This window comes from Coregonus lavaretus, assembly GCF_964263955.1.
Source record: "Coregonus lavaretus genome assembly, chromosome: 21".
In the NCBI taxonomy this organism is placed as follows: Eukaryota; Metazoa; Chordata; class Actinopteri; order Salmoniformes; family Salmonidae; genus Coregonus; species Coregonus lavaretus.
The window spans coordinates 38389189-38514021 of NC_140008.1; the positions used below are offsets into that span (position 1 = coordinate 38389189).

The 124833-nt window shown below is 43.0% G+C and overlaps 8 protein-coding genes across 20 annotated transcripts; 3 read left to right on the top strand and 5 right to left on the bottom strand.

Annotated features, from left to right (window-relative positions):
- Positions 1 to 1742: 1742 nt before the first annotated feature.
- On the bottom strand, positions 1743 to 10929 carry LOC311148401 (sterol carrier protein 2-like). Its single transcript, XM_084185368.1, has 5 exons — positions 10760 to 10929; positions 9549 to 9648; positions 5374 to 5503; positions 5080 to 5159; positions 1743 to 3667 (listed from the first exon to the last, which is right to left on the bottom strand). Exons 1-5 carry the CDS (start codon positions 10801 to 10803, stop codon positions 3572 to 3574), a joined length of 450 nt encoding a protein of 149 aa, XP_084041494.1. The 5' UTR covers positions 10804 to 10929; the 3' UTR covers positions 1743 to 3571.
- A 14251-nt stretch (positions 10930 to 25180) lies between these two features.
- Positions 25181 to 30340, top strand: LOC311148567 (carnitine O-palmitoyltransferase 2, mitochondrial-like). Its single transcript, XM_084185553.1, has 8 exons — positions 25181 to 25681; positions 26078 to 26158; positions 26261 to 26367; positions 27181 to 27442; positions 27660 to 27996; positions 28177 to 28587; positions 28781 to 29075; positions 29287 to 30340. Exons 1-8 carry the CDS (start codon positions 25506 to 25508, stop codon positions 29613 to 29615), a joined length of 1998 nt encoding a protein of 665 aa, XP_084041679.1. The 5' UTR covers positions 25181 to 25505; the 3' UTR covers positions 29616 to 30340.
- A 1494-nt stretch (positions 30341 to 31834) lies between these two features.
- Positions 31835 to 34976, bottom strand: LOC311148568 (protein mago nashi homolog). The gene is made up of 5 exons (XM_084185554.1): positions 34781 to 34976; positions 34342 to 34400; positions 32734 to 32844; positions 32303 to 32385; positions 31835 to 32056 (listed from the first exon to the last, which is right to left on the bottom strand). The coding sequence occupies exons 1-5, from the start codon at positions 34869 to 34871 to the stop codon at positions 31957 to 31959; spliced, it is 444 nt and encodes a 147-aa protein (XP_084041680.1). The 5' UTR covers positions 34872 to 34976; the 3' UTR covers positions 31835 to 31956.
- Positions 34977 to 43159: 8183 nt separating this feature from the next.
- On the bottom strand, positions 43160 to 53964 carry LOC311149317 (uridine-cytidine kinase 2-A). Of its 2 annotated transcripts, none has more exons than XM_084186462.1 (7): positions 53845 to 53964; positions 49066 to 49225; positions 48287 to 48383; positions 48038 to 48180; positions 47668 to 47765; positions 46899 to 46947; positions 43160 to 46402 (listed from the first exon to the last, which is right to left on the bottom strand). In XM_084186462.1, the coding sequence occupies exons 1-7, from the start codon at positions 53947 to 53949 to the stop codon at positions 46266 to 46268; spliced, it is 789 nt and encodes a 262-aa protein (XP_084042588.1). In that variant the 5' UTR covers positions 53950 to 53964; the 3' UTR covers positions 43160 to 46265. The 2 variants fall into 2 exon arrangements, with proteins under 2 accessions (XP_084042588.1, XP_084042589.1); XM_084186463.1 differs by lacking the exon at positions 53845 to 53964 and adding an exon at positions 49901 to 50562.
- Positions 53965 to 68351: 14387 nt separating this feature from the next.
- Positions 68352 to 82052, top strand: LOC311148837 (aldo-keto reductase family 1 member A1-B). Of its 2 annotated transcripts, none has more exons than XM_084185833.1 (9): positions 68352 to 68516; positions 69609 to 69710; positions 69852 to 69971; positions 77174 to 77325; positions 77567 to 77762; positions 80290 to 80489; positions 81029 to 81101; positions 81314 to 81400; positions 81716 to 82052. In XM_084185833.1, exons 2-9 carry the CDS (start codon positions 69615 to 69617, stop codon positions 81779 to 81781), a joined length of 990 nt encoding a protein of 329 aa, XP_084041959.1. In that variant the 5' UTR covers positions 68352 to 68516; positions 69609 to 69614; the 3' UTR covers positions 81782 to 82052. The 2 variants fall into 2 exon arrangements, with proteins under 2 accessions (XP_084041959.1, XP_084041958.1); XM_084185832.1 differs by lacking the exon at positions 68352 to 68516 and adding an exon at positions 69295 to 69420.
- A 2355-nt stretch (positions 82053 to 84407) lies between these two features.
- On the top strand, positions 84408 to 93928 carry LOC311149266 (histone-binding protein N1/N2-like). 9 transcript variants are annotated; one of them, XM_084186383.1, is made up of 15 exons: positions 84408 to 84585; positions 86608 to 86652; positions 86816 to 86929; positions 89221 to 89301; positions 89567 to 89685; positions 90050 to 90397; positions 90744 to 90790; positions 90894 to 90970; positions 91086 to 91159; positions 91359 to 91547; positions 92014 to 92183; positions 92516 to 92635; positions 92769 to 92846; positions 93306 to 93431; positions 93736 to 93928. In XM_084186383.1, exons 1-15 carry the CDS (start codon positions 84548 to 84550, stop codon positions 93772 to 93774), a joined length of 1665 nt encoding a protein of 554 aa, XP_084042509.1. In that variant the 5' UTR covers positions 84408 to 84547; the 3' UTR covers positions 93775 to 93928. The 9 variants fall into 9 exon arrangements, with proteins under 9 accessions (XP_084042509.1, XP_084042505.1, XP_084042512.1 ...); XM_084186379.1 differs by having other exon boundaries at positions 84411 to 84585; positions 86593 to 86652; positions 90050 to 90490; XM_084186380.1 differs by having other exon boundaries at positions 84417 to 84585; positions 90050 to 90490.
- A 3141-nt stretch (positions 93929 to 97069) lies between these two features.
- ccdc17 (coiled-coil domain containing 17) lies at positions 97070 to 105663 on the bottom strand (the record flags this gene model as incomplete). Its single annotated transcript, XM_084185447.1, has 12 exons — positions 97070 to 97216; positions 97473 to 97583; positions 99477 to 99699; positions 102165 to 102380; positions 102546 to 102631; positions 102727 to 103049; positions 103287 to 103423; positions 103706 to 103813; positions 103962 to 104106; positions 104947 to 105151; positions 105270 to 105404; positions 105475 to 105663. 12 exons carry the CDS (start codon positions 105661 to 105663, stop codon positions 97070 to 97072), a joined length of 2025 nt encoding a protein of 674 aa, XP_084041573.1.
- Positions 105664 to 106179: 516 nt separating this feature from the next.
- Positions 106180 to 120249, bottom strand: LOC311148791 (vasculin-like protein 1). 3 transcript variants are annotated; one of them, XM_084185755.1, is made up of 12 exons: positions 120079 to 120249; positions 119616 to 119663; positions 118490 to 118697; positions 117288 to 117400; positions 116540 to 116666; positions 116165 to 116436; positions 115902 to 115977; positions 115597 to 115793; positions 115245 to 115391; positions 114842 to 115080; positions 114629 to 114731; positions 106180 to 107416 (listed from the first exon to the last, which is right to left on the bottom strand). In XM_084185755.1, exons 4-12 carry the CDS (start codon positions 117345 to 117347, stop codon positions 107249 to 107251), a joined length of 1389 nt encoding a protein of 462 aa, XP_084041881.1. In that variant the 5' UTR covers positions 117348 to 117400; positions 118490 to 118697; positions 119616 to 119663; positions 120079 to 120249; the 3' UTR covers positions 106180 to 107248. The 3 variants fall into 3 exon arrangements, with proteins under 3 accessions (XP_084041881.1, XP_084041879.1, XP_084041880.1); XM_084185753.1 differs by having other exon boundaries at positions 116165 to 116439; XM_084185754.1 differs by lacking the exons at positions 119616 to 119663; positions 120079 to 120249 and having other exon boundaries at positions 116165 to 116439; positions 118490 to 119067.
- Positions 120250 to 124833: the final 4584 nt, after the last annotated feature.

Genomic DNA, 124833 nt, shown 5'->3' on the forward strand with positions numbered 1-124833 from the left:
AATAGAAGTTTGAGTGCTGCCAGCATTGCTGCAGAGGTTGAAGGGGTGGGGGGTCAGCCTGTCAGTGCTCAGACCATACGCCGCACACTGCATCAAATTGGTCTGCATGGCTGTCGTCCCAGAAGGAAGCCTCTTCTAAAGATGATGCACAAGGAAGCCCGCAAACAGTTTGCTGAAGACAATCAGACTAAGGACATGGATTACTGGAACCATGCCCTGTGGTCTGATGAGACCAAGATAAACTTATTTGGTTCAGATGGTGTCAAGCGTGTGTGGCGGAAACCAGGTGAGAAGTACAAACACAAGTGTGTCTTGCCTACAGTCAAGCATGGTGGTGGGAGTGTCATGGTCTGGGGCTGCATGAGTGCTGCCGGCACTGGGGAGCTACAGTTCATTGAGGGAACCATGAATGCCAACATGTACTGTGACATACTGAAGCAGAGCATGATCCCCTCCCTTCGGAGACTGGGCCGCAGGGCAGTATTCCAACATGATAACGACCCCAAACACACCTCCAAGACGACCACTGCCTTGCTAAAGAAGCTGAGGGTAAAGGTGTTGGACTGTCCAAGCATGTCTCCAGACCTAAACCTTATTGAGCATCTGTGGGGCATCCTCAAACGGAAGGTGGAGGAGTGCAAGGTCTCTAACATCCACCAGCTCTGTGATGTCATCATGGAGGAGTGGAAGAGGACTCCAGTGGCAACCTGTGAAGCTCTGGTGAACTCCATGCCCAAGAGGGTTAAGGCAGTGCTGGAAAATGATGGTGGCCACACAAAATATTGACACTTTAGGCCCAATTTGGACATTTTCACTTAGGGGTGTACTCACTTTTGTTGCCAGCGGTTTAGACATGAATGGCTGTGTGTTGTGTTATTTTGAGGGGAAAGCAAATTTACACTGTTATACAAGCTGTACACTCACTACTTCACATTGTAGCAAAGTGTCATTTCTTCAGTGTTGTCACATGAAAAGATATACTCAAATATTTACAAAAATGTGAGGGGTGTACTCACTTTTGTGAGATACTGTATATATATATATATATATATATATATATATATATATATATATATATATATATATATATATATATATATATAGGGGATACAACCATCCCAGCTCTGCAGATTTTGCTGCGAAGAGACAATCATTAGATCATTTGATTTGGTACTGTCCATATGTAGATTGAGGTCGCAGGTTCAGGAATGGCTGAAGAATTGTTAGAGTTAATTCTGAAAATGTGTATCTTTAATTTACAATCTGTAGAAACTATGAGAATAGAAGGGTTCAGAACTTTTGTGAAACATCACAGCACAGTTGAAAAATATGGCAAATAGAAATCAAAACTAGATAGTCTTCAGAGATAGATTGGAGGGGTTGAGGGTAGCTGAAAGATGGTACTGAAAACAAACAAAAGATGACTAATGTAAAATATACTGTGTCCGTAAAATGTTTATAGTATGTATAAGCTGGAAGTAGAAGCCTAAGTGTTGTTGTCCATTAGTACACTCCAATTAGGGGAGGGAGGTAGGGTTAGGGGAAAATATATATATATATTTTTAATAGATGTTCAAATAAAAAAACTGTCACAGTCTAGTGGTAGAGCTGCAGACTATGCATGGCCCCTAGTAGTTGGGATCTGCAACTTTCACCTCTGTAGTTCCCGCTATCTATCGGTCTATCTCCTCTCCTTCATGCCTATCTATGAGTAAACAATTTTTAAAGAACGAGAATACAAATGTTTTAAAGAGCATTTATTAGCAAGTAACACAGAGCTTATTTAGTAGAAATCACTTTAGCATCATCAGTTGTTCAGGTGGTCACAGTCACAACAACATGGCTGAAAGTAACACAGTAACTTTTACTCAGTGGTCCATCCATTCAGGTTTGTTTCAGATATTATGAGACCTTATCAATAGTTTTACACTTTTTTATAATGTAACCAGGGGATACTGCACACCTGAGAGGCACTTCACTGTTTTATATCTCATAATGGCTGAATAGGGAGAAAGAGAAATGACTAACACAGCTCTGAGACAGTACAATACATGAATTATCCTGTCCCAAATGTCAAGAGTGACATCATTTCCATTACCACATGAAACTTATTAGGGGAAAAAAGGTCAGACATCACCAGATGAGAGGGGCATGATTAAATTAATTACATAATTTTCATACAAACAGATCTTCTCTGAGTCATAATAAATCAAACTGAATTAATATTAAAATATAGCTGGAAGCAGCAATGGCGGGGTTCAAGCTGTGGGCCCCCTTTGCCACCATCAGGAAAAATTGCCCTAGGATGAGCTACTTCTGTACTCCTTACCAAGCTTGCCAATTATCAGAACTCAAAATCAAACAGATCCTACAATATGCTTTTAATGTAATTTTTTCCAAGACTCTTGCTCAAACAATATGGGCGCTATGAGCCAATGAGCTTGCATGAATGATTTTCTGTCCAACATGGTGCATGTGGCCAAACTGAATCATACTTTACATGTTAGCTAGACTCATATCCCTGGGCATGTGTGCCAAGTTTCATCACTCTGAGTCAAACAGATCAAGAGATAAACATGTGTCTGTTATAGCGCCACCGTGTGGTCGGTCGGAATGTGCATAGAGATGTTGAGTCTTGACAGTGTTTGGAACATGTGTCCCAAGTTTCGTTACAATACGAATATCGGTGTCTGAGTTAAATGCATTCATGTGCCAGACCACACCCACATTAATGTTTATTGGTCAGTAGCGGCCATGTTGTTTGACATGCTGTCCTGGAAAAACATTTGTGAGAGCTTGGTCCATAGATGCCATGTATCCAGAGGAGTAGTGTTTTGTGTTTTTTACAAAATTCTAAATGGCGGAAAATCTATCATTGCGGACCTTAAGGGTCCTTGAGGCAAATTTGTTCCTTGTGAGGAGAGGGACCCATTTACTAAATTCTAGGACCCTAGGTCACACGGGGTGAGGGACGTGACCTATCAAAGTTTGCATTTTCAATCGCTTGCTATAGTGCCACCATGTGGCCAATTGCCATGGCATGAGAGCATTTGGCCCTTGGCCCTTTACCATCTTGCAAAGTTCCACCCTCCTGGGCCATCTCACGGGAATTTTAAATGTTTTCACACAATTGATGGAAGAACCCAAATAATAACAATGAACGGCATGAAATACAATAGGGTTTCACCCAGCTTTGCAGGCTTGGCCCCCTAATTACACAGTTGGAGAGTGAGAGTACAGTGCACCCCTACGGTATACCTCCCTAGTCTAGTGTGTTCTGGGCATTAATATATTAGAAAAAGACAGAGGGGAGAGAGAGAAAGGAATCTCATCCTTCTCTCCTCACCCTCTCCTACTACAGTGCGGATCCTTCCTCTCCTCACACTACTAGAGTTAGATGGGGGTGGCTGCTGTCGAGCTACTGAAAAGGTAGAAGTTACCCCTTAGTGCAGGTCTAGGACCAGTTTTGTTGTTGTAACCCCTAGTGGTTCAGGTTAGGATTGAGATATGAAGATCTGATCCTAGAATAGTGCTAGGGCGGTAACCTCTGCCTATAGCCCCAGGTTCTACCTCACAGCTTGGCTTTGCCTGGCTGTAGCTGCAGACTCTGGAGCTTCATGGCCATTCCCATATTCCCTGTGATCTTCAGCTTGCCCTGGAAGAACGCCTGAGAATCAGAATAGAGTCAGTCATTAGAATCAAAACACAGACAGAGAGAGAGCTAGAGAGAGAGACTAATTTCACAGATGCATTTTGGGAGGGCATAGCACAAGGAAAAATGTTATTAAACACACAAACAAAACATTTCTTGCACACACACACACAACACAAAATCAGAGCGGAGTTCCTATACTACAGTATGGTATTCAAAACTCCAATCAGACATACCTACAAGCAGAGCTAATTAAAAGTAAAATAACACAGACGTTGACCGCAGCGTTAGTTACTAATATTGAACCCATTCTTTTTTATTCCAGAACGTGTCCTACTTAACGAAACAATAAGGTTAATGGGCTCTTTTAAAGGGAGCACCTGTCAGGACGCCAGTGTTGGGATCCGGCTAATAAAGACTGTGCCCCATAGCAAAAGTCTAGACTGTGTTGATGAAGTTAAATCAACAAAATTATGCCCAATACTTTCATTTTCTTCAAGTTGGCTGGATGTCCTTTGGGTGGAGGACCACTCTTGATACACAGGGAATCTGTTGAGCGTGAAAAGTGGTCCTCTGTAGCTCAATTGGTAGAGCATGGCGCTTGTAACGCCAGGGTAGTGGGTTCGATCCCCGGGACCACCCATACGTAAAAATGTATGCACACATGACTAAGTCGCTTTGGATAAAAGCGTCTGCTAAATGGCATATTATTATTATAAAAACCCAGCAGTGTTGAAGTTCTTGACACAAACCGGTGCACCTGGCACCTACTACCACACCCCGTTCAAAGGCACTTAAATCTGTTGTCTTGCTCATTCACCCTCTGAATGGCACACATACCATGTCTCAATTGTCTCAAGGCTTACAAATACTTATTTAACCCATCTCCTCCCCTTCATCTACACTGATTGAAATGGATTTAACAAGTGACATCAATAAGGGATCATAGCTTTCACCTGGTTAGTCTATGTCATGGAAAGAGCAATGTTTTGTACACTCAGTGTATATACTGTATGTATATAACATTCTGTTGGTGGCAATAATTTTGTATAATCATTTATATTGAAGCTTGTTAGCTGGCATACCATAGTAGGGTTTTCTATTTCACCATTGACCGTTGTCTGACTGACTGACTGACTAAAGAAACGAAGTCAAATGAGAGGTCATGAAGAGCAGGAGTACAGCCCACACCATTATGTAAAACCTCAATATTGAAATGGACCAATTAGAATATAAACAGCCTCTCTCACACACAGGTAAGTTTAAGAAGGTTGTTTTAAGTTTGCAAGATTATTACCAAGAGACTGACAAAAATACAGCATATCAACTCCCTAAAGTCATAACAGCAGAAGTACGCTACTAACAACTATGGGGGGAAAGAGTTTGTTGAGTCTAATCATGCCCCACCAAGGCCAAGTAATCCTTACTGTCTGTGGGTTCATTTTCCCCGTCATCAAGGACAGCAGGTCTGCATCCAACATGGCAATGGTGCAGTCCGCTTTCTTTGCTAGAAGAGGGGAAGGAGGAGAGGAAGAGGTGAGTAAGAAAGAGAGAAATACAGAAAGAGACCACAACAATCACGATACAGCCTGTGAAAATACAACTAGATTCTCACTCCACGTGCTTCTTTGCGAATTCAGCTTTTTACATTCTCACTGTCAATGTGGACCAAACCTCTCATTCTGACCTATCGTTGTGGACACAGCCCTTGCTTTTCTTACCTGTGTCATTGTGAACGCAACCCTTGCCATTCTTCACGTCCACTATCCAGGTCACCTCCTCACCATCCGGACCATCCTTTACCTTGAAGGCAAACACCCCCCCAATCTTCTTCACAAATGACTCTCCATCCTACACAGAGATACAAGGTAGTATAAGTCATAAGAATGAGGATAATCAGTACTACAGTGGGGGAAAAAAGTATTTAGTCAGCCACCAATTGTGCAAGTTCTCCCACTTAAAAAGATGAGAGAGGCCTGTAATTTTCATCATAGGTACACGTCAACTATGACAGACAAAATGAGGGAAAAAAATCCAGAAAATCACATTGTAGGATCTTTAATGAATTTATTTGCAAATTATGGTGGAAAATAAGTATTTGGTCAATAACAAAAGTTTCTCAATACTTTGTTATATGCCCTTTGTTGGCAATGACACAGGTCAAACGTTTTCTGTAAGTCTTCACAAGGTTTTCACACACTGTTGCTGGTATTTTGGCCCATTCCTCCATGCAGATCTCCTCTAGAGCAGTGATGTTTTGGGGCTGTCGCTGGGCAACATGGACTTTCAACTCCCTCCAAAGATTTTCTATGGGGTTGAGATCTGGAGACTGGCTAGTCCACTCCAGGACCTTGAAATGCTTCTTACGAAGCCACTCCTTCGTTGCCCGGGCAGTGTGTTTGGGATCATTGTCATGCTGAAAGACCCAGCCACGTTTCATCTTCAATGCCCTTGCTGATGGAAGGAGGTTTTCACTCAAAATCTCACGATACATGGCCCCATTCATTCTTTCCTTTACACGGATCAGTCGTCCTGGTCCCTTTGCAGAAAAACAGCCCCAAAGCATGATGTTTCCAACCCCATGCTTCACAGTAGGTATGGTGTTCTTTGGATGCAACACATCATTCTTTGTCCTCCAAACACGACGAGTTGAGTTTTTACCAAAAAGTTATATTTTGGTTTCATCTGACCATATGACATTCTCCCAATCCTCTTCTGGATCATCCAAATGCACTCTAGCAAACTTCAGACGGGCCTGGACATGTACTGGCTTAAGCAGGGGGACACGTCTGGCACTGCAGGATTTGAGTCCCTGGCGGCGTAGTGTGTTACTGATGGTAGGCTTTGTTACTTTGGTCCCAGCTCTCTGCAGGTCATTCACTAGGTCCCCCCGTGTGGTTCTGGGATTTTTGCTCACCGTTCTTGTGATCATTTTGACCCCACGGGGTGAGATCTTGCGTGGAGCCCCAGATCGAGGGAGATTATCAGTGGTCTTGTATGTCTTCCATTTCCTAATAATTGCTCCCACAGTTGATTTCTTCAAACCAAGCTGCTTACCTATTGCAGATTCAGTCTTCCCAGCCTGGTGCAGGTCTACAATTTTGTTTCTGGTGTCCTTTGACAGCTCTTTGGTCTTGGCCATAGTGGAGTTTGGAGTGTGACTGTTTGAGGTTGTGGACAGGTGTCTTTTATACTGATAACAAGTTCAAACAGGTGCCATTAATACAGGTAACGAGTGGAGGACAGAGGAGCCTCTTAAAGAAGAAGTTAAAGGTCTGTGAGAGCCAGAAATCTAGTTGACGTGTACCTATGATGAAAATTACAGGCCTCTCTCATCTTTTTAAGTGGGAGAACTTGCACAATTGGTGGCTGACTAAATACTTTTTTTCCCCACTGTATATCATAATGCCATGTCTCAAGATGGGGGGGAAAGAGGACACAGATGTTAGTCAACAGTAAAAAATAAAATAAAAAAAGATCTACACACTGAAAACACACATACTACTCATACATGAATGATCAATTAGGCTACTGGAAAACTATTTTCTGAACATGTGTAACAAGGAATAGGATGTTTGTCCTCCTGTAATTACATTCTCACAGTCCAGATAGGTTTCAATATTGTATTAATCTGTGGATAATCAGATACATAGAAGTGGAATATCATTACACCAAAACAGAGATCCTAATGGGAACCAGATAGCCAGCGCTGCTCCACTGTTGCCAGACAGACTTACACAAAGATAAAAAATATAAAGTAGGAGAAGAGATGAAAACCTCCTTCAGTGGAGATGATGTCGCACATCCAGAGTCAAGAGTTGCAGACTAGTTTGGTTCAGTTTATTTCTGTCTATATATGTTTAATAGACGTCTAGTTGTGTATTTTGGACCCAACAGCACTGCTGTTCACTGATGGCTAGGCTGTGTTAAGGCGAGAGAGAAAAAGATAACGAGATAGTGAGAGAAAGAGATAGCGAGAGAGTGAAAGTGGGAGAGAGATCTGTCATCATCCAGCTTGTGATGTTAATAGTAGTAATGAGATCAGAAGGAGCAGAGCAGCTGCCGATAAACAAACAACTTTAGAGTACAGGGCCATTTATCTGATTGGTTTAAACAACATAACAACTTTTATCTTTGTATACAGTGCATTGTGACTTTTTCCACATTTTGTTATGTTACAGCATTCTAAAATGGATTAAATTGTTTTTTCCCCCCTCTCATCAATCTACACACAATACCCCATAATGACAAAGCAAAAACAGGTTTTTAGACATTTTTGCAAACTTATAAAAATAAAAAAACAGAAATATCACATTTACATAAGTATTCAGACCCTTTACTCAGTACTTTGTTGAAGCACCTTTGGCAGCAATTACAGCCTCGAGTCTTCTTGGGTATGACGCTACAAGCTTGGCACACCTGTATTTGGGGAGTTTCTCTCATTCTTCTCTGCAGATCCTCTCAAGCTCTGTCAGGTTGGATGGGAGCGTCGCTGCATAGCTTTTTTCAGGTCTCGCCAGATATGTTAGATCGAGTTCAAGTCCGGGCTCTGGCTGGGCCACTCAAGGACATTCAGAGAAATGTCCCAAAGCCACTCTTGCGTTGTTTTGGCTGTGTGCTTAGCGTCGTTGTCCTGATGGAAGGTGAACCTTCACCCCAGTCTGAGGTCCTGAGCGCTCTGGAGCAGGTTTTCATCAAGGATCTTTCTGTACTTTGCTCCATTCATCTTTCCCTCGATCCGGACTAGTCTCCTAGTCCATGCCGCTGAAAAACATCCCCACAGCATGATACTGCCACCACCATGCTTCACCGTAGGGATGGTGCCAGGTTTCCTCCAGACGTGACGCTTGGCATTCAGGCCAAAGAGTTCAATCTTGGTTTCATCACTCCAGAGAATCTTGTTTCTCATGGTCTGAGAGTCCTTTAGGTGCCTTTTGGAAAACTCCAAGCGGGCTGTCATGTGCCTTTTACTGAGGAGTGGCTTCCGTCTGGCCACTCTACCATAACGGCCTAATTGGTAGAGTGCTGCAGAGATGGTTGTCCTTCTGGAAGGTTCTGCCATTTCCACAGAGGAACTCTGGAGCTCTGTCAGAGTCACCATTGGGTTCTTGGTCACCTCTCTGACCAAGGTCCTTCTACCCCGATTGCTCAGTTTGGCCGGGCGGCCAGCTCTAGGAAGAGTCTTGGTGGTTCTAAACTTCTTCCATTTAAGAATAATGGAAGCCACTGTGTTTTTTGGGACCTTCAATGCTGCAGATATTTTTTGGTATCGTTTCCCAGATCTGTGCCTCGACACAATCCTATCTCGTGGCTCTAAGGACAATTCCTTCAACCTCATGGCTTGGTTTTTGCTCTGACATGCACTTATATAGACAGGTGTGTGCCTTTCCAAATCATGTCCAATCAATTGAATTTACCACAGGTGGACTCCAATCAAGTTGTAGAAACATCTCAAGGATGATCAATTGAAACAGGATGCACCTGAGCAAAATTTCAAGTCTCATAGCAAAGGGTCTGAATACTTATGTAAATAAGGTATATGTTTTTTATTTTAAATAAATATGCACACATTTCTAAAAACCTGATTTCGCTTTGTCATTATGGGGTATTGTGTGTAGATTTATGAGATTGTTTTTTTAAATGAATTTTAGAATAAGGCTGTAATGTAACAAAATGTGGGAAAGGGGAAGAGGTCTGAATACTTTCCAAATGCACTGTAACTAAAATGTAAAGAGGTCTAAACATGTTGGTGTGAAAACAGAATGCGAGTTTGTAGAATAAGCTGCAAATCCATCGACAGGACGTATTTTTTCATTTGTGCCATTTTAGCCTGCTTTAGAGGATGAAGCAATAGTTGACAACTGAAACAGATAACACACATAATGAAGGAAGGTACCTCCTCCAGCTTCTTTTTGATCTCCTGGAAGACTGCATGGGCCTTGAACCCCTCCAGGCTGCTCTCTGCATTGGTGTTAACTGCCTGGATTCTCTGGGAGCTGAGAGAGGAGAGAGAGACAGAAAGAGAGAGCGAGGGGGAGAGCGAGAGACACATAATGGACAGCATGACAGGAGGCATGACATACAGAGCCTGTGAGGTAGGCTACAACTATAACAATCCAATTAGGATTATTCAGCAGGAAAAATGAGGAATAGCATGGGGGTAGATCACCCAGGCTAAAGAGACAGAGTCCTCATAACATAAGGCTCTTGCCACAGTTGAGAAAAACAAACATCTAATTGAACATAAATTAAACAAACTTTCCAAACGTGGGTCTGTTGTAGACCCACTTCCTCTCCGCTTACCTCATATTAAAATAAAAGTCCTGCATGTGCACCATACCTGCACAAAAAAGCAAGAACTTGTGGGAGACTTTTATTTTGACATGAGGTAAGCAGAGAGGAACTGACCTCGCTGAGGAACTGCATGGGTCGCCAACAGACCCACATTTGGAAATTCTGTTTAATTATACGTTCCATTCTGGGGGTTTTCCTCAAATTCCCTACTGCATAAGGGATCAAGCATACAGACAGACAGAGTCAGTTGTAATGTAATTTTACTTAACTTCTGGCTTCCTGTGGACTATTGCGTTTTTTTGCAAGCTAAGTCACAACATGATGGTGTTGCACTGTAAACCATGTCAGTCAACTACTCTAATTGTCATTGACTGACATCCACTGTGAGAGCAGTCCAAATGCAGAGAGCAAAGGCATGTTTAATGTAAATTGTAGAAAAGGGTTGGCTCTTTGATTACATAATTAGACTTAATATCTGAAGCTTTAACTTACATATAAATGCAATATGATGAATGTGGTGTGAATGTAATGCCAGTGCCTAAAGTTAATAACCTGCAAGCATATTGATAAATAAAGATGGATTCCATAGGAATAGAATATAATACTTGTCAGGTTGGCAAGGTTTCATGATCCTGTTAAGTCAGGTGTTAGCACAGCAGTTGTCATTGTTTTCACAGAGCTAGCCAATGAGCTAGCTAGCTTAGCTACACCCTTGAATTTCACAAAAGGTTGACCCGTCCATATGAATAATGCGAGGAAACGAGTGGCAATTAAATGGCTGTGATAATGTTACTACCCCGAAGTATTTCTCACCTTACAACCTGTGATTCGCGCGTTTTGAAATGTGAAACAACCATTTTCAAACAGGCCGATGATCCTCTTGTGCTTGCTGTGTCGTGAAACAACTTTTATCCTGAATTCCTTATTCGGCTTCTCTGCAAGACCCTACATGTCAATAGCCGATAGGGCGATGGTTCTTCTTCTTCTTCAATGAGGTTTAACAGCGTTTGGCATCCCATTAGTTTCATTACTGCCACCTACTTGACTGGTGTACAACTCCCTTATATTTTGCTTGAAAAATAAAATAAAATAAAGAAATACCCTACCATCTAACACCACACTCACAAATTCAAAATTATTATTAATAATTAACACCACCCTACTCCACTATTTAAATATATTCATTCCTACCTCATGCCCTCAACCTGAAATGATGGGACATCACCACTTAACACTCCCTGTAAGTCTCGCACACCCAAATACCTCTCTGCAGCTGCTACCACAACCTCAATTTTCTTCGATTTACGTTCCATCCCTGCAGTACAATTAATAACCATTGCTAGAAATGCTAAAAATCCAATCTTACTGAAACATATATCACTTGTTGTCCTATCCCTCTGTATTGGTACATATCTACTACTCTCACCACTCCTCCGCCTTGACCCTTCCTCTACTTTCTTCACTGCCTCAGCATATGACAACTTCTTCACTACTCTTACCCTGGAAACCTCAACCTGCCTCTCTGGCACAGGACATTTCTGATCCCCAGCCCCATGGGCACCCTTACAATTAGCACTTACCACTACTTTCCCCAATGCTGCACATTCCTTTGTCTCATGCCCTTCTGCACACTTCTCACACCTTGGAACCGCCCTCCTACACACTGCTGCCACATGCCCATAAGTTTGACACCTGTAACATCGTAATGTATTCGGCACATAAGATCGTACAGGATCATTTATATATCCTAACTTCACTTTATCAGGCAAACACTCAACTTAAAAACTCAAAAGAACAGACAATGACTCCTCTGTTTTCCCACTCTCGCCACCCTGTTTGCGTCGCACCAAACGACGAGCATCACAAACACTGGGAATCTTCCCCTTCAGTTGGTCAACTTTTACATTTCCTGCTACCCCAGTAATCACTACTTTCAATGGCGCCCTTTTCTTGAGAGCGAAACAATTCACCATTCTTTCCCCCATTTGTTTAAATCTGAGTGCCTTCTCCCTCTGACCAACAGAAACACAAACAATTATCACTAGACCACTTCTGGTTACCCTCACCGATTCCATTTTACCCAACGCTCTTTTCACCCATCTTGAAACCACAAATGGATCAGCCAAAAGGCAAGGGTACACTTTTTCCAAAAACTTCACTCCTACTGTCACAGACTCATCTTTATCCTGACCCTCTGTGCAATCCTTGGACTACGAGTACTTCACCACACCTTCCACCTCCGATACTTCACCCACATTCACTTCCATTTCTCCTCCTGTCTTCAGCTCACTTTGCTTACATTTCCTACCATTCCTCTTTAACAAACCTTCTCCCTTTTTTCTGCCATTTTTTACAGACTCAAGCTCACAGTCTTCCTCCCTCTCTCTCTTAGACCTCCTCTGCCTCTATTTTTCCCTCCATTCCTCCTCCGTCATCCAGGTATACGTCTCCTTATGATAATGCTGCACTTCTCCTGACATACATCTGTTTCTTGCTTTCTCAAGGGACTCCATTTACCGTCGTGCTCTCCTGGGGCGATGGTTTGATCTTCAATGTAGCTTTCTACTACACTGTTCCTTGGAGCCAAAGATTTCTACCTACAATTTTTATACTGTTTTTTTCTTTGCAAAAACAGCCAAATTTGCTCTCAGCCTATCTGACCAAATAACAAACATATTTGTTCATGGATGATTATGGGCTACTATTTAAATCGCATATGTTCAATCTTATTCTGCCTTAAACAACTATTTTTCACTTATAAGCCTTTCTCTTTTTATGCACAATTTTTTTATTTAATGGTTTTCTTTTTAATAAAACGTATGTAAGACAGTTATATTGCAAACAATTTTTTTAATAGATTGTCGAACACGGTCAGAACCATGAAATTGTCTTGTCCCTCAGGTCATAAGTTGTGGATTAGTGACATATTTTGAGTTAGAAAATATATTTTTCTGCCACTTTAAAATCTGTTAAACTCTGAGCGGTTGTTTTGGGCCCTGTACAGGACCTGGTGAGTTTGGGGGGTACACCAGTGGCGGTCAGTGCCGTTTAAGATGAGGGAGGACGATTTTTTTTCATGAGCATGGCCTATTTTCTATTACAGCATATTGGATTACTGTCATTCATATTCCATTCACCCAGTTCAATGCAACAGCGATAGGTTTAGGCTAATACATGATACTCACATTTTCCCTATACCCATCATGAGGTTGCTACAACCTAGCCTATGAAGGAAAGTTTATAACTAACAGTACCAGTCAAAAGTTTGGACACACCTACTCATTCAAGGATTTCTACATTGTAGAATAATAGTGAAGACATCAAAACTATGAAATAACACATATGGAATCATGTAGTAACCAAAAAAGTGTTAAACAAATCAAAATATATTTTCCCACCCTTTGCCTTGATGACAGCTTTGCACACTCTTGGCATTCTCTCAACCAGTTTCACCTGGAATGCTTTTCTAACAGTCTTGAAGGAGTTCCCACATATGCTGAGCACTTGTTGGCTGCTTTTCCTTCACTCTGTGGTCTAACTCATCCCCAACCATCTCAACTGGGTTGAGGTCGGGTGATTGTGGAGGCCAGGGCTTTCCTTCTCGTTCAAATAGCCCTTACACAGCCTGGAGGTGTGTTGGGTCATTGTCCTTTAGAAAAACAAATGATAGTCCCACTAAGCGCAAACCAGATGGGATGGCGTATCGCTGCAGAATGCTGTGATAGCCATGCTGATTAAGTGTGCCTTGAATTCTAAATAAATCACAGACAGTGTTTCTTTGCAGCAATTCGACCATGAAGGCCGGATTCACGCAGTCTCCTCTGAACAGTTGATGTTGAGATGTGTCTGTTACTTGATCTCTGTGAAGCATTTATTTGGGCTGCAATTTCTGAGGCTGGTAATTCTAATGAATTTATCCTCTGCAGCAAAGGTAACTCTGGGTCTTCCTTTCCTGTGACGGTCCTCATGAGAGCCAGTTACATCATAGCGCTTGATGGTTTATGTGACTGCACTTGAAGATACTTACAAATTTCTTGAAATGTTCCGTACTGACTGACCTTCATGTCTTAAAGTAATGATGGACTGTCGTTTCTCTTTGCTTATTTGAGCTGTTCTTGCCATAATATGGACTTGGTCTTTTACCAAATAGGTCTATCTTCTGTATACCCCCCCTACCTTGTCACAACACAACTGATTGGCTCAAACGTATTAAGACTGAAATAAATTCCATAAATTAACTTTTAACAAGGCACACCTGTTAATTGAAATGCGTTCCAGGTGACTACCTCATGAAGCTGGTTGAAAGAATGCCAAGAGTGTGCAAAGCTGTCATCAAGGCAAAGGGTGGCTACTTTGAAGAATCTCAAATATAAAATATATTCTGATTTTTTTAAACACTTTTTTGGTTACTACATTATTCCATTTGTGTTATTTCATAGTTTTGATGTCTTCACTATGTCGTGACGTGACTTTCATTATTGTGATGACTATAATTTATCGAATAATGACCTACTATGTTTCATTGTTACTAGATTAAATTAATAATGAACAATTAACTCATTAGGAATTTGGGGCACCATGGGAAAAGTTGTTTAACAAGTTATCTTTCTCCTGGCTATTTCCTACACAGTATAATGGATGCAAACTTGAAATGCACAGTATGAAAGCTCCTCAAATTACAATGTTGTCGTTATAACGTTTTCAATGACATCACAAAATAGACATTAATTTTCCAAATTCTCTCTTTCATCACTCCCAACATTCGGATGTTGAAATATACTGTTCCAGTGTCCACCTTTGGTCGTTTAGAGTTTTGGGTGGCAATCTGTCCCTGTAACAGAGACATTCAGATCGCCAATACTAGCAAAACATGTAGGATTTGGCGCGAGGGGTCATAAAACCCCCCCTTTGTCAATTCCTCCTTTGTTCTGCGGGAGAGAGCGGGAGATCTGTAGACTGTTGCTTCTCTGTATTCCGATCTTGGGCTGCTCACGTAAAAACCATCACATGAGAGTCATGACAACTATTATTCTACAATGTAGTAAAAATAAAGAAAAACCCTTGAATGAGTAGGTGTGTCCAAACTTTTGACTGGTACCGTAGGTGCACACAGGTCGAGAGACAAATTTGAGGTGACAGTTGCAAACGAGAGTTTCTATTGGACAAATTCAAGTATGTTTATCCCTGTTTTGTTCCGTTTGCTTCCGTTTCAGAAAAGTTTTTCAACAGAATCAGCGGAATAAATACACACCTGATCACGCGGAAACACACAGCCACGTTGTATTCCTTCTCGCATCCATGCGCTCTCCTCCTCTCACCTCTTCCCTTCGCTTGTGGACTTCAATGCACAGCACATCAGCTGTATGTGACCAGGCGACAAAACCTTTCCAAGCCAAACCGCTACACACAGACTACATCGTTGTCACCGTATTAGCTATAGTAAAGTCATAAATCAAATCAAATCAAATTTTATTGGTCACATACACGTGTTTAGCATATGTTATTGCGGGTGTAGTGTCGTAGTAAATATATAATGTTATAGCTTGGTCTGACTAAAATCTTGTGCATGACCCATTTTGTGTTGGGCCTTTGTATTCAATACAATGGACAAAAAGAGTCCTATCTTGTCAGCCTTGTCAGCAGGTGGCTATGGACAACACCCACGCCATAGGTCTCTCAGTTCTTCCAACTCACGAGTTCTTGCTCTGAGGACACACACACACACACACATACACACACACACACACACACACACACACACACACACAAATCCCCTTCTCTTAGGCTGAACATCTGAAGACAGAGAACCCGACTCAGAGCCAATGCAACAGTGATACTAACCTGGAGGGGACCTCGCCCAACTCATCAGGACCAATCAGAAGATCAGAACTACTAGAATCAACCTACTTCATTTTATTGTATAAAATGTCAGCACACAATGTTTAGGGGCTCTCTCAGATATCTCCCTACGAGATTGACGAACGGGTCCGTGCACGCGATTCCAGATATCTTTACCTCTGAATAAACTGCCTTATATTATACAATTATCCACCTTGTCCAAAAGTCTCTACTTGGTCTCCGTTCTCCAGTAAACTTGTTTTATCAACAGTAGCGAAATGCTTGTGTTTCTAGCTCCGACATTGAGGTATATCTAACAAGTAATATCTAACAATTTCACAACATATACCCACTACACACAAATCTAAGTAAAGCAATGGAATTAAGAATATATTAATAAATATATGGATGAGCAATTTCAGAGCGGCATAGACTAAGATACAGTAGAATAGTATAGAATACAGTATATACATATGATATGAGTATTGCAAAATATGTAAACATTATTAAGGTGACTAGTGTTCCATTTATTAAAGTGGCCAGTGATTTATAATCTATGTATATAGGCAGCAGCCTCTAATGTCCTAGTGAAAGCTATTTAACAGTCTAATGGCCTTGAGATAGAAGCTGTTTTTCAGTCTCTTGGTCCCAGCTTTGATGCACCTGTACTGACCTCCCCTTCTGGATGATAGCGGGGTGAACAGGCAGTGGCTTGGGTGGTTGTTGTCCTTGATTATCTTTTCATAGTCAGCATAGCTAAACGCGTTAGTAAACCCGCTACAATCATGCAGTAACGTTACAGTGTAAAGTCAGTAAGCAGTTACACCTGTGGGCCCCGGGGGCATTAAATTAGTAAAACCAAAAGCTTACCTTGATTTGGAAGAGTTCCAGTGTTGTGTTGGATAGTCATAGCCAGCTAGCTAACATAGCATCCCTCTGTTTGAGCAGGGTGTTTGAGTAGGCTAAACTAGCTAGCTGCATTTGCTAGCCAAGTAAGTGAAAGTAAAAGTGAGAAAAAAATGACACTATATATATATATATTTCTCTCTTGCTTCTCCTTCATTTTGGAAGAAATAAAACATTTCAACTGTTCAACTATTGTCTTTCTCTCTCTATGAGTCAACTACTCACCACATTTTATGCACTGCAGTGCTAGCTTGCTGTAGCTTATGCTTTCAGTACTAGATTAATTAACTGATCCTTTGATTGGGTGGACAACATGTCAGTTCATTCTGCAAGAGCTTTGATAGGTTGGAGGACATCCTCCGGAAGTTGTCATAATTACTGTGTAAGTCTGTGGAAAGGGGTGAGAACCATGAACCTCCTAGGTTTTGTATTGAAGTCAATGTACCCAGAGGAGGACGAAAGCTAGCTGTCCTCTGGCTAAACCATGGTGCTACCCTACAGAGTGCTGTTGAAGCTCCTGTACACCTTATTTGCAAAATAGTGTGTTTTAATCAATTATTTGGTGACATGTGACGCTGGGAGATGAATTCACCTTTCAGCTGGACGATAACCTAAAACACAAAGCCAAATCTAGACTGGAGTTGCTTACCAAGACAGTGAATGTTCCTGAGTGGCCGAGTTACAGTTTTGACTTAAATCCACTTGAAAATGTATGGCATGACCTGAAAATGGTTGTTTAGCAATGATCAACAACCAATTTGACAGATATTGAAGAATTTTGAAAAGAATAATGGGCATATGTTGCACAATACAGGTGTGGAAAGCACTTAGAGAGTTACTCAGAAAGACTCACAGCTGTCATCGCTACCAAAGGCGTCCCTGCCGCTGAAAAACAGCCCCACAGCAGGATACTGCCACCACCATGCTTCACCGTAGGGATGGTGCCAGGTTTCCTCCAGACGTGACGCTTGGCATTCAGGCCAAAGAGTTCAATCTTGGTTTCATCACTCCAGAGAATCTTGTTTCTCATGGTCTGAGAGTCCTTTAGGTGCCTTTTGGCAAACTCCAAGAGGGCTGTCATGTGCCTTTTACTGAGGAGTGACTTCTGTCTGGCCACTCTACCATAAAGGCCTGAACTTTGTATCTGTGCCATTATGGCATCTGTGACAGCATGGGTAGTACCATTGAGGCTCTCTTTTTTAAAGTAGTCAGTTTTCTTAGTCTTTTGATGTTTGAAAGAAGTGTAAAGCTAATACTGGTGATTTACCGCCATCTGCAGTGCTGGAGTCTTGAACCAAATCTTGTGTGTCATTAATTAAATTGTGACCACTAGATGGTGGTGATATAGCTTAAAGCCATTTACAAATGTCACGAACCGGCTCAAGTTCGTAACAAAAGGGAGACACGTGGAGACAAGGAATACTCAAAGTATATATTTATTAACTAAAGTAAACTAAATCAAATAACAATGGTGTGTGTAATCAGTAGTGTAAGTGAGTGTTTGCATGCATAAATGTAATATGGAAAAGTGTTGAAAGGTGCCAAAGCAAACAACCAAAAAGGCCACAAAAATACCACAACCAAAGTCAAAGTATCTGCCTGGAGAGAGTCTACTCAATGAATGTGGAAGAGGTCCATTTATGCTGGGACACACCCGGCCCAGGTGTTTCCCATGTAGCTGACGACCCTCCCAACTCCGCCCACCGGCATCCTAATAAGGAAACAAGAGCAAAGAGAGAATACGGCAGACAGAGTAAGACCGGGGACCAACAAGGACCCCGGACCAACGTACCAGCCCCTGCGTCCCAAACCGACAATTTGTACATGTTCACCCCTCCACTTGCCCCACCCATCATCCCCCTCTCCAGACCTCAGCAACCTTTACACAGGAAGCAACCTTTAAGAGGAAAGAAGAACACAAGACTAGGAGGGGACAAACAGGAAAGATAGAACATGACAAAATCAAACAATGGTCGGTCACATCAATAGTCATGAACAGGGCGCACGAGAGAGCGCATCAGCAATCACGTTATCAGTCCCCCGGATGTGCCGCACATCTAGATGGAAGGATTGTAAAAATAAACACCATCTCATTATCCTCTGATTAGGACACCTCATGGACCTCAAAAAGGTGAGAGGGTTATGGTCGGTGTAGACCACAATAGGTACTACACCCGACCCAACATACACTTCAAAGTGTTGTAGCGCCCATATAAGTGCTAATGCTTCTTTTTCAATGACCGAATAGTTCAACTGATAATGGTTAAACTTTTTGGAAAAGAAACTAACAGGCCTCTCAACCCCAGCCACATCTGCTTGCAGCAAAACTGCACCCGCCCCCACATGACTAGCATCCACCTGCAAGGTAAATGACAAATCCACACGAGGAGCAGCCAGTACCGGAGTTGAAGTAAGCAACCTCTTTGCATCTTCGAAAGCCTTTTGACAATGAGAAGACCATACGTACACAGCCTTAGCTTTCAGCAAATCTGTCAAGGGAGCGACCACAGTAGAGAAGTTCCTACAAAAACCACGATAATACCCAATCATTCCCAAGAAACGCATCAGTTCCTTTTTAGTAGTTGGTAGTGGAAAAGCATCAATAGCTACCACTTTAGCCAGAACAGGACGCACTTCACCCTGCCCAACCACCTTTCCAAGGTATGTAACAGTCGCCTGAGCAAACTCACATTTAGCCAAATTTATCGTGAGACGACCCGCAGCCAGACGTCCGAACAAGGCTTGAATACGGGACAGATGTTCCTCCCAAGTATCTGCATATATCACTACATCGTCCAGATAAACAGCGCACCCGGCCAGACCAGAGACAACCCTGTTCATAAGTCACTGAAAAGTTGCAGGCGCATTACGCAGTCCGAAACTCATAACCGAATACGAGTACAGACCAAAAGGTGTAATAAAGGCAGAGATTTCACGTGCCCTACTCGTTAGTGGCACCTGCCAATAGCCCTTTAATAGGTCAAATTTGCTCACAAACTTAGCTGCGCCGACTTGATCAACGCAGTCCTCCATCCGAGGAAGAAGAAATGAATCCGGCTTAGTGACATCGTTTACCTTACGGTAGTCCGTACAAAATCTGTTTGTTCCATCCGATTTACTGACCAAGATACAGGGAGAAGCCCAACTGGAGAAAGAAGGCTCTGCTATTTTACTCTCCAGCATGTACCTGACCTCAGCATCCAGACAACGCAGTTTCTTTGAAGAAACTCTATAGAACCGTTGACGAATGGGGTCAGCATCTCCAGTGTCAATATCATGTTCGATTAAGTTTGTACGTGTTGGTGTATCAGAAAACAACCCTGGAAATCTCCGAATCAGACCAACCATCTCTTTCCGCCCATCAACAGGTAGATGAGTAAGAAGGCTATCTAAAATCTCCAGTGTCTCTGAATTCTTCAATCTACCCTGCAGTATGCAATCGTCGGGACCAGAAACATCTTCCTGCCCCTGCACAGACCTAGCATGACCAGAATCCAGGGAATAAACAGTATCAGCCAAAAGAACAGCCTTACCGTCCTCTGTAGACTCCCCCTGTTCAGTCTCAGAGGAACGTGCATAATAGGGTTTTAACAAATTTACATGGCACAGTTGGTGTGCTTTCTTCCGTTCTGGAGTGGCAACTAGATACTTTTGCTCAGTGTACTGGCGCACCACTGTATATGGACCTTGAAACTTGGCTTGAAATGGAGAACCAACAATTGGCAGCAGAGCCAGAACCTGATCACCTGGACTAAAGTGGTGAGGCTCAGCTCGCCGATCATATATGCTCTTCATCCTGTCCTGTGAAGATGATAGCTTCTCTTTAGCCATTTCACCAGCGGCATACAAGCGTCGCCGAAAATCACACACATATGATAACAGGGACTGAGGAGGCTCGGGAGACTTCCAGTCATCCTGGAGAACAGATAAAAGCCCACGCACCCTATGTCCAAACACTAGGTCATTTGGGCTAAAACCTGTGCTCTCCTGTGAAACCTCCCTAGCAGCTAACAGTAACCAAGGCAACCCCTCCTCCCAATCCTTATCCATCTCAGTACAATAAGCTCTCAACAAAGACTTAAGTGTTTGATGGAAACGTTCCAGTGCTCCTTGACTTTGGGCATGATAAGCGCTAGACAAGTTGTGTTTAATATGGAGTTGTTGGAGAACCTGTCCAAAGAGATTAGAGGTGAAATTAGATCCTTGATCACTTTGAATGACCTTAGGGATTCCAAACAGTGAGAAAAACTGAGTCAAAGCTTTTAACACAGACTTAGTCGTGATAGACCGGAGAGGATAGGCAGCAGGAAACCTAGTGGTCTGACACATCACAGTCAACAAATAATTACTACCCTTTCTGGAACGAGGCAGAGGACCAACACAGTCAATAATCAGATACTCAAAAGGTTTACTGAGTACAGGAATAGGGAACAGTGGTACCGGCTTAATAGCTTGATTAGGTTTACCAGTTAATTGACAGGTGTGACAAGTTTTGATGAAATCAGAAACATCCCTCTTTAATCTTGGCCAAAAAAAAAGTCGTAATATGCGATTGTAGGTTTTTCTCACACCCATATGCCCAGCAACGTCGTTGTGAGAAGTTGTCAGCACCAACTCACAAAGCTTAACTGGTACCACAACCTGACTAATCGCCTCCCCCAGAAAACAACTACCATGAGACATCCACTTTCTCATCAGGACCTCCTCTTGGAGAAAATAGCCCTGTGCGACATCTCCCAACTGTTCCACAGGCACAATTTGGTCCCGCGACTCTTCTAATGTAGGGTCAGCCCGTTGCGCCTCGATTAAATCGGAGCGGGATACAGATAACGGGATAACAGGGAAAACAGTAACAGATTTCTTTATGGTATTCTCGTTAGCCAGTTCCGTGACCAAGTCGTCAGGGATCATAGAACGCGTCACTGCACACGCAGAAAACACCTCTGGGAAATTCTGCGCACTCTCATCAGGAATCCCTACAATTGAAGGCTTAGTGGAAACCACTAAAGATGGAAACACGATAGGCCACACACGCTCCCCAGCCAAGTTATTTCCAAGGATCATGTCAATACCCTCAATAGGCAATGAAGGACGCACCCCCACAACAACCTCACCTTTCACCAGTCCACAATCCAACATCAGTTTATGCAATGGAACTGACAGAGTGTTCAAACCTATTCCCCTAATTAGAACACTATTCCCCGAATCAGTCTCCGCAGAGAAGGGTAACACAGATTCCAACACAAATGATTCAGAGGCACCTGTATCTCTTAGGATCTTTACTGGCACTAGGTTCTTACTTCCTACCATAGACACAAAACCCTCCGTAACAAAAGGTAAATAGTCGGGATCAATATAGCCCTTCACATGGCTCTGGGCATGAGACAATGCGTCAGGAGTGAACTGATGTGGAACAGGCGCTGCTAACGCTATAGGCCTCGATTTACCATAAGCACCTGCACTGAATTTGACCTAAGAATCGGACATTCATTTTTCCAATGACCTAATTCTCGACAGTAGTGACACTCTTGACCAAAGTCAGTTTTACCACGGGTATCAGGCTCAACCCCAGTTGAATGAAACTCTGCCCGGGAACCGAAGTATCTCGGCGAGCGAGGCCCAAATCTCTGCGAACGCCCCCACTCACTCCGAATACGGGGTTCTGCAAAAAAATGTGTGTGAGTCAACACATATTCATCTGCCAAAACCGCAGCTTCAGCGACAGTCTTTATTTTTCGTTCGTTAATGTACGTCGCTATACGATCAGGGATTGTGTCCTTAAATTGTTCTAACATAATCAGATCACACAGCCCTTGGAAAGTCATAACTGCAGAGGCGGAACACCAGCGATTAAACTGTGAAGATAATATTCGCGCAAACTCAACATGAGTCTGCTGATCATCCCTTTTTAAAGTTCTAAATCGTTGGCAGTAAGCCTCAGGGACCAATTCGTAACTCTAACACAGCCGTTTTAACCTTATCATAACTGACACTGTCGGCTACACTAAGAGCTGAATATGCTTCTTGCGCTTTACCAGTCAGCACACACTGCAACATCAAAGTGCGATCAGAATCAGGCCAACTCCTAGCGTCAGCAACACGCTCAAACGAAAATAATGTCTCCGGGTCCTTTTCATTAAATTGGGGCAACAACCGTAAATTCCCAACAATATCAAATGTGTCTGGATTACGACCAAAAGAGGAACGACCCCTAGGTAACTCTGGATCACCTTCCCAGAGCAAACTCTCCCCTGAGAGCTTTCCTTCCCTAACCAACTCTAGTCGCTCTTGTTGCAGCTTGATTTTAGCACGCTCCATATCCTGTTTAAATTCCAATTCCCTTTCATATTTTACACGATCATGCTCCATTTTAGCTTGTTCATGCTCCATTTTAGCTTGTTCATGTTCCTGCTGTAACAGAAGCAGTTCTTTCTGCTGTTCAAAAAGAAGACTACTATGACTAACCGATGGAGCGGTCATTGTAACATATCGGGGAGACAACGTGTCCTCAGCAGAGGCTGCCCCAGTGGTAACATCCAGAATACCACTCCATCAAATTGGCCTTCAATATTAACCTAATAGAATTTTAGACGTTTATCACTAATTTCAACCTTGTAGTGTTCAGCAACCTTCAACAGCTGTTCTTTAGTACATAATTCTAACAGTTCTTCTGATGGAAAGCGAATGAACTCATCTACATTAGACGCCATAATCAGGAAAAAAAAAATATATATATCATAATAATCTTGCTCAACCCCTCTGCTAAGCACACCAGACACAATAGAAATGACAATCACACCGAGCACCACAGAAGAGAGCTGGGATATGGAGCTTCCCCAAAACCTACAATAACTCAACCCTAGTCTTCGTGCAGATTCGCAGTGGGTAATTACACACTGTAGCCCGCTGGCAAGGAATTAAACCCCCCAGCACGCTGGTAGATTTCCCCAAGCCACGGATGTGCCCCCGAGACAACTGCTCAGTCCACTGACACCACACAAAAATAACAAACATTTAACCATGCCCAACGTATCCCAAAACAAAACACGTCACTAAGCCTATCAGGGGAAAAAGCTATAGCTCCGGGTAGCAAATGTCACTACCCTACCCAATCTCCCGCTGAGGTACACAGCCGATTGTACTCACCTCCTCAGACCGATGTCCCAACAGCGAGTAGAGCAAGAGTTTCCAGGCTGGGCAGGGACTGGAAACTAACCAATGTACTCTCTCCAACGCAGTACACAACCCAAAGGCAACCAATACTGGGCCTATCAAACTCAAACAAACTAACAAAATTTACAAAGAAAGACCCTACAGAATTGGACATTAACTCCACGTTCTCCCAAACACAACCAGTTCAAGATCCCGGACGAGCCCCCACTTGTCACGAACCGCCTCAAGTTCGTAACAAAAGGGAGACACGTGGAGACAAGGAATACAGTATATATTTATTAACTAAAGTAAACTAAATCAAATAACAATGTGTGTAATCAGTAGTGTAAGTGAGTGTTTGCATGCATAAATGTAATATGGAAAAGTGTTGAAAGGTGCCAAAGCAAACAACCAAAAAGGCCACAAAAATACCACAACCAAAGTCAAAGTATCTGCCTGGAGAGAGTCTACTCAATGAATGTGGAAGAGGTCCATTTATGCTGGGACACACCCGGCCCAGGTGTTTCCCATGTAGCTGACGACCCTCCCAACTCCGCCCACCGGCATCCTAATAAGGAAACAAGAGCAAAGAGAGAATACGGCAGACAGAGTGGGAGGGTTGTCACACAAACTAGGCAAACTAATTTGAAGAGGAAGACAATGCTCTGCTCTTTGGCTGATTGCTGCCAACCCATAGGAATCACTAGTTGACTACTTTAAAATGGTGGAAGCCTTCAATGGCAATGTCCATGCAAAAACGGGTTATTTCCAAGTAGAGCTCTCTATACCACAGGAGGTTGCTGGGACCTTAATTGGGGAGGATGGGTTCGTGGTAATGGCTGGAGCGGAATTAGTGGAACGATATCAAACATAGAGTTTCCATGTGTTTGATGACATTCCATTTGCGCCGTTTCAGCCATTATATGAGCAGTACTCCCCTCAGCAGCCTCCACTGCTCTATACATCTAAAGTATATGGGACGAACCAAACCTTTCACTGATTAAGTAGATGCTGCCCTCTCCTGGAAAAGTATTGCACTAATAAATGAGGAATGGTGTGTCTCTTTTCATTTCAAGATACTAAGCAAAAACATTTGTCTGAACCATTTCTAGCTGTTATGTCAAGTAGTCAGGCAGGGAAAAACGTGTTCTTCTTAATGAGGAAACCTGTCAAGCTGTGTAGCAATATCTTATGTTCTGTGTGTGTGTATAAAAAGCTTACTTTGTCAAAGTACAGTAAGGTAAAATGAGTTCACCAGCTGTGACTACTAGGAACCTGATCCATGATGGGTAATTGTTCCCCTGTTCCTAAATGCTGACGTACCACACAGTGTCAATTTCCTGTAAAACACTTCCTGCTTCCGCTGTCACAAATTCTTATCCATGTATTTCTGTCTGTCTGGCTCTGTTGTCATTGTCAATCCTAATAGGCGGTAGTAGGGTAAGGTTTGGAAGGAGGACTTATCTAGCTACTGCGCAGTCGGCGGAGGTAACTCTTTTAATGAGTAAATAGCTTGCGACCAATTCAAATTCAATTCCCATACACTAGCTAGCAATCTAGCAAGCAGGTTGGTCGGTCACTGCCAGTTCTCCATATCTGACCCTCCCATTTCTGTAAGAAGAGGAAATAAGATTACTATTTGCAACAATTTAAAGTACACATTATGGCTAATTTGCTCTCCATGCAGTTTTGTGCTACACTCAGAAAATCTGGGAATCTGAAGCCTCTGAGAAGCACTACTAAAGCACTGACAAACCAGCGAAGCTACAGTAGCAAAGATGGAGAGTACCTGCATAAAAGCATTGTGCCTACAATGCACTACCAGAAGAGTTTACCCAGGTGTGTAAACAAAAGTTAATTTAATTTCTAGCATGTTCTGAGTTTTTTAGCTTACTTCTACTTACCTCTTGCCCAGTACCCACTGTTGTTACTATCACACCTTCTAGTCAATAACATAAATTATCTCATATATAATTTCTAAAAGTAGGTGACTGTTCATGTCACTAAAGGGAATGTAGGTGAAAGTGCACTAGGTTTTGAATGAGAATAAAGGACGGCCACTGGGGGGAGCTGTACCAGAACACAGCAGGGCTTGAGACAATGACAAGTCACATATTGTCAGACATACTGATGTAAAAAGATACATGATGCACTGACAAAGTTACACATTAATATGAGATTCAATACGATACAATTTGTATCATGTTTTGATTTAATGAGATGCAAATTCCACAGGCTACCAGTTCCAAAACTGGAGGATACAATCAAAAGGTATCTGGCTGCTCAACGGCCTCTTCTCGATGACGACCAATTCAGGTAAGCACCAGTCATTTGCCAGATAGACACTTAACACTTGAGGTGATGCCTTGTAAATAATAATGTGTCACACACAATCAACTCCTTAAAATATGTTTGCAGTACCACAGAGAAACTGGCCCGTGACTTTGAGAATGGAGTGGGAAAACAACTGCATGAGGAGCTGGTAGCTCAAGACAAGCAGAACAAGCACACCAGCTACATCTCAGGTATAGGTTTCCCATGTTGACAGAAACCTCACAATATTAACTTGCATGTTACTTTGCTTTAACCATTGCTTTCAGAGAAACCTGTATTTTCCATGGTATGGCAACTGCACCGCTCTCGATTGCATGGCGCTACAGAGGGTGGTGCGGACAGCCCAGTACATCACTGGGGCCGAGCTCCCTGCCATCTAGGACCTCTATATCAGGCGGTGTGAAAGGAAGGCCCGGAAAATTGTTAGACTCCAGCCACCCAAGCCATAGACTGTTCTCTCTGCTTCCGCACGGCAAGCGGTATCGGAGCATCAAGCCATAAGACTGCTAAATAGCTAACAAAATGGCTACACGGACTATCTGCATTGAACCTTTTATTAAAATGTTCTCTCTGCACATACACATTAACACTGACACTCCAACTCACACACACTTAATTTATTCACACACACACACACACTCATACTGACTCTACACAAACGCACACACACTCAACATACAATCATCATACACACTGCTGCTGCTCTGTTTATCATATATCCTGATGCCTTGTCACCTTACCCCTATACATAGCTAACCCTACCACTCCAGTATCCCTGCACATTGTAAATATGGTATTGGCACTGACCCTAGCTTGCTTACTTTCTCATGTTCTTCTTATTTATATTCTCTTATGTTTTTGTTCTACTTGACTTCTTTTTTTTGTATAGTACTACTGCATTGTTGGGAGAGAGCAAGCAACAAAGCCATTTCACTGTACTAGTGCACGTGACAATAAAAACTTGAATGCTAATCTTAACTTGTCTCATTAAATCCTCCTCCTAGCCCCATGGTTTGACATGTACCTCTCAGCGCGGGACTCTATAGTGCTGAACTTCAACCCCTTCATGTCCTTCAACCCGGACCCCAAGACGGAGTACAATGACCAGCTAGTGCGAGCCACCAACATGGTGGCCTCCGCTGTGCGCTTCATGAAGACACTCCGCGCTGGACTCCTGGAGCCCGAGGTGTTCCACCTGAACCCAGCAAAGAGCGACACGCACAGCTTCAAGAAACTCATCCGCTGGGTCCCCCCATCCCTGTCCTGGTAATGAAAGGGACAGATACACTTAAAACATTGTATCATTAACAGCCAGATGCATTGCACCGTCATACCTTAGCTTGTGCTAATTGGCAGGATCAGTCCCTAGATGGGCTTTAAAATGAGTGAAAAAGAACAGACAACAAAACAAGTAACTAATGAAAAAAAAAAACATTTTAAAAAATCACAAGTGGTTACATTCTTGATGTTTTTTAATTTATAGGTATGGAGCTTTCATGGTGAACGCCTACCCTCTGGACATGTCTCAGTACTTCCGCCTCTTCAATGCCACTCGCATCCCTAAGCAAGGGAAAGACGAGCTCTTCACAGACCCGAAAGGACGGCACCTTCTGGTGATGAGGCAAGGCAACATGTATGTGTTTGACGTGATGGACCGCGATGGGAACCTGGTGAAGCCAGGGGAGATCCAGGCCCACCTGAAACACATCCTGTCGGACCCGACCCCGGCTGCGGCCCACCCCCTGGGGCTGCTGACCAGCGAGAACAGGGACACATGGGCAGTGCTGAGGGAGAAGCTACTGGCCGCTGGGAATGGAGAGGTTAATATTGTGTTATCCTTCAAGTTTGTAATGTTTGTGTTATGTAACTTTGTCTTGTCTTTTAGCATTAGATAATATTTGTTTTACTATTGAGGACCAAGTGATATCCTCTGGGATCAGATGCACATCTCGTTAATGTATGTATTATTTTTTTAAATCCAAAATTAAAATTCAATTCAGGTGCTGGGTCTTGTAGACAGCGCCCTCTTCTGTCTGTGTCTGGACGAAGAGAGCATGAAGGACCACATCCACGTCTCCCACAACATGCTGCACGGGGACGGCACCAACCGCTGGTATGACAAGTCATTCAGCATCATCATGGCCAAATGCGGAAACGCCGCCATCAACTTTGAGCACTCGTGGGGCGACGGCGTGGCCGTGCTGCGCTTCCAGAACGAGGTGTTCAAGGACTCTACGGAGAACCCTCTGGTGAACCCTGGCTCCCAGCCTGCAGCCGTGGACTCAGCCTCCGCCGTGAGGAGACTCCAGTTCAACTTGGACGCAGAGCTGGAGAACGGGGTCTCCAAGGCCAAAGATAACTTCCATGCTGCTGTTTCTAAACTCACCATTGACGCCATGCAGTTCATGAAGGTAGATGGATCGGTTGTTTATTGTAGCACTGAACCCGACCATTGTTAAAACTTGATGCAACTGCTTTGCACTTTGATGTTTATTGTTGCTGTCCCCCACCGTCCTTTGTATGTTTTAAACGTATTGCTGCTGCTGACAAATCAATTTCCCCTTGGGGATGAATAAAGTAATGATCTAGATCTATCAATCGAAGGGCGGGAAGGAGCAGCTGAAGAAGAAGAAGCTGAGTCCGGACGCCATCGCTCAGTTGTCATTCCAGATGGGCTTCCTTAGGCAGTATGGACAGACGGTGGCCACATACGAGTCCTGTAGCACCGCAGCGTTCAGACACGGTCGTACAGAGACCATCCGGCCTGCTACCATACACACACAGCGCTGTGCTCAGGCCTTCGTGCAACAGCCAGGAAAACACAGCATTGACCAACTGATAGGCATGCTCAGCGAATGCTCCAAATATCACGGGCAGCTCACCAAAGAGGCAGCCATGGGTGAGTGCACTACATTTTTCTACAGATGTTTGATTGACTACACCATTAATATACTGTTGACTTTATTTATTCACACAAAAGAAGTGAAACAGAATTGTGCAAGGTGAGAAAATAAACCATAGAGGGCTTCATGTAAATTAGCTTATGGTCTCAAATGTTACCAATGTCATTTCCACATATTAACCCTGTTTCTCTGCATTTTCCCCACCAGCCCAAGGCTTCGACCGGCACCTGTTTGCCATGAAGTACTTAGCCAACTCCAAGGGCCAGGCCCTACACAGCTTGTACCAGGACCCAGCCTACGCAGCCATCAACCACAACATCCTCTCCACCAGCACTCTTACCAGCCCTGCTGTTAACCTGGGAGGCTTTGCACCTGTGGTGCCGGACGGCTTTGGGGTGGGCTACGGCGTCCATGATGAGTGGATCGGATGTAATGTGTCTAGTTACCCAGAGCGTAATGTTCATGAGTTCCTGCAGTGTGTTCATAAGTCTTTAGAGGACATTTTCTCTGTTCTTGAAGGAAAGCCTCTCAGCTAAAGAAAAGTCCATCTGACTTTTACCGCCACTACAAATGCAAAATTCTAACTTCCACTTCAGTAGAATTTTCACCCAGTTACCCATTCACATCAAGTGAAAATTCGACTGTAGTGGAAGTTGGGATTCGCCACGGGGTGATTTCGACTGCAGTTGTATAGTACATTGGGGTGAATGTCAGGTTTTAAAGGCACTTTCCCTCAAGCGTAGAGTGTGGGTTGGAAGTGATGGTATGGATTAATAAGAGGGGAGACCGAACACAAGCTCTGCATGGCTCAGTAGAGGGAATATTCCTATACTGTCAGGTAGATAACTATGAATGTCCATATCAAATTCATAATAGATGCCCAAGGAAATACCAATCAAATACATTCTGAAAAAAGAACAATGAAATCTCCAAGTGTGTTCGAACCAATGTTTCTGTTCTTTCTAACTGGCATTGCAATGTATCTAACAAGAGCCTAGTAAGTGAAGATGTTTCACATTTTATACTAACTTTTATATTGGGGGCCAGTACGTTTGAATGAATGACCTCATGTATAGAACTCTAGTTTGATATGGAAAATAAATCTATTCATATATTGATCATGTATGATACTCAGAGTAGCACTTTGTTCTTGAGACCTTTTTTTTGCTGTGTAGCAAGCTTTGTCACATGATTTTTATGACAATTTATAATCTCCCCTTTGCTTTGTGATGTGAAAAATGTTTTAAAGCAATACCTCAGACCTTTGCTGTTAAAAGGCAGATTTATTTCCTTTTATGCCTTATGGAATGTTCACTGGTAATTTATTACACAACTTTACTGGGGTAGTGTAAAATAAAATGTTTACGAATTGACAAATGAATATACATATTTTCTCATTGTACATTTTGGCTTGACTGTAATTAAAGCTAGAATCCTTAATTTCTACATCCATTTTTGGATGTGTGAATTATATAACCATTGATTCTTGAATATAACTTATAAATGCCTCATGAGCTTAGTTCAACTGTCATACGTACCCCACCAGAATCCAAAATACAAGTTTGTTTTACTGCAATGTTTGTTAAACATGCAAATTGAAACAAACACTGTATAGCCTAAAAACATGGTTAAAACTATATAATTTTGATACCATGGCTGTTCATAGCTCTATTAATTTGTGAGTGGTTACATTTCTCCAGGCTCATCCCTCAGCTTTGTACCAAAACAGAAGAGGGGTGTCCACATTATCGTTTCGTACATAATAAGCAACTTCTCATTTTGAAAACGGCCTATGTGGCATCGATATGAGTCAGAAACATTTATTCTAGTGTCAAAATGTACAACTAAGTGTAAATATATAAAAAATGTACATGTAAATAGGATAATTTTGGTCATAAAAGCAGTCTCGTCCAAAACGGAGATTTGCAAGATAATTATGAAAATATGGTATGTCACGGAATGAAAGGTACCGTAACAGTTTTCCTTTGGTTGGGTTTATTTCTATCCTGCCCACAGCTGGCAGCACCCAAATTATCATCAATTCGGTGAGCAGCTGCACGCAACCCTATCGTAATACCCATGGTCAATTCGATTTGACATTCGATATCCCTATGGGGCTATTTAAGAGACCATCAGTAAATTATACAATGTACATGGGACAATATTTTTTCAATGTCAATAGCTCCAAATTTCAATGACTTAACCTCAAACCAACTATAAATTGTAGAAATTAATATACAAAGCATTTAATGAGAACTAAAATGTGTGCAACATGAAAATATTGTTACATTTACATTGCGTAATTTATTAGCGGTCCTTAACTAGCCGCACAGATAGGCTATTCAAATTCAAACCAACTTTGCCATGGTCACAGTCTGGCTAAAGCTAATTGGCAAAATAAGTTGGCTAGCAAGTCTAGGCCAGGGTTTTGGCAGAGTGAAAGTACAAACGCTTCCCATGTTCGAACACACTCAAGAGACACCCAGACCAAAGGACGCCAAAATATCTCATTCTCAGTCGCATTTCCTAATGAGAATTGAAACAAAGGCTAAATCTGGAAGTTCAGCCCCCCTTTAACAACTTCCTGTTCATGTGTGCTCAGCTGAATGCTGAAATAAACAGACCTCTGTATGGCAAGAGCAACAGGTAGTGTGGTGTGCAATTCTCCAACCTGTTTTTTATACTACCAAAATGGACCAAACAACAGCTATGGCTTCCAGTAAGTAACACTTTAAAAATGTATAGATAACCAAGGCATTTTCCCAATCATTTATTTAAAATAAAAAAAGAACAGATCGATCAAAAGCAAATGTACAAATGTTGTAATCGGCGCAAACAGAAAACATTTTCCAACAGAAAAGAAACCATCCATTCCTCTTAGATGGGCTTGATCTTGAAGTGTAGTCCGATGAGACTGAAGACAAGACATTTCAGATCCTGGACCAGGTAGTAGAACACGCGGAGGCCTTCTGGGTCCCTGGAAAACATATGGATTTTTTTTTTAAAGAAGCTGGCACCCAATTCCACATCAACCCGACTATGCAGAACTGAGAGCATTACATAGGTGTAAGTTAGGTATGATTTACACCATTCTGCTTACATCTACGAAATCCTCAGTTCTCAACCAGTGACTATGAAATACAGGCTAGGGGTCCATTTGGAAATTGGAGAAATATATCCTTCCAAGTGTGCCCAGATCATTTGAGGGAGTATTATTACTTACTTTGACTGGTTGACATCAATCAAGGAACCAATCTTGGAAGTTGTGAAGGAAATGTGCTCATCCCCAATGACGATCTCCAGCTCCTAAGAGCAGAAAAGTTAAGACTCTCCCCAGACACCATCAGTAATTCAAGCCGTGATAATAAAACATTTTACTAAATCATTGTAACTTTCTGGGGTTGTGCCCGGGTCCCATCTTGTGCTGAAAGGGTCAGAATTGAACACTGGTTCAATTTCTTTTGTTGGACAGATTTGTTGAAGTCTGATGCGGACGGGACCGAGGTCACAACCCCAAGAGGGCTGTAAGTAAACGAGCTTGGCTAGACATTGCCAAGAGCACAATAAGTAGGAAACGCTGTGGTTTCCTCAACATCCTCCATGCTTGTGCAAGTATCAGTATTTATTTAGGTATGTGTGAGTGAATGGACAGACCTGTCTGCCCACTCTGTCTGGGGGTGGCCACAGTGCATCGTCTTCCTTGGTGATCTCACTGTCGTCTATGATCCTCTTCAGTTCCTCCATCACACTTTTGTGTACGTACGCCTGTAGTGGAGAACAATCACAATAAGGTATCGATGGCATATTCAACAGCTTTAAGCAGCATCACATAGAAATTGGATTGATGGGCCGTACACAGATCGATGTAACCAAGAAGTCCTTTGTATACTGAAAAATAATTACATGCAACATGTAAAGTGTTGGTCCCATGTTTCATGAGCTAAAATAAAAGATTAAAGAAAACTTTCCATAGGCACAAAAAGCTTATTTGTCAAATGTTGTGCACAAATTTGTTTGCATCCCTGTTAGTGAGCATTTCTCCTTTGCCAAGATAATCCATCCACCTGACAGGTGTGGCAAATCAAAAAGCTGATTAAACAGCATGATCATTACACAGATGCACCTTGTGCTTGTCACAATAAAAGACCACTAAGATGTGCAGTTTTGTCTCAACACAATGCCACAGATGTCTCAAATTGAGGGAGCGTTCAATTGGCATGTTGATGGCAGGAATGTCCACCAGAGCTGTTGCATTGAATTGAATGTTCATTAGCCTACCATAAGCTGCCTCCAATGTAATTTTAGAAAAATGTGGCTGTAGGTCCAACCGGCTTCACAACCACAGACCATGTGTAACCACGCCAGCCCAGGACCTCCAAATCCAACATCTTCACCTGCGGGATTGTCTGAGACCAGTCACTCTGACAGCTGTCTGAAACCGTCGCAGAGAAGCTCATCTGACTTGTCGTCCTCACCAGGGTCTTGAGCTGACTGCAGTTCGGCGTCGTAACAGACTTAGGTGTGCAAATGCTCACCTTCGATGGCAACTGGCACGCTGGAGAAGTGTGCTCTTCACGGATGAATCCCGGTTTCAACTGTACCAGGCAGATGACGTTGTGTGGGCGAGGGGTTTGCTGATGTCAACATTGTGAACAGAGTGCCCCATGGTGGTGGTGGGGTTATGGTATGGGCAGGCATAAGCTACGGACAATGAGCACATTTGCATTTTATCGATGGCAATTTGAATGCAGAGATACCGCGACGAGATCCTGAGGCCCATTGTCGTGCCATTCATCCGCCGCCATCACCTCATGTTTCACCATGATAACGCACAGCCCCATGTCGTAAGGATCCTGGAATTCCTGGAAGCAGTTCTTCCATGGCCTGCATACTCACCAGACATGTCACCCATTGAGCATGTTTGGGATGCTCTTGATCAACATGTACAACAGCATGTTCCAGTCCACGCCAATATCCAGCAACTTCGCACAGCCATTAAAGAGTGGGACAACATTCCACAGGCCACAATCAACAGCCTGATCAACAATGCGAAGGAGATGTATCGCACTGCATGAGGCAAATGGTAGTCACACCAGCTACTGACTGGTTCTGATCCAAGCCTACCTTTTTTTAAGGTATCTGTAATCCATAGATTAGGGCCTAATGAATTTACTGAATTCCTTATATGAACTAACTCAGTAAAATCTTTTAAATTGTTGCATGTTGCGTTTATCTTTGTTCAGTGTAAGTTTGATAAGTTACCTCTTTTCTGATCATGACATCATTCTTGTAGTTGCTGTTGTTCGCGTACCTCAGCTTACCTGAAAAGATAGTTACATTCATTGCGTTATCGTCACGTTTGTTGTGAATACTGATACACTGCTATTGATGCACTGAGTAGTTTTTTCTTGTAACTAGTTAGTTCACGTAAGTTTTTAAACCTACTGTAAACGAATCAAGCCTTTTTGGATACATCAGTTTGCTAACCAGCTACATAGTTATCTGGATAAAATAGATGAGTGAGGCTATGGTTAACTATGCAAATGAAGTATTTCTGAGGCCATGTTATAACTGAACACACGACTACAAAAACTAGCTAATTGCGCTAAAAGAGATGAAGAAATGCCGCTAGCAAGCAGTCGTTTGCATGCATAGCTAGCTGGCTAATGTTGCTAATTAGTCAAATTGCCGCCTGACTTACCGTCAGGTCTAAACTCAAATTCCAAGAACTCGTGTCCAAACTTGCCCTTGTGCCCGACATAATATCTCAAATAAAAGTCACTCGTTGACATTATAAACCGCAAATTCAGTGTTCGCGCGGTCCTTGAGAATCAACGAAAGCGCACCTCGCTTTCCTGTCCCTAGCTTAGAAAATCCGTGCTGTGGCGCTTCTCTGTGATCTCATACGAGTTGTCGCATTGTAATGATGTCTTCTTCTTCTTCAGTGGGGTTTATCGGCGGTTGGCATCCAACGTTATGGTGAATTACCGCCATCTACTGTACTGGAGTGTGGGACAGAGACAGGGAGAAACTAAATCCTACCTGCCAGCCCCAATGCTCTTAAAAAAGATAACAAAATATTTGAGACTATATCTAATGACGTTCTACTCAATATACTCTTTAAACTAATTTCCTGTATCCCCTTCTCCCTCATACTAGATCCCATCCCCTCTCTGTAGCTCAGTTGGTAAAGCATGGCGTTTGCAACACCAGGGTTGTGGGTTCAATCCCCACGGGGGGCCAGTATGAAAATGTATGCACTCACTAACTGTAATTCGCTCTGGATAAGAGTGTCTGCTAAATGACTGAAATGTAAAATGATACTACCCACACTGTAACAATACATGCTCCATGTTTCCTGACAATAATCATGCTTTCCTACCACATTTAATGTCTTATTCAACTGTCTGTGTCCCACCCTTAAGCTTGTAAAAATAGCCCCCTTCCTGCTGTCCTCCCCTCCCCAACTTTCCACTGTACTTGAAATAAATACCTTCCCTTATTATCTCTATTCCACTGCTCCTGCCATCTCTGCACCATCACTGTATATATGTATTTTTGCCTCTGCCTTGCTCATTGAAACTTCAACATCAACATCCCCACTACTAAGTGCTTGTTTAGCCTGTTCATCTACTGCCTCGTTCCCCTCCACCCCCACATGGGCTGGGACCCAAGTAAATCTTATCTGAATACCCATCTGTTTAATCCTGCCATGGGTTTGTAGCACCTCATAAAGCAGGTCTTGTCTGCTACGTGAGTCTCAATAACACTGCACATGAATCAGAGCAAATAACTACTCTGTCTTGTTTGACTTCCTCCACCCACTGCAAGGCCAACAGTATGGCCATCAGCTCTGCCGTATATACAGCCAGATGATATGTAATACGTTTCCTGACTTCCACCCCACATTCCTGCACTACAAATGCTGACCCAGTACGTCCTGTCCTTGGATATTTTGAACCATCTGTGTAAATGGCCACAAAATCGGCGGCGCACAATTGGCCCAGCGTCGTCCAGGGTAGGGGAGGGAATGGCCGGCAGGGATATTGCTCAGTTGGTAGAGCATGGCGTTTGCAACGCCAGGGTTGTGGGTTCAATTCCCACGGGGGGCCAGTATGAAAAATAAAAATAATGTATGCACTGACTAACTGTAAGTCGCTCTGGATAAGAGCGTCTGCTAAATGACGTAAATGTAAATCAGATGGATCAACACCCTCCCTATCTTTCTGTAGTCTCTCCAACACTTCTAGATCAACTACAGAAAGCGGGAGTGCAATGAAGTCTTCTTTTTCGATGAGGTTTAACGGTGGTTGGCATTCAATTAATGTTGCCTTACCGCCACCTACTAGACTGGAGTATAACTCTCTTATACTTTGCTTGAAAAAATGAAAAAATTAAAAAAAAATACAATTAATAAATAAAACATATACCCTACCATCTAACACTACACTCTCAAAAAAAAGAAGATATCTATATATATTTTATTTATTTATTTTATTTTAGAAAAAAATACCATACTACACTATTTAAATATATTTAGTCCTACTTCAGGCCAACAGCCTGAAAGGGTGGGACACCACCACTTAACACACCCTGTAACTCTTCTGATGTCAAGTCTCGCACACCCAAATACCTCTCTGCAGCTGCCACCACAACCTCTATTTTCTGCGACTTATGTTCTATCCCTGCAGTACAGTTGATAACCATTGCTATAAATGCCAAAAATCTAATCTTACTGAAACATATATCACTTGTTGGTTTATCCCTCTGTCCAGATCTACTACTCACACCACTCCTCTCAGGATCCCTCCCCCTTGACCCACCTTCCTCTACTTTCTTCACTGTCTCAGCATATGACAACTTCTGCACTACTCTAACCCTGGAAACCTCAACCTGCCTCTCTCACATGGGACATTTCTGATCCCCAGCCCCATGGGCACCCCTACAATTAACACATACCACTACTTTCGTAGTACGGCCCAGTACATCACTGGGGCCAAGCTTCCTGCCATCCAGGACCTCTATACCAGGCGGTGTCAGAGGAAGGCCCTCAAAATTGTCAAAGACTCCAGCCACCCAAGTCATAGACTGTTCTCTCTGCTATCGCACGGCAAGCGGTACCGGAGTGCCAAGTCTAGGTCCAAAAGACTTCTCAACAGCTTCTACCCCCAAGCCATAAGACTCCTGAACAGCTAATCATGGCTACCCGGACTATTTGCACTGCCCCCCCAACCCATCTTTTTACGCTGCTGCTACTCTGTTAATTATTTATGCATAGTCACTTTAACTCTACCCACATGTACATATTACTTAAACTACCTCAACTAGCCAGTGCCCCCGCACATTGACTCTGCACCGGTACCCCCCTGTATTTTTAGCCTCCCTACTGTTATTATATTTTACTTCTGCTCTTTTTTTCTCAACACTTTTTTGTTGTTTTATTCTACATTTTTATTAAAAAATTAATGCACTGTTGGTTAAGGGCTATAAGTAAGCATTTCACTGTAATGTCTGTACCTGTTGTATTCGGGGCATGTGGCCAATAAAAATTGATTTGAATTGTTTTTTTATTTAACCAGGTAAGCCAGTTGAGAACAAGTTCTCATTTACAACTGCGACCTGGCCAAGATAAAGCAAAGCAGTGTGATAAAAACAACAACACAGAGTTACATATGGGGTAAACAAAACATAAAGTCAAAAATACAACAGAAATTATATATACAGTGTGTGCGAATGTAGTAAGTTATGGAGGTAAGGCAATAAATAGGCCATAGTGCAAAATAGTTACAATTTCGTATTAACACTGGAATAATGGATGTGCAAAAGATGATGTGCAAATAGAGATACTGGGGTGCAAATTAGCAAAATTAATAACAATATGGGGATGAGGTAGTTGGGTGGGCTAATTACAGAATGGCTGTGTACAGGTGCAGTGATCGGTAAGCTGCTCTGACAACTGACACTTAAAGTTAGTGAGGGAGATAAGAGTCTTCAGCTTCAGAGATTTTTGCAGTTCGTTCCAGTCATTGGCAGCAGAGAACTGGAAGGAATGGCGGCCAAAGGAGGTGTTGGCTTTGGGGATGACCAGTGAGATATACCTGCTGGAGCGCAGACTACGGGTGGGTGTTGCTATGGTAACCAGTGAGCTAAGATAAGACGGGGATTTGCCTAGCAGTGATTTATAGATGACCTGGAGCCAGTGGGTTTGGCGCCAACAAGAGCGTACAGGTCACAATGGTGGGTAGTATATGGGGCTTTGGTGACAAAACGGATGGCACTGTGATAGACTACATCCAATTTGCTGAGTAGAGTGTTGGAGGCTATTTTGTAAATGACATCGCCGAAGTCAAGGATCGGTAGGATAGTCAGTTTTACGAGGGCATGTTTGGCAGCATGAGTGAAGGAGGCTTTGTTTGCGAAATAGGAAGCCGATTCTAGATCTAACTTTTGAGTCTGGAAGGAGAGTTTACAGTCTAACCAGACACCTAGGTATTTGTAGTTGTCCACATACTCTAGGTCAGACCCGCCGAGAGTAGTGATTTTAGTCGGGTGGGCCGGTGCAAGCAGCGTTCGGTTGAAGAGCATGCATTTAGTTTTACTAGTGTTTAAGAGCAGTTGGAGACTATGGAAGGAGTGTTGTATGGCGTTGAAGCTCGTTTGGAGGTTTGTTAACACAGTGTCCAATGAAGGGCCAGATGTATACAAAATGGTGTCGTCCGCATAGAGGTGGATCCGAGCGTCACCAGCAGCAAGAGCGACACCATTGATATACACAGAGAATAGAGTCGGCCCGAGAATTGAACCATGTGGCACCCCCATAGAGACGGCCAGAGGTCCAGACAACAGGCCCTCTGATTTGACACATTGAACTCTATCTGAGAAATAGTTGGTGAACCAGGCGAGGCAGTCATTAGAGAAACCAAGGCTATTTAGTCTGCCAATAAGAATGTGGTGGTTGACAGAGTCGAAAGCTTTGGCCAGGTCGATGAAGACGGATGCGCAGTACTGTCTTTTATCGATCACGTTTATAATATCGTTTAGGACCTTGAGCGTGGCTGAGGTGCACCCATGACCAGCTCGGAAACCGGATTGCATAGCGGAGAAGGTACGGTGGGATTCAAAACGGTCGGTGATCTGTTTGTTAACTTGGCTTTCAAATACTTTCGAAAGGCAGGGCAGGATGGATATACAGTGGGGAAAAAAAGTATTTAGTCAGCCACCAATTGTGCAAGTTCTCCCACTTAAAAAGATGAGAGAGGCCTGTAATTTTCATCATAGGTACACGTCAACTATGACAGACAAAATGAGGAAAAAAAATCCAGAAAATCACATTGTAGGATTTTTTATGAATTTATTTGCAAATTATGGTGGAAAATAAGTATTTGGTCAATAACAAAAGTTTCTCAATACTTTGTTATATACCCTTTGTTGGCAATAACACAGGTCAAACGTTTTCTGTAAGTCTTCACAAGGTTTTCACACACTGCTGCTGGTATTTTGGCCCATTCCTCCATGCAGATCTCCTCTAGAGCAGTGATGTTTTGGGGCTGTCGCTGGGCAACACGGACTTTCAACTCCCTCCAAAGATTTTCTATGGGGTTGAGATCTGGAGACTCCAGGACCTTGAAATGCTTCTTACGAAGCCACTCCTTCGTTGCCTGGGCGGTGTGTTTGGGATCATTGTCATGCTGAAAGACCCAGCCACGTTTCATCTTCAATGCCCTTGCTGATGGAAGGAGGTTTTCAATCAAAATCTCACGATACATGGCCCCATTCATTCTTTCCTTTACACGGATCAGTCGTCCTGGTCCCTTTGCAGAAAAACAGCCCCAAAGTATGATGTTTTCACTCCCATGCTTCACAGTAGGTATGGTGTTCTTTGGATGCAACTCAGCATTCTTTGTCCTCCAAACAAGACGAGTTGAGTTTTTACCAAAAAGTTATATTTTGGTTTCATCTGACCATATGACATTCTCCCAATCCTCTCCTGGATGCACTCTAGCAAACTTCAGACGGGCCTGGACATGTACTGGCTTAAGCAGGGGGACACGTCTAGCACTGCAGGATTTGAGTCCCTGGCGGCGTAGTGTGTTACTGATGTTAGGCTTTGTTACTTTGGTCCCAGCTCTCTGCAGGTCATTCACTAGGTCCCCCCGTGTGGTTCTGGGATTTTTGCTCACCGTTCTTGTGATCATTTTGACCCCACGGGGTGAGATCTTGCGTGGAGCCCCAGATCGAGGGAGATTATCAGTGGTCTTGAATGTCTTCCATTTCCTAATAATTGCTCCCACAGTTGATTTCTTCAAACCAAGCTGCTTAGCTATTGCAGAGTCAGTCTTCCCAGCCTTGTGCAGGTCTACAATTTTGTTTCTGGTGTCATTTGACAGCTCTTTGGTCTTGGCCATAGTGGAGTTTGGAGTGTGACTGTTTGAGGTTGTGGACAGGTGTCTTTTATACTGAAAACAAGTTCAAACAGGTGCCATTAATACAGGTAACGAGTGGAGGACAGAGGAGCCTCTTAAAGAAGAAGTTACAGGTCTGTGAGAGCCAGAAATCTTGCTTGTTTGTAGGTGACCAAATACTTATTTTCCACCATAATTTGCAAATAAATTCATTAAAAATCCTACAATGTGATTTTCTGGATTTTCTTTTCTCAATTTGTCTGTCATAGTTGACGTGTACCTATGATGAAAATGACAGGCCTCTCTCATCTTTTTAAGTGGGAGAACTTGCACAATTGGTGGCTGACTAAATACTTTTTTTCCCCACTGTAGGTCTATAACAGTTTGGATCTAGAGTGTCACCCCCTTTGAAGAGGGGGATGATCGCGGCAGCTTTCCAATCTCTGGGGATCTCAGACGTTACGAAAGAGAGGTTGAACAGGCTAGTAATAGGGGTTGCGACAATTTAGAAAGAAAGGGTCCAGATTGTCTAGCTCAGCTGATTTGTAGGGGTCCAGATTTTTCAGCTCTTTCAGAACATCAGCTGGCTGAATTTGTATGAAGGAGAAGCGGGGGGGGGGGGGGGGGGGGGCATGGGCAAGTTGCAGCGGTCATTTGGTTTGACTTTCCCCAATGCTACACATTCCTTTGTCTCATGCCCTTCTGCACACTTCTCACACCTAGGAACCTCCCTCCTACACACTGCTGCCACATGCCCATAAGCTTGACACTTGTAACAACGTAATGTATTCGGCACAAAAGCTTGTACAGGATAACTTATATATCCTAACATCACTTTGTCAGGCTAATTCAAAAGAACAGACAATTACTCTTCTGTTTCTCCACTAACGCCACCCTGTCTGCGTCTCACCAAACGACGAGCATCACAAACACCAGGAATCTTCCCCTTCAGTTGGTCAGCTTTCACAATTTACCACTACCCCAGTAATCACTCCTTTCAATGGCGCCCTTTTCTTGAGAGCAAAACAATTCACATCTCTTGTCCCCATTCGTTTAAATCTGAGTGCCTTCTCCCTCTGACCAGCAGAAACACAAACAATTATCACAAGACCACTTCTGGTTACCCTCACCGATTCCACAGCACCTAACTCTGTTTTCACCCACCCTGAAACCACAAATGGATCAGACAAAAGGCAAGGGTCCACTTTTTCCAAAAACTTCACTCCTACTGTCACAGACTCATCTTTATCCTGTCCCTCGGTGCAAGCCTTGGGCTCCGAGAACTTCACCACACCTACCACCTCCGATACTTCTGCAATGATGTCAGGACCAGCCGTGTGTGCTGTAGTGTTTCAATCAAATTTATTCATAAAGCCCTTTTTACATCAGCAGATGTCACAAAGTGCTATACAGAAACCCAGCCTAAAACCCCAAACAGCAAGCAATGCAGATGTAGAAGCACAGTGGCTAGGAAAAACTCCCTAGACAGGAACCTAGGAAGAAACCTAAAGAGGAACCAGGCTCTGAGGGGTGGCCAGTCCTCTTCTGGCAGTGCCGGGTGGAGATTATAAGAGTACATGGCCATTTAAGGCCAGATTGTTCTTCAAGATGTTCAAACGTTCATAGATGACCAGCAGGGTCAAATAATAATCACAGTGGTTGTAGAGGGTGCAGTAGGTCAGTACCTCAGGAGTAATTGTCAGTTGGCTTTTCATAGCCGAGCATTCAGAGGTTGAGACAGCAGGTGCGGTAGAGAGAGAGAGAGTCGAAAACAGCAGGTCCGGGACAAAACAACTGGGAACTTGGAAAAATACATGGTCAAATCATGACGTCAGTGATCTTCTGGTCGGAAAGTCGGAGCTCTAGAAAGAGGCCCGAGTTGAAATTCCGAGTTGGATGACCGTTCAAAACGATTTTTCCCAGTCTGAGCTCGTTTTAGTCCAAGTTCCCAGTTGTTTTGAACGAACTGAGGTCGGAAGTCAGAGATTTCCGAGTTCCCAGTTGTTTTGAACGCAGCATTTTAACAGAGATACTTAGAAAGTTGTAGATAGGAATCACACCGGCCGATGAAAGGAGAGACGTATAACGCCCCACCCAGCAGACTGTTGACCATTCGCGTTCACGTTGTTATGGTGCGTCATGGGGTTGCTAAAATAATCGTCACGCAATTCCTTCTAAAAGTCAGGGTATGAGTCGAAAACCTGCCTATTTTCCTCGAAATTACGTAATGTCACGATTTAAAAGCTATAAGATTTTACAGAAAGCAAGTTAATTATCACACATCTCGGAAAATATTCGTAATATTGTACTTCTTGTTGACGAAATTGATGTTAATGTTGTGTTTTAGCGCTAGCGCCCGATTGACTCCCATTCACTGCTTGAAGGAGTGCACTCCTTGTCCCATAATCTCCCAGAATGCACCGCGCGGCCCATTGACAACGCGTGGGCAATGTACACAATGGAGTTTCTACATCTCCTCAAAAGTCTCTCTGATTTTAACCAGCAGATGACACTAAAACCATAGCAAGTACGAGTAAAACACCATATTATTTCATGATTGGGTCCCAAAGATTGGGCATCACTTATCTTTTATATTATTCTATTCAGTATATTCCATATTACTGCCAATCCAATTATATTGTTTTCACCATCTGTGAATCTTGTAAAGAAAACATATACACATAGCACAAACACTTTATTTCATTGTTTGATTGCAGTTTCTTGATACACAACCTGTTTGATAATACATGTACATTATAATACAGTTATGAATGCTCTTGTATTCATGTAGTCATATCCTGGTGTGTCAACCAGAAAATCCCGACTTTTTACTATTTTATAATTTCAACTTTCAGGTAAACCAGTTAAGTCATGGTCATCACAATGTGATGGGTAACCTGCTTTTCTGTTTTACTTGTTGGTCTGGTAACAGTTTTGGTTATAGTCATACTATTTATTCCTCTCTCATCACAGGTCTCTTGCGTGCTAGAGTCATGTTCAACAATGCCTGAGCTATGCCGAAGGCCTCATTCTTCACATACTGTATAACACATTACTATTTTCAAAGTTTTTCATTCTAACATACATACAGTTAGTGTTCACACTGAGGCAGTTGAAATTACTGTCTCATTGACTCACTGTTACACCCTGATCATGGAACAAATACAGTACAGTAGCTATCTAGCTCTTGCAAGTAACACATATGGTATCATGTCATTGAGTTATATTAACAGACATTTGTTTTATTTACAGCAGATTGCATCAACATTGAAGCTAATTATACACAAAGCAACATTTCAATGATTGAAATAAATACAGACAATCAACATCCACAGCTTTTTGGACCATAATATATTTTGAGCAAGGGAATTAATTTGTTACTGAATGTCTCTAAGATGGCTGCCAATGATATACATTACTTGACTGACTCTTTGAAGGCCTTTGAAATTAAAGGTAATGTACATCATATTCAAGTTAGGCCATTTCCTCTACACTTAAGTGAGGCATCGTATTACTAGTGTTTAAGATTATATTCTAGTCTTCTCTTTCTCTTCAAAGGCAACATCTCTCAAGTTCCTGAGCTGACATTTGAATCAATAAGTTCACTTTCTCTGGTTCTACATCTCACAAAGTAGATAACTAAATAATAATAATATGCCATTTAGCAGACGCTTTTATCCAAAGCGACTTACAGTCATGATCATGGCGTGAACACAGTACTTTAGAAACCATTTCTCATATCAATAAAATCAATCAGAAGTTAATAATAACAAAAGGTGTGATGATGCACTGACAGACAACAGTAACGTGGCTGGCTGTCTCAACATTGTGACATGCCATCATTTGCCCTGGAAATGTGAACAAAACTACAGTATACACTTTGCATACAGGTATCATACATATTTTGAGGTAGGAAACATCACAGCAGTCAATACTTTTTTTGTACCTATATTTCTGAAAGCAAAACAATCCATTGTAATTGTATGCTACCCATTGCAATACAGTACAACCTTTAGTATAACACTACTAGCACATCATTCAGTGAGTGAATGTTAACAAGACCATAATCTCACCTTTCACAGTCTGGGAATATTGCAGTATATTTTGATTGATTTGAATACATCACTGATAAATCAAACTATATATGATTGGGCAATTTGATGTGGAATTCAAGTATATGAATGACCTGAGAGCCTACTCCCAAAGGAAAATGTTTTGGTGATGCAAAATTGCAGAAAATAAGAACAGAAAAAAACAGACAACAGTTATACATTGATGACCTAGGAACTACACTGTTAAATAGCAGCAGTAAAGAGCAATGAAAGATATTAATGCTTGATGAGTCAATTGTTACTAACATGGACATGATCTCCATCTTATTTAAGAGCAAATTTACCTCTAACGATTCTGCAGTTTAAGACAACTTACAATATATGTAGGCTTAAAACAATGCTATCAAATGAACCCTTGCAATGAAAGAACATTATGTAAAGAATGATATGTACTTTACTGATGTTCAGACAGAGGCAGGTCTAGTTCTCTCATCCTTCAAGGGCATGAGCATTTAAAAAGAGTTATGAGTTGGAACCTAAATAATTCAAGAGACATGGGGACATTACAAACTCCCCTGTGTAGGGTTTTTAAAGAGGGGCCATGGGCACAAGTATAGAATGCGGTTTATTTCTTTGGTGGGGTTGTCAGCCACCATACACAAAACCGGTCGAGGTAAAGATTGATTGATGGATGAAAAAGACAATCTCAGTTTTGTTCTCAATTTTAGGTTGTTTGTTCCAAGATGCATGGTTACAAGCAAATACTGTGAAATTACTGAATGATTGAAAAAGAGCAACATCAAGAGGGTAAATAATACTACACTATGTACAAACTAAGAACATTGCTTTGATTTGTAAAGTCAAGTAGTTCTGTTTCAGCTTGAGAAAACATTAAGTTGCATTGACCCACTGAATTGGTCAGCAAAGGCCAATAATCTGTATAGGGCCTAAGAAAATGTTCCCTTTCACTAGCTCAAGAGTAGGCTTGTAGCACTAAGGCAAATGATATAGGGTTATAGCAGAGTAAAGGAAGTGGCATCCTATACCATGTCAAACATGATTACAGTATGAAAAATGTATGCACTAACTAAGTCGCTCTGGATAAGAGCGTCTGCTAAATGACTAAAATGTAAAAAAAAAAAAATCTAATAATTGCTAAATTGGAGTCTACAGAGGTGAATTGCATTCAGTTTTAAATCATGTGTTCTTGGATAGTTTCCAAGATCATATAGTGTGTGTGTGTGTTTCAGAGTTCCCTCAGTAACAAATCAAATCTGTCACACGTCCTTCCTTCCATTCCATTCCAATCCAACAGTACAGACAGACAACATGACCAATCAAAATGCACTGACCACTGAACGCACAGCAAGAGCTCAAGCTCAACCCAAATTTACCCATCTTCCTCATTTATTAACATCTGCAAGCTCAAAGGGGCCAGAATATCAAATAAAAATACAGAAATAACTGCTTCACCTTTGAACTGAAACAGTTCCAAATCAAAGAGCTAATCCTCTTCCTCCTTTCCAAAACATTTCATCATCCAGTCCCCAAAAAAACATAATATCAAATGAAGGCCTTGCAGTTTCTTGCTAGAGAAAGAAATGATTCAGTGTAGGAGACAGGTATGTATGTATGTATGTATGTATGTATGTATGTATGTATTTATGCATGTACAGATGAGCCCTCCTCCCCTCTTCCATCGATCCCTAGCGTTCAGAGAGGGGTGGTGTGGTTAGTGGGGCCGACTGCTGGACTCTGACGCCTGCCGTTTCCGGGGAGTTCCGTAACCGTTAAGGCTGCCGTTCAGGCGTTTGGTCAGACCACCGTTCAGAATGTCCTGGATGTGCTGAACTATAAGGTTTATGGCAACTGTTAAGGGGAGAGAGAGAGAGAGGACATTGAAGGATAATCTATAAGGTGTTCCATTCCTCTTTTATTCAGATAAAATTGAAGCAGAACAAGTTCCAGAATTTAAAAGCACCACAGTTTGACTAATAGGGCTTGCAAATACATTTTGCTTTGAGAAATCTACAATTGACCTTGCCATTCCAAAACAGAGACAGTCTGAAACATTCCCAGGACAAAACAGCTAATCTAGTCTGATTCCCATGTATAGGTCTCACCAATCACAGGCCACAACATTATCTATCTCAAAACAGTAGAATAAACAAAACAGCCATCACATTCACAGCAACCTTTAGTAAGTTTACCATCGCAGGGTAAGAGACTGGGCTGCTTAACAATGTCAATGACAGACTCTCTATGGGGAGATGTGTCCAAGAATGAGTCAGTCAGTGATGTTTGTCACACAACAGCCTGCTTGCATAAGGCAGCAATATTGAGAAACAAACAGTCAGAAACTCACCAAGATTATCTGCTCCTCTGGGAATGATCACGTCAGCGCACTTCTTGGTCTACAGGGGGTGAAGAAATAAACATGTTTAGGAATACAATCTGAATCAGGGCCAGGGTGTTCAATACCTTTCAAGAGGAGGTCTGAGACAACTGACAATAACCAGGTTTCCAGCCAACCTTTTTATGCGAGTAAAGTACATGTCAGATAAAAAAATGTCACGACAGGCCTGATGGAAACAACACATTTGTATTAGGCTACAGATTAAATAAACTACGATGAACTTCACAGGGTGGTGAAAGTGCAGGGTGATGAGGTTGATGCTCCTTTCCTATAAATATTGAGCATCTTATTCTGGTGACATGATCAATTCTTGGCTGCCGTTTGACAAATAAAAATAATCGTATATTTTTTGTCCATAATAATCTCATCATGTAGGCTATACCTGCACTGTGCCAAGACAAGAGTGGGTACATTCGCTATATAACAACGTTTTTTTGTGACAAAACCATCAGTAGAATTGAAAATGCAATGGAAACCTATTTAACTTGTGTTTTTTTATTCAGTACATGGGAATTTAACCTCAAAAGAAATTTTTATGTGCACTACATCACGCACAGCCTTTTATCCACAACAATTCAATATAATGGAAAATGCAGATTTGAGAATATTCGCATGAAAATCTGTCGACAATTGGATGGAAACCTAGCTATTGACATTAATCGATTGATCCAAGGCTCTTAGAATATGCGTTGTGGCAGTATCATAGCTAGGTACTCACTGGCAGACAGAACTCCTCAAAGGCGGGCTTGACAAAGGTTATGTATTGCGTTAGCACCTGCTCCAGGTCCCTTCCTCGCTCGCCGATGTCTCTGAGCACTGGGGAGGGAACACAGAACAGGAGTGGAGCTTTCAGTATGATTTCACAGGAAAGATTCTTACAGCTAGTAGACCTCTACATCCAGTCCCCATTCATGCCCTCCAGGAACTGTATTGGAAGCCCCCTGCTGTTTTTATACAATTCACAAGTTTGCTGTGTTTCATCCAATGAAATAGTGAATATATATATATATATATATATATATATATATATATATATATATATATATATATATATATATATATATATATATATGCGTCTAAGCTTTCACCTCTGCGTGAGAGCCGTGTGTCTGCATCTGTGTCCACAAACAGCTTCATCTGGAACAGGTCCCTGATCTCCTGGGAGTAGAACATCAGGATGCCCTCGAACAGCACCACGTCTGCTGGGTACACTGTCACCGCCTCTTCCTTCCTGACACACACACACACCAGGGAGAGGACAATGTGTATGAGATGAGTGAGTGAGTGAGTGAGTGAGTGAGTGAGTGAGTGAGTGAGTGTGTATCCTAACCACAGACCTGGAATGGGTGACAAAGTCATACACTGGGATCTGCACTGTTTGGCCCTCCAAAATGTCCCACAACGTTTTGACGATGAGCTCATTGTCAAATGCATCTGAGAAGAAAGAGAGAGCAAAGGCACTTAGAACAATGGTGTCTGTCTGTGTCTATGTTTCTGCTGGTGCCACTGTGCCAAGCCATAGGATCTAGACCTAACCCCCACTAGAAGACATGTTGCTATGAGGATAGAAGGGTGCTGATATGGCTGGCAAGCCAAACCCCACAATAGATGCCAGAATCAGAGCCAGACAGCCAGAAAGGCCAGACTGCAATGACTAAGACATAGGTTGTATCCAAAATAGCAGCCTATTCTCTATTTAGTGAACTACTTTTGACCAGGGCCCAAACATTATCTACCACACTGTCTGAGACAGACTACTCTGCTACACATTCTGCCAGAGTGAGACACTGCTGCTAAGTATGTACTCTGAATGAGACAGACTTTCAATACAGCAGTCTATCATTGGCCATTAGGGGCCCCAAGGCAGGACATGTAGAAACCTTTAGTTCTCTCAAGGAATGATGGTAATTCTATTTCTAAGAACTAGGGGGAAAAGCCCAACAGACGTATCATTTGAGTAGAAACACAACAATGCAAATATTTATCTTCAATGAGAGAGCAAAGGGACATGAGTAAATATTATTTATTTATTTTACACACTAGTTGTTAACATATACCATACACATAAGACTACAATTTAGCGATCGACATAGTATCCAGATAAATAAATAAATACCTGGGTGGTCGAAGTTGAACTGTCCCTTCAGTGCCTTGGCCTTCTGGTCCGGTGTGAGGACCCTGTAGAAGCTGTCTTGGCTGAGAATGGCCACCTGGCGCTGGTGATGGTCAATCTTGTTCTGGCCAAGCAGCTCCATGATCTTACCGCAGACAGATGACTGGCCAGGGCAGAAGGAGGAGCGAGAGACAGACAGTTAAGTCTGTCAGATAGTGTTATCTGAAGTAAATTGTGACCCATAAAGATGTAAGAGTGGAGTTGTGTTCACCGAGCTATGGAGATGAGAGCATGTCAAAAATAAGAATGGGTCATAAAGAATATAAATGGTACTAGACTATTACAGACATACGGACAGAAGAAGACAAATCTGCAGTAATGTGCAATAGCTCCCATTTAAATGTTCTTACATGTTTACAATACTCTGACCTACTATTTTACAACTAGACTCCTCTTTTATTCATAGGACCGCTCTAGGACTCAGGGCCCCTGAGTGTGGTCACCTTGCTGGCTTCCAGTTCACTACATCATGCGTGGCTAACCTCTGTCTGTTTAAGAAGTGCAAGGGGGAAGTGACAGTATTATCTTACATTGAAAAATATACTAAACATACAAATATAAAAACGCCAAAGGGCACTAGCCCATCCCTGTTGTTCTCGCAGTACAGCATAAAATACATGTCTCTATGGTTCATTAGCCAATTCAAGGTAGAGGAGAGAGGGCCTACAGTAAATAGGATGACAAGATCAGTAATGATGATCTCACATTATGACAACAAAATTCAGCACATGAAGTCCAAACCAGACGTGTCATTGAGAACGGTAAGGCTGCCACGTACCAAGTCTGAGGCACACCACAGTAGACAGGATGTCGGTCAGTCAATAGAGGTACTATTCTTAGACCACTGCACCTACACGTGTCACCAGCCGACTGCAATGATAATCTAACTGCTTGCTCCAGGCCTACCAGAGATCAGAAAAACAGAGATGACTGGCAACAGACAATAGGTCAAGTTGAACTTGTTAGAGAAGGGAAAATGTATTGCAGCAGAAGAGGAAAATGCATGCTAGCAATCAGTGAAAATTACAGAAGTGTCTCCTTGAAAAGAGCTCAGACAGGGCAAAGATATTACAAGATGATAAAGCAGAATATATTTGTCTGGAGTCTATCCACGTTTATAAATGAGTCTACATTCAGAGGGAATAGCTCAAGGATGTCAAAGAAGAAGGGCCATTACAAGATGTTCACGCAGCCACAATATGTTCTTTGATGGGACTCACTGTACTTAGCCTTCACTTTCCTTTTAATCCACACTGAGCATTCCTATTCTCTCGGAGCTCTACTCCCTGGCTGCCCACTAAAATGCTAGTCACCAGTCCGGGTCACACTCTCAATCCATTTAACTAATAATCCACAGAGTTGGGTAGGACTGCCTTCAGTTCCTTTGCACCTTATTTATGGAACAAACTGCTGATCCAACTTAAGTTAGACACTCTGGTGTCCCTTGCCCATTTTATGTAATGTTATGGAGGAACACTATGATGTCTGTGATTGTTTCTGTTGAATTGTGTTTTTGTTTTTTATGTTTGAAAATGTTCTTGTCTGTATGTCTAAAACTGTACATGTCAACATGTTTACACAGGGCACAGCCGTAAAAGAGATCCAGGTCTCAGTCAGTTTTTTTCTCTTTATTTTAACAGGGAAAAACAAACAAAAAAAACTAAAATCTGCAAGCTGGGCCTGGACCCTACAGACTTCATATACACCCACACACCGCCTAAACTTACACCGCATGGTCTCTCCAGACTTTCCAGAAAAGTTTGTCAGAAGAAGAAAAAAGTACTGTCGGATAAACAGGTGGCTCTACTGGTAGTTTGTCTCTTCCGTTTGTGGTGGGGTATGATACCAAGAAATATTACACGCAAAGGAATAGTGAACCACAATTCATGCTCTAGAACAGCATTTCATAGAGGATGTGAAAGAGTTAATTTCTTATCTGCATTTATTTTCTTCACATACTTTCTACAAAATGTATCTACAACAAATTACAAAGCAAACAAATGTTAGAGAGATGATTGTCAGGTTAGTGCTTGTGAGGTTTCTGAGAGCACCAACTCCCCCAATAGCAGACCCCTTTGTCGTTTCACATTTCTTCCAAGCCCTTAATAAAACAGTGACTGACGAAATTGCTCTTGGTTACAAAGGACCAGGTCAGGTCTCTTACCCAAGCATGGGTCAGTCAGACAGACAAAGTCTGCCTCTTCTACTGCCAACGCTGACTAAACATTCCCGTGCCCCAGTTCAAAATTCTATTGTGTACAAAATAGCTAAACTGCAGTTTACCCTGCAATCCTACGTCAGAGGTACATAAAGACAATTGACAAGCTATGTCATGTTCAGTTACAGTGGGTATATCAATCTGTAAAAAAAAGTATATGTTTTTTGAAAATCAGGACAAAGACAGGATGACATGGTCAGCTCACTGGCTGTGATGACAAAACACAGCCGAAGGTCAAATAAACATTGTTGGGAAGGAACAGTACAATCGTGCCTGATTGACAGTAGGGGGATTTTTTTGGGGGGGGGGTATAATTTTTTACGATATAGAGTATCATTTTGACAATATTGCAATATTAATCTTTGCGCTGGTTTGCTGTACCTGCACCAGAACTCCAGTATTTTTCCTTCATAGCTTGTTCTCCATCTTCTTTTTGAATAGGGAGCCCATTTGTTTTCAGCACTTTAATTTCTCTCTTGTCCCTCTGCAGCAAACACATATGGTGAGCAATATGCTTGGAACATCAAATCGCAATACATATAGAATTGCAATAAATATCATTTCGGCACCTAAGTATCGTGATATCGCATCGTGAGGTCCCTGGCAATTCTCAGCCCTAATGCCTACTGTGCTAACCCGAACCGTAGGCTATTGTGCTGGCTTGGATATTTCAGGAAATATGGTGGATGCATAACCAGGCTAGAGGAGTAAAGCCCGCCCCGGCTCAGTAGGCCTACAGTGTATACACTTCCACAACAGGACTTGTGAGGAGAAATGGGTTTCAGACCATAATAAATCCTCCCTTGTCTTAAATACTACTCAAAACATGATAATAACATATGCAACCTTTGAAAATGATAGGGATACTATTAAATCCTTGCCTGAGAGACTGAGACTACACAATACAGCAGAGGACATAGCTGCAAGGCCATCAGCCATTTCCAGGGACTGTTTGGGACTGTATGAAAAATTTATGCACTCACTTAACTGTAAGTCGCTCTGGATAAGAGTGTCTGCTAAATGATTCAAATGTAAATGTCTCTGGGAGACAGTGAAAAACAAAACAGAAAAACAAGAGATAAGTCACTTCAGTCAGAGGGGTAGGTAGGGGGAGGTGCATTTGAAAGGCCATATGTTTAGCCTACCTATTTACCTAACAGACAATTGTGAATACAAGTGGGCTAGATAATACAGACATCACTTTATAATTCACAATTTGACTTTGGCATGGTTGAATTCTTGAGTCTGAAGAGAGGAGCACTTACTATTTACTGTACCACGATGAACAGAAGCCTACATGGAAAAAGCAGCACTGCACTGATGTAGGCCAAGGCTCACCTCCCAGTACGTTATGACGTAAGATGTGACACATATTACCAAAGACCGTAGGCTCCAGTATGAAGATAGGCTAAAAATGCTTCTCCAATAGAAATCCCCGATCACACTTGTATGTCATGGCGATGTCATGGCGATGTTGGATAGCTAAAAACACGTAATCTGGTCTAACGGTCGTCTCACGCCGAACTGCGCATGTGCAAACCATCAACTCAAAGACACTTCTCCAGACAAAGTTGTTTTTGACAAAAATTAAAACTTTCAGTTTGTCACTTTCACGAGGTTGGAGTAATAACATGTTAAAATACTTAAGATATTAGCTCAAACTACTTTGTGCCTTTCGATTTCTAGAAAATTAACAACTAAGGAAAAAATGTTCACTTCTCTCTGACTTCTCAAACCCCAAAACCCGACCTGGTCGGTTTTGCAAGCGTTCCCGGAAGTCTCGCGATGTTGCGCTTCTGGGTTTAGAAACTCTTGTTATATTTCTGTGCCGCTGACCCCATTCTGGTCTATTATGGCGGATAGGCAGTGTTTTCACTGCTCGCCAGGTGTAATCAACTGGTTCTGTTGACGCATTAGCAAGTGAATATTAAGAGTAACAATGGAGCTCGCCGACAGAGTTCAGTGGCGTCTAGTGTGGGCGGACTGGAGCTCGACGTCACATTCAACTCCATCGTAAATCGTGGAGTTGAGTTTAGTTGGCTAAGCAAATTATTGCTTTTCGATCTGTGTTGTCATAAATGGTGTTTCTGAATTTAATAGGCCTATATGAGTAGATTCATTCTCTAATAGAGTAGATTCCTCTCGAAATCCTTGTTTAATGAAGGTTTGTGAAAATGTTTAATTATTTGTACACTAATTGATAGGGTTATAGATGTTATAGACAAAGACATGAATGTAAGTTGGATTAAGGTCAGTTCTCTACAGCCACATAAGTGGGTTACATTATTGCCGAACAGGGCCTACTCCTATACACGCTTTAAAAATGTCAATGTTTTTCCAGAAATGATTAAAGAACAAACTAGCTTTGATGGAACATTCATTCATTGGTCTGTAATGACATGAGCCACGCGGTCAGTGAGTACTCATCCTTCAACCACGTTGACAATTCAGTGTTTAAAATAAAAACAGGACATTTCTAATTCATTAAAAATCACAATGCCAACCTTGCCGCTGGCAGTCCCTCCGGCTACCCCGATGAGGAAAGGTTGCCGGATAGCGTTCTCGTTTTCGGCTTGACTGTCCACCCTTGTCTCGCTGTCGCCTGCCATGCTTGCTATAAGCGCATACAGAAGCACCGAGGTGGTTTTTCTCCAACTGCGCTCCTCCCCTCTTTTCAGTTGTGCGTTTGCTTTGACGCTCTGAGTATGCCTGGATATCAATTTGGTCTTTTGTAGGCTACTTGAAACGCAGAACCTTCACATAAGGTTATGTGTTTTTGCAATTAAATTATCAGACTAGGCCCATATAATCAGGTATTTTGTGGCCTACATTTTGATTGTCAGCTCAGTTAAAGATGCACTCCATGATCTTAAAGGTGACAGGCAAAGGTCTCCATAAAAACCTTAACATTTAATAATAATGCTCATGCAGGCTCCATTAAATAGTCCTCAACAGCATTTTTGTTGATCACAATAGCTTGGCTGTCATTTCTACTGTTTGGTGAAGATGTCATTTTCTGACCATAGAATGCAAGGATGACATCATTATTAGGCAAAAAGAAAGAACAATGCCCTTACTGCAAGCAACACAAGCTACAGACATGGCTTTTGTGAGCCCTTTTCTGGATCAGAAATGAAACAAATGATACTGACATGATATGAGAAGACACTCATATATCTTGGGAACATATATTTATGTCAACAACGATCACTCATATGCAGATAATGAAATCTGACTAGTTAGCTAGTGCATTCAGAAAGTATTCAGACTCCTTGACTTTAAAAAAATAACAATCACGTACCAGCCTTATTCAAAAATTGATTAAATTGTTTTCCCCCACCTCATCAATCTACACACAATACCCCATAATGACAAAGCAAAAACAGGTTTTTAGTAATTTTCAGCAGATTTATAGAAAATAGAAACCTGAAATATGACATTTACATAAGTATTCAGACCCTTTACTCAGTACTTTGTTGAAACACCTTTGGCAGCGATTACAGCCTCGAGTCTTCTTGGGTATGATGCTACAAGCTTGGCACATCTTTATTTGGGGAGTTTCTCCCATTCTTCTCTGCAGATCCTCTCAAGCTCTGTCAGGTTGGATGGGGAGCATCGCTGCACAGCTATTTTCAGGTCTCTCCAGAGATGTTCAATCGGGTTCAAGTCCGGGATCTGTCTGGGTCACTCGAGGACATTCAGAGACTTGTCCCGAAGCCACTCCTAGGTTGTCTTGGCTGTTTGCTTAGGGTCGCTGTCCTGTTGGAAGGTGAACCTTCGCCCCAGTCTGAGGTCCTGTGCGCTCTGGAACAGGTTTTCATCAAGGATCTCTCTGTACTTTGCTCTGTTCATCTTTCCCTCGATCCTGACTACTCTCCCAGTCCCTGCCACTGAAAAAAATCCCCACAGCATGATACTGCCACCACCATGCTTCACCGTAGGGAAGGTGCCAAGTTTTCTCCAGACGTGACGCTTGGCGTTCAGGCCAAAGAGTTCAATCTTGGTTTCATCAGACCAGAGAATCTTGTTTCTCATAGTCTGAGTCCTTTAGGTGCCTTTTGGCAAACTGCCAGCGGCCTGTCATGTGCCTTTTACTGAGGAGTGGATTCCGTCTGGCCACTCTATCATAAAGGCCTGATTGGTGGAGTGCTGCAGAGATGGTTGTCCTTCTGGAAGGTTCTTCCATCTCCACAGAGGAACTCTGGAGCTCTGTCAGAGTGACCATCGGGTTCTTAGTCACCTCCCTGACCAAGGCTCTTCTCCCCCGATTGCTCAGTTTGTCTGGGCGGTCTGCTCTAGGAAGATTCTTGGTGGTTCCAAACTTCTTTCATTTAATAATGATGGAGGCCACTGTGTTCCTGGGGACCTTCAATGCTGCTGAATTTTTTGGTACCCTTTTCCAGATCTGTGCCTCCACACAATCCTTTCTCGGAGCTCTACGGACAATTCCTTCGACCTCATGGCTTGTTTTTTTCTCTGACATGCAATGTCAACTGTGGGACCTTATATAGACAGGTGTGTGCCTTTTCAAATCATGTCCAATCAATTGAATTTACCACAGGGGGACTCCTATGAAGTTGTAGAAACATCTCATTGATGATCAATGGAAACAGGATGCACCTGAACTCAATATCGAGTCTCATTGCAAAGGGTCTGAATACGTATGTAAATAAGGTATTTTTGTTTTTTATTTTTCATAAATTAGCAAACAATTTCTAAAAACCTGTTTTCGCTTCGTCATTATTGGGTATTGTGTGTAGATTGATTAGGATTCCTCACTTTTAGAATAAAGCTGTAATGTAACAACATTTGGAAAAAGTCAAGGGGTCTGAATACTTTCCGAATGCAATAATACGGCTATTTATTTAGTTTTGTAGCTCTTCGTCAGAAGCATGCTTTTTTAACTGTCCTCTCCAAATTGAGCTGGAAATTAGACTGAAAGGATTAGTAATTTTTCCAACAATTGTTTACGGACAGATTATTTCACTTATAGTTCACTGTATCACAATTCCAGTGGTTCAGATGTTTACATACACTAAGTTGACTGTGCCTTTAAACAGCTTGGAAAATTCCAGAAAATGATGTCATGGCTTTAGAAGCTTCTGATAGGCTAATTGACATCATTTGAGTCAATTGGAGGTGTACCTGTGGATGTATTTCAAGGCCTACCTTCAAACTCAGTGCCTCTTTGCTTGACATCATGGGAAAATCAAAAGAAATCAGCCAAGACCTCAGAAAAAGAATTGTAGACCTCCACAAGTCTGGTTCATCCTTGGGAGCAATTTACAAACGCCGGAAGGTACCACGTTCATCTGTACAAACAATAGTACGCAAGTATAAACACCATGGGACCACGCAGCCGTCATACCGCTCAGGAAGGAGACGCGTTCTGTCTCCTAGAGATTAACGTATTTTGGTGCGAAAAGTGCAAATCAATCCCAGAACAACAGCAAAGGACCTTGTGTAGATGCTGGAGGAAACCGGTACAAAAGTATCTATATCCACAGTAAAACAAGTCCTATATCGACATAACCTGAAAGGCCACTCAGCAAGGAAGAAGCCACTGCTCCAAAACCGCCATAAAAAAGCCGGACTACGGTTTGCAACTGAACATGGGGACAAAGATCGTACTTTTTGGAGAAATGTCCTCTGGTCTGATGAAACTAAAATAGAAATGTTTGGCCATAATGACCATCGTTATGTTTGGAGGAAAAACCGTGAAGCACGGAGGTGGCAGCATCATGTTGTGGGGGTGCTTTGCAGCAAGAGGGACTGGTGCACTAAACAAAATATATGGCATCATGTGGAAGGAAAATTATGTGGATATATTGAAGCAACATCTCAAGACATCAGTCAGGAAGTTAAAGCTTGGTTGCAAATGTGTCTTCCAAATGGACAATGACCCCAAGCATACTTCCAAAGTTGTGGCAAAATGGCTTAAGGACAACAAAGTCAAGGTATTGGAGTGGCCATCACAAAGCCCTGACCTCAATCCTATAGAAAATTTATGGGCAGAACTGAAAAAGCGTGTACGAGCAAGGAGGCCTACAAACCTGACTCAGTTACACCAGCTCTGTCAGGAGGAATGGGCCAAAATTCACCCAACTTATTGTGGGAAGCTTGTGGAAGGCTACCCGAACCGTTTGACCCAAGTTAAACAATTTAAAGGCAATGCTACCAAATAATAATTGAGTGTATGCAAACTTCTGACCCACTGGGAATGTGACTAGAGGACTAGAGTCGGGTGAGGTGTGTCTTCTCTAGCGGGAGGTAAGCTTGGCTTCTTATACAGTGGGGGAAAAAAGTATTTAGTCAGCCACCAATTGTGCAAGTTCTCCCACTTAAAAAGATGAGAGAGGCCTGTAATTTTCATCATAGGTACACGTCAACTATGACAGACAAAATGAGATTTTTTTTCACCAGAAAATCACATTGTAGGATTTTTAATGAATTTATTTGCAAATTATGGTGGAAAATAAGTATTTGGTCAATAACAAAAGTTTCTCAATACTTTGTTATATACCCTTTGTTGGCAATGACACAGGTCAAACGTTTTCTGTAAATCTTCACAAGGTTTTCACACACTGTTGCTGGTATTTTGTCCCATTCCTCAATGCAGATCTCCTCTAGAGCAGTGATGTTTTAGGGCTTTCGCTGGGCAACACGGACTTTCAACTCCCTCCAAAGATTTTCTATGGGGTTGAGATCTGGAGACTGGCTAGGCCACTCCAGGACCTTGAAATGCTTCTTACGAAGCCACTCCTTCGTTGCCCGGGCGGTGTGTTTGGGATCATTGTCATGCTGAAAGACCCAGCCACGTTTCATCTTCAATGCCCTTGCTGATGGAAGGAGGTTTTCACTCAAAATCTCACGATACATGGCCCCATTCATTCTTTCCTTTACACGGATCAGTCGTCCTGGTCCCTTTGCAGAAAAACAGCCCCAAAGCATGCTGTTTCCACCCCCATGCTTCACAGTAGGTATGGTGTTCTTTGGATGCAACTCAGCATTCTTTGTCCTCCAAACATGACGAGTTTGACCATCTGACCATATGACATTCTCCCAATCCTCTTCTGGATCATCCAAATGCACTCTAGCAAACTTCAGACGAGCCTGGACATGTACTGGCTTAAGCAGGGGGACACGTCTGGCACTGCAGGATTTGAGTCCCTGGCGGCGTAGTGTGTTACTGATGGTAGGCTTTGTTACTTTGGTCCCAGCTCTCTGCAGGTCATTCACTAGGTCCCCCCGTGTGGTTCTGGGATTTTTGCTCACCGTTCTTGTGATCATTTTGACCCCACGGGGTGAGATTTTGCGTGGAGCCCCAGATCGAAGGAGATTATCAGTGGTCTTGTATGTCTTCCATTTCCTAATAATTGCTCCCACAGTTGATTTCTTCAAACCAAGCTGCTTACCTATTGCAGATTCAGTCTTCCCAGCCTGGTGCAGGTCTACAATTTTGTTTCTGGTGTCCTTTGACAGCTCTTTGGTCTTGGCCATAGTGGAGTTTGGAGTGTGACTGTTTGAGGTTGTGGACAGGTGTCTTTTATACTGATAACAAGTTCAAACAGGTGCCATTAATACAGGTAACGAGTGGAGGACAGAGGAGCCTCTTAAAGAAGAAGTTACAGGTCTGTGAGAGCCAGAAATTTTGCTTGTTTGTAGGTGACCAAATACTTATTTTCCACCATAATTTGCAAATAAATTCATTAAAAATCCTACAATGTGATTTTCTGGAAATAAAAATCTATATTTGTCTGTCATAGTTGACGTGTACCTATGATGAAAAGTACAGGCTTCTCTCATCTTTTTAAGTGGGAGAACTTGCACAATTGGTGGCTGACTAAATACTTTTTTTCCCCACTGTATGGTGTCGAGTAAAGCTTAAACCTTGTATTTAGATTGTAGGTAGGTATTGTAGGTAGTTATTGTAGGTAAGTATTGTATTCGGCTGTGCCCGGTGAAGCACGAGGCTAGCTAACCCACCTGGACCAATAAAGCTAGCTAGCTAGTGGGTAGCTACTGGTAACTATTAGCAACTGAGGATAGTTGTTTCCAATGTTATTTCACGCTTAAGAGTAACTGTAATTATGCCAGCTAGCTACCTACCATTCAGCTGTTTTTCTAACCTCATTATCTGAAGCGTTAACGTTAGGTAGTTAGTAGCTACTGTACTCGAAATATAGCTAGCTTGTTGCTACCTGGATAGCTAACTAAACAATAGCTGGAACGACGTATGTTACGGATACAGGTATCCTGTGTTTTTGTGTGTTTCTCTCCTTCTGCCCTAATCACAGGTGTCCTGTATGTTCCTGATTGGTGGTCGTTGAGGTGTCTGCTGATTGGACCAATCAGTGAACATTCCTGTGCATTGCACCACCTGTTACTCGTTTGTTCAATCACACATCCCATTGTATAAAAACCAGTCTTGTGTTTGTTGAGAGAGAGAGAGAGAATATTTCCGTATGTGAGTATGGACACGGTGGTGTCCTGGTTTTGATTACTCACTAAGTTGCTGTTTACTATGATTGGTAATTCTGTTAGACTACTGTTTTGTATGTGAGTAATGGATACTGTGATGTCCTTTGTTTAGAGTACTCACTAAGTTGCTGGTTACTCTGTTTGGGTACTATTGTGTGTTTCTGGGAAAAGGGGAGTTTGAACTAGCTGCCCTTGGGCATACATTTCCCGTAGAAAGAACTGTCTATAAACACTAGTTAGACCTGAGCGGACCACCCACTGTATTTTTGTATGGTAGCAGTAGCCTAGCGGTTCTTCAGGCAGGCTAGATCAGTTTAGGGGGTTTTACACTATTGTTTCATTTCTTGGGTCCTGCTCAGCCCTTTTTCCCAAACCCTTACCGTGTGTTCTGAAATAAACCATTTGTGTTTGACGGTAGTTCATGGTTGTTGTGTCACATTTGTTCTCACTGCTCCATGCCACACTCCTAATTTGCATAATTTATGTTACGGGTCTCATGTCCATCCACCCTAGACGTTTAGAGCCACGGGGTTCGTAACAACGTAGCTGCAATATTTGGAGACGCTTTCTCTCCATTGGGACAGACGCGAACTGGCTGAATCGATTCAGTGGCTAGCTTTGCACTTAACTGGCTAACAGTAGCTACTAAGGGTAAGTTATAACCTACATTTATTTTTTGTTTTGTTTTTACATACTGGTAACAAGAGTCGTTCAAGGGAATTTGGGACATGGGTGACTAGTTAACGTTAGCTTGGCTCTCTCTGTGTGTTTCGTGCCGTCGGAGGAGGGGTGGTTCGTTGGCAGAGAGCAATGGCTAGCTAGTATGCTAACTATTCTAGCTAACTAACTGTCTGAATAAGTTGACAACGTACTCACTCAAACTGTCAAAACTAACCCAAAATGTTACACAACGTTAGACACGGACACAAATTATCTGTTTGGCATGTTAACACACTGGTTTGGTGCTAAATCGTGTTATTGGAGGCTGGCATGCTAGTTGGCTATGGCGTCATAGGATTTGGTGCCCTGGACAGTTTTCACGGAAGAATACTGTACCAAGTTAGCTAGCTGAATAAACTAAGTTAGAGTCTATTCCTAGAAAACATTGAACCACTGTAGTTTACAACAATTATAATTTCTAAAGTGGAAGTTGGGAGAGTTATATGAGTGTTTCAGTGAAACGTAAGTGAGGGAGGCCCCGCTCTCTTGCTTTCCCAGATGTTTAGTTCATTTTATTCCAATCTCCTTTGCATTATTGTAGCCTTTTTCTGTAGCCTGTCAACTGTGTCTGTCTGTCCCTGTTCTCTCCTCTCTGCACAGGCCATACAAACGCTTCACACCGCGTGGCTGCTGCCACTCTAATCTGGTGGTCCCTGCGTGCACGACCCACATGGAGTTCCAGGTCTCCGGCAGCCTCTGGAACTGCCGTTCTGTGGCCAACAAGGCAGCGTTCATCTCAGCCTATGCTACCCTCCAGTCCCTCGACTTCCTGGCGCTGACGGAAACATGGATTACCACAGAAAACACTGCTACTCCTACTGCTCTTTCCTCGTCTGACCATGTGTTCTCGCATACCCGAGAGCATCTGGTCAGCGTGGCGGTGGCACAGGAATCCTCATCTCTCCCAGATGGACATTCTCTCTTTTTCCCCTGACCCATCTATCTCCTCATTTGAATTCCATGCTGTCACAGTCACTAGCCCATTCAAGCTTAACATCCTTGTAATTTATCGCCCTCCAGGTTCCCTTGGAGAGTTCATCAATGAGCTTGACACCTTGATAAGTTCCTTTCCTGAGGATGGCTCACCCCTCACAGTTCTGGGTGACTTTAACCTCCCTACGTCTGCAGTCGACTCATTTCTCTCTGCCTCCTTCTTTCCACTCTTTTCCTCTTTTGACCTCACCCTCTCACCGTCCCCCCCTACTCACAAGGCAGGCAATACGCTTGACCTCATCTTTACTAGATGCTGTTCTTCTACTAATCTCACTGCAACTCCCCTCCAAGTCTCCGACCACTACTTTGTATCCTTTTCTCTCTCGCTCTCCTCCAACACTACTCACTCTGCCCCTACTCCGATGGTAATGTGCCGTCACAACCTTCGCTCTCTCTCTCCCGCTACTCTCTCCTCTTCCATCCTATCATCTCTTCCCTCTGCTAAATCCTTTTCCCTCCGATCTCCTGATTCTGCCTCCTCAACCCTCCTCTCCTCCCTTGCTACATCTTTTGACTCTCTATGTCCCCTATCCTCCCGGCCGGCTCGGTCCTCCCCTCCTGCTCTGTGGCTTGGTGACTCATTGCGAGCTCACAGAAGAGCGCTCCGGGCAGCCGAGCAGAAATGGAGGAAAACTAGACTCCCTGCGGACCTGTCATCTTTTCACTCCCTCCTCTCTACATTCTCAACCTCTGTTTCCGCTGCTAAAGCCACTTTCTACCACTCTAAATTTCAAGCCTCTGCCTCTAACCCTAGGAAGCGCTTTGCCACCTTCTCCTCCCTGCTGAATCCCCTTCCCTCATCCCTCTCTGTGGACGACTTCGTCAACCATTTTGAAAAGAAGGTTGACGACATCCGATCCTCATTTATTAAGTCAAATGACACCGCTGGTCCTGCTCACACTGCCCTACCCTATGCTTTGACTTCTTTTTCCCCTCTCTCTCCAGATGAAATCTTGCGACTTGTGACGGCCGCCCGCCCAACAACCTGCCCGCTTAACCCTATCCCCTCCTCTCTTCTCCAGACCATTTCCGGAGACCTTCTCCCTTACCTCACCTCGCTCATCAACTCTCACTTGACCGCTGGCCATGTCCCTTCCGTCGTCAAGAGAGCGAGAGTTGCACCCCTCCTCAAAAAACCTACATTCGATCCCTCCGGTCATCAACTACAGACCAGTATCCCTTCTTTCTTTTCTCTCAAACTCTTGAGCGTGCCGTCTCTAGCCAACTCTCCTGCTATCTCTCTCAGAATTACCTTCTTGATCCAAACCAGTCAGGTTTCAAGACTGCTCTTCTTTGTGTCACGGAGGCTCTCCGCACTGCTAAAACGAACTCTCTCTCCTCTGCTCTTATCCTTCTAGACCTATCCGCTGCCTTTGATACTGTGAACCATCAGATCCTCCTCTCCACCTTCTCCGAGTTGGGCATCTCCGGCGCTGCTCACTCTTGGATTGCGTCCTACCTGACAGGTCGCTCCTACCAGGTGGCGTGGCAAGAATCTGTCTCCGCATCACATGCTCTCACCACTGGTGTCCCCCAGGGCTCAGTTCTATGCCCTCTCCTATTCTCTCTATACACCAAGTCACTTGGCTCTGTCATATCCTCACATGGTCTCTCCTATCATTGCTACGCAGATGACACACAATCAATTTTCTCCTGATAACCAGGTCGTGAATCGCATCTCTGCATGTCTGGCAGACATATCAGTATGGATGTCGGATCACCACCTCAAGCTGAACCTCGGCAAGACTGAGCTGCTCTTCCTCCCGGGGAAGGACTGCCCACTCCATGATCTCGCCATCATGGTTGACAACTCGATTGTGTCCTCCTCCCAGGGTGCAAAGAACCTTGGCATGACCCTGGACAATACCCTGTCGTTCTCCGCTAACATCAAAGCGGTGACCCGATCCTGCAGGTTCATGCTCTACAACATTCGCAGAGTACGACCCTACCTTACACAGAAAGCGGCACAGGTCCTAATCCAGGCACTTGTCATCTCCCGTCTGGATTACTGCAACTCGCTGTTGGCTGGGCTCCCTGCCTGTGCCATTAAACCCCTTCAATTTATCCAGAACGCTGCAGCCCGTCTGGTGTTCAACCTTCCCAAGTTCTCTCATGTCACCCCGCTCCTCCACACACTCCACTGGCTTCCAGTTGAGGCTCGCATCTACTACAAGACCATGGTGCTTGCCTACGGAGCTGTGAGGGGAACGGCACCTCCTTACCTTCAGGCTCTGATCAGACACTACATCCAAACGAGGGCACTACGTTCATCCACCTCTGGCCTGCTAGCTCCCCTACCTCTACGGAAGCACAGTTCCCGCTCAGCCCAGTCAAAGCTATTCGCTGCTCTGGCACCCCAATTGTGGAACAAGCTCCCCCACGATGCCAGGACAGCGGAGTCACTGACCACCTTCCGGAGACACTTGAAACCCTACCTCTTTAAGGAATACCTGGAATAGTATAAAAGTAATCCTTCTTCCCCCACTTGCTATCATAAGTTGTTCCACTTGCTATCATAAGATGAATGCACCAATTTGTAAGTCGCAATGGATAAGAGCGTCTGCTAAATAATGTAAATGTAAATGTGATGACAGAAATAAAAGCTGAAATAAATAAATCATTCTCTCAACTATTATTCTGACATTTCACATTCTTAAAATAAAGTGGTGATCCTAACTGACCTAAAACAGGGAATTTTTACTAGGATTAAATGTCAGCAATTGTGAAAAACTGAGTTTAAATGTATTTGGCTAAGGTGTATGTAAACTTCCGACTTCAACTGTAACTACTATAAATTAAACAAAGATAAAGATTGTGACAGGGATTTGAACCTGTTCAGGGAACAGAACAGAAAAAGTGTTGTTATTTTCCAGTTTTGAGGAACAGAATCAGAACTGTGAATGAAAGTGATCTATACTGTTCCGGAACAGAACCATTATTTTAAAAGCATGGGAACCAGTTAATAACATTATTTTACGTTCCGGGCATTTTTTTAAAGTCCCACAAAAATAACGCAACAAAGCGCCTATGCAAAGCCCTCACTCTGTCACTCAGAAACGTATTCCAGTGTCTGCCTGCCAGCTGAAAAACTTTGCCAGTGTGTGTGTAGGCTACCTGCCCCTCCCCCTCCGAAGCATAGGCAACTGTAGCCTACTGACGTTACAAGCGTGATTCAGAAATTAGGGAACGATTTTTTATTACAGAAGAATGGATTAACTTTTTCAATGCTAGTTAATGATACTATGGTATCACATTTCACATTGGATTTCTTAACTACAAAAAGGTTAGACGTGTTTTTAATTCTGGTGCCGCTCTTCACACACAAGCTTATTAGCTAGCTAGCTAACTCTGGTCCACCGTTACGCCAACTCTCTGAAGACATTAAAAGTTCCTCCATAGAAGCCGCTCCTCTGTAGGTATAATGCTGTGAGCCTAATTCAGATAATGCATGTCATAACAAGATGCCCAGCGCTTCACCTCCACCCTCTCTCGCCCTCTCCCCACCCGCAAAATTTCAGTCGCATCTCGCACCCTACACTTGTCTGTCCATCACAACTATAGCTTGCCCTATCCACACTGATTGGTGAAGTAATTTATTGTTGAGCTAAATGTACAAAAAATTGATTTTAAACGTTACTTTTTGGGGGTTTCAACCGTTTCAGAACTTTATTTTGCAGGTTGGAAGAGTGGAATGAAATGAAAAAATGATGGTTCTGTTAAGAATGAATGTGGGGATAGGCCAAGTAAAATGTAGTTACACTGAACAAAACTATAAACGCAACATGCAACAATTTCAAAGATTTTACCGAGTTACAGTTCATATAAGGAAATCAGTAAATGTAAATAAATTCATTAGGCTCTAATCTATGGATTTCACATGACTGGGAATATTAAGAAAACCAGTCAGTATCTGGTGTGACCACCATTTGCCTCATGCAGCGCGACACATCTCCTTCGCATAGAGTTGATCAGGCTGTTGATTGTGGCCTGTGGAATGCTGTCCCACTCCTCTTCAATGGCTGCGCGATGTTGCTGGATATTGGCGGGAACTGGAACACGCTGTCGTACACGTCGATGGGTGACATGTCCGGTGAGTGTGTAGGCCATGGAAGAACTGGGACATTTTAAGCTTCCAGGAATTGTGTACAGATCCTTGCGACATGGGGCTGTGCATTATCATGCTGAAACATGAGGTGATGGCGGCGTATGAATGGCACGACAATGGGCCTCAGGATCTCATCACGGTATCTCTGTGCATTCAAATTGCCATCGATAAAATGCAATTGTGTTTGTTGTCCATAGCTTATGCTTGCCCATACCATAACCCCACCACTACCATGGGGCAGTCTGTTCACAAATTTGAAATCAGCAAACTGCTCACCCACACGACACTCTACATGCTGTCTGCCATCTGCCCGGTACAGTTGAAACCGGGATTAATCCGTGAAGAGCACACTTCTCCAGCGTGCCAGTGGCCATCGAAGGTGAGCAGTTGCCCACGGAAGTCGGTTACGACGCCAAACTGCAGTCAGGTCACGACCCTGGTGAGGACGACGAGCACGCAGATGAGCTTTTCTGAGACTGTTTCTGAGAGTTTGTGCAGAAATTCTATGTTTGTGCAAACCCACAGTTTCATCAGATGTCCAGGTGGCTGGTCTCAGACAATCCTGCAGGTGAAGAAGCCGGATGTGGAGCTCCTGGGCTGGCATGGTTACACGTGGTCTGCGGTTGTGAGCCCAGTTGGACGTTCTGCCAAATTCTCTAAAACGACATTGGAGGTGGCTTATGGCAGTGAAATAAACATTCAATTATCTGGCAACAGCTCTGGTGGACATTCCTGCAGTCAGCATGCCAATTGCACAATCCCTAAAAACTTGAGACATCTGTGGCATTGTGTTGTGTGAAAAGACTGCACATTTTAGAATGGCCTTTTATTGTCCCCAGCACAAGGTACACCTGTGTAATGACCATGCTGTTTAATCAGCTTCTTGATATGCCACACCTGTCAGGTGGATTGATTATCTTGGCAAAGAAGAAATGCTCACTAACATGGATGTAAACAAATTTGTGCACAAAAGTTGAGAGAAATAAGCTTTTTATGCGTATTGAAAAATTCTGGGATCTTTCATTTCAGCTCATGAAACATGGGACCAACACTTTACATGTTGCGTTTATATTTTTGTTCAGTATAGATCACCTATGTACTGGTCTTGAGGAGAATAATAAAAAACTGTCGGGGGAGGTTCTCTTCTGCACTGTTCAACCAATCCAGTAAATGTGGAGGAGGAGTTAAGATGGAGTGTCGCCACAGATGTATAAATGTGAAGCATCCGCTTGGCGTTTCCACTCACTACCTATGGTGAAGAGAGGAAGACCAGTGGCCATTATGGAATGGCACGTCGAAGTTGAACAGCAAAGGAGCTGATTGGCTGACACTGCCATTCCAAAATGGCTGTGGTGGCTACTGCTAGGTATATTTTCCGACCCATATTTCGCGCCGGCTCCACGCTGTCTTAATGTAACCATGATTGCGTTCCAACCCCAGTGCAGCTCAGTGTAAACAAGCGTAACAGTAGAGTCGGTATCTTCTGGCAAGGCCAGTGGTTTCCATCTGTGGCGAAGTTTTCCCTAAATCAATGCTTATGACAAATCCAGCTCCAGAACCAGCCATAGATTAAGCTGGCTAATCTTTGGAATATGGTGTAGTAAAAAAACCCCAGCAACAACAGATAACATTAGCAAGATACCTAGCTCATTAAGGTTAGTGCTAGCTAGCTCCACTGACAGCTGTCAAAATAAAATGAAATGACATTTTATTTGTCACATACACATGTTTAGCAGATGTTATTGCATGACTGTAAGTCGCTTTGGATAAAAGCGTCTGCTAAATGGCATATTATTATTATTATTATTATTATTGCAGGTGTAGCGAAATGATTGTGTTATGGCTCCAACAGTGCAGTATATCTAACAATTCACAACAATACACACAACCTAAAAGTAAAATAATGGAATTAAGGAATATATAAATATTACAAATATTAGGATGAGCAATGCCTGAGTGGCATAGACTAAAATACAGTAGAATATAATACAGTATATACATATGAGATGAGTAAAGCAAAAATATGTAAACATTATTAGAGTGACTAGTGTTCCATTACTAAAGTGGCCAGTGATTTCAAGTCTATGTCAATGGGGCAGCCTCTAAGGTGCATGGTTACATAACCGGTGGAAGCTGCCTAGTGATGGCTTTTTAACAGTCTGATGGCCTTGAGATAGAAGATGTTTTTCAGACTCTCGGTCCCAGCTTTGATGCACCTGTACTGACCTCGCCTTCTGGATGATAGCGGGGTGAACAGGCAGTGGCTCGGGTGGTTGTTGTCCTTGCTGATCTTTTTGGCCTTCCTGTGTATTTGATGTTTATCAACTACATGTGGAAATTCCCACAGTTTAGCCATGACCACTTCCTGCTCCTTGCACAGTGGAGACAAGGAGCCGTATCTGTGGACGGTCTCCGACCGTTCTTTATGCCGCATTCAAAACAACTGGGAACTGGAAAAAAAACTAACTCAGACTGGGAACATCTTTTTAACGGTCATCCAACTCGGAATTCCAAGTCGGGAACTCTGGCCTCTTTCTAAAGCTCAAACTTTCCGACCTGAAGATCACTGACGTCATGAATTGACCAAATTTTTTCTGAGTTAAATTAATGACGTCAGTGATCGGTAGGAACGTCGGAGCTCTAGAAAGAGGCCCGAGTTTTCCGGTCGGAGCTCGCTTTTTGCGAGTTCCCAGTTGTTGTGAATGCGGCATTATACCTCAGCGTATTCGACTGCATAAGGAGAAAATGCGATCAAACTCCGGAAACGGAAATGTTAGCAAAATGAATTCTGATTTTTTTTAACAGCTAAACATTTTATATTTGTGACCCGGCCGTTGAAGAATATATAGGTTGTTTTGCTGACTGATACCTGTAACAGTAAGTGGGAAATGTTTGAATACAGCTGCTTGTCGTTTTGTTACGACAGTGGATTGTGTTGATTTCAATTACTGTAGGTGGCACTGGGCGAAAAATCAGCAAATAAAATATCGATGATCTGTTCTCAATCGTGTAAAAATGTTCTGTAAAACAGGTGAGTTAACTAAAGTGAGAGAAATTACGTTAAACGTTCAATCGCTAATAATGTAGGCGAAGGGAATGTCAATGAAAACATCATCATGCACTGACATTTGGGTTGCTTATTCCAGTATGCATGATTATTGCACGATGCAATGCCATTGCGTGTCCTTTTGTTGGACGATTGATTGCCTTTGTGCATATCTAATATCTGGCATTGTAAATCTGACAGACAGTCCGCAACAGTTATACATTTGTCCACCCTACCCCGTTTATTGCAAATTGATTACACATGCTTTGTCTGACTGCAGCCGGTTTCTTCTTCCTATTCCCCACCTTGATTTTTAATTATCAACATTTCTACTGGGTAATTGGAACTATTATTGGACCAATTTCACTGTGACTGTAATTCCATCTATTAGAAACGGGTCTTATTTCTAGTATGGAATATTAACTAAGAAAAAGTACAATAGGCTAGCCTATTGTAGCCAGTGATTCTAGCTGACTAAACTCAACTGCATGGTGAAGGAGGAAGTCGTTCTAGACCAGTACCCGACGGTCAAGGTCCAGTTGTGGATTCATCACGTGCAGCTGTGGAAACAGTAGCGCGCTGACAGTTACTCTCTTGTGATCTATGTGAACATAACTGGTACCATAGAACCGTATTCGAGCAGCTGGCCAATTACGCAAGCCTTTAGTTCTGGTTAATAAAGATTAGCTGACAGTCAGAAGTTCTATGAACCAGAGGCAGGAGGATCAGGCCAGGGTGAGTGCTGGGCAGGATATTTGGTTCGTTAAATTGTCTCCTTTTCTTTACCACAAGCAGTTGAAGGTACTGGATAGGTTTTCAATGTGATCATGGAGAGGACACAAGAAGAGTTACTTAACACTATTGAGATGCACAATGTGAATATCCCAACGGCTGTGGCATCTGTCTTCTGCCCTGTCTTTCAGGTACACATGGCAGTGGCAGGTAAAAATGACTTTGCAGTTCTCAACACCGGGCGGAAAATGCCTCTCCTCGGGCTAGGAACATGGAAGAGCGAACCTGGCAAGGTAGGTGCCTCACACGTGATTGATTGACCATTAATCTTTTGGATGAAATATTTATCCCAACTAATTTAGTGTAGTATCATTATGGGCTTGCTGATGGGGTCTTTAACAATGGTTGTCTTCTTGGGTTGTGCTGTATTCCAGGTGAAACAGGCAGTGGTGTGGGCCTTGCAGGCTGGCTACCGTCACATCGACTGTGCTGCCATCTATGGCAACGAGGTGGAGATCGGAGAGGCTCTACAGGAGACGCTTGGCCCTGACAAAGTAAGCCAACACCAATAAACATGATAGCTCTGGTCCAGGGCGTTACATGCGGCTTAAGTCGTCTTCTTCTTCTTCTTCTTCTTCTTCAATGGTTGTTGAAGAAGGCTCAAGCAAACACTTAACGCCCTGGCCCAGAGTTAGGAGAATGGTATCTAAGGCTTATCAATGTAGATACCATAGACATCATCGGCAGATACTGAGAAGGACAGAGATGTGCTAGTCCAAGGCGGCCGCTGATTGGCTGAATACCCGAGGCGCGAGGTGGTTGGAGTTGTCAACAAAGCAGCATGACAGAAATATGATGCCAAGTTTTTGAACTACCGGTAGTTTCTTTGAGAATATATATATAAAGCGATGTGTGCATTTGAACAACAGGATAAATACACCTATTTTACATTTGCATGTCAAAAACTGAATGACCACTGCAGCACATGCTGCCACTGTTTTGAACAGATTAGATTATACTATTTAGAACGAGCAGTATTCAGACCCCGGAAAGTATTCAGACCCCTTGACTTTTTCTACATTTTGTTACGTTACAGCCTTATGGGCTCCCGAGTGGCGCAGTGGTCTAAGGCACTGCATCTCAGTGCTTGAGGCGTCACTACAGACCCCCTGGTTCGATTCCAGGCTGTATAACAACCGGCCGTGATCGGGAGTCCCATAGGGCGGCGCACAATTGGCCCAGCGTCGTCCGGGTTTGGCTGGTGTAGGCCGTCATTGTAAATAAGAATTTGTTCTTAACTGACTTGCCTAGTTAAATAAAGGTAAAATACATTTCAAAATTTTTAAAAATCCTGAAATTGATTAAATTGATTTTTTTCCTCATCAATCTACACACAATACCCCATTATGACAAAGCAAACACAGGTTTTTAGAAATGTTTGCACATTTATTAAAAGTAAAAAACTGAAATCACATTTACATATGTATTCAGACCCTTTACTCAGTACTTTGTTGAAGCACCTTTCGCAGTGATTACAGCCTCGAGTCTTCTTGGGCATGACGCTACAAGCTTGGCACACCTGTATTTGAGGAGTTTCTCCCATTCTTCTCTGCAGATCCTCTCAAGCTCTGTCAGGTTGGATGAGGAGCGTCGCTGCACAGCTATTGTCAGGTCTCTCCAGAGATTTTCGATCGGGTTCAAGTCCGGGCTCTGGCTGGGCCACACAAGGACATTCAGAGACTTGTACCGAAGCCACTCCTGCGTTGTCTTGGTTGTGTCTTGGTTGTGTGCTTACGGTCATTGTCCAGTTGGAAGGTGAACCTTCGACCCCAGTCTGAGGTCCTGAGCGCTCTGGAGCAGGTTTTCATCAAGGATCTCTCTGTACTTTGCTCCGTTCATCTTTCCCTCGATCATGACTAGTCTCCCAGTCCCTGCCGCTGAAAAACATCCCCACAGCATGATGCTGCCACCACCATGCTTCAGGGATGGTGCCAGGTTTCCTCCAGATGTGACACTTGGCATTCTGGCTAGTGTTCAATCTTGGTTTCATCAGACCAGAGAATCTTATTTCTCATGGTCTGAGAGTCTTTCGATTCCTTTTTGGTAAACTCCAAGCGGGCTGTCATGTGCATTTTACTGAGGAGTGGCTTCCGTCTGGCCACTCTACCATAAAGGCCTGATTGGTGGAGTGCTGCAGAGATTGTTGTCCTTCTGGAAGGTTCTCCCATCTCCACAGAGGAACTCTGGGGCTCTGTCAGAAGGACCATCGGGTTCTTGGTCACCTCCCTTACCAAGGCCCTTCTCCCCCGATTGCTCAGTTTGACCAGGCGGCCAGCTCCAGGAAGAGTCTTGGTGGTTCCAAACTTCTTCCATTTTAAGAATGATGGAAGCCACTCTGTTCTTGGGGACCTTCAATGCTGCAGACATTTTTTGGTACCCTTCCCCATTTCTGTGCCTCGACACAATCCTGTCTGAGGTCTACGGACAATTCCTTCGACCTCGTGGCTTGGTTTTTGGTCTGACATACACTGTCAACTGTGGGACCTTATACAGACAGGTGTGTGCCTTTCCAAATCATGTCCAATCAATTGAATTTACCACAGGTGGACTCTAATCAAGTTGTAGAAACATCTGAAGGATGGTCAATGGAAACAGGATGCACTTGAGCTCAATTTCGAGTCTCATAGCAAAGGATCTGATTACTTAGGTAAATAAAGTATTTCTGTTTAGAATTTTTAATAAATTTGCAAAAATGTCTGAACTGTTTTTGCTTTATCATTATGGGGTTTTGTGTGTACAGTGGGGGGAAAAAAGTATTGTCAGCCACCAATTGTGCAAGTTCTCCCACTTAAAAAGATGAGAGAGGCATGTAATTTTCATCATAGGTACACGTCAACAATGACAGACAAAATGAGAAAAAAAAATCCAGAAAATCACATTGTAGGATTTTTAATGAATTTATTAGCAAATTATGGTGGAAAATAAGTATTTGGTCAATAACAAAAGTTTCTCAATACTTTGTTATATACCCTTTGTTGGCAATGACACAGGTCAAACGTTTTCTTTAAGTCTTCACAAGGTTTTCACACACTGTTGCTGGTATTTTGGCCCATTCCTCCATGCAGATCTCCTCTAGAGCAGTGATGTTTTGGGGCTGTCGCTGGGCAACACAGACTTTCAACTCCCTCCAAAGATTTTCTATGGGGTTGAGATCTGGAGACTGGCTAGGCCACTCCAGGACCTTGAAATGGTTCTTACGAAGCCACTCCTTCGTTGCCCGGGCGGTGTGTTTGGGATCATTGTCATGCTGAAAGACCCAGCCACGTTTCATCTTCAATGCCCTTGCTGATGGAAGGAGGTTTTCACTCAAAATCTCACGATACATGGCCCCATTCATTCTTTCCTTTACACAGATCAGTTGTCCTGGTCCCTTTGCAGAAAAACAGCCCCAAAGCATGATGTTTCCACCCCCATGCTTCACAGTAGGTATGGTGTTCTTTGGATGCAACTCAGCATTCTTTGTCCTCCAAACACGACGAGTTGAGTTTTTACCAAAAAGTTCTATTTTGGTTTCATCTGACCATATGACATTCTCCCAATCCTCTTCTGGATCATCCAAATGCACTGTAGCAAACTTCAGACGGGCCTGGACATGTACTGGCTTAAGCAAGGGGACACGTCTGGCACTGCAGGATTTGAGTCCCTGGCGGCGTAGTGTGTTACTGATGGTAGGCTTTGTTACTTTGGTCCCAGCTCTCTGCAGGTCATTCACTAGGTCCCCCCGTGTGGTTCTGGGATTTTTGCTCACCGTTCTTGTGATCATTTTGACCCCACGGGGTGAGATCTTGCGTGGAGCCCCAGATCGAGGGAGATTATCAGTGTTCTTGTATGTCTTCCATTTCCTAATAATTGCTCCCACAGTTGATTTCTTCAAACCAAGCTGCTTACCTATTGCAGATTCAGTCTTCCCAGCCTGGTGCAGGTCTACAATTTTGTTTCTGGTGTCCTTTGACAGCTCTTTGGTCTTGGCCATAGTGGAGTTTGGAGTGTGACTGTTTGAGGTTGTGGACAGGTGTCTTTTATACTGATAACAAGTTCAAACAGGTGCCATTAATACAGGTAACGAGTGGAGGACAGAGGAGCCTCTTAAAGAAGAAGTTACAGGTCTGTGAGAGCCAGAAATCTTGCTTGTTTGTAGGTGACCAAATACTTATTTTCCACCATAATTTGCAAATAAATTCATAGAACATCCTACAATGTGATTTTCTGGATTTTTTTTTCTCATTTTGTCTGTCATAGTTGACGTGTACCTATGATGAAAATTACAGGCCTCTCTCATCCTTTTAAGTGGGAGAACTTGCACAATTGGTGGCTGACTAAATACTTTTTTTCCCCACTGTGTGTGTGTGTATGTATGTGTGTGTGTATATATATATATATATATATATATATATCAGTACCAGTCAAAAGTTTGGACACACTTACTCATTCAAGGGTTTTTCATTATTTTTACTATTTTCTACATTGTAGAATAATAGTGAAGACATCCAAAACTATGAAATGACACATGGAATCATGTAGTAACCAACAAAATGTTAAACAAATCGAAATATATTTTATATTTGAGATTCTTCAAATAGCCACCCTTTGCCTTTGACAGCTTTGCATTCTCTCAACCAGCTTCACCTGGAATGCTTTTCCAACAGTCTTGAAGGAGTTCCCACATATGCTGAGCACTTGTTTGCTGCTTTTCCTTCACTCTGCCGTCCGACTCATTCCAAACCACCTCAATTGGGTTGAGGTCGGGGGATTGTGGAGGCCAGATCATCTGATGCAGCACTCCATCGCTCTCCTTCTTGGTAAAATAGCCCTTACACAGCCTGGAGGTGTGTTGGGTCATTGTCCTGTTGAAAACAAATTATAGTGGGACTAAGCCCAAACCAGATGGGATGGCGTATCAATGCAGAATGCTGTGGTAGCCATGCTGGTTAAGTGTGCCTTGAATTCTAAATAAATCACAGACAGTGTCACCAGCAAAGCACCCCCACACCATAACACCACCTCCTCCATGCTTTACGGTGGGAACTACACATGCGGAGATCATCCGTTCACCCACACCGCGTCTCACAAAGACACGGTGGTTGCAACCAAAAATCTCCAATTAGGACTCCAGACCAAAGGACAAATTTCCACTGGTCTAATGTCTATTGCTCGTGTTTCTTGGCCCAAGCAGGTCTCTTCTTCTTATTGGTGTCCTTTAGTAGGGGTTTATTTGCAGCAATTCGACCATGAAGGCCTGATTCACACAGTCTCCTCTGAACAGTTGATGTTGAGATGTGTCTGTTACTTGAACTCTGCAAAGCATTTATTTGGGCTGCAATTTCTGAGGCTGGTAACTCTGATGAACTTATCCTAACTCTGGGTCTTCCATTCCTGTGGCAGGCCTCATGAGAGCCAGTTTCATCATAGCGCTTGATGGTTTTTGCGACTGCACTTGAAGAAACGTTCAAAGTTCTTGAAATGTTCCGTATTGACTGACCTGCATGTCTTAAAGTAATTATGGATTGTCGTTTCTCCTTGCTTATTTGAGCTGTTCTTGGCATAATATGGACTTGGTCTTTTACCAAATAGGGATATCTTCTGTATACCACCCCTACCTTGTCACAACACAACTGATTGGCTGAAACGCATTAAGAAGGAAAGAAATTCCACAAATTAACTTTTAAGAAGGCACACCTGTTAACTGAAATGCATTCCAGGTGACTACCTCATGAAGCTGGTTGAGAGAATTCCAATAGTGTGCAAAGCTGTCATCAAGGCAAAGGGTGGCTATTTGAAATAAAATGTATTTTGATTTGTTTAACACTTTTTTGGTTACTACATGATTTCATGTGTTATTTCATACTTTTGATGTCTTCACTATTATTCTACAATGTAAAAATAAAGAAAAACCCTTGAATGAGTAGGTGTGTCCAAACTTTTGACTGGTAGTGTATATATAGATAGATAGATACAGTTGAGATCGGAAGTTTACATACACTTAGGTTGGAGTCATTAAAACTCATTTTTCAGCCACTCCACAAACTTCTTGTTAACAAACTATAGTTTTGGCAAGTCGGTTAGGACATCTACTTTGTGCATGACAAAAGTAATTTTTCCAACAAATGTTTACACAGTGAATTATAAGTGAAATAATCTGTCTATCACAATTCCAGTGGGTCAGAAGTTTACATACACTAAGTTGACTGTGCCTTTTAAACAGCTTGGAAAATTCCAGAAAATGATGTCATGGCTTTAGAAGCTTCTGATAGGCTAATTGACATCATTTGAGTCAATTGGAGGTGTACCTGTGGATGTATTTCAAGGCCTACCTTCAAACTCAGTGCCTCTTTGCTTGACATCATGGGAAAATCAAAAGAAATCAACAAAAAAAGTTTTTTGTAGACCTCCACAAGTCTGGTTCATCCTTGGGAGCAATTTCCAAACGCCTGAAGGTACCACGTTCGTCTGTACAAACAATAGTACACAAGTATAAACACCATGGGACCACGCAGCCGTCATACCGCTCAGGAAGGAGACGAACATACTTTGGTGCAAAAAGTGCAAATCAATCCCAGAACAACAGCAAAGGACCTTGTGAAGATGCTGGAGGAAACCGGTACAAAAGTATCTATATCCACAGTAAAACGAGTCCTATATCGACATAACCTGAAAGGCCGCTCAGCAAGGAAGAAGCCACTGCTCCAAAACCGCCATAAAAAAGCCAGACTATGGTTTGCAACTGCACATAGGGACAAAGATCGTACTTTTTGGAGAAATGTCCTCTTGTCTGATGAAACCAAAATAGAACTGTTTGGCCATAATGACTATCGTTATGTTTGGAGGAAAAAGGGGGTTGCTTGCAAGCAGAAGAACACCATCCCAACCGTGAAGCACGGGGGTGGCAGCATCATGCTGTCGGGGTGCTTTGCTGCAGGAGGGACTGGTGCACTTCACAAAATAGATGTCATCATGAGGAAGGAAAATTATGTGGATATATTGAAGCAACATCTCAAGACATCAGTCAGGAAGTTAAAGCTTGGTCGCAAATGGGTCTTCCAAATGGACAATGACCCCAAGCATACTTCCAAAGTTGTGGCAAAATGGCTTAAGGACAACAAAGTCAAGGTATTTGAGTGGCCATCACAAAGCCCTGACCTCAACCCTATAGAAAATGTGTGGGCAGAACTGAAAAGGCGTGTGCGAGCAAGGAGGCCTACAAACCTGACTCAGTTACACCAGCTCTGTCAGGAGGAATGGGCCAAAATTCACCCAACTTATTGTGGGAAGCTTGTGGAAGGCTACCCGAACCGTTTGACCCAAGTTAAACAATTTAAAGGCAATGCTACCAAATAATAATTGAGTGTATGTAAACTTCTGACCCACTGGGAATGTGATGAAATAAATAAATAAAAGCTGAAATGAATCATTCTCTCTACTAATATTCTGATATTTCACATTCTTAAAATAAAGTGGTGATCCTAACTGACCTAAGACAGGGAATTCTTACTAGGATTAAATGTCAGGAATTGTGAAAAACTGAGTTTAAATGTATTTGGCTAAGGTGTATGTAAACTTCCGACTTCAACTGTATGTGTATGTATATATATATTTGACTTGTGTCAGACATGTTATCCATTGTGCCACTAGCTCGCTGATGGGGTCAAGTAAAGGTGTGTGTGTGTGTTTCTTTGTTTACACCTGTCTCTGTATACAGGCCCTGAGGCGAGAGGATGTGTTTATCACCTCTAAGCTGTGGAACACACAGCATCACCCAGAGGATGTGGAGCCCGCTCTGCTGAAGACACTGAAGGAGCTGAGGCTGGAGTACCTGGATCTCTACCTCATCCACTGGCCCTATGCCTTCCAGTGAGTAGCTTCCATCATGGGTTCTGGAGAGGCATAATAACTAGCCTTAGTGAACATGATACAGCAAATAAATGTATAGAATTGCCAGACACTAGCAGAATTTCCTTTTAAATTAATTTCAATTTGGGTATTAAACTTGCTATAAGAATGTTTACAATGATCAATTCACATTAGTGTAACTGTATGGGCATCCTATACTGTTCAATGTTAACATTTTGCCCGTTCTTCCCCTTTCCCACAGACAAGGTGACGCTCCTTTCCCCAAGTCAGAGGACGGCACCCTGCTGTATGACAACATCGACTACAAGCTGACTTGGGCTGCCATGGAGAAGCTGGTGGGGAAGGGCATGATCAGGGCTATCGGCCTGTCCAACTTCAACAGCAGACAGATAGACGACGTGCTGTCTGTAGCCAACATCAAACCCACTGTGCTTCAGGTAAGGAGGAGATCTGTTGTGCTGACTGTGCGTACATTATACCTAGCTACCAGGATTTCCGTTATGAAAATGTGGCGCCGGTCGTTTGACCAGCAGCATTTTAATTTACCGGACAGTTGAGATATGTACCAGACCCATATACATTGGGTGTGTAACCTGATTAGGGTGTCCACCCACGGTGCACAGAATGACAGAAATTTCATTTATATTATGGTAATTCATCTTAACAGAAAATGCAAGTCGAGGATGCAATGAGGTGTGTCCTTACTGCACATTTTGAAGATAGTATAACTGTCCATATTTACTTTTCCTCAGCCAACAAGATGAGTAACGAACAGCAAAATCACTATCCTATGCTTAGGCGGAGCGCGACTTTCAAGTTTGGGGAAGCAAATGTTCACCATAAAAATGCACCTTTTGCAGACTTATGTAAGATCGCCTACTATTCGTGATGTGTAGATTGGATAATCATAATTTAGGCTAATAATATAACTCAATCACTTGCAAAAAGACCGTTCAATTCATGGCTGAGCGCGTATAGTGTAGAGGCCTGAGCTATATCGTACTTTTCTTCTTTGTTTGCATGGAAAAAACACATTTCATGCAATTTTACTACACTTTATATGACTGGAGACAGAATCTTTTTTAATACGACAAATTACAGGGTAGCCTACTCCGCCGACACTGACAAACAATCAATAAAAACGACGTCCATATAGGCCTACGAGAAGGGGAGACAGAAATAGAATATGACGTCCATCAAAACTGAAGGAGGATATGATTGTCCAAAAACAAACTTTTAAGTGGCACTGACCCAACAATGATAAAGAGTGAGTATGCGCAGTGCACACTCACCGGGGATTTGGCCGATGCTCTCCGCTGGTGTCATTAAGATAGGTTATAGGCCTACTGTTGTTCGCTCAATTAAGTTGAGAATTTTGATAACTAAAAGACAGAAGTATTTTCATTGTCTTCTTTTTGCAGCAATAGCCATTTCCTTTCCAAACTGTCTGGCTCCCGGACAATGAAGGAAAAATGGAAAACAAAAGAACATGAGAGAAATAGGCTACTGGTTTCAATTGCATATGGAAGTCTATATAGAATAATTGCCTCCACAGATATGGTAAGATTTTGCCTAGGCTACATTGAAGCAAGGTAAAACATGCCTCATAACATTTTGTAAAACATTCAGGTTTCCAACTATTTAAGTAGCTATATGTTTTCAAAATGCATACTGCCACCAGCTCATTGCAAAGTGGTGTGATGCGCTGATGAAGCCTGCCTTCCGTTGCCTATGCATTTGAATGGTGAATGGGAAGAACGCTTCAATTACCGGTTGAGAAATACAAATATTAGCTCTTTTTAATCGTGGCCCAAAAACTATTTTGTACACATGATTGCGTTTAGAATGGTTGCGCAATGATTGGGCTGACAGATGTTCTGCTTAAAGGCTCTGTATCTGTATGCTGTGCGTGTGATAAATAAGATACATAACGAATAAACACGAGACAATTTAATTCCACAAAATTATGCAAATTAACCCATAGACCGATAAGCATGACCGGTCAAATGTATTTCCATCAACTGGTATTCCCATCAATGAATAGGCTAAAAAGCATTATTTTATTGATTATTTATTTATTTATAAATTTTTTATTTATCGGCTTTTCTATTTTTTTAAATGCCAAAAGCCGGCTATTATCAGCTAACGGAAACCCTCCAAGCTGAAGATCAATTGAGAAACTATTTAAAAGGTTTACAAGCTAGCTAGGAGTCGAACCTAGAATGTTCTGATCCGTAGTCAGGTGCGTTATCCATTGCGCCACTTGCCCACTGAAAGGGGTGGTGTTTGTTTTTGGTCTCTTTGTCACTACCACAACCAGTCTTCTCACAGTCCATCTCTCCTCCAATATCCTTTGTATACAACCCTCCCGTCTCTGTCAGAAATACAGCAAGTGTTTGTTTGTTGACGGTTAAATATTAGAACATATTCACATTTACATTTTTAGTCATTTAGCAGACGCTCTTATCCAGAGCGACTTACTGTTAGTGAGTGCATACATTATTTTTTTATTTTTCATACTGGCCCCCCCGTAGGAATCGAACCCACAACCCTGGCGTTGCAAACGCCATGCTCTACCAACTGAGCTACATCCCTGCCGGCCATTCCCTCCCCTACCCTGGACCAATTGTGCGCCGCCCCATGGGTCTCCCGGTCCCGGCCGGCTACGACAGAGCCTGGATTCGAACCAGGATCTCTAGTGGCACAGCTAGCACTGCGATGCAGTGCCTTAGACCACTGCGCCACTCTGTTTTTGTTTAGTTTGGTTTGAGTTTTGCTAGCTGGGGGGGGGGTCTTGATATGTGGCATGTGCTGTGTGTACATTATTCCTCCTTACCTAAAGATCAGTTGGTAAAATATTGAAAAAGTTTCATCGCTAGCCAGGAGTCAAACCTAGAATCTTCTGATCCGTAGTCATCCATTGCTAGCCCGCTGACAGTTGTGGTTTATGTTTCTGTTTTTCAGGTGGAAAGTCATCCGTATCTGGCTCAGGTGGAGTTGCTGCGACACTGCCGGGACAGGGGCCTGGTGATGACAGCGTACAGTCCACTGGGGTCACCGGATCGGGCATGGAAGCATCCTGACGAGCCCGTCCTCCTGGACGAACCAGCCATCAACACCCTGGCCAGGAAGTACAACAAGTCCCCAGCACAAATCATCATTAGGTGAGTAATGTTATATAATGTTCTAGCCTAGTACTCTTTACTCAATGATAACCCAGCATCCCCATGTCATATCAAATGCCAGAAATAAAGACCCCAGTAATACATTGATTATCTATGGAATATAAACTGATATTATGCCATGAGCCTATCAGCAGGATAGTGATGCCCTGTGTTCCACAACTTAAGAGGTGATCAACACATCCTCTCGCGTCTGTACAGTGAAATGGGTGTAAAATAAATACACAAACAAAAACACACACCTTGCCTTGAGCCAATCAGCGGGCTAGTGGCACAATGGTTAACAATGCGTCTGACTACAGATCAGAAGATTCTAGACTTTTTTCAATAATATCCCAATTTCTCTTTAGGTAGGCAGGATAAATATACCAGTATGATATATCAAGACCTCCCGATTTTAGCACAATAATTCATAAAATAAATTCATAAAACACTCATATGGTCTAGTAATCAGATCTTGCTTTTCATGTAACCTATTTGGTCTCTCAAACCAAACCATGTACATCTTGTCTCTTTTCTAGATGGCAGACGCAGCGAGGAGTGGTGACGATCCCCAAAAGTGTGACAGAGTCTCGGATCAAAGAGAATATCCAGGTGGATTATTGTGTTATAGTATTCTGTTTGATGACGATCTATAATTGTAAATTGCTGCACAATTAAGTCTACTACTGCAAGAAACCAAAACTCTTACTACTACTATTCCTACCCATCATAACTGTTTTCATAAGTCCCATCGTGCAATCCTGTAATATGATTTATTTGACTACCGAGTGGACTCGTAATCTAAAATGTGTGTGTATCCTCAGGTGTTTGATTTTACCCTTGAAGCAGAAGAGATGAAGTGTATAACGGCATTGAACAAAGGCTGGCGCTACATTGTACCAACCATCACAGTGAGTGGTGTTAGAGCTCCCTCTACTGGTATATTTGTGTACAATGAATGTGAGACCAGAGAATGTCATTGGAATTCTATGGGTTATGTGATGGCCAGCTCACAATGGTTAAATGTTTCATAGAGAGCTAATACTATATCTGTTGTATGTAATCAGTTGAAGAAAGTAACCAAAATGCAGTGTCTCTGTTGATATTTCACTATAGCAGTTGTCATTGGGCTAGTGGCACAAGGGATTACGCATCTGACTACGGATCAGAAGATTCTATGTCAGACTCCTGGCTAGCTCGTGACTGTTTTCCAATTGTTGTTGCAGGTTGATGGGATGCCCGTCCCCAGGGATGCCGGACATCCACACTACCCCTTCATTGACCCCTACTGAGTAAATCCCCAAATTGCTGCCCGCTTTTGTGCCTTGGGAACCCCCTCCCCTTCCAAGGCTGTGTCCCAATTCGATGAAATGGCTTCCTTTCGTCACAATCCTGTGTGGACAACTGATTTGTCTTTTTTTAGGGGAAAGAAGGTTGGTAGAAAAAGTCCAGCTCCTGTCAGATCAGTTGTCATGGGGGTGTGGTGACAGGGAAAGAGTGCTTTATGAGAGTACTAGGACATAGCATCTGTGTACTTCGTAATAAAAATGTTTTGTTACTGCCCTTGTGAGTGATTTGTTATTTGATTTGCTGATTGGTAATTAAAATGCATCTTTACTTGAAGGGAAAACCAGTCTAAACAGTGTAAACACTAAACTGACCTGCTTTCTGACTCAGGCTGCACAAAAGCACTGACTTGAAATGTTTATGGAAATGCAGTGTTATAAATCATTATACAGCTGTGTTTTGTAATGTATTTAACCCATCGTTCACCATGCCCAGTACCTACAGTTGAAGTCGGAAGTTTACATACACCTTAGCCAAATACATTTAAACTCCGTTTTTTCACAATTCCTGACATTTAATCCTAGTAAAAAAATACCTGTCTTAGGTCAGTTAGGATCACCACTTTATTTTAAGAATGTGAAATGTCAGAATAATAGTAGAGAGTGATTTATTTCAGCTTTTATTTATTTCATCACGTTCCCACTGGGTCAGAAGTTTACATACACTCAATTAGTATTTGGTAACATTGCCTTTAAATTGTTTAACTTGGGTAAAACGTTTCAGGTAGCCATCCACAAGCTTCCCACAATAAGTTGGGTGAATTTTGGCCCATTCCTCCTGACAGAGCTGGTGTAACTGAGTCAGGTTTGTAGGCCTCCTTGCTCAAACACAAATGTTCTATAGGATTGAGGTCAGTGCTTTGTGATGGCCACTCCAATACCTTGACTTTGTTGTCCTTAAGCCATTTTGCTACAACTTTGGAAGTATGCTTGGGGTCATTGTCCATTTGGAAGACCCATTTGCGACCAAGCTTTAACTTCCTGACTGATGTCTTAATGTTGCTTCAATATATCCACATAGTTTTCCATTCCTCATGATGACATCTATTTTGTTTAGTGCACCAGTCCCTCCTGCAGCAAAGCACCCCCACAACATGATGCTGCCACCTCCGTGCTTCATGGTTGGGATGGTGTTCTTCGGCTTGCAAGCCCCCCTTTTTCCTCCAAACATAAAGATGGTCATTATGGCCAAACAGTTCTATTTTTGTTTCATCAGACCAGAGGACATTTCTCCAAAAAGTACGATCTTTGTCCCCATGTGCAGTTGCAAACCGTAGTCTGGCTTTTTTATGGCGGTTTTGGAGCAGTGGCTTCTTCCTTGCTGAGCGGCCTTTCAGGTTATGTCGATATAGGACTTGTTTTACTGTGGATATAGATACCTTTGGACCTGTTTCCTCCAGCATCTTCACAAGGTCCTTTGCTGTTGTTCTGGGATTGATTTGCACTTTTCGCACCAAAGTACGTTCATCTCTAGGAGACAGAACGCATCTCCTTCCTGAGCAGTATGACGGCTGTGTGGTCCCATGGTGTTTATACTTGCATACTATTGTTTGTACAGATGAACGTGGTACCTTCAAGCGTTTGGAAATTGCTCCCAAGGATGAACCAGACTTGTGGAGGTCTTGGCTGATTTATTTTGATTTTCCCATGATGTCACGCAAAGAGGTAGGTAGGCCTTGAAATACATCCACAGGTACACCTCCAATTGACTCAAATTATGTCAATTAGCCTATCAGAAGCTTCTAAAGACATTACATAATTTTCTGGAATTTTCCAAGCTGTTTAAAGGCACAGTCAACTTAGTGTATATAAACTTCTGACCCACTGGAATTGTGATACAGTGAAATAATCTGTCTGTAAACAATTGTTGGAAAAATTACTTGTGTCATGCACAAAATAGATGTCCTAACTGACTTGCCAAAACTATAGTTTGTTAACAAGACATTTGTGGAGTGGTTGAAAAACGAGTGTATGTAAACGTACGACTTCAACTGTACATCCCACCAGCTCAACATAGTACAGAACACTATTTAGAGACTAGTATACAGCTGCAGCAGTTTTATGCTCTTGTCCCAGACAAGACTATATCCCAGCTAGACAAAGAAATATCCTGTTGGGGATATCCTGTTGCACACCACAAACCCGGACCACCTGGATGGAAAGAAGGATTCTGATTATGAGTTGTTTTGGTTGATTTTATTAATTATTGTGCTAGGTGGGAAGCTTTTTAAATAAATGTTGCACTTTCAAAGGTACATGTTGAGTATTGCTGTCTACCTAAAGACCAGTTCGGAAGTGAAATGTATGAGCTAGCCAGGAGTCGAACCTAGAATGTTCTGATCTGTAGTCAGCCGCGTAGAATTACGTTGTCAGGGGGCGCCAAGGACTAGCCCTGTAAAAGTCCCATGGGGAGGGGGGAAATTCACACGTTTTAAACAGTCGGCTACATGCAATGGATTGATTTAGCAGTTGAATGGCATTCTTTCAGATGATTTAAGAACGTTACATTGTATCATGTTACTTTCCCTTTAATATTTTCTCCCGCGTTTAATCAAGTTGAAAGTTCAACGGAAGTGTACACGGTGTCAGCAAACGCGCCAACAAAGAATAGTGAAAGAAAGAACAGGCACTTACCCTGACATTTTCCTGGAAAATCTGTGTTCATTTAGTTAGCTACACTACGCTGTATGCTCAGTCAGTCACGTAACTAACATGACAGAGGAAACAGCAGCTGCTTCAAGCTCAGGAAGGTGAGACATTTTGTATGATATTTGTTTGTGTGCCTTCGCCTAGGTCTCGCCTATCCCTCTCTGCTGTGTTAGCTAGAAGCTAGTTAACTTGTTTTAATTTATAACTAATTAGTTACAGTATCTAGCTAATCACCAGTGTCTTTAAGCCGTTGTGTACTAACTAGCTGCCGATATAGTTAGCCGAAACTTGTAGCTAATGTTCCCATTCAAAAACAATGCAACTAACTACAAGACGTTCCGCTCCAACTAAGGCCACCCAACTAACTACTTAGGGTGCGTTCGTACCTAGTAAGTTAGACAACGTTAGCTTGGATGTTTGACTGCGTTGTGAAGTCAGTACGCTCAGATCAACCCTACTCCTCGACCAGAGCGCACTCTGGCACTCCAGATTGAATTTACGAACACACTAAATTAGCCCAATTGATGTGATTCGTGGATGGTTAACCTTAGCTAGCTAGCTAATTGTCGTTAACTGCGTTACACTATCCTTGTTTTAGCTAACGTTAATTATCAGCTACCTCAAATTGGACGTGACGATCTGTTACACATGCTAGGTAATGTTAATTTTCGTTGCCAACGTTCTCTAATTAGCTAACTTGGCTAGTTAACCCGAACTGGTTACCTAATTGGCTGCGTTGCTAATTGGCTAGTGAACTAGCTAGCAAAGCATGAAGCAATTCGTCTACTGCCTGGTACTCAAGAAATGCACGTGCTCGCTGGAGTGACATAGCAATGATGCTAACTAGGAACATTTTCCAAAGCTTTCTTTAGCTAAACAACGAACGCCACTTTTAGCTATCCAGCTCACCAGATGTTCAACTCAACTTTGTTAATTGTCTCAAGTCTTCTTCTTCAATTAGATTTAACGGCGGTTGGCATCCAATTTGTTGCATTACCGCCACCTACTAGACTGGAGTACAACTCCCTTATCTTTCCTTGAAAAATAAAACAAAGAAATATCCTACCGTCTAACACTACACTCACAACTTCAAAACTACTACTAATAATTAACCCCACCCTTCTCCACTATTTAAATATACTCACTCCTACCTCATGCCCTCAACCTGAAAGGATGGGACACCACCACTAAACACTCCCGGTAACTCTTACATTGACATTTTAGTCATTTAGCAGACGCTCTTATCCAGAGCGATTTACAGTTAGTGAATGCATACATGTGTTTCATTTTTTTTATTTTTTTCATACTGGCCCCCCGTGGGAAACAAACCCACATCCCTGCCGGCCAAACCCTCCCCTACCTTGGACTACGCTGGACCAATTGTGCGCCGCCCATGGGTCTCCCGGTCGCGGCTGGCTGCGACAGAGTCTGGACTCGAACCAGGATCTCTAGTGGCACAGCTAGCACTGCGATGCAGTGCCTTAGACCAAGTCTCGCACAACCAAATATCTCTGCAGCTGCCACCACAACCTCAATTTTCTTCGATTTGCATTCCATCCCTGCAGTACAATTAATAACCATTGCTATAAATGCTAAAAACCCAATCTTACTGAAACATATATCACTTGCTTGCCTATCCCACTGTACTGGTATATCTCCTACTCTCACCACTCTCCCCCCTTGACCCCTCTTCCTCAACTTTCTTCACTGCCTCCGCATATGACAACTTCTTCTCTACTCTTACCCTGGAAACCTCAACCTGCTTCTCTCGCACTGGACATGTCTGATCATTGTCTCAAGTCAAGACACGTCGAACACTTTAACGTTACCTGGATGGCTCCTATCTCCGAAAAGCAACACTTCCGTTCGAAGCAGGGTAGAAGAATGGTCACTCCCATGCTGAGATTACTTGGGGGGTGCGTTGGGTCTATTGACATTAAAATAATAAGGTTATGTTGTTCGAAGGACACTTTCACCCCTCCTGCACCGGAAAAGGTTTAACCCTAGCTGCATGACCTCTGCTAAACTATTTAGCGTTCACACTGAGTTTACCTAGAAGTTACTTTGACTAGACAATATTTTGTAGTCTTGTCTATAATTGACTGCAGGTGTCACTGTTTCAGCATGGATGAAAAGCCTGGGTCATCAAGTGCTGTGGTAGCAGACAGGTGAGGAACTGCACTTTTTGATTTAGTTGGTTTGAATTTATACAGATTTTATGACTGGGTTCGTCTTGTACCTTTTAGTCTTAACTCCACTGATAATTCATGCAATAGGTTTGTTTGAGTCTAGTACAACATTTTTATTGTAGCTGTCCTGTCTGTACCACAGCTCTGTCGATGTGATGGCGGAGGCAAAGAAGCTGATCGGTGCTGGGAACAGGCACCTGGTGATGGGGGATGTCGTTTCTGCAGTCCACGTGTTCCAGGAGGCTTGTGGCATACTGTGAGTACTGAGAACAAATGGCTTGGATCCAGGGCAGTCACCAAAGTTTCATAACATTCAGGGCTCAGTCCTGAAGACAAGGGGCTGAGGGGTTTGTGGGTCTGAGGAAAAAAGGGCATTTTCAAAAAAAATAATTTCATTTTACATTTACATTTTAGTCATTTAGCAGACGCTCTTATCCAGAGCGACTTACAGTTAGTGAATGCATATATTTTTATACTGGCCCCCCGTGGGAATCGAACCCACAACCCTGGCGTTGCAAACGCCATGCTCTATCAACTGAGCTACATCCCTGCCGGCCATTCCCTCCCCTACCCTGGACGAAACTGGGCCAATTGTGCGCCGCCCATGAGTCTCCCGGTCGCGGCCGGCTACTTCATTTTTACTCTGACATTTACATACTGAGATCAATAAAACAAATGACCCATGTCTTAAATGCAGCCAATAGCATAGGCCAATGAGAAGAGTGGATACACAGATCTTAGGCCTATTCAAACAGATTCTTCCCGCAATTGTATTTTGAAATATTGCCAAATAGTTTCTAGCCGCTGCCTGCTGTTCGTTGACAGCCACAACTCAACAATCAGCTGTTTTATATTTGCCACGCAGGCCAGGCGGCCCATTTGTGATTCTTGACTGTAGACTAGGCCTATGTGCTCATAATGTGACAAAACACAATCTACAGCATTTAAATACAAAAATAAGCTATTGATTCTCTGTGGCTCTTATGCTGGTGTAGTATTTTCAATGATTTCATTTCTTTATAGAGACAGGAGTAGCCTAAATTATATAATTTTTTAAATAAAATAATCTATCAGCAAGTAGCCTAACCTACAATTACGAAAATAAATTCAATAAGTTAATGAAGCCAATAATGGTTCCAGCTATATTGTTATTGAAACGATGTAGGCCTTTTTGAACAATGCAAAAATGTCAAATGACTTGAGGGCTATGGGAAAAGTGTACAAATGTGTATTTGCATCAGTAGGCTGACTGACTGAAATGCATCAGAAAAGTATCAAAGTTCAGGAAAAGATCAGGGAAGCTCATCAGGTAGGCTATAGGCCTTGTGTGTGTGTGTGTGGAGAATGTATGCATTGCTTTCAATTGCTAGAATGATCATGAGCACTCACCTCAACTTATCTAATATTTCCCAGCCTAATTCTAACCAAATATCGAAACGGAGATTCCGTGAAATCCAAAATTTGACATTGATTTATCAAGATGGAGTTCCCATGCTTGTCTCAAAGCAGCGCAATGACGCTGTCCCAATGAAAACGGTGCTGGAATTATCAGTTGACCACACATGGCAATTGCTTTACGTTTATTATAACCAGTGGTGTAGTGGTATTATTATTTTTTTGTTTGCCTACCAGAGCACTATTATTATTAAGCCATCATTCTGAATGAAAGTTGGTACCAACTTCTATAAAATCATTTTAGAATATAGGCTACATCATCCAAGTTGCATGATTGCTTATGCCTACACATACTGTAAGTGGCTAATGGAAATGTTATATTTAAATCCTAAAACACCAAATTAGACCTACATTATTATAAATGAGGCCATCACTGTCAGTCGTGAATGATAATTCTTCATGTTGTACAGGTGAAACGTCCATGCTGCATGCATGCCAATCATTTGATCCCAATCAGTTTCATGGGAATATGCATTTCGATCTTCTTGGATGATGTAAGTAAGGGTAGCTAACCAGCCAAACTAATCCACTTTTAGAGCAGATGGAGTTAAACACAGCCACCGCATGAGAAAGAAAATGCAACATTTCAGCACAATCATCCTAAATAAGAATAAGAAATTACATGGTGTTTTTGGTATAACTGTAGCCTGACATGATCATGCTATTATATTCGGGTTGTTGTGTAGAATGCTAATTCAGCTCCATTCTGAGACGTGGCAGAGCATCGCTCCGCTCTGCACCGGCAGCACTACAACCCTGTCTATAATGGTTGGATGACTTCGGGAGTTTCGCGTAACCACAGCTCTATGAACTAAGTGGGGCATTCAGTTGACTACAAAAAATTTTTACACCATTGCAGCAGCACAAAAGATTTGGGGCTGACCCAAAATCATTCGGGGCTAAAGCCCTCGACAACCAGATCCTGGTGATGTCCATGCTTGGATTGACTGTGGATTTGTAATGTTATGAGGGTCATGTATTGTATTGATTGTGGATTTCTGATGTTACAAGGATCATTTTAATGAATGTAATTATTTTGTTCTTTACCTGACCTCAACCAGTACTGCTAATCTGACATCCCTTGTCCTTCAGGGCTGAGCGGTATGGGGACACTGCAGATGAGTGTGGAGAGGCCTTCTTCCTGTGTGGGAAGTCTCTACTGGAGCTTGCCAGGTAAGTAGAAGTGTGATACTGTTACTGTTTGCGTCTTTTGACACATTCTGTACCTGTGTTCAGTTTGCAGTTAAACTTTAGAATAATTGCTTTTATAATTGTATGGTCATTTAGCAGACCTTTATCCAAAGTGACTGGAAGAACTGTTGAGAATGAGTGACTTGTGTATTCAGTATACATGGGGTATGTATGTGGGAATCAAACCCACAACCCTGCTGCTGCCAGCACCAAGCTCTGAGTTATGAATATTTGAGTGGTGTTTCAGGGTGGAGAACACTGTCCTTGGTAATGCTCTTGAGGGAGTCCCTGAGGAGTCCTCTGAGGAGGGAGGAGAGGGAGAGAAGCCGGACAGCTCAAAGTTTGAGAGTGCCGACAACTTGGACGGTGAGTAGTAGCCCATCTTAACCTGACCACCACTGTTTATGGCTGTTTGTCACTTAACTCCTAGCTAGCTAGTACAATTGACTTGTGCTGGAGCAAAAACGAACAATTGTTTATTTTTTCATTGGCGTTAGTAGTAGGTGTATTCAATATGATATCAAGAAATGACAAGCCCCCTGTCAATGGGCTTATCTGACAGGGGAAGCGGGAATGACACGTTCATCCCAGTCAGCTCTGTTCAGTGAGGATAAAGGCTGGTTCATGCTATGGTCACAGATTGAGAATTTATTTTGACATACTCTTTTTATAGCATATTGTGGAGAACAATATAACTCAAGTTTTCATGCCCCATGTATCTCTGGTGTAGACAAAACAAGGGACGAGCTTCGAATGCAGGTTTATGATGCGATGGCAGAGAAAAAAACGACTAATGGAGAGGACGGCAAAGCTGAGCCAAATGAGAAAGGGAAGAGTGAATCTGAGGCAGTGGCAGAGGGGAAGAAGGAAACCATGGCAAAGGAAGAGGGTGCTGCCAAATCTCCTGCCAAGAATGGGCCTCCTGTGAATGGGGTGGAGGAGACCCCTTTTGCTCCTGAAGATGAAGCTAGAAAAGATAAGGAAGCTGGGAAAGAGGAAGCTGTAAAGGAGATTGGCGTGAAGACTTCTGAAGAGCAGAATGGAGAGGAGGCTGCGGAGGAGAAGATGGAGGAAGAGGGTGAAGGTCAACTTATGTCCTGTGTAGGAATCTGTTTGGGTGCACCACGTGGATTGGGACTGAAGGACCATAAGAATGGACGTCACACAAATGGTGGTTGAACCTGCAGTAGGGCTGTAAAGGGATTGCAACTGAAGTCTCATTTCTCTTGCTAATGGAAGTTTAAGCTGCACTGTTGGGAACGGCCACTGTCACATTATTACTAAAGGCACAAGCTTTTCCTCTCCCACTTGTCTTTCCTAGTGAACTATCACTCTCGGGTTATATACAGTTAGTCTTTGGTTATCCTGATGTGTAGGACTGCTGCAGCTTAGGCTTACTGAATTCTCTTGGCCTCCACTCTTAGATGATGATGATGATGACGATGAAGGGGAAGGCACTGCTGAAGACAAAGTAAGTTATCCTTTTTTTTTTTTTTTATGTCACATTGAACTTATTTCGTATGAAAATATTACTTGAACTTCTAACCTTGTTTGCATCTTCCCATCTCTTGTAGGAGAGTGAAGACGAGGAAGTGGGGAACCTGCAACTGGCTTGGGAGATGCTGGAGGTTGCCAAGGTCATCTACAAAAGGTAAACACTGGCTCTTAGTGCTCCCTGTAGAACGCTACCATCACAAACTTTGTTTTGGGTATACATGATTCCAATGGACTACCTTTCACCTGTTTCCCTCTCCTTATCCAAACAGAAAGGAGAACCAGGAGGACCAGTTGATGGCTGCTCAGGCCTATCTGAAGTTGGGAGAAGTTGGAGCAGAATCTGGTATGATCTCCATGTACTGTTTCTTGCTAAATGTTTTGCTACGGCTTGCCCTACTGAACACACATAGTTATGTTGACTTTATACTCCATCCCATTTCTGATCACCTTCCCCCTCCCTCAGGTGTTAGACCCTAGCACCACACACTACAGATGTTTGTAGTTGTGTTCACTTGATATTCATGTGGCCTTCCCTCTTCTAGGTAACTACCCTGCAGCTGTGGAGGACTTCCAGGACTGCCTGTCCCTGCAGCTGAAGCACTTGCCCCCCCACAGCCGCCTGCTGGCCGAGACCCACTACCAGCTGGGCATGACCTACTGCTACACAGGCCAGTACAGCCAGGCCATCCAGCACTACAGCAGCTCTGTCAAAGTCATCGAGAGCCGCCTGGGTAAGGTGGATAAATATAATGATATGTGCCACATATCTATGCATTTTAGTATTTGAACCCCCAACCTAGCCGTTGCTAGCGCCATGTTACCAATTTGGCCATACAGGATGGATGGAGGGAGTGGGGTCTAGGGGACTCCCCTCTGACCTTCTCCAATGGGTTTTAAGAAGGAGAGAGGACGTGACGAGTATGCAATTGAGATTCTCCCTAAGTTCTAAGGAACTGACCAGCCCTTATCGAAGCAGATTCGGCATACTCTCCCAGCTGAGTCGGTCAACAAAGGAGCCAAAATAATCTATTTTACAGACGGCCGCTGTTCAGATCTCTTGTAGCTTACCAGCAACAATTTGGGAAAGAACATCAACTTTTTGCACTTGATTCAAAGCTACCTGCGCAGTCACTACGGCACTAGGAATGACCTGTCGACCTCTGACCTGTCGACCTCTGACCTTGTTTCTGTGTCTAGCCATGCTCCAGGAGGTGATGGACAAGGCGGAAGGGGAAGACGGAGCCAAAGAGAAGATTGAGCTGGAAGAGCTGAAGCTGCTGCTGCCTGACGTCGCTGAGAAGGTGGAGGACGCCAAGGAGAGCCAGAGTATGGCAGGATCAGCCTCTGTGGCCATACAGCAGACCCTGGTGAGTCCCTGTGAGATACTGGCTAGGATCAGGGTTATGTTCATTAGTCACCAAACGGACTGAAACTGGGAGGAACATGTCCAATAAGAAATTCTCCTTTTAATTTACTGTTGTAAAATGTTTTGATACAATGTGTTCTAATTAATGACTTAGTATAGCAGGTCTACTAAATGTTTATCACCAAGCACTGAACACTGCAAGGAACAAATTCAGTCCACTTCTCAATTGCTAATGAGAAGAAAAGTTGACATGAGGATTCAGCCAGCTTGTTTATGCCATTGATCTGTAGATGTATTCTCTTCCTTCGACTGAGCATGTCTGATCTCTTCCAGGCTGGAGCTTCTACTGCATCAACATTCCCATCGTCGTCAGGATTCTCCTCTTCCTCATCAGCATCTGCAGAAAACGGTGGACCTTCATCTTCCTGTTCATCAGCATTCGGAACCAGTCGGGTAACTACAATCTTCTACATTTTTCTTGCACTTGGAAGGAAACCTTGTGCTAATTCAAACAAATGACTCGGATGTCATTCACTTCAGTAAGCAGGCTTGATCTCATGACCAATTCCCTTGTCCTGTGTTTCAGATCCCTGTCAGATCTGCAGCCGATGGTGCGTCCTCCTCCAAATCTGCATCTGACATTTCCCACCTGGTCAGGAAAAAGGTGAGATCCCTACCAGTCCCAGTCTGGGGCAACAGGTGGCAGGGCTGCCAATGTGCAGATCAGGCTGATCATACCCTGGTCTATACACCATGCTGTACATTACTGTGCTCTGCTTGTAGTAGACCCCTCCTTTGTCAAATCAGTCCATGCCCCCTTTCCTAGTATGCTCAGGTTGCATGACTTGCTTGCTTGCTCTTAGTTGCGAGGGTGACTCCTCTTTTAATGGTGTTTGATTACTTTGCTTTCCATTCCAATCTCCCCTTTTGTGGTTGAGCGTTATGCATGTCTAGGAGGTGTTTTGATCGGGCTTGAATTCTGATGGTTGTTTGTGTGTGTGTAGTCGTGATTGTGTAGCGGTGACTTGTGGCTTTTGTGATTGTGTGGTAATGTTAGAGTAGATTGCAGTAGAGGTGAGGGAGGTAATGTTGAGAAGTGACTTTGGTTTGTATTCCTGAACAGAGGAAAACGGAGGAGAGCCCCGTAAAGGACACTGACGCTAAAAAGACCAAGCAGGAAACTACAGTTAATGGCAGCGGCGACTCCGGCTCTGCCGGCAATGGCGTCCAGGAGAAAGGGTCACAGGAGGCGAGTTGATAGGCTTAACTCATTCTCAGTAGGGTTAGGTGCAGCAGAGGAAGTTGGTATTGGTGGCACATTGGACAGTGTCGTTTTTTTATTTGAATAGACTGGAGTGCTATGACATATTTGACCAAGACTCATACAGGGGGCATAAATCCTCAAACGGATTAATCTCTACAGTGGTAATGGACCCCTGACAGGGATGGCAGGTTTGTCTCTGTGGATTAAAGCAGAGTCCAGGCATTTAACATTCTGATCTACTTCTGCTGTCAGATTGGATGACATTTTTTCATTTTATTTATTTGTATAGCCCGGCAAGCTGTCCGCCTCTGTGGAATCCTCGGTGTGATGTCACTTCCTCTTGACTTCCTGATCTTCCAGCCAGCAGAGCATGCCTGCCCCTTTCGCCCACTTACACTTTTGTTTCTGTAAATATGACAATTTTTCACATGTTTTTGTATACTTATAGTAATAAAAGTTCATTAGAGTATTTGCAAATGTGAGTCACTTGTCTTTGGAATTAATACCACCTTTTTTATTTTGGTTACAGTATCATTTGAACCTGTTTAGGTACAAAGTGGTTACTAATTTGTCTGGGTAGTTTTAAAGTGACACAGGTGCCATTGCCTACTGACTTGAAGTCTTGCCCTGAAGTGTGATGTTTCTCCCAAGGTCTGATTCACTATCTGCGGGGGGGGATGTTGCATGTCAAGTACAAGATTGAAAAGTCATGCTTTCGCTGATCTTAATTTAAAAACCATAAAAGAAAAACTTGTGCACTGCTCTTGCCAGTATCACTTTAGCTTACGTATTGGCCTTTGTCAGAGCTTCTGTGAATAAAAAAAAATAATAATCACCCTTTAGCTCCACCCACATCCGTTTAGTTTTTATTCAGAACTTGCTGTAAATGAAACTCTCCTGTATGTACTGTGAGGAGACCGGTTAAAAGACTCTGCAGTGAGGTGGTGGTGGTGTGTGTGAGCTGAGCCGATAGCTGGGCTGTCACGAGCTAGTTTGGGGCTGTAGCAGTCCAGATGGTCCATGGGCAACTGGAATCGGTCTGTGTTCTAGTAAGGTAGATGAGATTTTTTTTTTTGTCATTATCAAGGTTAACCAATGATTCATATTAACCTGTCATTGACGGTATATATTAAATATTCATATGGAGTTAACCATATCGCTTTTGAAGAGATTTGGGACCAGGGTATGGACATGGCATCTTCACCTCACATGGTGCTGTCTCCTGGTCCTTGTGCCGGTCTGCCACCCACACAAATGCAGATTCCCTGGTCAGGAGCTGCACCTACCATAAAAATGTGTCATGGGAACAGGAATAACATTAAGCATATGGTTGCTATCATGTGGCTAAAGTAAATAAACAATGTTGTGGCTCTGCAACTTACTGTTGCCGTTACTACACTGCCACAGTTGATCCACTCGGACAAACATACCAGATTTTTGTTGTAGGCTCCAATGCAATAAGAACTGCATTCAAAGTACACAACTTTAAATGCTCATATGTGCAATGTAGGGGGGGGTCGTCTAGGCCACCCAGTGGGACCGGTGGTAGTAGGCACCAGGGTGCTGAGGGAGCAGAGACCCAGGGTGAAGCCTGACCACGGTAGGTTCAAGGCTCCATTCACAGACACCTGTCACAAAACCATAACAGAACTTATACAGAGGCCCCAAAGATGTTCTACCAGACTCAGTGTAATGATTTATTGATTGATCGATTCTCATTGTGTGAGATTTAACCATGGAAATAAAGAAGGAACCACAGGTGGAGAAGGCTGACCTGGAAGCCGCACTTAGGGGCGGGGTATGGGTGACTCGGTGGGAGGGGGAAGAGCGGTGGTGCCTCATCTCCGCTGTGCTGTTTGGCCACAACATCACTGTAGGGCTCAAAGGGATTCCTCAGGCTAGCAAGCAGATGCAGACACCCAAATATGATAATATTATACATGGAATGGTTGGCTACCTTACAGACAATATTTAACTGGGGAAATGTGTGAGAGAGGTTTACCGGAGTAGTGAGAGCCATGGCAGGGGACACTGGAGCATGATGGAGAGATGAGCAAAGGTTTTAACATCGAGTTATGGAGGAGCATGCTGTGGAAGTGCAGCAGTGGAATCCTGAGTCCCCACACATTAGTATCTGTGAGAGGCAACAAGGAGGGAAGAGAAAGTCCACTGTCTGACCAGTAGACTGAAGAGAGAAAGATTAACACCTTAGCTCATCTTTCCAGTCTTTTGGCTGTATCCCATCAGTCAAAGGCTTCCTGCTCCCTGAGGGGACACCCAACCCATCTTTTGCTGCAATAACAGCCTCCACTCCTCTTGGAAGGCTTTCCACTAAATGTTGGAACATTGCTGCGGGGACTTGCTTCCATTCAGCCACAAGAGCATTAGTGAGGTCAGGCACTGATGTTGGGCGATTAGGCCTGGCTCGCAGTCGGCGTTCCAATTCATCCCAAAGGTGTTCGATGGAGTTGAGGTCAGGGCTCTGTGCAGGCCAGTCAAGTTCTTCCACACCGATCTTGATGAACAATTTCGGTATGGACCTTGCTTTGTGCACGGGGGCATTGTCATGCTGAAACAGGAAAGGGCCTTCCCCAAACTGTTACCACAAAGTTGGAAGCACAGCATCGTCTAGAATGTCATTGTATGCTGTAGCATTAAGATTTCCCTTCACTGGAACTAAGGGGCCTTGCCCGAACCATGAAAAACATCCCCAGACCATTATTCCTCCTCCACCAAAATATTCGTCTGTCAGACTGCCAGATGGTGAAGCGTGATTCATCACTCCAGAGAACGCATTTTCACCACTCCAGAGTCCAATGGCGGCGAGCTTTACACTACTCCAGCCGACGCTTGGCTTTGTGAATGTTGATCTTATGCTTGTGTGCGGCTGCTCGGCCATGGAAACCCATTTCATGAAGCTCCTGACGAACAGTTCTTGTGCTGACGTTGCTTCCAGAGGCAGTTTGGAACTCTGTAGTGAGTGTTGCAACCGAGGACAGACGATTCTTACGTGCTTCAGCACTCCGCGGCCCCGTTCTGTGAGCTTGTGTGATCTACCACTTTGCGGCTGAGCCGTTGTTGCGCCTAGACATGTCCACTTCACAATAACAGCACTTACAGTTGACCGGGGCAGCTCTAGCAGGGCAGAAATTTGACGAACTGACTTGTTGGAAAGTTGGCATCCTATGACGGTGCCACATTGAAAGTCACTGAGCTCTTCAGTTAGGCCATTCTACTGCCAATGTTTGTCTATGGAGATTGCATGGCTGTGTGCTCGATTTTATACACCTGTCAGCAACGGGTGTGGCTGAAATAGCCAAATCCACTAATTTGAAAGGGTGTCCACATGCTTTTGGCCATGTAGTGTATGTTAACAGTCTTCGTCATAATACCATCATTGAAAACAAACAATGAAAAAAGGGGCTGAGTCCTGGGTTTTTGTGTCTTTTATTTGCACATTGTAAATGAACAACACATCCAGACAACTTACAACAATCAATGGAAAAGGTCAGATGAAGTAACTCTCTCTCTCTCTCTCTCTCTCTCTCTCTCTCTCCCCAACCTAAATAAAAATGACAGTGATTATTTTACTGATTTCCAAACACTGAAATCATCATCATCAATCACCTCTGATTGGGTTCCTCCATGGGGGGAGGGTCTTTGTGGTCAGTGTAGGGAAGGAGAGAGAGAAAGTGATTGGCTGCGGAGGGCTGTAATGTTGACATGGGAAGGGGTCTATTTCCTTGAAGAGTTGCAGGGAGATTGGACACCTGTAATGACACGGTACACAAAATAGCTACTATCAATAGAATAAACTCTCTGAAGCTTTACGATGGACTGAACACACCAGGTCAGGATCTACAGCAGTGATTTCTACCCCAGTCCGCCTGAGCAAATAACTAAAGCAGTTCAGATCCATTTTTTTAAGGCATAAGTTACCACACTACTGGCTAACAGAGTCATGTTGAAACAGTACAATGATGTGGTCAGAGAAGGGTGGTATTTGGAGAATATAATTAAATGTACCATGGAGGGGTACTTATAGTGGCTGGTGTTGCTTGGGTCAATCTTAGCGAGGGACTGCACGTCCCTGTCCCGAGCATTGACCACCCGTAGACACAGCTCCGTGTTGCCCACCTAGAGAACACAGACACACGACTGTGTTTCATCATGTGTCATGTCATCTCACATGACTTCCTAACACATAACAGCATTGCATTTGTTGAAAAACGGTATACACTACCAGTCAAAAGTTTGGACACACCTACTCATTCAAGGGTTTTTCTTTAATTTTACTATTTTTTACATTGTAGAATAATAGTGAAGACATCTAAACTATGAAATAACACATATGGAATCATGTAGTAACCAAAAAAGTGTTAAACAAATCAAAATATATGTTATATTTGAGATTCTTCAAATAGCCACCCTTTGCCTTGATGACAGCTTTGCACACTCTTGGCATTCTCTCAACCAGCTTCATGAGGCAGTCACCTGGAATGCATTTCAATTAACAGGTGTGCCTTGTTAAAAGTTAATTTGTGGAATTTCTTTCCTTCTTAATGTGTTTGAGCCAATCAGTTGTGTTGTGACAAGGTAGGGGGAGTATACAGAAGATAGCCCTATTTGGTAAAAGACCAAGTCCATATTATGGCAAGAACAGCTCAAATAAGCAAAGAGAAACGACAGTCCATCATTACTTTAAGACATGAAGGACAGTCAATACGGAAAATGTCAAGAACTTTGAAAGTATCTTCAAGCGCAGTCGCAAAAACTATCAAGCGCTATGATGAAACTGGCTCTTATGAGGACCGCCACAGGAATGGAAGACCCAGAGTTGCCTCTGCTGCAGAGGATAAGTTCATTAGAGTTACCAGCCTCAGAAATGGCAGCCCAAATAAATGCTTCATAGAGTTCACAGACACATCTCAACATCAACTGTTCAGAGGGGACTGTGTGAATCAGGCCTTCGTGGTCGAATTGCTGCAAAGAAACCACAACTAAAGGACACCAATAAGAGGAAGAGACCTGCTTGGACCAAGAAACACGAGCAATGGACATTAGACCGGTGGAAATTTGTCCAAATTGGAGCTGTTTGGTTCCAACCGCCGTGTCTTTGTGAGACGCGGTGTGGGTGAACGGATGATCTCCGCATGTATAGTTCCCACCGTAAAGCATGGAGGAGGAGGTGTTATGGTGTGGGGGTGCTTTGCTGGTGACACTATCTGTGACTTATTTAGAATTCAAGGCCCACTTAACCAGCATGGCTACCACAGCATTTTGCAGCGATACACCATCCCATCTGGTTTGGGCTTAGAGGGACTATCATTTGTTTTTCAACAGGACAATGACCCAACACACCTCCTGGCTGTGAAGGGCTATTTTACCAAGAAGGAGAGTGATGGAGTGCCGCATCAGATGACCTGGCCTCCACAATCCCCCGACCTCAACCCAATTGAGATGGTTTGGGATAAGTCATACGGCAGAGTGAAGGAAAAGCAGCCTACAAGTGCTCAGCATATGTGGGAACTCCTTCAAGATTGTTGGAAAAGCACTCCAGGTGAAGCTGCTTGAGAGAATGCCAAGAGTGGGCAAAGCTGTCATCAAGGCAAAGGGTGGCTATTTGAAGAATCTCAAATATAAAATATATTTTGATTTGTTTAACACTTTTTTGGTTACTACATGATTCTATATGTGTTATTTCATAGTTTTGATGTCTTCACTATTATTCTACAATGTAGAAAGTAGTAAAAATAAAGAAAAACCCTTGAATGAGTAGGTGTGTCCAAACTGTATGTAATTTACCAGTGAAATGTTTGGACACACCTACTCATTCAAGGGTGTTTCTTTATTTTTTACTATTTTCTAATAGTGAAGACATCAAAACTATGAAATAACACATATGGAATCATGTCATCATCAACTGTTATGATATTCTTTGTCATTTTAAGACATCATTATGTATAATGGATATTCAATCAAACTTCATTCTAACCACTAGCAGTCAGCCAGACGGGTTTCTACCCTCACCTGGGGGACTGAGTTGAGCTGGCTTGGACTGAGGGAGGGTCGGACGGGGAGGGCACGTACTGGCACTCTCCAGTACCCGCTCTGGACCTGGTTGTGCTGGTTGAAGAGCTCCAGCCGTGCCCAGCCCCGGGACACCAGCCTCTGGACCTCCTGACCGTAGGTGTCCAGACTTCCAGCAGCTTGAAGCTCAACCACTAGAGACAGGGAGGGAGACGGCTGCATCCTGAAGGTAGAGATATGTACATATATATATATATATATATATATATATATATATATATATATATATATACAGTGGGGAGAACAAGTATTTGATACACTGCCAATTTTGCAGGTTTTCCTACTTACAAAGCATGTAGAGGTCTGTAATTTCATAGGTACACTTAAACTGTGAGAGACGGAATCTAAAACAAAAATCCAGAAAATCACATTGTATGATTTTAAAGTAAATAATTTACATTTTATTGCATGACATAAGTATTTGATACATCAGAAAAGCAGAACTTAATATTTGGTACAGAAACCTTTGTTTGCAATTACAGAGATCATACGTTTCCTGTAGGTCTTGACCAGGTTTGCACACACTGTAGCAGGGATTTTGGCCCACTCCTCCATACAGACCTTCTCCAGATCCTTCAGGTTTCGGGGCTGTCGCTGGGCAATACGGACTTTCAGCTCCCTCCAAATATTTTTTCTTGGGTTCAGGTCTGGAGACTGGCTAGGCCACTCCAGGACCTTGAGATGCTTCTTACGGAGCCACTCCTTAGTTGCCCTGGCTGTGTGTTTCGGGTTGTTGTCATGCTGGAAGACCCAGCCACGACCCATCTTCAATGCTCTTACTGAGGGAAGGAGGTTGTTGGCCAAGATCTCGCCTCAATGCGGTGCAGTCGTCCTGTCCCCTTTGCAGAAAAGCATCCCCAAAGAATGATGTTTCCACCTCCATGCTTCACGGTTGGGATGGTGTTCTTGGGGTTGTACTCATCCTTCTTCTTCCTCCAAACACGGCGAGTGGAGTTTAGACCAAAAAGCTATATTTTTGTCTCATCAGACCACATGACCTTCTCCCATTCCTCCTCTGGATCATCCAGATGGTCATTGGCAAACTTCAGACGGGCCTGGACATGCGCTGGCTTGAGCAGGGGGACCTTGCATGCGCTGCAGGATTTTAATCCATGACGGTGTAGTGTGTTACTAATGGTTTTCTTTGAGACTGTGGTCCCAGCTCTCTTCAGGTCATTGACCAGGTCCTGCCGTGTAGTTCTGGGCTGATCCCTCACCTTCCTCATGATCATTGATGCCCCACGAGGTGAGATCTTGCATGGAGCCCCAGACCGAGGGTGATTGACCGTCATCTTGAACTTCTTCAATTTTCTAATAATTGCGCCAAACAGTTGTTGCCTTCTCACCAAGCTGCTTGCCTATTGTCCTGTAGCCCATCCCAGCCTCGTGCAGGTCTACAATTTTATCTCTGATGTCCTTACACAGCTCTCTGGTCTTGGCCATTGTGGAGAGGTTGGAGTCTGTTTGATTGAGTGTGTGGACAGGTGTCTTTTAAACAGGTAATGAGTTCAAACAGGTGCAGTTAATACAGGTAATGAGTGGAGAACAGGAGGGCTTCTTAAAGAAAAACTAACAGGTCTGTGAGAGCCGGAATTCTTACTGGTTGGTAGGTGATCAAATTCTTATGTCATGCAATAAAAATGCAAAGGAGTGGGCCAAAATCTCTGCTGCAGTGTGTGCAAACCTGGTCAAGACCTACAGGAAACGTATGATCTCTGTAATTGCAAACAAAGGTTTCTGTACCAAATATTAAGTTCTGCTTTTCTGATGTATCAAATACTTATGTCATGCAATAAAATGCAAATTAATTACTTAAAAATCATACAATTTGATTTTCTGGATTTTTGTTTTAGATTCCGCCTCTCACAGTTGAAGTGTACCTATGATAAAAATTACAGACCTCTACATGCTTTGTAAGTAGGAAAACCTGCAAAATCGGCAGTGTATCAAATACTTGTTCTCCCCACTGTATATATATTTTTTACAAATATATTTTTTGTTACCCCTTTTTCTCCCCAATTTCGTGATATCCAATTGGTAGTTACAGTCTTGTCCCATCGCTGCAACTCCCATACGGACTCGAGAGAGGCGAAGGTCGAGAACCATGCATAGAACCATGCGTCCTCCGAAACACGACTCTGCCAAGCCGCACTGCTTCTTGACACACTGCTCGCTTAACCCGGAAGTCAGCCGCACCAATATTTTGGAGGAAACACTGTACAATTTGCGTCCGAAGTCAGCGTGCATGCACCTGGCCCGCCCCAAGGAGTCGCTAGAGCGCAATGGCACAAGGACATCCTAGCCGGCCTAACCCGGACGACGCTGGGCCAATTGTGAGCCACCTCATGGGTCTCCCGGTCGCGGCCGGCTGCAACACAGCCTGGAATCGAACCCGGGTCTATAATGACGCCTTAGACCGCTGCGCCATTCGGGAGGCAGAGAGTTTTGTCTTAAACCTTCTGAACAACAACACACACAACTCAAAGGCAACCTTAGCTAACAGAGCAAGAAACAAGTCTGTCACTCAGTGAGCAACAATTGCCTTTTGATCTGTCACCGATGTACTCCAGCCAACATGCTACAGGTGAGATTCACAGGTACTTTTTCTTCTCAGGGTGCAGTGCTTACCTGGGCATAGGCTGTTTGACTGCCAGGGAGGCATAGTTCCCAGGGGGCACAGTGTGTGTATAGGGCTGACCCCCTACAGGCTGGCACTGTGTAGGGGGCAATGGGGTAGGCCGCCCCACCTCCTGGCCTCCAGAGTAGAGACCGGCCACCAGACGCAGAACCGTCAGCGTAACATCTAGCCCAAGCATCAAGTCATAAAAGACAGCAAAACCAGCCCTGCAAATCAACAGGGTTTAGAGTAGTTTAGCGGTACTTCATACCTGCACATCTGTAGAGTAACAGAAATGTGTCTCTAATAATGTATGTGAAGGTAATGTTTAATTTTACTCATATAGAAAAGTGAAATAGCCAACATAGATGTGCTAGTCATAATGGACTCACGCAGGGTCGTAGGGCGCAGGCCCAAGGGAGTCCAGGGGGTCGAGTACATGCCTTTCCTTGAGAGAGGAATGGGGCCTGGGCTGGGTCTGTAACAAGATCATAGGGTGGATATACTATATGGGCCTAATGTCTTCAGAGAGAACCAGATAGATTAACAGCAATATTAACATCATAACTTTACCAGGGCTGGAGGGGCATGTATCTGGGCAAGGGGATGCATGGCTGGTGGGGCAGGGAACAGAGGTGGAGGTGGAGGGGGTGGGGGCAGCCTCCGGTCCCTAGGGCCCTCTCTGGCTCTCTCTACTTCCCTGCGAAGGCTCTCGAGCTCAGCCTGAATGCTGGCCATGTAGTGGGTGTGTTCTCTCTGGATCTGATGGAGCTCATCTTCCCGACGGTGTTTGTCTCTGGCCAACTGGATTCTGAAGATCTCTTCCTCCAGTCTCTGGTTTTCTTGCTCCACAGCCAGGACCTCTGAGTTCCCAGCCCGCTGAGGAGGCTTCACCCCTGGGCAGAGAGAAGGGGTGGTTAGAGAGGCACCAAAGTAAAGACGATACAGTACTTTTTTATTTAAAAAACAAACAGGATACAGTTCTTTGTCTCTTAAAGACAGCAGAAAGACAAATAGGTGCAGGCACAGACATAAACATGCACAATATAAATAAATCACTAAAGGTGGCACCAAAGCACCAAATGTGACATCCTCCATACCCCAATGAAGGACCATGCAGGATTGACACTCACGCTTCCTCCTGCCATTGTTGTCAGCCCCAGGTTGGGCCTGCTGCTCCAGAGTGTGGGCCTCTGTCTGCAGGTCATGCATCTGGGCCAGGACAGCCGGATCAGAACCACCTGACTGCATGTAGTCCAGTCTCAGAGCTCTGTCACGCGAACAGACAGTCAAACACAGACATAGATACAAATATGGTGCAGGATAGTAATACGTTGCTACTACTAACACTACAGCATCTATTTACAGACTTTATTTAACCAGGTAAGTCATTGAGAACACATGTTCTTTTTTTATAATGACCTGACAACTACTTACTTGCTCTATGATTACGGCTTCTAATATCACCTACAATGGTGCTAATAATAACGTGTACTTCTGTGGTGTTGTTCTATGAGGTGTAGCTACACTAAGACATACTAGTATTACTTACCTTATTTGGGTGGAGAGGGGTCCATCCACAGAGGATATTAGGTCAAAGACGACATTATGCCCCTTCCTGTGGTCAGGGTTGGGTGAGTCAAACCTGACCTCTTTGACCCTATGAAAAGCACAGAAGAACATCTTTATTTATATGTTTCTTTTTTTCTTCTAGTTGATAACCATGTCTGTTTATAACTTGTTATAACTCATCACTTATGTACTTTGAGTGTGTGAGATGGTCATTTGCTGCAATCTAGTGGACTCACCCAGGCTGTAGGGTAGTGATGTGGTCTTTGAGCTGCTGTAGAGTCTCTTCGTTCCTCTCCTCCCGATCCCTCAGCTCCAGCAGCAGCGTCTCCAGGTGGGCTTTGCTGCCCTGCCCTGCCAGAGCCCCAAGCTGCCATGCTATCTCTGACATACACATACTAAATGTAATCCATTACAGTTACTAGTTATCTGTCCAAAATTGTAATCAGTAAAAAAAAAAATTGGATTACCCAAACTCAGTAACGTTATCTGATTACTTTGTTACTTTTGGATAACGTTCCGCTTAAGAGACATTAGAAAAAGACAAAAATCAACCATCAAACACATTTGGTGTGTCATCATAGTGGTCACTGACTTGTGGTCAGACTCTCTCAGGTGGAATAAACTTAGACTTGAATGTCATTGAGAAAACAGAAAAGTATCATCATTAATTTTTTTCTCGCAAATATCCTGTCTGAATAAAAATTGTATCCAAGTTATCTATTTTTATTTTATTTTACCCCATTTTTCTCCCCAATTTCAATCTTGTCTCAACGCTGCAACTCCCCAACAGCCTCGGGAGGCAAAGGTCGAGTCATGCGTCCTCCAAAACATGACCCGCCAACCGCGCTTCTTAACATCCACCCGCTTAACCCGGACCGAGGTCAGCCTGCAAGCGCCCGGCCCGCCACAAGGAGTCGCTAGAGCGCAATGAGCCAAGTAAAGCCCCCCGGCCAAACCCTCCCCTAACCCAGACAATTGTGCGCCGCCCTATGGGACTCCCGATCACAGCCAGTTGGATTGAACCCGGGTCTGTAGTGATGCCTCTAGCACTTAGACCGCTGCGCCACTCGGGAGGCAGTAATCTAGTTTTTTTTAAGTATCTGTAATCAGATTACATGTAACTGAATACATTAGCCAATTTAACCTTTCTACATGAAAAACTATATAAAAGATGAATTCCTCCATATCTCTTTGTGTTGGAGGATCTCTATGGCCCCTTACCCTCTCTCTGTTGCTCCAGGAGGTGGTTGTGGGTCTGTATCTCTGCCAGCTGCTGGTCGCGCTGCTCTGCCATCTCTCTCAGCCTCTCCCCGTGGCCCCACTTTCTCCCAAACACCTGGACCTGGTCCTCCAGACCCTCTGTCTCAGTAGGCCATTTAGGCAGGTTGGGCATACTCTCCTGAATCGACATCCTCAGCTTATGAAACTATAATTTCAAGCATGACATTTGTCTGTCTATGATAATTCATATTCTGTAATATTGAAGGGGCTACAATAGGTTATATTGCATGTCTAGATGGTTGAGATTGAGCGTTGGTAAGCACCTCATTAGTAAGGTTCCTCAAGGCTAGGCAGTCTGACACACTGCCCCGTAGGTTCTCTTCTTTCCCAGCTCTCCGTTCTGTATCATTGGTCCTCCCCTGCATGTTCGGTAGGTGCATACCCCTCTGCTCTCTCAGCTACCAGGAACAATCAATGTTAGACAAACAGACACACTACAAGAGCCACTATAACAGCGAACATACTTACCCTTATAAGATCAGGGGTGCGTGCCGGCTTTGGATAGAGTCCCTTGCGCTCAGGCTGCCCTTGTCTCAGCACCACAGGGTCTCCAATGCTGCTCCCGATACAGAATAATGCTTTATGCTTCTCCAGAAGTCCAAGGGAGCGGAATGCCATACTACACTCCCGACAACTGAACTCTCCCAATGACTCCATCACTGTGTCCGTTTAATCAAGTTCGCAGGGGAACAATAAAGGCAAACACCACATATCCCAAGGGTGGAAAATTAAATATACTCCTAAATGAGCTCAACGATTATCATTAGCCTATTTACCCCTTTTTTCTCCCAAAGTAAACATAGGTATGTGGTTACTTTACTTATGTGCGTAACAGGACTGGATATGCTTCTGGTGATTTCCCTGTTTGTTGGTTACTGTCACCATGTCGATGACTGTGTTGTGTGGGAGTGGAGGACGGAGGGCCACAACACAGAGTCTCAAATCAGCTTTATAATCTTTGACTACGTAAATTGATTTTACAGGTGTCACTGGATAAGTCTAGTACTAAACATATCACTTCTGTATGATTTTGATTCTTTGATACAGAGAAGCAGACAACTGTTTGGCAATCTGATAAAATATTTATTACAATTTTCTTTTTCCAAGATGCAGTAGTTTCTTTCTCATACATGCCGCCAAATCTGTAAATAATGTTATCAAAATAATCTGAAATCTTTCAAAACTCACAATTTATTATATATTTTTACAATCCACCCTGAATGTCAAGGCTGTAAGAACAATATGCAAACAAATTAAATAATCAATGTTTTACACAGCGGTACCAAATTAGAAAATAAAACAAAATAGCCTTTATGTGGTAAAGCCATCTGAACATTCCACCAGCCAGGAGAATAGTTTCAATTTCAAAATCTGGTAAATGCGTAAATTTACAACAGCAGTCCCTCATGTAAGAAAGAAAACAAGTTGTATCTTAATACAAGCAGTAAGAGTATTTGGGGGACTAAGTTTACAGTCTATCAACCAAACAACTTGAATTTTGCATGTCTGAAAACGATGGCGAACTAAACAGACAATCAGCTTCGATGAGATAATGTTGGTTTTCTCCAGAATAAGTAAAGTAAAGTGTGACTTAACCATGCAATTGACATTACTTCTGAACTTTTGTTTTATTATTTATGCCCCAACTGGCTACATTCAAATCAGTATTGTATTAAAAGAAATGTTGGTCCATGACTGCAAATGACAGTTTTTCTACCGCTTACGAGAAATATAATAAGCAAACGAATGCCTTACACTGTTCAGATAAGACAGAGACATTAACATGGACCAAAACAAACCTAAATCCTTATAGAAGGGTTATTTAGGGGACTGGAAGCAATGTCAATATCAACCATTCACAATGATAGTTTCCTCTCAACACAAATGCTACAAATTGTTTCAGCAAGAGCACGTGTCAAAGCCATTTTTCAAAATAAAGTACTGATTGATGAAGTCATTTGCCAGTTAAATCCTCGTTGTTGATTTGCCAAAGCAAAAGACCAATTGTGATGTGTTGTGTTCAATTAACATTTGAGCTCCTGGGAAAAGACAAAAACAAAAAAAGGTGTTAAAAGAATAGAAAGAAAAAGCAGAAAGAAAGAAAAACCCTCAGGCAGGCAGGCATCACCTCTGAACCCTCTGTCACACCAGTGTCTGTATGACCAGTCTCTTGTGAATGAGCAAGAAGAGTGCAATGAGCGAGGCAGCGTGGCGTGAGGAAGAAGAGGGGTGTAAAGCTACGTTAGGCGTCTGCGTCGTCATCTGATGTCTGGCTGCTACTGGTGCTCTCAGTCTCTGTGACCTCTTCTAGTTCAGGCTCTAAAGGGTTTCTCCAGGACAACAGCAGGGGAAGGCCCTTCAGAAAAGGCTTTAGGAGAACACCGTTCTGGCCCAGCCTGTTCCTCTTCAGCTAGAAAAGACAGACAAGAGCGGATTAGATTAATCTGGCCCGGGCGGGCATGTTTTGCACCGGGTGAAAGTTGATTGCATTAGTTTTGGAACAGGGCTGCCTCCTGGGCGCAGTGGTGTAAAGTACTTAAGTAGTACTTTAAAGTATTTTTACTTAAGTAGTTTTTTGGGGGGTATCTGTACTTCACTATTTATATATTTGACAACTTTTACACCACTACATTCCTAAAGAAAATAATGTACTTTTTACTCCATACATTTTCCCTGACACCAAATGTACTTGTTACATTTCGAATGCTTAGCAGGACAGGAAAATGGTCCAAGTCACACTTATCAAGAGAAAATCCCTGGTCATCCATACTGCCTCTGATCTGGCCGACTCACTAAACAAATGCTTTGTTTGTAAATGATTGTCTGTGTGCCCCTGGCTATCCGTAATGGTCTGGTTTGTTTAATATAAGGAATGTGAAATTATTTATACTTTTTGACTTCCTCAATAGCATTTTATTGGGTGACTTTCACACGAGTCATTTTCTATTAAAGGTATCTTTACTTTTACTCAAGTATGACAATTGGGTACTTTTTCCACCACTGCCTGGGCGTGAGCCAGGTGCCCCGTTAAAAGGCCACAGCGAAGTTGGCTCAAAACAAAAGTGACGTTAAGCACGTGGAGTAGTGAGTAGCATTCTGTGTGTTGTTTTCACATGCAAAAGTGATTGCTTTTGATAAAAACGTTTTATATGCCTTCCCAATGAAAACTAGTTTGGAAATTCAAAACATTTTATGGAAAAGAGATTTATGTTTCTGGATGATGCACCATGCTGCCTTTTTGACCACATGACCGAGCGGCACAGATTACTGTTAGATTTGAGAAGGGCGATCCTCCCTCGCCGCTTTTGCATGTTCATGTCACGGGCCATAGACCCCGCGGATCAGCATAATCGAATCCACCAATTGATTGACAACAGAGATACCCACTTATAGGCTCACAGTAACACATTTTACAGTGCCTTCAGAAAGTATTCATACCCTATGATTTATTCCACGTTTTGGTCCTCAATTGGTAGAGCATGGCGCTTGTAACACCAGGGTAGTGGGTTCGATCCCCGGGACCACCCATACGTAAACATGTATGCACACATGACTAAGTCGCTTTGGATAAAAGCGTCTGCTAAATGGCATATTATATTATGAATTAAAACATTTTCCCCCCTCACCCATCTACACACAATAACCCATAATGACAAAGTGAAAACATGTTTTTTAGAAATGTTGGCAAATTTATTCAAAATGAAATCTGTCATTTACATTAGTATTCACACCCCTTTGCTATGACACTCCAAATTGAGCTCAGGTGCATCCAATGTACTTTCATCATCCTTGAGATGTCACTACATCGGTTGCCAATTCAATTATTTGGACAGGATTTATACCGAACAAAAATATAAAATGCAACATGTAAAGTGTTGGTCCCATGTTTCATGAGTTGAAATAAAATATCCCAGAAATTTTCCATATGCACAAAGTGTATTTCTCTTACATTTTGTGCACAAATTAATTTACATCCCTGTTAGTGTGCATTTCTCCTTTGCCAAGATAATCCACCCACCAGACAGCTGATGAAACTCTGGGTTTGCACAAGAATTTTTGCACAAACTGTCAGAAACCATCTCAGGGAAGCTCATCTGCGTGCTCATCGTCCTCACCAGGGTCTTGACCGGACTGCAGTTCGGCGTCGTAACCGACATCAGTGGGCAAATGCTCACTTTCGATGGCAACTAGAGAAGTGTGCTCTTCACGGATGAATCCCGGTTTCAACTGTACTGGGCAGACAGCATTTATGACATTGTGTGGGCGAGCGGTTTGCTGATGTCAACGTTGTGAACAGAGTGCCCCATGGTAGCAGTAGGGTTATGGTTATGTGCAGGCATAAGCTACAGACAACGAACACAATTGCCTTTTATAAATGCCAATTTGAATGCACAGAGATGCCGTGACGAGATCCTGAGGCCCATTGTCGTGCCATTCATCCGCCGCCATCACCTCATGTTTCAGCATGATAATGCACGGCCCCATGTCGCAAGGATCCGTACACAATTCCTGTAAGCAGAAAATGTCCCCGTTCTTCCATGGCCTGCATACTCACCAGACATGTCACCCATTGAGCATGTTTGGGATGCTCTGGAGCGACGTGTACGATAGCTTGTTCCAGTTCCCGCCAATATCCAGCAACGTCGCACAGCCATTGAAGAGGAGTGAGACAACATTCCACAATCAACAGCCTGATCAACGCTATGCGAAGGAGATGTGTCGCGCTGCATGAGGCACATGGTGGTCACACCAGATACGGACTGGTTTTCTGATCCACGCCCCTACTTTTTTGCATATCTGTGTTCCCAGTCATGTGAAATCCATAGATAAGGACCTAATGACTATTTCAATTGACACATTTCCTTATATGAACTGTAACTTCGCTAAATCTTTGAAATTGTTGCGTTTACATTTGTGTTCAGTGTAGAAAGAAACACCTGTCTATATAAGCTCCCACAGTTGACAGTGCATGTCAGAGCAGAAACTATGCCATGTCCAAGGACCTGTCGTAGATCTCAGACAGAATTGATGATGCATTTGGAAAGTATTCAGACCCCTTCCCTTTTTCCACATTGTTACGTTACAGCCTTATTCTAAAATAGATTAAATTAATGTTTTTCCCTCAATCTACACACAATACCCCATAATGACAAATCAAAAACAGGTTTAGAAATGTCTGCAAATTTATAAAAAATAAATACCTTATTTACATAAGCATTCAGACCCTTTGCTATGAGACTCTAAATTGAGCTCCGGTGCATCCTGTTTCCATTGATTATCCTTGAGATGTTACAACTTAGAGTCCCACCTGTGGTAAATTCAATTGATTGGACATGATTTGGAAAGGAACACACCTGTCTATATAAGGTCCCACAGTTGACAGTGCATGTCAGTGCAAAAACCAAGCCATGAGGTCGTAGAGTTCCGAGACAGGATTGTGTCGAGGCACAGATCTGGGGAAGGGTAGCAAAAAATGTCTGCAGCATTGAAGGTCCCCAAGAACACAGTGGCCTCCATCATTCTTAAATGGAAGAAGTTTGAAACCACCAAAACCTTCCTAGAGCTGGCCGCCCAGCCAAACTGAGCAATCGGGGGAGAAGAGCGTTGGTCAGGGAGGTGACCAAGAACCCAATGGTCACTCTGACAGAGCTCCTCTGTGGAGATGGGAGAACCTTCCAGAAGGACAAAATTATCTGCAGCACTCTACCAATCAGGCCTTTATGGTAGTGGCCAGATGGAAGCCACTATTCAGAAAAAGGCACGACAGCCCGCTTGGAGTTTGCCAAAAGGCACCTAAAGGACTCTCAGACCATGAGAAACAAGATTCTCTGGTCTGATGAAACCAAGATTGAACTCTTTGGCCTGAATGCCAAGCATCACATCTGATCATTACACAGGTGCACCTTGTGCTGGGGACAATAAAAGGCCACTCAAATGTGCAGTTGTGTCACAACACCACAGATGTCTCAAGTTGAGGGCACGTGCAACTAGCATACTGACTGCAGGAACGTCGACCAGAGCTCTTGCCAAAGAATTGAATGTTCATTTCTCTACCATAAGCCGCTCCAACGTTGTTTTCGAGAATTTGTCAGTCCGTCCATCTGGCCTCACAACCGCAGACCACGTGTAACCACGCCAGCCCAGGACCTTCACATCCGGCTTCTTCACCTGCGGGATCGTCTGAGACCAGCCACACAGACAGCTGATGAAACTGAGGAGTATTTATGTCTGTAATAAAGCCCTTTTGTGGGGGAAAACTCATTCTGATTGGCAAATGTCCTTATATGAACTGTAACCCAGTAAAATTATTTATATTTTTGTTCAGTATATCTGGGGAAGGGTAGAAAACAATTTCTAGGAGTGTTGAAAGTTTCCAAGAGCACAGTGGTCTCTGTCATTGGGAAATGGAAAGAATATTTAACTACCCAGACTCTGCCTAGAGCTGACCGTCCAACCAAACTGAGCAACCGGGCAAGAAGGACCTTGGTCAGGGAGGTGGCCAAGAACCCAATGACCACTGACAGAACTACAGAGTTCCTTGGCTGAGATGGGAGAACCTGCCAGAAGGACAAGTCTCTACAGCACTTCACCAATCTGGGCTTTACGGGAGAGAGTGGCCAGATCATTCATGAGAAAAAAGGCACATGACAGCACAGCTGGAGTTTGCAAAAAGGCATGTGAAAGACTGCACATAAGGCAAAAGATTCAGTGGTCTGATGAGACAATTGTAACTCTTTGGCCTTAATGCAAAGCGCCATGTCTCGAGAAAACCAGGCACAGCTCGTTACCCGTACAACACTATCCCTACCGTGACGCATGGTGGTGGCAGTATCATGCTATGGGGATGCTTTTCAGCGGCAGGGACTGGGAGACTGGTAAGGATAGAAGGAACAATGAATGGAGCCAAATCTTTGACGAGAACCTGCTTCAGATTGCAAACAAACTTAGACTGGGGGCGAAGATATGTTCCAGCAGGACAATGACCAAGCATACAGCCAAATCAACGCTGGAATGGCTTCAGAACAAGAATGTTAAAGTTCTTAAGTGGTCCAGCCAAAGCCCAGACTTAAATCCCATTGGAAATCTGGGGCGGCAGGTAGTTTAGTGGTTAAGAGTGTTGTGCCAGTAACTGAAAGGTCGCTGGTTCTAATCCCCGAGCCGACTTGGTGAAAAATCTGTCGACGTGCCCTTGAGCAAGGCACTTAACCCTAATTGCGCTTGTAAGTCGCTCTGGATAAGAGTGTCTGCTAAATGACAACAACAAATAAATACATGTGGAAAGACTTGAAAGATTGCTGTTCACTGCCGCTCCCCATCTAATTTAACAGCGCTTTAGAAAATCTGCAAGGAAGAATGGGAGGAAATCTCCAAATCCAGATGTGCAAAGCTGATACAGACATACACAAAATGCTCTGGATAAGAGCATCTGCTAAATGACAAAACATTTAAAATAAAAAGCCTCAAAGCTGTAAATCGCCACTAAAGGTGCTTCTACAAAGTATTGACTCAGGGGTGTGAATACTTATGTAAATTAATCTCCATTTCATTTTCAATAAATTTGCAGAAATTTCAAAACATGTTTTAACTTTGTCATTATGGGGTATTGTGTGTAGATGAGTTACAAAAAAATTAACATTTAATCCATTTTGAATTCAGGCTGTAACAACTAAATGTGGAACAAGTCAAGGGGTATGACACTTTCTGAAGGAACTGTAAATAACTACAGGTAACTGCCAAAATAAAGGAAACCACTTGAGTAAGTGACTGACCTTCATGTCTTAAAGTAATGATGGACTGTCGTTTCTCTTTGCTTATTTGAGCTGTTCTTGTCATAATATGACTTGGTCTTATACCAAATAGGGCCATCTTCTGTATACCACCCCTAACTTGTCACAACAACTGATTCGCTCAAATGCATTAAGGAAAGACATTTCACAAATTAACAAGGCACACCTGTTAATTGAAATACATTCCAGGTCATGAAGCTGGTTGAGAGAATGCGAAGCGTGTGCAAAGCTGTCATCAAGGCAAAGGGTGGCTACTTTGAAGAATCTCAAATATACTTTAGATTTGTTTTAACACTTTTGGTTACTACATGATTCCATGTGTTATTTCATAGTGTTGATGTCTTCACTATTATTCTACAATGTAGAAAATAGTAAAAATTAAGAAAAACCCTGGAATGAGTAGGTGTCCAAACTTTTGACAGGTACTGTACTTTGTATCCCTCATTTACTGAGACAGCGTTTTCCACTTCCATCTACAAAACACCAAATAATGGAATTTCTCGTGGTTAGAATAGTGTCGCATCCCTCCAATAGAGTTCCAGACACTTGTAGAATATATGCCAAGGCATTAAAGCCGTTCTGGTAGTAGGACTGGGCGGTATACCGTTTTTACTATATACACTGGTATTGATGCACAGACCGGTGTGGGTTGTACTTTACCTTCTATAACGGTATTTGAATGTTTGGTTTGTTAAATGTGATACGCCGTGTGTAACGTCCATTTTTATAGTTTACTCTGCTACTTGAATCATCTCGCTCTCTCCATGCCAATTTCCACACAGGCCTAGCCCCACCCCCTGTCACTCGGAGCGCATTTGTTTTTGCCCGACCACGGGACACTTGCGTTCAGTCTGCATGGTCAATGCAGCACATGCAACAATGTTGACGACTACGATGCTGTTTCCACTTTGCTTCTTAATATAAATCCACAGGCGTTCTATAATTATGCAATTTGTTTGTGTTTCTTACATCTGCAAACAGCTAATTTGTCTTTTCTTAGCAAGTCGTGCTAGCCGCTAATGCTAATCACTAGTTAGCTGGCTAACTAGCTAGCAAATGTACGGAGTCAGAGTAAACGTAGCTAGCTTTACAGCCTGATACCAGTGATGGTGGAGGCCTAAATCAGAATGTTGTTTGTGCAACAGTATCTTCTAAATCAAAAGAGGAATAGGCGAAGCATGAATATTAGTTACTTGAAGTAGCTAAGATTAAACACTGACCAACACTTTGGTTCCTACCCGGTCACAATAACTCCACCCTGGCATTTTCCAAAGTTGCCATATCAAAACACTGTATTCCAAGTGCCCACTATTATCTTCCAACTATAGAATTTGAATAATTGTATGATTCCAACAGTTCACCCAATTGTTTATCTAAATCACAAGTCATATTGCTATTGCAACATTTGGTTAAAAAATAAGGCCTAGATTTTTTGCCCATATCATGCAGCCCTACTTGGCAGTGTGGAAATGATCTCAAATGAGTGCAGGAAATGCAGAAATTGATGAAAATGCAGAACTTTGGGGGGGGGGGGGGGGGGTTAAGTTGAATTGAACAGTATATAACAATCAGAATGGAGAGAGACCCATTGAAATCACTTAGAATGTATGTGTTGCCACCCTAAGGTCATGCACTACTTAAAGCAAATTTAGAACTTTTATTATTTAAAAAACATAGAATACTGTCATTCCGTAACAAATGTGAAAAATACCGTAATATTATATTTTAGCCATATCGCCCAGCCCTATCAGACGGCTGTGATGACCCAGCGCCCTATTAAAGACAGTGTTAGTGTTTCTTTTATTTTGGCAGTTACCTGTACGTATAGCTTTTACCTTCTCAGTTTTATCTTGAAATTCTTTGAGCTCCTCATCAGTGAGGGGCAAGAAGTTGACATCATTCTCTGGGTACTCCTGCCAGCCCATAGCTTTGAGCAACCTACCAGAGGAGGCAGAGATCATTGGTCAAACAAGGTGGATAGATGTTTGGTGTTTGAGTCACTGATGCAGTGTGAAGGGAGAGGGCATGTGCATGTGGGTGCAACACACCTGTGTTCTGCCTCCAGCGTGCTGGACAGGTGATCTGTGTCTGTGTTGCTGAGAGAGTGAGAGATCCCATTCTCCGGAACCTCTCCTCCATTCTCCTGAGATTCTGGAGTGGCTGAGGGGCTGGTTGAGGTGGGCCTGTCCCCGTTCCTCTCATCCTTCAGGCCTCGGAGGAACTCACTCTTGCGGTCGGTGCTGCGATGCATCAGCTTCAGACGAGGAGGGGTGATGCTGGAGGGAGGCTGAGGGGTGAGAGGGGTAAAGAAAGGAATGGAGGAAAAAGTATTTCCCCAATAAAGTGTATCCTATCCGATCAATGCTAGAGTTGGTGGTGGTGGAATGGTGATTCCAGGTCAGTATTTAGTCTGACTTCCTCTCTGGTCCAAGTAAGGGTTCAGGCTCTCACCTCCTTGGGGCTGACGTGGGTCGGGGGCGTGACAGACGTTATCAAAGGTTTTGTCACAGTAGCAGCAGGGTTGGTGAAGGCTGAGTCCTGGCCAGAGAAATTAAAACTGGTTTTGGTTTCCCTTCCGTTCGGCTTCCATGGACCAGTCTGCAAAGCGAGAGCGACAAGCTTGGTATATAGTGCCAACCTTGGGTAGGGCAATTGTTGTAGTGATGGCCGATCTTGGGTGAGGAGGTGGCTGTAGTGAGGACCTACCTTGTTTGGGGCCATAGAAATATAATTATGGAGGGGCTTTTCCCATTCTAGTAATTCCATTTCCATGGTTGGGGAAGTGACTGTAGTGAGAGCCTACCTTTGTTGGGGCGGTAGCTGGCTTGGTCATCAGGTTCTTGTAGACACTGGGTCCAGAGACAGGGGTTTTGGTGCTGTTGGTTAAATGGGGTCTCGTGTTGGCAAAACCAGCAGAGAAAGCAGCACCAGGGTCTTCCTTGGAAACCTTCTTGATGACCAGCATCTTAGTCATGGTCTGCTTGGCACCAGGAGGGTGCTCTGTGGGGGATGAATTGACCAATCCATGAAACAGGCTTCCTCATATTAAGTTATCTATTCATGATAATCAATACCTATAACATGTTAGAGATTGGAAGAGCTTCTTACCCCAAACTCCTACAGGAGTCCCTACAGCACGAGACTGGGCCACTGGCTTCCCACTGCTCTCTGGGTTGAGTGAGGGCTGTGGAGAAAAACAAAAACCACACAGTAGTTAACACACTGCTTTGGTACCTGATAATACCATGTCTGTTGTAGTTGAAAAATATCATCATCATCACAAAGCAGGTTACTATTCAAGCTAAAACAATATGGAGAATGAGGCGGCGAGGAAGTGGGGAAATACAAGGAGATAAAGGTAGGGCACTCACAAAACCCTCCTCCACAAACTTCAGCTTGTCCTTTTGGCCTCCTTCATTAGAGGGGAGAGGGCCTCTACGGGGATGGAAGGTCCCGTTGCACTGGCGGAGGGCCCCTGGTCTCTCCCTCTCACCCACAGGTCGCTTGGGGTGTCGCCCTTGCTGGGGTCTCTCCTGTCCCCAGGTACCAGTGTGCCAAGTGGGCAGACCCCTTCCCAGACCCCCCTTGGCCATGCCAGAGTCCACAGAGTCATGCCGCAGCAGAGAGAGCTGATGCCACCCGTCTCCTTGCAACCAAAGGTTAATAATTTAACGGACTACATAATCCAACATACCATACACACACTGGTAAACCCTGTTTGGGTGTAGGTAGTGTGTGTGTGTTACCTGCAGGAGCTCTGAGGGGGTCGTTGTTGAAGAAGCCGTCAGAGGAGTTATGGCGACGGCGGCTCACACCAGGCAGAGCATCACCACGGGCAAGGTGCTCTCCATGCCTCTCAAAGGCTGCATGAGACTGAGAAAGAGGGGGAGAACAAGAGAGTGAATCGTGTGTGCAGTAACCACACTCAGAAATACCTCACAAGCTATTAAACACTATACCAAACTCAACATGCTATATGGCACCATGAATACAGTACTAACACCACCAAATGACCAAACCAGATGCTACTTTCCCTGAAATCTGCTGAAATCCTGCCCAGACATTACTGCACTGGATGGCTTACCCTCAATGCTACTAAGAAATCCAAGTCAAAAGCTTCTTAAATAAAGAAAAAAGAAAAACGACTGTCTAGAATGTCATCCCATTTTACTTTGAGACATGATTTTAAGAGCTCCAGAACATCTGGGATTGCTATAGTGATTTGATCAGTTATTTAACCAGTACATAAGGAAAATATGTCTTGAACAGAATGTACAACTAGAGAGTAGTGATATACAGTACTGAGTACAGTATGCATGTAAAACAGCTTTTGCTTAATTTTGGCCTCTACTGAACAACAGAGAAGGCAGCCATGACTATAACTGGATTATCACAGTATCACTTGGCGTCAATGTCCGTCTGTAGGAATAGGATACAGCAGCTTAGCTGTCCTGCCCTAACTCCAGCCCCTCTCTGGGCCTTGGCCTCACTTACCTTAGCGGGCTGAGGCGTGGAGAAGTTAAGCCAGGCTGGAACAAAGTCATGCTGCGCCATATGTCCAGTGTCTCCGGTCAGTAGAGCGAGGCATGAAACCTCATGGCCAGGATCTGGAGAGGCAAGGATGGAGGGATATCACTACCAGACATGTGAATCAGTATCAGTACCTCAGACGATTTGGAGTTTCATGTGATATAATAAACAGGCTCCTTATAGTATGAGATGAATTAATTATGATATATGAGTAATGATTCAAATGGATCTACACTGCTGCTATTTGAAGTGTGTGCGAATGTGAACTATGCCAAACCCACTTGTTAACTAGTGCCATTTTACTTGAGGATAAACTCAGCCAACCAGGAACATTCCCAGAACATTAGCTAAGATTCCCATTAAGTTCTAGTTAGGGTTTTTCTAACATTAGGATGATAACATTCAAATAATGTATTTGATAACAATTCCACTAAACATCTGTAACAACCACCACAGAACATTCCCTCAACTTTCATTAGGTGTGGTTACGGGATTTAGGGAATGTAATCCATATGGAAAAGATTCGATACAACACCTCCAATAGAAGTCCACTGTTTTACAAAATATGGCAGCCGATACTGGATAAATGGTCTAGTCCCGCTTCATAACTGGGCTGACGATCTGCTGCTACTCTGTGCTGTACTCCACTCAATATTTATTTTTGGCTGAACTACACTGCTTGTAATGACTATATGCTGTCTTCTTATACACGTACCACCTAATAGGATTTTGTTTTATTTTGTGTATGTGTGAGTTAACTTTTGTTTTGTCCTCTAAACTGGCCATCCCATCCAACAGTACAATGAATGTCATTGTTTGTATTGCTGTCTCTTTTACTTTATTTTTATTGGAAAATAATAAACATATTATTAAAAAAAAAAAAAAAAAAAAAAAAAAACTCATTAGGTTTCCAGGTAATGTAATAACACAATGTACCAGTAATGTTTTTAGAACATAATGCCACAAAATATGAGAGCAACATTCTTGCAACATCAGGTGAATGTTTTATGCAAACATTCTTGTGTTATGAGAATATTTCCTGCAACATATCAAATGTTCTGGGAATTTTCACAGAACCAATTTTAGTTTGCTGGGAAGAGAGCTCTAGGCCACTGACTGTACCGTATTACATCTTGACCAGGAGCCTATAACAAGTGCCTTCTTACCCAGAGTAGTCAGCTCTGTAGTCCAGTGGCATTCCTCTCAGTCCGTGTGGTGGTGTTGCTTTCCTCTTGGTGCAGCTGGCCCAGCCCTTGTGTATGTTCAGAGGCAACCCAGGAGGGGGGGGGGGGACCACTCTACAGCCTGGAAGAGACTGATTGCCTGGTAGAGAGAATCTCCAGTTTCCAGGGTGAGGCGATGAGCGGTAAGGGGCTTTGATGGTAAATGGTCTGGCACTATAATCTGTACTACAAGTGTGCCGTTTCTGACTTCTTGGCCAGTGTCGGGGTGGGGGAAGTGGAATATGCTCAGTTGATAGATTGAGATATTGAAAAGGTCCAGAAACTGGATCTAGGCCTACGTCCGTGTCAGTCTGTGGCAGAGGTCTGTAGTCTCTTCTGAAAAAGTGTATGGAACCAGCACTGTGCCGGCCGGGCCCTGACATTGATTCCTCCTCACCAACTCATCCTATTTCCAGAGGTGGACGCTGAAACATTTGGGGGTGAAGAGCTACCTCACAGAGCTGCTTCTAGGGGAAAACAGCAAAAAGCCTGTGTTCACCATATCCACACAGCCAGAGGGCTATGACAGGGAGAAACAGGGGGGGGGGGGTGTTTCAGTCACATAACAAAACCCAAAAGGGACCTATTACTATGATGTGACTAGCATTGTGTTAGTTAGTAGTATCAATCAACACACTAAATCCTGACTTCGAGAAGGGGAGTGAAAAATAACCTGACATTCTCATAAACTCCCTATCATAGAGGTTTTATCGCTAGAGAAAGTAGTGGACATTTGGTTCTATGCACACATTAATCTTAACCTCAGACACGCCAAACCCAAGCGGTAGTGTTGGTCAGATACCAACATTCATTCAAAGCAAACACTCATGTAAACTGACTCAGTTCTTAGCTGTCAAATTATATTTGAGTCATACAGAGGCAACTTTCCTCAATAAAAGTTCACTCACTTTTCAAAAGATATCTAACAAATTTCTGACTTTTACTAGCTTGTACAATCCTGACTTTGCTGTAGCATCTGACAGAAGAGATTGTTGCTGAAGATTAAGTTCGATCAAATGTATTTGTTTTAAGGCTTGGCATAAATTTGTTTTGTTTAAGTGTTCTTTACTTCTCAGTTATCTTTCAAATGACTTAACACCTTTGCAGCAGATCAACACTGTTGAAAGAGAAGTAACAACATTTAGGCAAGAGAATGGCAATGGGCAGTTAAGAGTTATGTAATATATGGCTAGTACCTAGCAGGCTCGGTTGTAAACAAGCATTAGCTACTGCTAGCAGGACACATTCAATGAGTAAACCAACGAATGATTACGCATGGTGCAACTTTCAATAGTATTCTAGCTATAAGCTAGTTACATGATAAATACACTGTATGCATTACTTGAAGTGATGACAAATTAGCCTCAAAAGCGTACCTGTCAACGGCCATGGATGATAAATGACAGTTTAGCTGGCTTATAAATGGAGCTAGCAACAGGCGAAATCAACGGTCAAAATGTCTACCTATCTAGCGCAACAACAGGGATAAATCACGCCATTTATAATGCCTCACAAATACATACATTACATACCTGTGAGCGGAGCGTGCCTGTCTTGCAACTGCAAATATATAATTTGAGCTGCCGTATTTGAGTAAGTAAATTTGGATTGTGAGATCCCACTTGTTCAGACTTTAATTTCGTCAGATTTGGCCTACTCGTCCTAGGCTGCGTTCAGTGTTTACTGTTGTACATAACGACAGGTTGAAAAACGTTTGGTTGTGGGTTCAAAATGCACCGCTGCCCTTTAAATACGTCACTCGTCGCGTCAAGCAACACCCCGGGCCACACCCACCGAACGAATCAAACGTATCTCAGGCTGTTCAAGACGTTTTGGGAAAACGTGTCGTTCAGTACAAACCGTTCCGCAACGTAGAAAACGTTCAAGCGACCTGAACGCACCCCATGAGTTATAGATCTGTCATTCTCATTGAAAGCAAGTCTAAGAAAGGGTAAATCTGTCCTATATGCACTATATCTATGCTTCCCGTTCTTAAGTTTCCCTTTTGCCACTTTCACTTTTGGTTTTGTACACCAGCTTCAAACAGCTTCAAATACAATATTTTTGATTATTTAAAATATATTTCACAGCGGTTTAGATAGTACATTGCTTGTTTTTTCACATAAACTTAAATTAGGCGAACTATACACATTTTAGCAACCAGGAAATGGTGGAGCGATTTCTGCATAATGTGCTTTTAAATTTGTATTGGTGGATTGCAACCAACTGAAAGGTGCATTACCACCAGTGTGAGGCCAGTCAAGGCCTCTCTATTCCTCTATTTCTCTTATCTAGCCCTGTGTTTCAGCCAGTGGCGGCTGGTGGGAGGAGCTATAGGAGGACAGGCTCATTGTAATGACTGGAATTGAATGAATGGAACGGTATCAAACGGTATCAAACCACATGTTTGACTCTGTTCCATTAATTCCATTCCAGCCATTATAATGAGCCCATCCTCCTATTGCTCCTCCCACAAGCCTCCACTGGTTTCAGCCTACTGTTCTGGAGTATGAATTCATTACACTTTGTACCAGCCAGATTCTGGTGAGGTGTGCAGAAGGGCACGAGACAAAGGAATATGTAGCACTGGGGAAACTGTACTGCAGGGATGGAACGTAAGTCTCCGAAAATGGAGGTTGTGGTGGCAGCTGCAGAGAAGTATTTGGGTGTGCGAGACTTGACATCAGAAGAGTTACAGGGTGTGTTAAGTGTCCCATCCTTTCAGGTTGTTGACCTGAGGTAGGATTAAATAGATGTAAATAGTGGAGTAGGGTGGTGTTTTTTTATTTTTTATTTTTAGTGAGTGTAGTGTAAGATGGTAGCGTATTTGTTTACTTATTTATTTTCTCAAGCAAAGGATAAGGGAGTTGTACTCAAGTCTAGTAGGTGGCGGTAATGCAACATTTATTGGATGCCAACCGCCGTTAAACCTCATCGAAGAAGAATACGTTTCTGGTGAGTTTTTTGCTTTCTCATAGGTTGCTGTATGGACGGAAGAAATAGACATGCACACACAATTCAGCAGGGTGCATCTCTGACCTCAGAGACACCGGCTTTTTACTTATAACAACAACAGAACATTCCGATTTGAGAAACAAGTAAGAATACAATAATCACTGTAAACTCTGTGTGAAACAGGCAGGTCATACTCTCGCTCCATATTGTACCAAATATATTTATAACTAACCCAAGATAGTTCATCTGTTGCAATTGAGATGGTTTGGGATGAGTCGGAAGGCAGAGTGAAGGAAAAGCAGCCAACAAGTGCTAAGCATATGTGTGAACCTTCAGGACTGTTGGAAAAGCATTCCAGGTGAAGCTGGTTGAAAGAATGCCAAGAGTGTGCAAAGCTGTCATCAAGGCAAAGGGTGGCTACTTTGAAGAATCTCAAATATAAAATATATTTTGATTTGTTTAACACTGTTTTGGTTACTACATGATTCCATATGTGTTATTTCATAGTTTTGATGTCTTCACTATTATTCTACAATGTAGAAAATAGTAAAATTTAATAAAACCCCTTGAAAGAGTTGGTGTGTCCAGACCTTTGACTGGTACTGTATGTAAATAAGATATTTCTGTTTTTGTTTTGTTTATAAATTAGCAAATATGTCTAAAAACCTGTTTTTGTGTTGTCATTATGGGGTAATGTGTGTAGATTGATGAGGAAAATGTTTTATTTAATCCAGTTTAGAATTAGGCTGTAACGTAACAGAACGTGGAAAAAGTCAAGGGGTCTGAATACTTTCCAAATGCACTGTAAGTGTTCACAGCATGTTTAAATGTGCTTTGAACCAGAAAAAATCAGAAAAACTATCTCCAGGATTAAATAAGTAGTTTACAGGTTCCAAACATGTTCATGATAAAATATGTACCTTCATATTACAGTGAAACTTACTACACTTTTAATACATAGAAATAAAAGAGAGGAAAAGTATCACAATTTATATTCGGGTTATACCAACAGGCCATGAGTCCAGACATTAGCTGTGTTCGAATACTCATACTAACCACACTAACCATACTATTAGTGACGTAAATTGACTATGTAGTATGCTTATTGGTCATAGTATGGATATATATATAGTTAGTATGCCAAAAGTTCCCGGATGTCGTACTAAATTCGCCAAAATACGAAGTATACAAGCAGTGGACACTATTTACGTGCTTTTAGGGCCCATAATGCAATTCTTCAGAAAATGGGCATGGCTTCACAACATTTTCAGATTTGAAGAAAATGGCGGAAAATATGCAGCCGAAGTCCGACGAGAGCGGATGCAAATTCATTGCTTTAACTAATTATGACAAATGTTAAGAAAATGTTGAGCAATGTAATAAAGTAATAAATAAGTTACGTTACATGTTATGTTGGCTGACAATTTGATAGCTACGCTATCCTTACGAACCGCATAGCATTATAGTATGTACTGGTATGTTAGCTAGTTACCATCCTAACGTTAGTTGGCTACTAATACATCAAACTTACCAGGCAGTATATTAACTATATACTATCTAACTAACTACCCAACATTTATTGATTTGATTATTCACGTAATTCTTAGCTAAGTGGTATAGTCGTTGTGAGTTCTCAATGGACATTGTTAATTCTGGCTATCTACTCCGATTTCAGAGCACTCACATCTGTGTGCCAGAGCGCAGAATAACTGATGGATTTACGAACGCTCAACACCGGTTGAATATGGCCGGTGTCAGTAAACGTCTGCAAAAACAAGCGTAATTAAATTGTCACCAGCAGCACAGTTACAGTCACTAACGCTCTGGATAACATGAAAACAGCCTAACCAGCTCTGCTAAGTCGAGTAAAATGGTCAGAGTGAGGTGTTCTCTCATTTGTGTCTGGAAGTAGCTAGCAAGCTGGCCAGTTAGCTTGGGTGCTTGGCCGCCGTTGTGAGGTCAGAACGCTCGGATCAACCCTACTCCTCGGCCAGAGCATCCAGTGTACGCTCCGAGAGCGAAACGCTCTGAATTTACGAACTGACAATCTAACAATGCTCTGGATTTGTGCACTCTGGCACTCCAGATTGAATTTACGAACACACCCGAATCGTAAAATGTCTAGCTAGTAATTTGTTATGCTAATAAGCTAGCAAGAGGTTGCATAGCAACAGCATCAACTTCTGGTAGACAGGCGAAGCACTAGTACGCTCAACTGAAAGGATACCGTTCGTTTACAGTATACTAAAATGAACTAATAGTATATAATATGTGTTATATACTTATTAGGTATGTAGTATACAGTATGTTAGTATGGGTATTCGAACACAGCTAACGTGTTTAATATGTCATTTTTCTCTCTGGGCCATTTCCTCTTTGTTGCTGAGAGAAAGGGGAGAGAACGGTTCCTTTGGTGGAACATAGCTGTGGCACCAAAAGATCTCTGATGACCTTCCCCCCTTCATACATGTGGGTCATAAAGGGGGTGTGCTAATTATCTCCTGACCTTTAGCAGATCATTCCGAGTCATGACAGGATGTTGGGAAGAGCTGTTTTGTTTGTCTTTGGAATAGGCTTGAAAGGGGCGCCGATTACAGAATCTGTCAATCTTGGCACGAATGTCAAGGGTTATCCACTCTTGGGCTTAACGACACAACACCTGGAAAGCTCCATGTTTTCCAGTCGTACGCTTATCTGCTATATGTTTCATTGGGGACTGTAAACAGCGAGGCACACGTCCAGGATTACCTCCATGATGCTGAAAACAAAGCTCTGCTGTTGGGACAGCTTTATGTAGGCCCTAACAGTTTGTGGGCACCTTTTGTCACCGTTATAGTGCAATTAATGCATTGTTTAGTGTTGTGTAGTGGCTTTGCTGCCATGCATCTAAAGAAAAAATGCTATGAAGCCCCTAAACAAGATATGGTGCAACCAATTACCTTCAGAAGTCACATAATTAGTTAAATAAAGTCCACCTGTGTGCAATTTAAGTGTCACATGATCTGTCCCATGATCTCAGTATATATACACCTGTTCTGAAAGGCCCCAGAGTCTGCAACACCACTAAGCAAGGGGCACCACCAAGCAAGCGGCACCATGAAGACCAAGGACCTCTCCAAACAGGTCAGGGACAAAGTAGTGGAGAAGTACAGATCAGGGTTGGGTTATAAAAAAATATCCAAAACTTTGAACATCCCACGGATGGAAAGAATATGGCACCACAACACACCTGCCAAGAGAGGGCCGCCCACCAAAACTCACGGACCAGGCAAGGAGGGCATTAATCAGAGGCAACAAAGAGACGGAAGAGGAAGAGTGGCCAGAAAAAAAGC

What these genes read in the sequence shown, in the direction of transcription:
- LOC311148401 (XM_084185368.1), bottom strand. Translation starts at nt 10,803, where the DNA reads ATGGTTGTTTCACATTTCAAAACGCGCGAATCACAGGTTGTAAG. An exon ending in CGCGAATCACAGGTTGTAAG is followed by an intron (nt 9,649 to 10,759) that starts GTGAGAAATACT and finishes CTCCTCTCTCAG; the next exon opens with CTCCCAGAGAATCCAGGCAG. An exon ending in TTGCGTTCACAATGACACAG is followed by an intron (nt 5,160 to 5,373) that starts GTAAGAAAAGCA and finishes CCCCTCTTCTAG; the next exon opens with CAAAGAAAGCGGACTGCACC.
- LOC311148567 (XM_084185553.1), top strand. Translation starts at nt 25,506, where the DNA reads ATGGCTAATTTGCTCTCCATGCAGTTTTGTGCTACACTCAGAAAATCT. An exon ending in ACGCCATGCAGTTCATGAAG is followed by an intron (nt 28,588 to 28,780) that starts GTAGATGGATCG and finishes TATCAATCGAAG; the next exon opens with GGCGGGAAGGAGCAGCTGAA. An exon ending in CACCAAAGAGGCAGCCATGG is followed by an intron (nt 29,076 to 29,286) that starts GTGAGTGCACTA and finishes TTTCCCCACCAG; the next exon opens with CCCAAGGCTTCGACCGGCAC.
- LOC311148568 (XM_084185554.1), bottom strand. Translation starts at nt 34,871, where the DNA reads ATGTCAACGAGTGACTTTTATTTGAGATATTATGTCGGGCACAAGGGC. An exon ending in ATTTGAGTTTAGACCTGACG is followed by an intron (nt 34,401 to 34,780) that starts GTAAGTCAGGCG and finishes CTATCTTTTCAG; the next exon opens with GTAAGCTGAGGTACGCGAAC. An exon ending in ATGTCATGATCAGAAAAGAG is followed by an intron (nt 32,845 to 34,341) that starts GTAACTTATCAA and finishes TCTCCACTACAG; the next exon opens with GCGTACGTACACAAAAGTGT.
- LOC311149317 (XM_084186462.1), bottom strand. Translation starts at nt 53,949, where the DNA reads ATGGCAGGCGACAGCGAGACAAGGGTGGACAGTCAAGCCGAAAACGAG. An exon ending in GAGGGACTGCCAGCGGCAAG is followed by an intron (nt 49,226 to 53,844) that starts GTTGGCATTGTG and finishes TGCCCTGGCCAG; the next exon opens with TCATCTGTCTGCGGTAAGAT. An exon ending in CAGAGGAGCAGATAATCTTG is followed by an intron (nt 46,403 to 46,898) that starts GTGAGTTTCTGA and finishes TCCCCTTAACAG; the next exon opens with TTGCCATAAACCTTATAGTT.
- LOC311148837 (XM_084185832.1), top strand. Translation starts at nt 69,391, where the DNA reads ATGAACCAGAGGCAGGAGGATCAGGCCAGG. An exon ending in AGACGCTTGGCCCTGACAAA is followed by an intron (nt 69,972 to 77,173) that starts GTAAGCCAACAC and finishes CTCTGTATACAG; the next exon opens with GCCCTGAGGCGAGAGGATGT. An exon ending in GGATCAAAGAGAATATCCAG is followed by an intron (nt 81,102 to 81,313) that starts GTGGATTATTGT and finishes GTGTATCCTCAG; the next exon opens with GTGTTTGATTTTACCCTTGA.
- LOC311149266 (XM_084186379.1), top strand. Translation starts at nt 84,548, where the DNA reads ATGACAGAGGAAACAGCAGCTGCTTCAAGCTCAGGAAG. An exon ending in AGTGCTGTGGTAGCAGACAG is followed by an intron (nt 86,653 to 86,815) that starts GTGAGGAACTGC and finishes TCTGTACCACAG; the next exon opens with CTCTGTCGATGTGATGGCGG. An exon ending in CAGGAGGCTTGTGGCATACT is followed by an intron (nt 86,930 to 89,220) that starts GTGAGTACTGAG and finishes CTTGTCCTTCAG; the next exon opens with GGCTGAGCGGTATGGGGACA.
- LOC311148791 (XM_084185753.1), bottom strand. Translation starts at nt 117,347, where the DNA reads ATGGCGCAGCATGACTTTGTTCCAGCCTGGCTTAACTTCTCCACGCCT. An exon ending in CCCACGTCAGCCCCAAGGAG is followed by an intron (nt 115,081 to 115,244) that starts GTGAGAGCCTGA and finishes CTCACCCCTCAG; the next exon opens with CCTCCCTCCAGCATCACCCC. An exon ending in TTCAAGATAAAACTGAGAAG is followed by an intron (nt 107,417 to 114,628) that starts GTAAAAGCTATA and finishes TGTCTTTTCTAG; the next exon opens with CTGAAGAGGAACAGGCTGGG.